The sequence below is a fragment of the Lissotriton helveticus genome, chromosome 7, assembly GCF_964261635.1.
Source record: "Lissotriton helveticus chromosome 7, aLisHel1.1, whole genome shotgun sequence".
Classification (NCBI taxonomy): domain Eukaryota; kingdom Metazoa; phylum Chordata; class Amphibia; order Caudata; family Salamandridae; genus Lissotriton; species Lissotriton helveticus.
In genome coordinates, this window is record NC_136068.1 from 251,098,451 (window position 1) to 251,242,629 (window position 144,179).

At 44.9% G+C, this 144,179-nt stretch overlaps 1 protein-coding gene across 5 annotated transcripts; it reads right to left on the bottom strand.

Annotated features, from left to right (window-relative positions):
- Positions 1–5,790: 5,790 nt before the first annotated feature.
- On the bottom strand, positions 5,791–97,521 carry SPATA2 (spermatogenesis associated 2). Of its 5 annotated transcripts, none has more exons than XM_078652021.1 (5): positions 97,347–97,521; positions 92,147–92,339; positions 91,443–91,526; positions 89,650–90,085; positions 5,822–7,215 (listed from the first exon to the last, which is right to left on the bottom strand). In XM_078652021.1, the coding sequence occupies exons 4-5, from the start codon at positions 89,962–89,964 to the stop codon at positions 5,962–5,964; spliced, it is 1,569 nt and encodes a 522-aa protein (XP_078508147.1). In that variant the 5' UTR covers positions 89,965–90,085; positions 91,443–91,526; positions 92,147–92,339; positions 97,347–97,521; the 3' UTR covers positions 5,822–5,961. The 5 variants fall into 5 exon arrangements, with proteins under 5 accessions (XP_078508149.1, XP_078508147.1, XP_078508148.1 ...); XM_078652022.1 differs by lacking the exon at positions 97,347–97,521 and adding an exon at positions 97,050–97,185; XM_078652023.1 differs by lacking the exon at positions 91,443–91,526 and having other exon boundaries at positions 5,791–7,215; positions 97,347–97,516.
- Positions 97,522–144,179: the final 46,658 nt, after the last annotated feature.

The following is a 144,179-nucleotide window of genomic DNA, read 5'->3' on the forward strand; positions in this document are numbered from 1 at the left end:
AGAAGCGCTGTACTTGGCACTAGAGACAGGCAGGCGCGAAAATGAATCCTCGAGCCAAGCCTTAGTCAGCAAGTATTTGTAAATTACGAAGCATATAACATACAAATATGACAAATAATTGTTAACGTTTATGAATACTGTATGTGTTTCTGTATGTGTTTCAGTTTAGAACAAATTGGACAACCTGATTTATTAATCACGGGTCGAATCGAAGATAACATTTTCGTGCAATATCAGCAATGCGCCCTGAGATTGTTCTAGCTCTGCGATGGGTGTTCTTAGCCGTCATAGAGCAAATATATAGCATTTTGACTTTAGGTGGGCACTTAGCTAGAGATTTAAACCATTCACCTGCCATGGCATTCTAAATGTGTTTACATATAAAATTTAGGGATAGTGAGGTGAGTTTCCAATATTGTAACACAGCAGCAGTTCACTAATAGTACTGCAAATATCTGTAGCATATGAATATGCCAGGTTCTGCTTTGATCTGAAAGAATGAAACAAACTCATGATTTCTCTGCAAAATGTCCGTTTCAAATACCATTTTCCTTTCATTTATTTTGAATAGGGGTGATGTGTGAGAATCCATTACAATCTCTGTAAGAATTATTCAGGGTCACTAGAGCACGACTCTGCAGAACCAAGCTGGCTCTCTGCCTACGGGTTAAAACATCTCTGAGTAGATCCATAAAAACAAAAATGGATGTGACATAAAGCTCAATATTTTTTCACTGAGTATCCTGATAAATGTATACAAGAACTACATTTTATCTTTACTTTCTCAGGTTTGCTGAGTGATATTGACCTATACGACCTGCCGTTCTTGAATACCCAACCAATAGCATGCTTTGCATTATGTGGCTTGTCAGTCATGTTCCAACATTTCAGTCATCAAGTGCAGACTGTGAACCAGGATTCAGTCACTTGAACATTATCAAGTCTAAATCAAGAACTAGACTGGAGGAGAATCACTTGTTTATGCTGATGATGACAGAGGCCTATTTCTTAAATAGCAAAGTTGACCTTGATATAATTTATCAGCACTGGAAGAATGGCATGGACCAACGAAAGAAGCAAATGTGTCACACATCTAGTAATGGCACTTGACTTGTCTGAGCAACCCTTCCCCACAGTCTATGTTTGGCCTAGATGGGCACATTTCATACACTTCCTTTTAGCAAAGAAATGAATCATTACGTTGTACATCAAAATGTAACTGTGTTAAATAATTGTCAACTTGCTAAATATATATTCTCTTTAATAGTCTTCCAGCAATCCCCACCAAATGATCAGTTCTCCAATCAAGAATATTCCGTAAAATCTTATAATGGGGCTCCCTTCGGAGTCTTGTCCTTTTCTAAGCCTGAAGTATAGGTGCAACTAGAATAAACAATTAATGTCATGATGATCTGTCTCCACAGTGCAAAACTGTCACTTGTTCTCAATCTCATTGCAACCAAAGGTTTTGAGTGGTAATTGCCACAGATTTATATACTCGCAGGCAGCACTCGCATACTTGGCGCACACAGTTTGGCTCCAGTGCACAGAGATCTTACACTGCCGCACACAGAGGAAAAGAAATTACGAGGGAACATCGGTTGTAATGCTCAAGTGGTAAAGGCGTGTGGGGTGAAGGTGTACATTGTAATGTCCAATATTCAAGTGGAAGCAATGATGCAGGCACTTGCCTGCTGCTGTCCATGATTACACAGATTGGGGAGCCAAAGAGGACTATTGTAAAGAACTACATCTAGCCATTTAAATAACATTATATCAGAGATTAAAGAAATCTTCCACACAATGAAAACTGTATACATGCATGTTTCATCCTACACACGACAAGGCAGACTCAACAACCCCCATGTCCCAAGCAGTGAAAAGGTAAAATAAAAAACTGACTCATTCCTTTCTCTCCTCCACCACCCCAACCCACTCCAGAAGGCAATGTGTCGCTCTGCATGCCACCTGGGTGTTTCATAAGCCCACTAGTCGAAGTGCTGACAATCAAAGAACCTGAGGAAAACTCATCTCCTCGTATTGACAGCGAAAATTCAAATCTGAGAGCAATTGCACAATGTTTCTAGAGGCACAAAATGGATCAGGCACAAAATGGATCTATTGTGTTCTATTTCCTCAGGCTATTTAACACAGATGGCAGTAAGCAAGGTTCTGCACAATTAAATGGGACTTTGGTTTTCCTACTACTAAGGACTGAGTCAAATAGGTTTTCGGTTGGAAGTGCTGCAGGGCTGCCCAGAACAGTGCCTGGGTTTTTAGATTGCACTTTGCAGAGGAGATATTGCCTGGAAGAGGTTAATCAGCCCAGCTGCCAGAGAACCATTGGGGGTGCTGCTAGGTCTGTGACTCCCATGGCCAAGAGTTAACCCAGCTGCAGTGTAGGAAGACAAATCGCTAAGAATAGTTAGCATTGCAAGGGGCTCAGGAAAAGAGTTGTAACTTGAAACGTGCGGGTTCCTTCTTTCCTCCTCAAGAACTGCCCAAGTCTCCCCATCTGTTACGGAGCCACTGATGGCACTGGATGCTCACCCCCCCTCTGCTTTACTCCACTTTTGTCATGTGGTCATCATCGGCAAGTCTGCGTCTGGCTCTTCTGGCCATTTTGTAAGATGCCTTTTCTTTGTCACAAAGGAAGCTGCTTCTGGTCCCACTAGGAGAAATTGTTGGTGGTAAAGTGAGCTGCAAAGTACATACTGCAAAATTTCAAATTGCAGAACAGGACTGCAGAAGGTATGCTTTTCAAATAGTACTAAGGCAGGCCTCTTTACACCGCAGTGAGTCCCATGGTGTAGAACAGTAATTTCAGGAAACTTCCTGACAGCTGAAGAGTAAAACTCAGAGGGCACTTCAGAACTTCATTCTGCTCTCAGGAGTTTAGCATAGAACCTGGGCAGTAATACGAGTAAGTTTAAGCTCAAAATGCGGCAAGTATTACACTGCAGTTTTACACAAGTGAGGCTTAATGAAGAGTCGTTAATTGAGTTGCAGACCACCAGCTTCATGACCCAGAGGTGTGTAGCAGACTAGCATAAAGAGAAACTAATTCCAACACGGGACTTACAACCAAGGTGTCTTGTCTGCCTGCTGGAAGAAGGGCTTGGCTTACAGAGTTATAAGGGCCAGCATTTACAGGTCTGCTTTAAAATCCATAAAATTACATGGGTATAAACATTACTGTACTTCCCTGAAGATCCTCCAGCAAGCAAGCTCAATTTAAAACTTTGTTAAACGTAAGCAATATTTCACCAGCATCCAAAATTTATTTCAGGATCTATCAAATGTGTCAATAAACTGCCCAACAGCCTAATAATGGCATATGAAATGCACTATTATATTGTGATGAAAATGAGACACAAAATAGGCAACGTTTGAATTAGCATTTTTTGTTTACTGTCCCAATCACAGCAATCTCATACAAGATCACACAAAAATAGAATGTAATTACTTGCATGTCAACACAATTTATATATTATTCAGTGGTATTATGTACAAATAACCCTTTTGTAAAGTAGTAACAACTATGTTCACTGTACAAGTAAGTTACGTGGCATCACAATTTATTCCTTAATTTACGGTTTTGCTGCAAATTACCATATATAGGATTGATACTAGTGAAATATACTATTATATATATATTTGCAAAAAATACATTTCAGAAAAAACAATTAAAAAAAATCACTCAACTAATAGTCACAGTAAAGATTTTGTATAAATTCTGCAGTATATACAGTCCGTAAATACATGTTTTTATTCAATGTACATTATTAACATTCTTCTAAATGACAACGATGAAAAACTGACTTTAATAATGTAATGCTCTTTTGTCAAATATTATACCTAGGAGTTACTTTTTGTCTACCTCTGCAGCATTCATTAACTTATTATGTAATTTTGTCCTCCATATTCCCTAATGGGGTAAGGTTGTGAAATCTGCCAGTTACGGAGCCAGAACGTTTCCTGTTCTAGTTAGAAATTCATCTGTCTCTTAAAAAAATTAAGGAAGAAGTGAAAACGGTTTATTTAAGGGCTACGGCCACCTTGCTGCCAACCTTTTCTGTGGCTTTTTTTTTTTTTCAATAGAAAGATATCGAGTTCTTTGCAGGACACATGAACATTACAAATGCTAACATCTCAAGCCATAATACTCCACTGTCATGCAGCATACACTGCCAGGGCAAACAGGATGAAAATCCTACATCGTAGCATAGTAAAAATGGTGTGTCCTCGTTCCCTTACATGGCTCAATATGTTCAAAGAAAGAGGCTGAACCAGTACTAATAGGTCACCCATCTTCAGTTCAGATCCAGGTCTCACCATTTAAAACTTGTACATTTAGTTTGGCAATCAGAGCTTTCATTACGATGTTCCTTCCCTACTCTGGACTGAAATAAACATCACTCCTTACTCTAGGCTGAAAGAAACAAAAAGGCACTTGACAGGTTGATTGAGAAGTGATTAAATACTTGGAAAAGAAACATGACGCGACTTCCCGCTCACCCCTTTAATTCTCTCTACTTTGTCTCATTTCGAGGAAGTTTATATGTTATAATGTGCATCACAGCAAGCAGTCAAAATAGATACTTTTAGAAATCAGATGAAACCGGATTTTTCAACCCTCTAAAATAGAAATGTTGGTGATGTACTACAGCAGTTGAGAATCTCACTTAGAATGATCCAAAAAACGAGAAAAACTGAACGGGCAACAGGCTGCTGAGCGCTCTGGGGATTTTTCTACCAATGTTGAAAGCAAAAAAGTAAATTTGCTTCCCTGCAATATGTTTTGCATATATGCCTAACCTAGAACACATTTCCAAAATATTACATTTCTGATTGAAAACAAAATTACAATATTTTGCAAATAAAAACTAGAAAGTCTATAACAAATATATGAATATTAATAAAAATAAAAAACAGCATGTCAAGAACTTAGATACACCATATGTGTCCTCTGTCGAACAGTCCTAGTATTGCGAGGCACCTCTGAATTCTATTTGGCGGCCAGCATACTGCCCAACTTACAGACACATGCTTTGGAAAGGAGTGTATTCATTTGGCACTACTAATAGAGACATAGCTTAGTGTCCATGTTTACAGTGTAAAGTTGTCTTGAGGCAATATTCAGTAACAGGTTCCCTTCACGAACACCATATACCGTGTGCAAGCAGAGCCCTGAAAGAACATACACAATTTCATGGAGTTTTTGCACAACTACAACAATTACAAACCTTAAGTACAACAGTATAATGAGCATTTATTGAAAATAATTGGTACTAAGTGAAATTTCATATTTACAGCACACAGAATTGGGTGCACTACAAATAAAACATAAGATTTAAATTAGATAATTGTGTGGAACGATTTTTAGCAAAGACTGCATAATTCAAATGCATTGTATACATTTTCACATTTTTAGTACTATACGAGAAGACTATTGCGAGTGTACACAATTACAGAATGGAGATGGTTGCAAGTATCTGATTTAGCATTTAAACAGAGAATAATGATGATCCGCCATCTTAAGTCTATATCCCTCGACACCATGCAATTAGAAAATAGATTTATAGATTTTACACTTCATATATATATATATATATATATATATATACAACAAAAATCACTGTAGTCAAAAAAGTTAGTTATATTATGATGTACTTTTCAATCTATATACTAATCTTAATTTAAAAAGCTGAAGTCAAAAAGGCGCCAAAGGTCTAAAGGGCGACATCTGATATTGACATGATCCAACAGGACCAAGTTAAGTAGCATTACCTGTATGATATCCAACATCTTCTGTGAAAGAACAAAAACAGGAATGACAAAGTTTATCCATTTCCAAACCGTTCAGAACATCTAGTTCAGAGTTCGGTAAAATATTTCTATCAAAGACAAAAAGTTCAATGATTTTGTACCATAGCCCTTTTCCTGCATAAAATATAAAGTCTATCGAAAAACAAGGTGGGACATCTGGGTAGATTTGTAATTTAACTGATTGTTGGGAGTAAATTTATGGTGTTCACTTTTTCTGCAACAGAAGTCATGATAGTAAAAACTAACACATTCATCGCAAGAGACTTTTGAACAGATCATGCATGTGTTTGAAGCGCCAACTCTGTTACAAAAGCCACAACGTACTGAGCTTCCTGCCTTCAGTTTTGTGCTGTTCTGAGAAGCCCTTTCTTGAGTTGAAGTTTGTGAGCAATATAAGGGTTTTTCACGTAAAGCAGAAGCAGGGGAAACTGTGTCGTTTTGAAGAGGCGCCTTCACCGAGAATCCACTCTGTTTTACAATGGGATAATCTGGTCTATAAATAATCATATTCTCGCAATTTTGGCAAGCTGTGGTGCTACAAGATGCACCACAATTTTGGCACTGTGCAGAAGTGGTCTCTTTGGCTAAATGTGTACGCTTCTGATAGTTTTGTGTGGTATCATTTTTTATCATCCAAACATCTGGTTTTACAGATTCGGGTCTTTTCAACGTTACCACACTTCGAGAGTCTGGATCAGTATATAAATCCAGATCATCTTGCGCAGAATAGTAAGAACTATAAGTGGTGGCGTTTGTTCGCAACACTCCATTCGGATTAGGTGATATGTGCAAAAAGTCATCGGAACACCCATGTGGAGAGCTTGACATTGTAAGAAGAGAAGGAGAGGGCCGAATTATTTCATCTTTTATGTCATCTAAGGTTGTAACAATTGGCTCTTTCCGAAGACTCAAGGATGTCATAAGGGGAGGTTTGTTTTTTCTTTCCAAGTAACTGTCGTAGGTATCAACCGATTTTGATGGCTTGGTCACTTTTGGTTTGATGTAGTCTTTGGATGCCCTTTCACTAGCAGATTTCTGAAGTATCATTCTTGCCATTGATGTGTTTAAAGTTCCTTCTGCTCTTCGCTTCATTTCATCACTGCATCCTCGAACATCTTCATTGCTCTTCTTTCGCTCGGTAATAACATCAATCTCTGAATATCCTTTATCTTTGACTTGGGCATGAATTTCAAGTAACAGCTCACATTCCACCCTTGCCAAAAAAAGTTCAAAAGAAATCCTTTTAACTTGGGTTGGGTCCACCAGTTCCTTCAGCTTGTATCCAATACCCAGTTCGTGGTCGTATCCCATATAACTTAAGATCTGTTTTATGTGCTCTTCAGGTAATTTGGACTTTACAGTATAAACAAATGGTCCAGTATATGTCTGAAATAGAAGAAAAACATTATCACAAAAACTATTAAGATGAGCAAGGTTTTCAGCAAAATATTCAAAACAGTTAAACTGTTAACACAATTTGCAATATTCAACAGTAACTGCATCCATTACACATGTTTGATCCTTACCATCTTCTACAATAACTGACCCTTCCTTTAAAGTCACAGACTTTTTTGTTGAATGGAAGGAGTCTCAAATGTATAAATCTTTATTTTCTTCAGATAACCCCAGAGATAAAACCAAAGTTGAACTACAACGGGAAAAATACTTCTGCCAATCCTTCCAAATATGCCTGTGGAACAAAATCTAGTCCAAAATCCACTCCACTTCAAGTTCAGCTAGCATTACTCAAACACTAGTTTCCTTTTCTAATAGGTTCAATTTAACCCCTTTTTTCTCTTCATAAAATGAAACTTTCTGCAAACAGTAAATGCTTTACACAAGTTTTTTGAACGTCTTATAAAGTTTATTGCTTTGGGTTACAAGTTTAGGATACCACTGTTGCTATATGCTCTGTTCAATTACCACTTGATAAAGTTTCAATTTTTCTAGGAGGATCCTCTCACATCTGGAAATGTTACCATGACAGGAAAGTCTGTGGATCTCCCTATTGCCTCATAACTAACTTCAAATTGGAAACCATAATAATAGACTTAATAGAACTTATTCATCTTCTGTACAAAATATACTTATGAGGGACTTTTGTTGTGGCCTTGACTTCCTCTTTGTCCTCGCATGTTCAAAGTCCCTCTCTTGAGAACAGGATATTTGTGCGTTTGTGTGTATGTATATATATATTCACTGAAAAAAACCATAGGTTTCAGAAATGGTATAGTTAGGAATTAGCATTTAAAAAACCTCAGAAATTCACTGAAAAAAACCAAATGTTTTAGGGGTGTTATTTCACTCGTATAAAACCATTGAAATTCCCCCGTTATAGTTAGTTGTACTAATTATAGCTCACGCACACGCAATCCACTCCTGATGAGGTCACATATTACATCATTCATGACATGGTCAGTAACATCACTGATGACATCACTGAAGACATCTCAAATGACATCAATGATGACATCATCCAGTGAATGTGGTTTGCTTCGATATTTAAATAAGTATTATATATATATATATATATATATATATATATATATATATATATATATATATATATATATATATATATATATATATATATATATATATATATATATATAGGAATCTGCCTTGAACATTGAGTGAATGTAGAAGTGTCTGAATAGAGGATTTAGTAGCAAAGTGATTGAGTATAAGTGACGCATTTAAAGTGTCTCACTAAATATATGGGATAATGATTAAACTTTGTGAATACCTGTATCACTCTATCTCTTGTTGTGTAAACTACTACATAAGTTACTTTCTAGGTATGTGAAAGTCTACATTAGTTATGAATTAGTTAAGTGAGTATTTGTAAGGGATAGTGAATGAATGTGTGTGTGGTTGGGTGGGCCGTGGTTGGGTGGGCCGTGTGTGACTGTCGAAAGATGTGTAAATAGTTGATTTAGTAGGCATATGAGATTAAGACTGTATGTGGAAACAGTTGTTTTAGTGAGTGAATCTCTTTACGGGTGTGGTGATGAGTAAGGAAAATGCTACTTACCAGTATGCATCTGTTCTTGGCATGTAGAGCTGCAGATTTGTACACTTCGCATTAGATCGCCACCTGGTGTTGGGCTCGGATGATTGCATGTAGTTGTCTTGGAAGAAGTCTTTGTAGTCACGAGATAGGGGACTCCTCCCTTGGACGACAGTGCGCATGGGCATCGGCACCATCCTTCGATTTTTTTGGCCATTATGGAGTTAGTAGAAAGAAGAAAGGATGCCCATGCGTATATATCTAATTAAGATAAAACTGGAACAGATACAGGTCCCGGGGAGGCGGGAGGGAGTGTACAAATCTGCAGCTCTACATGCCAAGAACAAATGCATACTGGTAAGTAGCATTTTTCGTTCGAGGCATATGAGCTGCAGATTGTACACTTAGCATCGATTGTGCATCAGTGTATCCCCTAGCGGTGGTCACCCGTGTCGGTTGCATTAGTTTGAAAGAGTTTTAAGGACAGCTTGGCCTACTGCAGCTTGCTGCTTTGCTTGCACATCAACACAATAGTGTTTAGTAAAATTGTTTATTGGTGCCTTGCAGATGTCTTCTAGGAGAATGTTTCCTAAGAAAGCCATGGAGACTCCTAGTTTGCGTGTGGAGTGCACTCTAGGAGGAACTGTTAATGTGCGTTTTGCTTTGTGATAGCATATTTGTATACATTTAACAATCCACCTTGCAATTCCTGATTTGGAAATGGGATTGCCTTTATGTGGTGGAGAGAAGGCTACAAATAGTTGCTTTGTTTTGCACAACGACTTGGTCCTATATATGTAATAGAGAAGAGCTCTTTTGACATCTAGTGTGTGTAAAGCTCTTTCTGCTACTGAGCCTGGGTTTTGAAAAAACACCGGTAACGCAACAGATTGGTTTAAATGAAAAGGAGTAATTACTTTAGGAAGGAATTTAGGATTAGTTCTTAGAACCACTTTGTTACGGTGTAATTGTAAGAAAGGTTCCTGTATAGTGAAAGCTTGAATCTCACTAACTCTTTGAAGAGAGGTAATAGCAACGAGGAAAGATGTTTTCCATGTGAGAAATTGTAGTTCACATTTGTGTAAAGGTTCAAAAGGGGGTCCCATGAGCCTGGTAAGAACAATGTTTAGGTTCCACACTGGAGAGGGTGGTAACCTAGGAGGAATAATTTGTTTTAGTCCTTCCGTAAAAGCCTTTATTGCTGGTACTCTAAACAACAACATATGTTGTCTGTTTTGTAGATATGCAGCAATGGCTGCAAGATGTAAACGTATAGATGAATAAGCTAGATTACATCTTTGTAAATGGAGAAGGTAACAGATAATATTTTGGATGGAATCATCTAAAGGATCAATTTGATTAATATTGCAGTAAATTGAACATCTTTTACATTTAGCAGCATAACAAGCTCTAGTAGTAGGTCTTCTGGCTTCTTTAATGATATTCATACAGTCTGGTGGCAGGTTAAGGCAACCAAACTTTAAGACTTCAGGAGCCAGAATGCCAGATTAAGTTCACTTGGATTTGGATGCCAGATGTCTCCATGGTTCTGCGTTAGCATGGATGGTGTCAGACAGTTTTTGGTGTGGAACTAGAGAGAGAGTTCCAGCAGTGTGGTGAACCACGGTTGGCGTGCCCATGTGGGAGCTACCAGGATCAATTTGAGACTGTTGTCTGAGCTTTCGTACCACTAGTAGTATTAGTGGGGTTGGCGGAAAAGCGTACCCAAATCTGCCTTACCAGTTCATCCATATCGCATTGCCCTTGGACAACGGGTGTGGAAACCTGGCTACGAAGGTTAGGCATTTCGCGTTTTCGTGTGTGGCAAACAGGTCTATGTCTGAATGACCCCACTTGTGAAAGAATGGTTGAAGAACTTGCAGATGTAATTCTCATTCATGAATCTGTTGTGTCTGTCAACTTAACAGATTGGCTATCTGATTGTGAACTCCTGGAAGGTGTTCTGCAAGCAGATATATATTTTGTGGAATGGCCCTCCTCCAAAAGTTTTGTGCGAGCTGGGACAGCTGCAGGGAATTTGTGCCTCCTTGTTTCTGTATAGTACATGGCTGTCATGTTGCCCGTCAGGATTAAGACAGCTTAATTCTGTATGTGTACTTGGAAGGACTTTAGTGCCAGGAATATCACTAGCAACTCTAGGTGGTTGATATGAAGCACCTTTTATTCAGTGGTCCATTTTCCCCAAGTTGTGTGGTGGAGCAGATGTGCTCCCCATCCTGTCAGGGATGCGTCTGTTGTCAGTACTATTTGTGGAACAGGCTCGAGGAACGGCCGCCCTCTGGACAAGTTTTTGGTGTTCCACCACTGCAGAGAGCGATGTGTGTGGCTGTCCACTAACACCAGGTCTGTCAGTTGTCCTTGTGCCTGATTCCACTGATGTACTAGACATTCCTGCAATGGGCGCATTTGCAGGCTTGCTTATGGTACAATAAAAATGCAAGATGCCATCATGCCTATTAGTTGCATGAACACTCTGGCTGGGAGAGAGTGTTGGTTTTGAAACCTTGTAACAAAGGCTTGAATGCTCTGTGTCCTGGCTGGACTGGGATAAGCTAGAGCTGTATTGTGGTTTATGGTAGCCCCTAGGTATTGATGTACATGAGAGGGCTGTAGATGTGACTTGGTGTGGTTTATTGTAAACCCCAAGTTGTGCAGTGTTTGAATTGTGTGAGATGTGTGTTGAACACACTGGTTGAATGACTTGGCCTTTATGAGCCAATCGTCCAAGTATGGGAAGACATGGATATGTTGTCTTCTGAGATGTGCTGCTACTACTGCTAGGCACTTTGTGAACACTCTTGGTGCAGTTGTGACCCCGAATGGAAGGAATTTGAATTGATAGTGCTGTCCTTATAGCACAAACCTGAGATACTTCCTGTGAGAATAATGTATGGGAATGTGTAAGTAGGCATCTTTGAGGTCTAGTGTAGTGAGGAAATCGCCTTGTTGCAATAATGGGAGCACTTGTTATAAAGTGACCATGTGAAAATGATCTGTGTATATTCAGATTGAGAGGCCTTAAATCTAAAATTGGTCTCAAGTGTCCCATCCTTTTTGGGTATTAGGAAGTAGAGTGAGTAGACCCCTGTTCCTTGATGTTGCAATGGAACTAGCTCTATTGCATCCTTTGGTAGCAATGAGAGAACCTCTTGTTGGACCAGTGTTAGATGTTCTGTGGACATTGGACACTGTCTGGGTGGTATATTTGGAGGGGTAGCTGTAAGCTCTAGGCAGTAACCATACTGGATAATCTGTCTTACCCCCGTGTCTGTTGTGATGGAATTCCAGACAGGTAGGAACTGTGTTAATCTCCCCCTACAGGAGTGGTATGCTGTTGGGGGAGCAGAAGGAAGTCACTGTTTAGTGGTAGAAGAGGATCAATTGTTGTTACCTCGACCTCTTACCTTATTGTTATTACCTCTGTGGCCCCCTCTAAAGTATCCTTTATTAAAGGATGCTTGTGTATTTGTTTTAAAGGAGGCTGAATTGTCTGCTCCAGCTTGTTTGGTGCCTCCTCTGTAGAAGGAGCGACGAAAGGAGCCTCTTTCTTGGGTGAACTGCAGAGCTCCCATAGACTTGGCTGTGTCAGTGTCTTATTTTGATTTTTTCAAGAGCTGTGTCTACTTCTGGACTAAACAATTGTTGTTGGTTGAATGGTTGATTTAAGATAGTTTGTACCTCTTGCTTAAATCCTGAAATGTGTAGCCACGTGTGACATCTAAGGAAGACACTGGTGTTTATTGCCCTGCATGCAGTGTCTGCTACATCTAGTGCACATTTAATGGAGGCATTAGATATAAGTAGGCTGTCCGGTTTTAGGTTTAAACCTATAATAACTGATAAAACCCCACTGAAAGAGAAATAGCCCTCACCAGTGAAAACATACACACTGAAAAAACACCTGCATAACTACAAATTAAATGCCATTCAAAGTAAGGAAAAAGAGAATGACAATCATTTTTTTTCTTCCTGAAGGGGCCAATACAATGTAACTGTTATACAAGCTAGCAGTAAGAAAGACTGGGCTAAAATTATTCTAATTGAGTTTTGTTGTTTAGGGATGCCACTCAAATATTGTTTTTTCTTCCTTTTTCAGTTTTGTGGTCTTTGGTCTAGAGATGCAGGGTTTAGAAGCATGTTTAGGTCTTGTTTAATTATTTTATAAACTGTAGAGAATCAGGAAATATCAAAAACATTTTATATTTTGGCTACGTTTGAATCTTTCACTGATAGGTAAAATGGCTGGTTTCATAAGAATTTTCCCTAATATATGTCATCACATTTACCCACAGAGAATGGGTATTAACCCTCAATACATCAGCCCTAGTTTCTAGAGAGTCAGTTTTGATAGTAGGTGAATTGCCAACACCTCAGGCTTCAAACATTCAAAGCAAGGTATAGTGACAAGTATATGTGAAAAGAGTGCTATCGCCAAGCATCTGGGATAGTGGTGAAAACATGACACCAGACTTTTGGAAAACAAGGAACGCAGTGTCACTTGGAAAGAAACTTTTTTGCAGAGCATTCCAAGTTCAACAAAGATTGGAGTGATATGGTTTGTATTTGCACTGATTCAGCTACGTATATGAAAAAGTTGTGTGATGACCTGTCAAAATTGATACCCGAGCTGAAGTGCTTCCCTGTAAGAGATCTTTGTCACTTGTTGGATGGTATGCTGAAAGCATCTTCACAATCTTCAGAGTAAACGAGGAATGCTATTGACTTTTCAGTCCATTCTGGTACGCTGTTATCTTATGCACAGGAACTAAAAAGCAAATATTTCTCATTTCTTACTTGGTAAGCAAAGCAATGTTGAAGATCAATTCAGGAACTTTTATTTTACAATGTATGAGAAGTGGCTTGCAATGATGCATAGAAATGTCCCTTCACCAACCATGGCATTTGAAGTCAATGAAACCTCATTGTGGTGCTCTGTACAAGTTCTAGATCTCTTCCATAAAGGGGAATTTCCTCCGTAGTTTTAAAATGCTGCTTCATTTGTGACCGCTTCAATAACTCTGAGGGCATAAGCGCCCAGCTCAACGCAAATACTGCAGAACCTGCCCTGAGAATGTCCATCTTCAAGTATACTAGTATTGGCATGGAAAGCTATGTCAGTGGCCAGAGTTTAAAAAAATTGTGTACTGGCTGTTTTGGTGTTGCCCGTCTCAAGTGTCAATGTTGAGGGCCTTTTCACAGAAGCTTACATGGGAAGCAAAGAGCGAGCGCACATGACCAAACACTCACTAAAGTAGTATTATTGTATGGTGTACCACAATAAGTTTGATTTGCAAAAATCTATTTTGACCTCATTTGCACTATACGGACACTGTCTATATACCATGCGCTATTAGTGCAGAAAGCAAGCAATAATAAAAGCAAAACATTCCATAAACACTGGAAAAACAATGTTTGTTGTTTTTAATGGCACGAATATGTGCAACCACTGATAACCACTGCTGTTTTAAGATATTGAAATCACTTGAAAACACTGAAAAAACCCCACCAGAACTTACCAAAAATAGAACCTGAAAACAGGAAAGCCTAGATATAAGCTTACCCTCTTGTATGAGGTCATCTGCTTGTGCCTTCTATTCATCAGGTAGATGTTGTAAGAGCTTCTCTAGCTGATCATAGTGAGCCCTGTCGTATCTTGCGAGGAGGGCCTGTGTGTTAGCAATGCACCATGCATTACTAGCTTGGGGAGCTATTCTTTTCCCTGAAGCATCTATGATATTTGATTCTTTATCAGGAGGTGGTGCTTCGCCTGATGTTTGTGAATTTGCTCTTTTTCTAGTTTTTGAAACTGCTAGGGAGTCTAAGGGTAGCTGTCCTTTAATGTAAGCAGGATCCCCAGGAGCTACTCTGTATTTTTCTCTATCCTTGGGTTTATGAGTCTAGCCCGTACAGGATCTTTAAACACTTCTGGTGCATGTTTAATGACTCCTTTAATAATTGGCAGTATTTGCTCAGATTTTTGGGATTGTTCAAAAGTGTCTAGTAAGAAGTCCTCTTCTGCCTCATCTGAATGCATGGGGACATTGTGATAGATGGCAAACCTATTGATTAAGTGTCCAAACCCAATGTTGTCTTCTGGAGGAGAAGGTTTAGATGGATATATATGTGGGTCAGGAATATCTGGTATATCCTGTGGGTTTGGATACTCGCAGTCTGGTGAACCTGTTGGGTAGGGAAAAGGGTCATCTGGGTCTTTCCCTCCCCCCATGCTATACTGATCATCATCAGCATCCTGAGGAGGTGTATGTTGTGGAGAATGAAGAGGAGAATTTTGAGGTGAAATGTTTAAAGGGAGAGCAGGAGAAGGAGATACAGGAGGAGAAGGGTGCATATGAGATGTGGCAGAGTCCTCCTTCTTGACCGGCACTGGAGGTGTAGGTGCTGTATCGGACTTCTTCTTCCTGTGTGGTGTGGTGTGGTGTGGTGGAAACATGTCCTGTTTCTGGGTCTATGTATATCCTCTTTTGCAAAGGATCAGGTCTAAAAAGCTCTTTTTCTTGAGAAATTGCTTTCGGTGCCAATTGTTTCGGTTCCGGGCCTGGTTTCTGCTGGTCTTTAGCCTTAGGAGTTGTTGTATAGTCCTGTGGCATACTTTTCGGCACCGAAGGTATTGTTTTCAGAGTCGAGGCCTGGTTCAAGGGCTTGGAGACATCGGAAACAGGTTTTGTGGGTTTCGGCACAGAAGATTTTGGGGTGGAAGCAGGTTTCATTGGTTTCGGTGCCATATTGTTTTTAGGAGTCGACGGTTTCTGGGTGTTTTTCGGAACCGGGACTTCTTTCGGTGCCGAGGGAGCTGGTCGTATAGGCACGTGCGGTTTGCTCGGTATGGAGCTACCGGAAGGCTTTAATATTTTCTTCGGAGCCGGGCTCGATGGCGGGGCTCTCGAAGCAATGTCTCGGTCTCGACTGGGCCCCGAAGGCAGAGTTTTGACCTTAGCCTTTGGTTTAGGTGTTGGGGCAGTCTTACTCACGCGTTGACCTGATGGTATGGAGTCATCAGAGTCGTCTGCCTCAGATACGATCTGGAGATAATCGGAATCTTCCTTGGGGACACATGGACCTTCGTCGAAGATATCCACCGGTTCCGGAGCGGATCTCTGCATGTCGCGTCGACTGGCCCTCCCATCTCGAATGGTCTTCTTGGATCGAAAGGACGAACAAGCTGTGCAGCTTGACTCGTCGTGTTCAGGTGATAAACACAGGTTACACACCTCGTGATGGTCGCTGTGTGGAAATTGTGCTCCACACCAGGGGCATTTCCTGAATGGTGTCCTTTCCATGAGGTGTAGGCCTCACCATGTGGGTAGGCCCAACGGCCGCGTTGATTACCGGAATCGAAGTGATGAGGTCGAGTCTATGTATATTGAAGTTAAAGTTTGTTTTCAGAAAGTTTTGCGCGTCAAAGTCTTTGAAAAGTAGATTTTCGAACTGGAGCGGAAAAGTTGCATCCGAACCCAGTGGCGGAAAAAACAATCTAAGGATGGAGCCGATGCCCATGCGCACTGTCGTCCAAGGGATGAGTCACCTATCTCGTGACTACAAAGACTTCTTCCAAGACGACAACAACATGCAATCATCCGAGCCCAACACCAGGTGGCGATCTAATGCTAAGTGTACACTCTGCAGCTCATATGCCTCGAACATATATTTCTCAATGATGTATGTCCAACAAACTAAAAATATAAAAGGCAGTGTATGTGACAATTGTTGTATATAAATAAGTATACAGAAGACTCAATGATTGTATGTGTGAGATATGGATAACTGTATAGTTGTGATAGTGATTTTATAACACATTAAGTATGAGTAACTATCTATATGAATAAATAAAGTGGTGTTTGTGTAAGTGAGTAGCTTAGTAAATATAAATATGATCGATTATTTGCATAAGTGAATAGGATATGTGCTGGCGTGTAATGTTGATGTAGGTGTATAAGTATATTTAATAGTGTTCTATTGATCTTTAACATGTATGAGTGAATCTATAGGTAAGTGTTTAGATGTGTGTGTAGAGTGGGTTTTAAGAAACATGTATAATATTTAAAACCATTGACCCACCAGTACTTCATATTTTATAATGAGTGTTAAAAGGTTATGCTACTGTAAGATGAGGAGTATCAGTTTGTCACATGGATGATATCAGTGATTTCATTTGAGATGTCATCAGTGATGTCACTGACCATGTCATGAATGATGTAATATGCGACATCATCAGCAGTGGATTGCATGCGCGTGAGTTATAGCTAGTACAACTAACTATAAAGGGGGAATTTCAATGGTTTTATACGAGTGAAATGTCCAACTAACCATAACACCCCTGAAACCTGTGGTTTTTTCAGTGAATATCTGAGGTTTTTTAAATGCTAATTCCCAACTAGAACATGTCTGAAACCTATGTTTTTTTCAGTGCATTTTAAAGGTTTGTAAATTACAATTTTTAAATATATTTATTCTTATATTTATTTTTTTGATACGGATTTACTTTTTTTTAAAAACTATTTATTTTTAGATAAGTTATTTTTTAAATTACATTACATTGTGTTACCCCCCTTCTTTTTATTCACTTAGCAGGTAAATAGTGTTATTATTACTTTTTCTTACTCGGGTGGATCCTGAATCCAGCACTGCTGCATCACCTCTAAACAATTGAAAGAATGCAAATTACCAAAGACGCGCGGAAGCCCAAGTCTCCCTCCCTCTCTCTTTTTTTTTTTTTTTTTTTATATCGCCTGAATGCGCGGATCATACGCGCAACCAGCGATTTTACCCAAAAAATATTTAAAAAATTGGGGCCAAGGGGGTCCTTGTGGAACCACCTGAGCAGACCTAGGGTGTGTCTACTCTTCCCCTTTTCACATTTTAAATTCACATTTCACGAGCTTCTTTAGCCTCTCTTCTTCCGAGGCATACATTGGCTGCCAACAGTTTCAGGTTTCGAATGTTGACAAGCACTTGACAGCCAATTAGCATTCAGCGCGTGATCGGAAGGCTGCGCTTATGGTACGATGACAATAAGCGGAGTATCCGTATTCAATTTGATCATGGGAATGGGGCCGCGTGGCTCCCTCCCGTGGTCAATTCCGGGCACGGAGGTCCCCACCCCCGGGGCATGGCTAATTATATATTATTATTTTATGGAGGAGGGCTGCATAGCCCCCCTACTGAAGCCACTTCAAGGCCCCGGGGACCCCATTCCCCGGGGACGGCCTTTTAAAAAAAAAATATATTATGGTTGTCACCGTTGGGGACCGTGCGAGGGTCTTCAATTCCCCCCTTGTCCCACCGGCTCCCAGCCTCCTGCGGGAGCCGGTGTTCTATCGACATCCGAAGTCCATCTGTGTATGTACCACCTAGGAGTTGCCATCCCTTTCCGCATGCACGTTTGTGGTAGCGCATCCGTGTTAATATTACATATGCGCACAATACGTCCCACCGTCTGGCTATGTACCCCTAACGTATTTCATTTTAGCTGCGCATGCTCAATTACAACATGCCCAATCACAGCTCTCACACCCAGTGACATCATGCTCAACCAATCATCCTTCTGCAAAGCATTTATAACCTGCCAACCTTCTCGAACTTTTCCTATTACGCTGTCAAAGCCATTGATAGTGTGAGCACTTTTCTTAAGAATAATTAATCTGATCTTTAAATACCGCGTCAATGCTAATTTTTGTTCGATTTGACAATGTTGTTTTTAAGCACGCTTTCCTACTTTTTTAAATTGTTAAAGTTGACTTCGTAACTTTTGTTTGAGCAAATCACTTAATTCTGCCGCCTTCAATTTTGTAAGTAGTGCGCCACGTGCTGCTTGCTCCCCATGCAGTGCACATGTAATGCTATCCATGTTTTTTAATAACGTTAAACTTGATTTCTTATCCTTTGTTCTTTGCAAATCAGTTAATCCTGCCACGTTTCTTTAATTTGCCAAGCGCCACATGGCCCTTCCCGCATCAGTGTGCAACGTACGGTTCTAGTTAATGCGATGTAGTTTTTTCTCGTGTAAGTAGTGCGTTACGTGCCCCATGCATGACAATGTTGCTTTCCTACTTTTTTTAGATCGTTAAAGTTGACTTCGTAACTTTTGTTTCTGAGCAAATCACTTAATCCTGCCGCCTTCAATTTTGTAAGTAGTCCGCCACGTGCTGCTTCCTCCACATGCAATGCACATGTAATCAATTGACCAATGTTGAATTTTAGCATGCTCTTCATGTTTTTTAATAACGTTAAACTTGATTTGCTATTCTTAGTTCTGTGCAAATCACTTAATCCTGACACGTTTCTTTAATTTGCCAAGTGGCCGTTCCCGCGGCAGTGTGCCACGTGCACTTCAACTTAATGCGATATAGTTTTTCACGTGCAAGTAGTGCGTCACGTGCCCCATGCATTGCAAAAGTAATGTTTTCAGCAATAGTGTATTTTAGCACGGTTTCCAGCTCTTATACCTCGAATATCTTACCTTGGTAGGCAATGTTTCTAGGCAAATCACTTAATCCTGCCGCCTTTAATTTTGTAGGTAGTGCGCCACGTGCTGCTTCCTCCCCATGCAGTTCACATGTAATCAATTGACCAATGTTGTATTTTAATAACCTTAAACTTGATTTGTCCCATGTTCTATCTCATTATACAGATATCTCAACCATGAGACATACTGGTCGCCACAAGCTGTTTATTCCTGCCCATGCACTATACCAGATGGTGGTCAACCACTCGACATAGCATTTGGAGAACAGTCAGTGGATCTGGTATCAGATCAAGGCCAGGAGTTTGTAAATGAAGTGAGTGACCAATCTCTGCCTCACATTTGTATAATGCAATGCGGTTTCCTATTTTGCTTGCCAAATATAACCTCCGATGATTGCTTTTCAACCCCAATCCTATTGAGAACAAATGTTTTTATGTACATTAAAATTAATCTTGGACATATGTACAACATATACATTGTTAACTTTTTTTTCAGTTTGCAGAATGTTACATAAATCAGGAGCAAATTGCAGAGGTGGAAAAAAAGTATATCCTCCTCTTCCAGCTGATTACACCAATGTCTCAAATATGGCATTTACTAATTGTCTGAACCATGAAGATTCACACATTTTTAACAGATAACGTTAAGGTAAATACTCTCAATAGGAGTAGTCGACGAAGTTAAAAAGTAACAGATCCAAGTACTTGAGGGGTTTTTGGTATCAGATAATCTCCAATTCACACTTGTATGGATGAGTCTGATACAGGGTGGATCTCTGTATAACTAATGGATGATTAGGTATTAGGGTGGCATACAAAGCTCCCAACCTTCTTACTTTTTCTCTTAAAAGGTTCCAAATTGGGGACGAATATTAGGCTGTGCAGTAGAGGTTGACTGTGTTGCTCCACTGGTACTTGGGCCTTCTCATGAAGTAGAAGGAGCCTCTCTCAATATCCTTAACTCTTCCCTTACAAAGTTGACCGGATTCTTAGTTTGCAAGTCCTTCCGCATACTTGCAGTTCCACACCAGTACTCTTTATTGGGGTCCCCTCTTGAAAGCAGTCTTGCATATCCAGCAAGTAACAAACCAAAGCGGAGTTCTAAGTTGTGAACTCTGTTGGCCACACTGTTTACACAAGGTAAGCGGAGCGGCCTAGATATTCAATACTCCAATTAAGTGCATTAGAAATAAAAGAGCTTATTTAAAAACTCCTTGCGCCACTTTTGCGTCACTTTCAACATGAGAAAAGTAGCACAAAGAGGCACAATTGTTTTGTAAATAAGGCCTAAAAAATGTTGTCCTGCATAATGACTTCATCTCTCACCTAATTCTGTCTCATCTGTGATTCATTTTAAAGACCTGTTCATCTGTATTATAAATGACGCACTAGGCACTTTTATACAAACACCGTTTGAATGCAAGCCTATAACAGAAGTGAAATCTATCAGGTACACTACACACATTAAAAAAATGGAAAATATCGTCAAGTGTTACTTTGACTTGTAATGTGTGACCTCATTTAGTCACATCGATCTAATTTTAAACACAAATTTTCTTTTTTATTTTGCAGATTAACTACACTACTTCTATTGGAGTACATATTATAGGTTGTTTGTTATATTGTTTTGTTAAAGTCATGGTTCTAGTTATTTATTGTATTGTTATCATTTAGTTATACTTCAGTTATTTATGGTTTTAATAAAAGTTAATAAAAAAAAAGTACATGCGTCTTTTTTTTGTGAGGGTAGCAGTCCACAATAGAAATATTTATAATTTCAAGTAGAATTCTGAGGCTAGTTCTTCATCAGATCTTTAACAGAGTGTATAGCTACAACTTACGGTTCCAATTAAAAAGAATAAAAAGTACAACGCCATTAGCAACATAGTGTGGTGAACTTCTAACCTCTGTGCTCACGTACGTGTTCCATGAACTGTTACTATAGTAACAGGCAGAAAGCCGTTTGGGGGTAGGGTTAAAAGTTACTGGCTGTACAGAAGCCGTTATATTTACCCTGGATCCTCTACATGACAGAAAGGAAAGTGAAGTAAAACAAAACACACTGTGTACCAGATTTACGACCCCCTTGCACCACTTTCGCATCCAACCCCCCCCCCTACAAAATTACAAGTCTGTGAGCCTCAACAACCCCCCTCAAGCTCCGGGAATCAACACCCCCGGGAACTTGTGTATTACGGGAGGCAGACTGCGTGGCCCTCTGCCTGGTGCCCTCGAGGGCCCTGGAAACTACTACGACCGGCTCCTGCAGTGTCCCGGGGTGCCTACCCCTGCTATATTGCTGTTTGCTCTGACAGAGCGGGACTCTCCCGACTCCCACCCTCCCATAGCAAACAGTTTGCATTTTAAAAGACTGAGCAGTGAAATCTATTCTCACTTTCAAAATCCAAAGCAGATTGCATTTCCATATACAAATTAGCATCTATCCATGCAAAAAAGCAATACTGGCTCCCGAAGAACGCAAATGTTCATCACACAATGTTGCTAAAAAAAAACAGCAAGTGCACTCGACTTCTCAATATACTACCTTATCCTACGTAATGTTCTTTTCAATCACGTTCTGATCACCAATAAGAATCATGCTTTTAAAAATCAAAAACATGCACCCTAGTTTTCTGTGTAGAATGTTGTCAAACAACCAATCATTTATTTTCTGTTTTAATTTCACCTTTCCCCGAAACTCCCTTTGTCTATTCTAACATATGCCAAAGGCAGAAATGGAACTACTCCAATCTATTTTGTCCACAGATTGAGAAAGCTAGGAAAAAATGTGAATAAATCGGTTTCTACTTTTCTCCGCGACTATAGAATGGTGTCCAAATACCTCAAAAATCTGTGTTTCAATATGCACGGCATCTATAGGAGAGATGCTGTACATTTTACAGATGAAGGGAACAGAGTCTTTCTCATGAACTTTAGACTCTGCATCGGTACTTACTTGTAAGTACTAACATCTCTCAATAAACACAAGGGCTCTTTTTAGAGCCACCCAACATCTATACACATAAGCTTGATGTATATCTCAAAAATACAGGCTTCTTTTCTTTCGGCGGTGAAATGCATGGATCCTATGCGCATCCTGCAACTTTTTTTTTTAAAGAAAAATACTATCTTACTATTTTGTGACCCCCCTGAGCAGGCCTAGGGGGTCAGGGTGCGTCTACCCTGACCCCTTTCCACACGTTCCACACATATTTCAATAACTTCCTCAGCCTCGCTTCTACCGAGGCACAAAATGGCTGCCAACAGTTCCTGATTTTGAATGTTTACAACCGCTTGACAGCCAATTAGGATTGAGCGCTTTATCGGGGCGGTCCGTTTATCCTACGAGGCTAATCCTCGCACAATCCGCGAATCCTCCGCGCCCATAGATATATAAATGACTTTAACTGTATTTTTCAAAGAAACTACAGAACAGATTGACACCAGATATGCCAAAGGCACAAGTCGGAACTGAGGACTACCTCTCTGCCAAATTTGATGTAATTCCGTTCAGCAGTTCGAGCTGTAGCCGTGGCTAAAGGTCCTATGGGAAATTGCATGGGGAAAACACGTTTTGGGAGCCCCCTTTTTTCTCGGCCCCCGCTTCACTAATCAGCCCCAAACATTCAGGGAAGGAGCAGAACGGAGCTGGCCAAAAGTTTGGAAAATTTCAAGAAGATTCATCAATCGACGCTAGAGCACAAGTTACTTACCTTCAGCAACAATATACTGTAAGAAACAGTAGTTAGTGTTAGATTCCTTACCTTAGAATATCCCCAGGCGTCAGACTGGATCCAGAAAGTTTTGCGTAGCAGTACGCCTGCGCGTCAATAGGCGTCGTCTGCGGCTCCACGTCAGTCGTCGGCGTCGTGATCGCCAGGATGACGTCGGAGTACTTAGACGCCGCCCTCGCGCGCTGACGTCAGTTCTTGTACAAAGCTTTCCGTGCCAGGAATGCAGAGCCATGCCAGAGACCGACACAGGTGCCATGAAACTAGGGCCCTGAAAGGGATGTCCTTAAGCTAGATATCGGTTTGCAAAACGGGGAGGATGGGTGGTGCGGTAAGGAATCTAACACTAACTACTGTTTCTTACAGATAGATCGTTACCGAAGATAAGTAACTTGTGCGTCTGAAAGAAACAGGTTAGCGTTCGATTTCTTAACTTAGAATAGATATCCCAGCAATACCAACCCCAGTGGTGGGTCTGCGAACCAAGATTACACCAGAAAGTCAGGGAGAACGGAACGGTCGATGAAGCCATCTCTCCGGACCTGGCTGTCCAGGCAGTAGTGTCTAGCGAACGTGCAAGGGGACTACTCGGCCCAGGGCAGTAGTAGCTGCCGTGGCCGGAGTGGAATGGACCCTCAGCCCAACAGGGGGCTCCTTTCTAGCTAAGGAGTAACAGACCTTGATGCACAACACGACCCACCAAGAGATGGTTAGTTTGTGCACCGCCCGTCCCTTCTTCGCACCCATGTAACCGACAAAGTGCTGGTCGTCCACCCGGAACTGGCGTGTGCGATCAAGGTAGAAGGAGAGCACACATTTTGGGTCTACACGGTGGAGCCTCTCTTCCTCCTTCGAAGGATGCGGAAAGAAGGTGGGCAAGGTGATGGACTGCCCAATGAGAAAGGCCGTAACCACCTTGGGCAGGAAAGAAGGACGAGTTGTTAAAACAACTTTGTCCGGATGGACAGAAAGGAAAGGAGGCTTAGAAGATAGAGCCTGGAGTTCACTCGCTCTCCTGGCAGAGGTGATGGCAACCAGGAATGCAGTCTTGAGGGTCAAGAGACGAAGAGGGCAATTGTGAAGTTGCTCGAAAGGAGCGCACATCAGATAGGTTAGAACAAGGTTCAAGGCCCGACTGAGGCATCACGAAAGGAACAGGAGGAAACATGTGCGTGATGCCTTACAAGAATCTATTTACAACAGGGGACTTGAAAGGAGAAGGCTGATCAGGAAGCCAAAAGAAGGCTGAAATGGCAGAGAGGTAGCTCTTAAGAGTGCCCAGAGCAGAGCCCTGCTGGGCAAGAGAAAGGAGGAAGAGGAGAACCTCAGAAAGGGGGGCAGAGAGTGGGTCCACAGCCTTTGCTCTGCACCATGCCACAAATTTGTTCCACCTACAGGCATATACCGATTTTGTGGAGGGACGCCTGGCTGCCAGAATCACATCACAAACTTTAGGAGGCAAGTCAAATGGCCTCAACTGCCGCCGCTCAATCTCCACGCATGGAGGTGGAGGCTGGACAGGTTCGGGTGGAGGACCGTCCCCTGCTGCTGCGACAGAAGGTCCTCCAGAATCAGAGCCTGAATATCCCGAACCGGCTGTTCGGGGGGGATAAACCCGAAACTGCGCGTAGTCCAGAACCGCTCCGATGAAAAGGAGCTTCTGAGAGGGACACAGGTGTGACTTCTGCACGTTGATGGAGAACCCCAGCGAGTGCAGGAGGTCGGCCGTAGTCTGGAGGTGGGAGACGACTGTCTGGGGCGAGCCCGCCTTCAATAACCTGTCGTCGAGATAGGGGAAGACTGAAACCTCCAATCTGCGCAGATGAGCTGCGACCACCGCTATCACTTTCGTAAACACCCGTGGGGCGCTGGTAAGGCCGAAGGGGAGCACGGTAAACTGAAAGTGCTCGTGGCCTACCATGAACCGCAGGGAACGCCGGTGGGCCGTCAGGACGGGAATGTGGATATATGCGTCCTGCAAGTCCAACGCTACCATCCAGTCTTCTGGGTCCAGGGCGGCTAGGACCTGAGCCAAAGTCAGCATCTTGAACTTCTCCTTCCGGAGGAAGCCTTTGACGCTCCAAAGGTCCAAGATAGGGCGTAGGCCTCCTTTGCCCTTCTTGGGTACCAGAAAGTAGTGGGAATAGCAACCACGTCCTACTTCTGGCCCAGGAACGCGCTCGACTGCCCACTTGGCCAAGAGAGACGTAACTTCCTACTGTAGAAGTCGCAAGTGATCCCCCGACATGCGGTGGTACCGAGGTGGCATGGCTGGAGGGGTCGCCTCGAAGGGGAGAGAGTAGCCCCTTCGGACGATTTGCAGCACCCACCTGTACGATGTGATGGAGCGCCAGTGAAGGAGGTGATGGTGAACCCCCCCACTGGTGTCGAATGGGGCTGAAAACTCGGAGGATTTTGAGGCAGATGCTGCAGGAACGGGTGTGGACTGACCTTGCTGATGTCCCCCGGCACAGCCTCGACGGTTACCACTTCCACGACCGCGTTGAGGTTGGTTCTGTGGCCAGCTGGACGTGTGGGGGCGCCCCTTCCTTGGCCAGAAAAGGCGGAAGTTTGCTGGCGTTCGCCGAGGCCCAAGGACTTGGCCGTAGCCCTGGAGTCCTTGAAACGCTCCAGCGCACTGTCCTCCTTGTCGCCAAAGAGACGACAGCCATCAAAGGGCATGTCCATAAGGGAGGCTTGGACATCCCCCGAAAAGTTGGCGGACCTCAGCCAGGTGTGGCGGCGAACGCCACCGACGTCGCAATCGCCCTGCCCAGCAAGTCCTTGGTATCCAGTCCACAGCAAATTGAATATCGTGCTGCATCCTGTCCCTCTGCAAGGGCTTGGGTAAGCTTTGCCTGGACCTCCGCCGGGCATTGCGGCAGCACTTCCGCAACTGTATCCCACAGAGAGTAGGAGTAACGGCCCAAAAGGCAAGCGATGTTGACAGACCGCAACACCAAACTGAGTGAGGAGAACAGTTTCTTCCAAAACTGATCGTACCTTTTGGATTCCCGATCCGGAGGAGCAGTCGGGAATGCGGTCTGGGAGGCAGAGGCCTGGATCACCAGGCTCTCAGGGGTGGGGTGAATGGTCAGGAAGCTGGGGTCGCCCGGAGCCAGGCGGTGGCGTCGGGCCACATTCAGATCTACAGGGAGGCCTGTACAGGGCTTGGACCAGGTGCCAAACAGAACATCAGTGAGGGCTTCGTTAAACGGCAGGAGAGGCTCCAAGGAGCTTCACTGCGGTTTGAGCACCTCAGTGAGGATAGTCCTAATGGCTGCGACTGGGAGCTCAAGAGCCAAGGCCTTGGCTGCCCTAAACACCACGCTGTAAGCAGCGCCCTCCTCCGTAGCCACGGTAGGAGGGGAGATAAATCCAGTGTCAGGGCGAAGTGTTCTGACTACTGGCCTCCCCCAGCTCGTCTGCCCAGTCCTGGCTCAACTGGCACTGCAGTGCCAGAGGGTCCTCAGACCCCTCCCAATCCCCCTCATCATCAATCTCCTGATAGTCAGAAATAAATGATGGAGCCGGGTCGTCGGTGAAGGGCTCACTGATCTACGTCAAATACGGTGCTGGGTGGCGCCGGTCCAACGCTAGATCCGGACCAGGGTGAAACCCTTGGTGACAGCGCCAGCGGAGGGGTCGTAAGGTCAACCGGCTTCATCACAGATCCAGGTCTGGATTCTGAGGAGACCTGCGGCGTCGGGACAGGAGTTATCGACGGCGCCGGGGCCGAAGCAACCGACGGCGCCGCGGCCGGAGCCGCCGGCCCGCCTGGGCTCCCAGACAGACCCACGGGCCCAAAGGCACCTGGGGGGGGGGGGGTGGATGAAGGGAAGCGCGACCTCATGGCCGTGAGGAAGACGCTGATCTCCTCCGGCGTCGCGTGCATCCCAGGGACCGGTGGGTATGAAGCTGAAAGCGCCGCTTGCGGCACCCGGGGGAGCCGCGTGGGCGGTGTCGCCCAAACCCCCGGCCGCGTCGCTTGAGCGTCGGGGGGAGTGAGAAGAGCGATGTCGCTTCTTTGACTTCTTGTGCCTTGACTTACCTGAGGACTTGGAGCCCGACAAGTGGTGTCGACTCGCCGAGCTGTGATATCTGTGGACCCGCGACAGGTCCCTCGACCTCCTCCGGGACCTCGAGCGGCGCAGGGCCGACTGCCGGAGCTCGAGGCGCTTGCGGGACCGCTCCCGCCTAGCTTTCGACGTCAAGGTCCGGCAGTCGGGGCACGACTTGTCATCGTGGTCGGCCCCGAGACAGTAAAGGCACCGACGGTGGGGGTCGGTAACCGACATCAAGCGGTTACAATCGTCTCAGGGTTTGAACCCGGGCATCCCCATCGGCACTGAGAGTCGAGTAGTGGCTCGAGAAGATCCAAAAGAGATCAAAAAGTTTAGTCAAAAAGTGACTAGGAGTACTGCTCCTCCCAGATCTGCGCTTGCTGGCGCGGAAAAAAGAAGAACTGACGTCAGCGCGCGAGGGCGGCATTTATGTACTCAGACGACGTCATCCCGGCGATCACGACGCAGACGACGGACGCGGAGCCGCAGACGACGCCTACCAACGCGCAGGAGTACTGCTACGCAAAACTTTCCGGATCCAGTCTGACACCTGGGGATATTCTAAGGTAAGGAATCTAACACTAACCTGTTTCTTTCAGATGTTATTGGCAATAGAATGTTGCGGTTTTCCTATGGATAATAGGTCCTAACTATAACTACCTACTGGCAACCGAGGCTACTCACAAAAAGTATTGCAATTGGCCAAAGAGACGGAGAAGCAATATATAGACAGACATTGCTGAGGGACATACAAACTCGAGCATCGAGAGAAGAGACAGGCAATTTGAGACTAATCACTAATTATTCCTCTGCAGCCAGTAAAGTAAGAGTAATAATGCGCAGGAATTGGAAAATCTTGAAATCAGATAGCGTCATAGGAAAAGAACTTCCTGATTACCATTTAGTAACATTCAGAAAATCAAGGTCTTTAAAAGATAAACTTGTGCAAAGTCATCTCACCAAAGAAAGGCCGGTTACAGGGATACAGAACCTACATGGCTCGTTCCCATGCGGGAGATGTAAAGCGTGTAGTTCCAGCAAAAGGGTTTTAACTTTTCAAATTCCAGATAAGAAGTCCCGCACTAAGATCTAAAAATGTATGACCTGCGCCACAACACGTGGTATACTGTCTAGAATGCCCTTGTGGCTACTGCTATATAGGAAGCGCAGTTAACGCTGTCAAAAAGCGTATACTAGAACATCAGAGGGTAATTGCTAATAAAGATGAGAATTATCCGGTAGCCCGCCATTTTGCAAGTCATCACAATAGCAATAGAAATCTACTACAGTTTTTCAGCCTAGACTGTATCCCTTTGGACATCAGGGGAGGTGACAAAGAGAAAAGATTACGACGTCTGGAGTCCAGATATATCATCGAACTACAGACGAAGTCACCAAAAGGTTTAAACGCAGGAGAAGAGCTTGTAACTCACTTATAGTCTCTATAAGACCTAGAACAAACAGCAAGTGTGTTAGTGGAAAGAGAAGGACTGACAAGAGTATGGATTTAAATTAGTTCAAACATTAAATCAAATAGTATATCATGTAGTATGATTCAGGGACAGAGAAAATGAGTAGGTTTGTAAGGAGGCTATGCTTTGGACACGGAAAGTATTAACTAAGAGAAGTTTTCTCATTGTGTAATGCAATGCCAGCCCATCCAGGGCCCAATCAACAATCCTAATGTAAATATTGAATCATAGGCAATTAAGAATGAGTTTGACTAATCAATTCGGAATAACTGGTATGTTGGATTTAAATATGGTTTATTGATGAAATTTGCAATGCACTTAAGTTATTTACACATTTCAATATGGTGACCAGAATTGTACATAGAACGTATTGAGGAAGGGAAGCTATCATGCTACACAAACTTATTCTAACCCATCCAGGGTCCAATAATCTAAATAACATTTGCTGTTCTGTAAATATGTAGAATTTATTTAAATATTGAATTTACGTGTACTTAACGAATGAAATAAGTATATGCACTGCCTTGATATAATTTAGTCACTCCAACATGGCGACAGACTGAATTTTAAGTCCTTCGTTTATTTTGATGTAATTTTGTGAATATCAACTTCCACCTCGCAGATGCCAGCTGACACTGACGAAAGCTACGGCTGAAACGCGTCTGTACTGCTCGAATTGCGCAATAAATCCTAAATTGGGATTAAACTAACGAGAGTGCTGGTCCGTCTGTCTTACAGGGGAGCGTCGCATATATATATATATTCACTGATAAAACATAGGTTTTGTAATGTTCTGTAATGTTGATGAAGGTATACAAGTATATTTAATAGTGTTCTATTGATCTTTGTTCGCATGTATGAGTGAATCTATAGGTAAGTGTTTAGATGTGTGTGTGTAGATTTAGGAATCAATGAGGGTTTTTAGAAACTTGTACTGGTGTGTCAATGTTTCAAATATGGTACTTCATATTTTATAATGTGTGTTAAAGGATTATGCTACTGTATGATCAGGTGTATTAGATTGTCACATGGATGATGTCATCAGTGATATCATTTGAGATGTCATCAGTGATGTCACTGACCATGTCATGAATGATGTAATATGTGACATCATCAGCAGTGGATTGCGGGCGCGTGAGTTATAGTTAGTACAACTAACTATAACGGGGGAATTTCAATTGTTTTATACGAGTGAAATGTGTAGCTAACTATAACACCCCTAAAACCTATGCTTTTTCAGTGAATTTCTAAGGTTTTTTTAAATGCTAATTCCTTACTATAACATGTCTGAAACCTATGGTTTTTTCAGTGAATTTCAAAGGTTTTCTAAATGCTAATTCCCAACTATAACATGTCTGAAACCTATGGTTTCTTCAGTGAATTTCAAAGATTTTTTAAATGCTAATTTGTAAATATTTTTTTTATATTTTCTAACTACATCTTTATTTTTAGATGTTATTCTTTAAATTACATTACTTTTTTCATATGAAAATTTTTACATAAAAATATTTTTCCTCATTATTTTATATTGTTTACAATATACTTAAATTATTGTTATTTAAAAAAAAAAATTGCAGTTGCGCACCTTACGAACACCCTACTCATTTACTGCGTGAAACGTGTCCGCCATTTTGGGGTCGCTGTCTAGGATCCGCGAAGGGTGTGCGACTGGTTCAACTTTTCCCACGCGGTTGCTATGCGACTTGTGCGCGATGCCTTGCGCATACACGAGATGTAAGTATAACGCAACGCGACGTGACGAACACGCGGTAGGGCGTGACGTCATATACATATCAGATGTGGGTTGTGCGCGACTTCCACGATTTTTTCAATGTTGAAAAACGTATTTATATATATTTAATTTAACTATTAAGACAAGAGATTATCTGAGGTTATTTTCATAATTTTCTTTAACTTTCTTAAAAATTACATCACTGTTATCCTATGGGTAGAAATTCACTTAGCAGGTAAATAGTGTTACCATTACCTTTTCTTACTCAGTGGTGGATCCTGGATACAGCACTGCTGCATTTCCTCTAAACAGTTGAAAGAATGCAAATTACCAAAGACGCGCGGAAGCCCAAGTCTTTTTTTTTTTTTTTAAATGTAGCTAGATTGCGCGGATCATACGTGCACCCCGCGATTTTCCCCCCAAAAAAAAGAAAAAAAATGGGGACCATGGGAGACCTTGTGGGGCCCCCTGAGGAGACCTAGAGGATCAGGGTGTCTACCCGCCCCCTTTTCACGTTTTAAACACACATTTCACATGCTTTTTCAGCCTCCCTTGTACCAAGATATAAAATTGCTGCCAACAGTTTCTAGTTTCGAATGTTGACAACCACATGACAGCCAATTAGACTTCAGAAAGTGATCAGAAGGGTGCGCATATGGCACGATGACAATAAGCGGAGTATGCGTATTCAATTTTTTCATGGGAAGTGGGCTGCGTGGCCCCCCTCCCGTGCCCAAGTCCAGGCACCGGGGTGCCCAGCCCCCAGGGCATGGCTAATTATATATTATTGTTTTATGGAGGAGGGATGCAAAGCTCCCCTCCTGAACCCACTTCAAGACCACGGTGACATCCGAACTCCATCTATGTATGTACCCCGTAGGAGTTGCCTTCCTCTTGCGCATGCATGTTTGTGGTAGCGCATACGTGTTAATGTTACGCATGCGCACAATACGTCCCACCGTCTGGCTATGTACCCCTAACATATTTTATTTTATTTGCGCATTGCTCAATTACAACATGCCCAATCACAGCTTTGACACCCAGTGACGACATGCTCAACCAACCATCCTTCTGCAAACCATTTATAAGCTGCCAACCTTCTTTAACTTTTCCTATTCCGCAGTCACAGCCATTGAGAGTGTTCGTATCCACTTCTTCGTAGGTGAGCACTTTTTTAAGAGTAATTAAATTAATTAATCTGAACAATCTTTAAATACCGCGTAAATACAAATTTAGGTTTGATTTGGCAATGCTGTTTTTAAGCACGCTTTCCTGCTTTTTTATATCGTTAAAGTTGACTTCGTAACTTTTGTTTCTGTGCAAATCACTTAATCCTGGTGCGTTTGTTTAATTTGCCAAGCACCACGTGGCCGCTCCTACAGCAGTGTGCTACGTGCTGTTCAAGTGAATGCAATGTAGTTTTTCTCGTAAGTAGTGAGTCACGTGCCCCATGCATTGCAAAAGTAATGTTTTCGGCAAAAGTGTTTATTAGCACGGTTTCCAGCTCTTATAATTTAAATATTTTGCCTTGGTAGGCGATGTTTGTGGGCTAATCACTTAATTCTGCTGCATATCATTTTTTAAGTAGTGCTTCACGTGCTGCTTCCTCCCCATGCACTGCACATGTAATTGATTGGTCAATGTTGTATTTTAGCACGCTCTCCATGTTTTTTTAATAACCTTAAACTTCATTTGACCCCCCTTCTATTTCAATATGCAGATATCTCAACCATGAGATGTACTGGTCGCCACAAGCTGTCCTGCCCTTACACTATACCATGTGGTGGTGAACAACTCGACACACCAGATCCACTGACTGCTCTTCATAGGTTATCAGCCGAAAATTGCAATGGACCTAATGGAGTTATCGGGTTTGTCTTCAACATTTCATGATCGAAAACTATTCTGAGATAAGCCTTTGTGTATTTCATGTGTTTCCAGACGGATAACTGGGTTATTGTCATGTTTTACTAGAATTCGTAGGCATTCTGAAATCAACCAAACGTTAAAAAAAATGTCCTCCCGATTTTATTGCCCAAATATGGGATTTAAAATTGAACAATGTATGAGTTATAATTTTTCTTGCTTCTATAAATATTTTTATAAAATATAAATCTGGATTGTTATAGTCTTTAGACGTTTCTTTCTGAAACCCATTTCTCATTTAAATGCTCATTACACGTTTGCAGCCTGTACCTCAGATACAAAGTAAAAATGTTTTTTTGTTTTTTGTTTTTTAAAACGTGTCTTAATTTTCCTTGCTATTTATTTCTGAATTTCTAGATCATGGAATCCAAAAAGGGTTCTATCAGATCAAGCCCAGGAGTTTGTGAATGGAGTGACCAATCTCGGCCTAACATTTGTATAATGCAATACGATTTCCTATTTTGCTGTCCAAATATAACCTCTGATGATTACTTTTCATCCCCAATCCTATGGAGAACAATTGTTTTTATGAACATTAAAATTAAGCTTGGACATGTGTACAACATATACATTTTTAACTCTTTTTTTCATTTACCACAATGTAACATAAGTCAGCAGCAAGTTACCAACATTGAAGAAAGTATATCCTCCTGTTCCAGGTCATTTCACAGATGTCTCAAATATGGCATGAACTAGTTGTATGAAGCCAGAGAGATTCACAAATTTTTAACAGACAACTAAAAGGTAAAATACTCACAATACGACTACTCGACGAAGTTAAAAAGTAATGGATATAAGTACGTGAGGGGTTTTCGGCGCCAGCAGATAATCTCAAATTCACACTTGTACGGACAGGTCTGATACAGGGTAGATCTCTGTATAACTAAAGGATGATTAGGTAGGCATACAGAGCTCCCAACCTTCTTACTTTTTTTCTTAAAGGGGTCCAAATTGGGGACAAATATTAGGCTGTGCAGTAGAGGTTGACGGTTTTGCTCCACTGGTACTTGGGCCTCCTCATGAAGCAGGAGGAGCCTCTCTCAATCTCCTTAACTCTTCTCTTACAAAGTTGACCGGATTCTTAGTCTTCAAGTGCTTCCGCATACTTGCAGTTCCACACCAGTCCTCTTTATTGGGGTCTCCTCTTGAAAGCAGTCAGGGGTGTGGAATTTTTATAAAAAATTACTTGTCCAAAGGACAAAGTGCTACAGAAATCTTCTTGTCCTGTAATGAAATCCACTTGTCCCCTTTACTACCTAAATCATTTAGCTGCTGCTTTTACTAATTGGTTACACCATCGTAAGTAAAATAGCCCTTTGCTTCTGCCCATCAGTAGTAAGCAACCACGCAAATTCCTTAACCGCAACCTATAAAATTCTATATTCCTCTCACCATAAAGGCTAAACACATCCCCTTTCCTCTCAATTACAGTCTATAACCCTTCCACTGACTCATCAAAGGCTCCATCCCATCACCCTTTGCTTCTATTCCTTCACACTATAAGCTTCATGTTACCCATTTCTCTCAATACAGACAGAATAGTGTTATCCCTCCTCTCTCTCATTACAGGATACAGGTTCCATCCCTTATTAATCCACTACACAGAATACAGGTTTCATGCGTGGCCCATTTGTCTCCAACTCACTACATGTTCTATGCCCCTAGGGGTGAGTAATGCTGTGGCTCGTGAGCATGTAGCATCAAAGACACTGGTGGCAGACTTACTAACCAGGAGAAAAGAGACAGATGGTGGTTGTAGTGAGTTCACAGAGTGGAAATATGTGGGACCTGAGTTGGAGATGCTGTGATGAAGTAGTGTACAAGAATGCAAGGAAGTGTGCAAAGAGGATGCTGGGAAGAGTGGTGGTCAGGTTTGTAGAACAGGAGTTAAGGCGCTAAGCAGGGAGTGAGCGGCAGAAAGAAAGATGAGTGTGATGAGAAGGGACTATAGCCACTAGCAACTAAAAGATACAAGACAAACGCGAAGCATCTGTAGGATTTCGGGTTCACTTTTCTTAGCAAGTAGGCAGGGGTTGGTTTATTCTGGACAGGAAGAGAAATTTGGTTAAACCCCAATATTTTGGTTTATATAAGCATCTTTCACCCCTGATGTCAGTAGGCCAACACCCTGGGAGGTTGAGGAAATCAGAACAAACAGGAAACACAACAAAAAGGGGGCTTCAGAAACATAAAACCCAATAACCTACATATATTCAAGGGAAATAACCTCAAAAATCAAGACACAGTCAATACTCGTAGTGTAACAGACATGCTCTGATCTTGATTATTCTGGGTGAAAGTACCAAAAATGCAAACGGAAATTGAAAAAGCAAAATACCCTGTCTATCTAGTGTACATTCACTGTAAATTGCAGATCCTAGCACACAACTATAATATAATACAATGCACACTTTTACCACTTTGTGCAGCTTTAGTTATAGTTGATTAATCAGCATGCACTATTTTGAAATCAATTCATGTGTCCTGGGGTGGCTCATGATAAACTGAATAGTCCCACTTAAGCGCAGAAGCTGCTGGCTTCCTGCGTGGCTCAGTAGTTGATTTAAAATGTGTATTCCCCTTCCAATGGATTAACCGTTTAACCATGGTACTCTCATCCTCAGGGGAGGTACTGCTGCTATTCTCCGAGACTGCAGAGCTTGTAACTGCCACTTCATTTTCAGGCCCAGAAGCCTGAAACATCAGATAACGAAAATAAACAGGTACCTTAAGCCCACCTGTGGCTTACAGTTAATTTTTTCGTGAGCTACCCCCCCCAAACACACACACATATTAAGTATCCCCCATTGTAACCCATTGGCTCTGGGGTCTGGAGCCTCCTTCATTCTCCTCTAGGACTAGGAGGCTTTCCCTAGGCCCGTGCTCCCGCCCTTGCCTCGTGTCCCATCTCACTCATAGCTTTTTTCAGGCTCTGATTTCAGCCATTTGATGCTCTCGTTCTATTATCAAAAGCACCAAGAAGCCGAGTACTTTAATCACTGAAACCCCAAGAGGAGGAAGGAATGTCTGCTGCTGGCTCCCTCTTAAGACATGTATAATCAAATGGGGGGGAGAGAGAGAGAGAGTTGTCTTAAGACAACCTAAGACACCCCGTCCTCCCAAGCCTGGCTCCAAAACACATTAGCACCGTAGAACGCTCACTGCAGGCTGCCTGTCCCTCACACCAGTAAACATGGAGCCGTGGGTTAAACTCACTCCAATGGAAGTCAGCCTGGCCACACTTAAGCGTGCACTCACTGCAGGCTGCCTGTCCTGCACACCGGCAGGCAGACGGGAGAGGGCTCAACTCACACTAGAGCAAGCCCATTAGCACCGTTCCCTCAGGGCGCAGCTTACTCCATTGGAAACCATCTACGCCACTTCAGGGCGCACTTCCCGTGCTGTCTGCCCCTCACACCGATAAGCTGTGCTCAATTCTCCCTTGTCGACGCCATGTAGGCCACACTCCAGAGCCCAGTGTAGCCAGCATGAAAAAAGCCTAGGAGGTGTGTTTGTCCTTACTCAGTAGCCACCGGTCACATGGGCACTTCTGACGCAGAGGGTATTCTTTCTCCATGTGGATACTGTCTGCAGTCACTGCGAGGCACTCCCACCCCAGGTTATACTGACTTAGAGCTAATGCCTGCCAATTCCGCCCTGGCCACGTGCTTGCACCCTGGGGAGGAGTGCCTGTCCCTCGTCTTCCGCCTCAGGCTTTTAACCCGCTCTCTCTTCAGGCCTGCTCTCCCTGGGGTCACTCTGGTGCCAGAACTCGCATACAACACACATCTTGGAGCGAGCGTCAGCTCTGCACGGATCCCGTTCATCCCCCCCCCCCCTCCTGTCACCTACGAATGTTTTCTCCCTGGACGTTAGCTCTTTCTGTCCCCTGGGCACAGTCATTGAGTTGGAGCAGCGAGCTTGAGGGAGAGACGTGCTTGCACCCCCACTCCACCGTTCTTGCTCTCCTATCCTGTCCGCCATCCTTACCATGCCTGAAATGGAAATTTAGAAGTGCCAGTTTCCACTGTCCAATAGTGCCTGTTCGCTGCTGAGATATATGTGTACATTTAGCGCAAGCAGCTGTAGCCAAATGTAGTGGAGTGCTGGGTATTGCAGCACTCCTGAGAAGTGACGGGGCTCGTTCTTTCAAACGTAGGAAGTGCGGGTACTCGGTACTGGACAGTGCATGCCCATGTAAAGCACTGACCCCACTCCTCACTTTTGGGTCCTGCTGGCCGCCGCCACGGGAAGATAGACACAAAGCTCACGTGTGTTTTGTAACATGAGAGTTAAGAGCGTAGGGAGCCGCCCTCGTGTTCGCTGTCCCTCTCTGCTCCTCTTCTCCTGTCCATTCCCACCTCCCTGCTTCTACCCATCTCTTCTCGGTGTCTCTATCGTGTTGCTCGTGCCCTTCCTTCTTTTCTCTGTCCTCGGTCAAAATATAAATATGATTTTTCCCCCTCCCTCGGAGCCAGAACCTAACTAAAGTGGTTATAATTACGGGGGCGGGGCGGAGCCGACGAGGGGCTTAGTGCAGGCGCCGCTGCAAAATGCAATATTATTGAGTCAGGATTAGAAGTGGTGGTAATAACACGAGGGGCCGTCACAACAGAATACACACTGACCTGAGACTAGCATGTAGAGGAGGGAACACAGGGTGACTCACTATGCAGCGTACCCGCTTTAGTGACGACTCGTGTGCTGCTTGCTGCTCCTCCAGTGTGAATGATCCCCTGGATGCCATCAGTGAATGTAACCACCGCTCCGGGCTGACCCGTAGATTGACCATCTTGCCGGTTGCATAAGTCGTTGGGGAGAGGAGCGCTCTCAACAGCAGCACAAGCTGTAGTCAGTAGTTGGATCTGGCCACCAGTCACAGTAAAGAAATCGTCAATGGAAGGCTGCAGGCCAAAGCCTTAGTTTAAGCCAGTCATATTAGTGCCATTCAGTTTCCCCAGATACTTAGTTAGCATCATGCCGCCCGTGGCGGTCTTGGTCTTTCCCGCCCGAGGCCGCGCTGAAAAGGGGGGAGGGAGGGGGCGTTGGTGATGATTTCTGTTGTGAGAGCAGGGGCGGGGCGAATCTCCAATTTCCTTATGCCGGGTTTCAGCCTCCCCTGTCCGATGCCCTCATGTTCTCTCTCCTTTACCTATTCCTGGGTTTTACAGGACGACTTCGACGGGACTGAAGAGAGTGGCTCATTCTTTTTGACATTTGATCTACAGAGCGGAAAACTTCAGAAGTGCCGATAATTAGCATTTGAGCTGTTGGGCCCGTCAGTAACACAGACTCTGCCATTGATTGGCTGTGAGCCCCAGAGTGCTCCCGGATCGTTTATTATTTGTGATTTAATGTCTACTTGTCCGTCGGACAAAATAGACAGTAAATCATCTTGCCCGTCATAAAAATCAACATGGTTCGGGCGTCGGGCGATATGATTTCCCCACCCCTGGCAGTCTTGCATATGCGGCAAGTAACTTTTCTTGCAATCACCTTTTTTAAGACTTGTGAAAATTAATTTCAAAATATTCAATAAAAACGGTGTCACTATGCATTATATCAAATGCTTTATTAAAATATGCAGAAAATGTTCCCTTTAATTGTTAAGGTCTTTACAAGAGAATTTGAAAGGAGAAAGTAGGAGATGAATAACAGAGGTAGGACGTTAGATCTCAAACTGCAAAAATGTATAAAAAGGGTGAACCAAAGTCTGCATCTGCAATGCCAGTGGAAGCTTTTCAGGCACAATGCAAACATTTAAAAAACATATAACTATCGTCAAGTGTTACTTTGACTTGTAATGTTTGACCTCATTTAGCTACATCAATCTAATTTTAAACACAAATTTTCTTTTTTGTTTTGCAGATCAACTACAATACTTCTTTTAGAGTCCATATTATATGTTGTTTATTATATTGTTTTGTTAGTTATAGTTATAGTTATTTATTGTATTGTTATCTTTTAGTTATAGTCCCAGCTATTATAATAAAAGTTAATTAAAAAAGTACATACGTCAGTTTTTTTTGTGGGTGTAGCAGTCATCAATAGAAATTATATTTATAATTTGAAGTATAATTCTGAGGCTAACGCATTAGCAACATAGTGTGGTGAACGTTTAATCTCTGTGCTCACGTAAGTGTTAAATGAACTGCTACTATGGTAACAGGGGGAAAGCCGGTTGGAGGTAGGGTTAAATGTTACTGGCTGTACATAAACCGTTACATTTACCGAGGATCTTCTACATCACAGAAAGGAAAGCAAAGTAAAACAAAGCACTGTGTACCATATTTACAACCCCCTTGCACCACTTTCGCGTCCACCCCCCCCCCCTCCACAACATTACAAGTATGTGGGCTTCAACAACCCCCCTCATGCCCCGGGAACCACCACCCCCTGAAATTTGTGTATTACGGGAGATAAACTGCGTGGCCTATATTTATTCACATGCCACCTTGCGTGATGCACCACTAGGATGCAGGAGGCCTTCAGCTCCATGACCCGCAGCGTAAACCTGACCAAGATCCGGGATAAAAGCTGAAAGATCAGAATCAGAGCCTAAATATCCCGAACCAGCTGTTCGGAGTGAAAAACCCGAAACTGCACCAAGTCCAGAACCGCTCCGATGAAGAGGAGCTTCTGATAGGGGCACAGGTGCGACTTTGGCACGTTGATGGACAACCCCAGCAGGTGCAAGAGGTCGACCGTAGTCGGGAGACGACTGTCTGCGGCGAGCCCGCCTTCAACAACCAGTCGTCTGGATAGGGGAAGACTGGAACACCTAATCTGCGCAGATAAGTGAATAAACATGTGAATAAATGTTTCTACTTTACTACGAGACTATAAAATATTGTCCATATACCACAACAATCTGCGTTTCAATATGCATGTCATCTATTAAAGAGATAGTGCACATTTTACAGATGAAGGAAACAGTCTTCCTCACTTTAGACTCTGCATCAGTACTTACTTGTAATTACTAAAATCTCTCAATAAACACAAGGGCTCTTTGTAGAACCACCTAACATCTATACACAAAAGCTTGATATATATCTCAAAAATACAGGCTTCCTTTTTTGTCAGCGACCAAATGCGCAGAGCCTACGCGCATCTGGTGACTTTTTGTAAAAAAAGTTCTTACTTTTTTTGCCCTACGGGTCCCTATGTCACCCCCTAAGCAGGCCTAGGGGGTCAGGGTGTGTCTAACCTGCCCCTGTTCACGTTTTTCCAACATATTTCACAGACTTCTTCACCCTTGATTCTACTGAGGCACAAAATGGCTGTCAACAGTTCCTGGTTTCGAATGTTTACAACCGCTTGACAGCCAATTAGAATTCAGCGCATGATCAGAACGGTGCGCTTATCCTACGAGGATAATCCGCGAATCCTCGCACAATCCGCGGATCCTCCGCGCCCATAGATATATAAATGACTTTAACCGTAATTTCTCAAAGAAACTACTGAACAGATTGACACCAGATATGCCAAGGGGCCAAGTCAGAACTGAGGACTACCTCTCTGCCAAATTTGGTGTAATTCCGTTCGAGCTGTAGCCGTGGCTAAAGGTCCTATGAGAAATTGCATGGGGAAAACGTGTTTTGGGACCCCCCCCCCCCCTTTTTCTCGTCCCCCGCTTCACCAATCACCCCCAAACTTTCAGGGAAGGAGTAGAACTGAGCTGGCCAAAGTTTGGAAAATTTCAAGAAGATTCATCATTCGACGCCAAAGTTATTGGCAATAGAATGTTGTGGTTTTCCTATGGATAATGGGTCCTAACTATAGCTACCTACTGGCAACCGCCAGTAGGAGATTATATATATATATATAGACACACACACACAACACAACACCTACACACACACACACACTCACGTAAATTGGGAAGATGATGATTATGCATACATATACAACCGTTTGTATGTATATATGTGTATGGCTACTGGTTGATTTATAAATCTCCATAAATGGTTCTTTTGTAAGGTAACCCCCCCTTCTCTTCTCTTCCCCTGAACCTCTTCTATTTTCTTCTTCTACATAAAACCCATTAAAATGCTTTACAACTTTATATTGAGAATCCAAGTAGATTATTACATTTTGTTATTGTTAACTGTGTTACATCTGATCAGAACTTACGCGGTAACTGACTACCTTGTAAGGATTTTACCTTCTATGGTCATTAAAACAAGCATTTTTTTAATCTAAACTAACTGCTAAGAGGAAGCATTTTCATGACTATGTAGATTGAGCAAATAGGGCTTTAACTGAAGTATACACTTGGGAAGCTACAGTCATTACAAATGTAGTTTGCACGTTCAATATTATATCAGCCAAGGTTTGGAGGCTAATGGCACACTGGATTCTTTGACAGGTGTTTAAACAGAAGCATAGGTTGTTGGCAAAAAAGCAAGAACTGACCGAATGCATTAGGTACACTACTAAGTAGCTATGGTCTCAGAAGGCAGACTGTTTATTTGTTCACAGCTTAGCAGCTCCGTTTCACAGAATCCTTGGCTGTTTTGTTACCATAAGAGGAGGCCACTGTTTTTAGTAATTTAGGAACAGGTTATTCAGTATACAATTTGACCAACAACTAATAAGTTTAGTCACTTGTGGGCCTTTTTTCCCTCCAGATTTCTACTCTCAACAGCAATTATTTGGATGATCAAGATGTGATCTGCTCATGAGGCTTTACTGACAATTAAAAAAGCCAATTCAATTGAAGTGGCTAGGTCATCTTTCTGGTGGATCGACAGGAATTTTCCAAGCAACCTAGGTCTAGGAAAGAACAAGTGCAAGTTTATGGAAGTCAGTCATTATCCACCCACTGGATTACACTGCCTGGAAAATCACAAGAATTAAATTCCAGTGTTTTAGTTATGTGAAAGGAAGAGAAGATCGAGAAAAGAAGAGAGGAGGAATACAAGGAAAAAGTGGAGAAACAGGAGAGCAGAACAAGGAGATGAAAGAAAAATGGTATAATGGAAGAGAATAGAGCAGAATGAGTCAAAATGTGAAGCAAAAGGGGAGTTAGGATAATGTTACAGAAAGAGGAGGAGCAGGAGATGGTACTGTATACAAGGGACCTAGCTGGAAATGTGTACTTTCGGCGGGGTCACCCCAGAATTTCTTTTGCCTTTTTGATTAACCCAATTTTTGCTGGCAATAGAAATCTGTGCACTTTACTTGTGCTTACAAGAGGTAAAGTTTTTGTGCATGATGAAATTGGAATACCGCTGATTGGCAAATTTAACTTACCTATAGGTCAGTGGTATATGGTGCCAAAGTGTGATCCATGCCAGTAAATTAAAAAGCATCAGTGGACTGCAAGATTCATTGTGCCATCCACTACAGTGACACAGTAATGCTGGTCACCAGGCCTACCAGTTGCCTGATTGTGCAGGTTTTAACAGCAAATTCGACCTGTCAAAATAATCCCCTTTTGAAAGGCATAACCTTTCCTTTTGAATATTTATAAGTCACCCCGTAGAGAGCTGTAGGGCAGGATTCAGGGGTTAATACAAGTAGTTAATTAAAATTAGTAATTAAAAACAGGACATACAGAAGTTTAATATTAAATATATCATTACAATTAAAATGCCCTGATAGCTATTTTTAATTGTAGCGGGCTTGGCTGCTCCATAGGAGATGGATTTGTAATATATATTTTGGAAAGATTACTTTCAGTAAGTCACCTTTGGAGTATGTGGAGTCCCAGGAAACCTAATCTGCATTTGCTCTCTCCCTTCTACCAGCCAGAAATTAGCCTTTCAATGTGTGTGAACTAAGTGTCAACTTGCTCCCAGTACAGGGACAAAAGACCTTGGGTGTGTGGAGATGGTGTTGTGTCCTTGGCAGGATGGCCTGCGCGCCAGAGCACAAGGACTTTAACTTCAGCAAAGCCTACTCTATCACAAGTAGATGTAGCCAACACCGAGATCTACATCTTTGTTTTGTCCCCACAGCCAGAACGGCCTCCATTACAAGAGGCCTCTTGTTGACATCTGCATGTCAGAGCCTGCTGCTGGAGTGTCAAGACCTACTTGACAAGTCTGCTGTGGTTTTTCATATTACTTTTGGGGCACACTTCAAAGAAAGGAAACAATGGCAAAGCAATGTGTCAGCTTTGACCTACTAGACTTCTATGCAGGTACTGCCGCATCGGCAGTCCGACCGCCCTAGTACACGTTGGAAAGTTGGACCCCCCAATGGACAGCCGCAATCGCCAGGGATCCGAGACCCCTGGAGGTGTTGCAGCGGTCTTGAGGCTGCAATATGCTTGACGGGCCGCTGCAGCCCCACCAAGCATATTACGAGAGTCCTCTCCTACACAATTTTCACGGCGGTGGGCCCGCCATCAAAACAGTGGCAGAGAGGAAACAAAAGGGGCCCTACAGGGCCCCGTTACCTCAGGGCCACGGTGTGCATGCAGGTGGCACATGTTGAGCCCTCTTGTGTGCAGGCACCCACTTTCCAGCACGTCATGGACTTTACAGTACATGCCGTGCAGAACCGGGTGTTGGTGTTCCCATTGTGGTGCTTTTTAATAGCATCACCGTGGGAACACTAAAGAACTATCCGCCAGACCACACGATTACTCGTAATATGGCGGGCAGCCAGTGGTCTAGTTTGGCAGTTCTGGAGCAGGGCAGTGGCGTGGCGGACTGCTCCAGGACTGCCAGACTTGTAATCATGCCCCAAGTTTTAAGGTTTAACAGGATGCACTAAACTGGATTGTAGTGTTAGATGTGTAATGACACTAGGATTACCACAGTACACACCCTACAGACACTCCTAGCTCTCAGAGTCCAAGTTTAGTGTAGTCGAAGACTTCGACCATCTTGGAAAATGCCTAAAGTGGGTAAGGTTAGCCCAGGACGATTTACTCATTGATGAGGGAATTCCCAGGAGGCATTTCCACCAACTAGCTTGTGCCAGGCATAAATGTGGCACTGCCAGGTACCCATTTTAGAACACTCTGGACCAGAGGAAGATCAAAAGATGACTGAACCTGCAGCCTGAGACCTGCGAAGAGCCTAGGACTGTACATGCTCTCTCTCCTATAGCCAGGACAAAGGGGACTCCAAGAGTCATAATGCTGACCAGTTAAAAGCTACAGGACCCAGCAAGTTACAAGAGGCCTTTTCCTGCAACTGACCAGTGGCAGGTGGACCCAGACTAGGCCCTCTGGTTTCCCCCCCACATGCCACCTTGTGAGTCTCCAAGTGCCTCCCTTGGATCCTGACACGCTTTAGCTCCAGTGAGGTATTGGGACTTGAACTAAAAAGTCAGACGGTAACTCTGACCAGGACAAATCTGGTTAGAGAATCCAATCCACGCTCTACTGTGGTCAGTGTCAAACTGAACCTAGGCATTATTCTACTGCGACCATTGATCATCATTGGCAGCATGTGCTTCTTGGCTCCATTTCTACTTAAACCTATAGAAATTCACACCTCTGGTTCCCCTTATAGATCTGCAATTTTGTTTATTAAATTTTACTCTGCTTTTCTAATTCATTTTGGTATTTCTATTATTTTGCATTTCAACAGTATAACTGTTTTAATACTACATAAATGCCTTTAGCAATTGCATCCAATTTAAGCTGGACTACTCTGTGCCGCAACGACCATGGGGTTGAGCTCAGGTTAATTTAGTGACCGAGTGTTCGCCCGACAAAGATTGTGATTATTACTCGAGATGGGTACTTACCCCCTTCAAGTAATAACCAATGTATTTACAATGTTTAAGACATAGAAAATAAAAGGGACAATGAGAAATATAAAGAAAAGTAGGAATGAGGAAGAGGTCAGAACAAATGGGTGGGCAGAACAAAACAAGCATTTACAATGCAATGGTTTCGCCTTTGGAAAAGTTAGAGCTATTGGCATTGTAAATGACAAAATTTGTATTTATGTGTTGGTTTTGAAATCAGATAAATAAATGGCATTGTCATTTACATTGCCATTAGGTTAATCTCGGCAGCCACTCTGCACTCCCTAGCATTCTGCAGTCACTCTGCACTCCCTAGCACTCCCTAGCAGTCTCTCTGCAGTCCCTAGCACTCCCTAGCACTCACTAGTCACTCTGCATTCTCTAGCACTCCCTAGTCACTCTGCACTCTCTAGCACTCCCTAGCACTCACTAGTCACTCTGCACTCCCTAGCACTCTGCACTCTCTAGCACTCACTAGTCACTCTGCACTCTCTAGCACTCCCTAGCACTCACTAGTCACTCTGCACTCTCTAGCACTCCCTAGTCACTCTGCACTCTCTAGCACTCCCTAGGCCCTCTGCACTCTCTAGCACTCCCTAGGCACTCTCTAGCACTCCATAGCACTGCAGCCAGCCTTCCCGCCCCAGACTGATATCCACTGAAGCAACGAGGAGGTCCGGGCACTCCCTGGGACGCTCCGTGCCAGGGGCTGAGGGTGGCGATTAGCGAACGTGCATTCCACCGGAAATCTTTGAAATAAATCCAGTTTAAAGAAAACGGAGGGTCGGTGGCAGTCAGAACAGAAATTCTATTAAAAAAATATAACCTGCAACCCACGGGCTGGTCCAAGCTACGAGGGGAGATACGCAGCAGCGCGCGTCACCCGAAATAAACCCACACAGAGAATAAAGTATCTAAGAGAAGAACTGGGCAAAAGCAAGACAAGCTGGTTAAATACAGTAAGACCTGTGCCAATCGGAGGTTTGAAGCCTGGCAACAATGTGATGCAGCCTAGATGAACAAGGCTTTGAGGCGCCTTCGGACCCGGGAGAGCAGGTGGGAAGCCGGGCACAGCGCTCGAGCCACATCCGGGGAGCCCGACTGGCAGGTCGGTGCCGGGGCTAAGGGGCGTGTGCACTGCCGCGGAGCCGGTGGGGCGGGCCAGATGTCACCTTGAGGGTCCGCTCCGATAGAAGACAAGCGAAAGGACACCGAGAAAACTTTCAGGGAGCCGAGCCTTCCAGCTGGCAAGACGAGCAATTCATTCCAACCTCCCCTGTCTGTCTCCCTCTCGTGGCCTCCTCCTCTCCCCTTCTTTCTGCCCTCCTCCTTCCTTCTTTTCCTCCCCTGCACTGCCCTGCCGCCCCCTTTCTGCCCTCTCTACTCCTCTACCCTCCCTGCCTCCTCCCCTTTTTTTCTCCTCTGCCCGCCCATCCTTCACAACATGATACAATCTACTTTATTGGCACGACAAGTCAGACAAGTATTGCCAAAGTAAATACATGACAGACCCCCGCCCTCTCGTCTTTCCCTCCCACGCCCCCGGCGTCTACGTCATGAATATACACATATATACATCCATAGAGCTATACAGTATGTTGACGCCGCCTGCTGCTTTGCCTGCTATTGGCCCGGGTGGCGATGACGAGAAACACCCCATGCCCTTCGTTGCCGCACAGCGTTCAGTTTCTGCATCATGGCTCTGTTGTGTTATTTATTTTATCATTATTTTTTTCTTCGCATTTCAGGTCATTTGTATGTTGCAGGTGATAATGCTGGCAGGGTTCACGCAGGCGAAACCAAAAAACACACTTTAGGAAAATGAGCTCTCAGAAAGCAGCGAAAAAATGTAGAGCTAGCGTTAAGACCCATTACACCACTTCCCGATCAGTCTTCTCGAAGAGAGAGGGGGGTTGGGGGAGGGAGGGGGAGAGGCGGCAGAGAGGTCTGGAGAAGTAGGAGGAATTAGCACGTCCCATTAGCCTCCGTCTAACCTTGTTAAAAATCGGTTGTCTCCAGTCTGAGGAGCCGAATAATTTTTATTTGCGGGCAGGCGTCCCCGTGTGCCAGAGCCCTGCATGAACACCCCCCACGCCATGTGCAGCGGAAGGAGGCCGCCCCCTCCCTCGGCGCTCGGGGAAAGGAGGTCAGTGCAATTAAACACTAGTATTGAATTTGGCTGGGGGCTGGAGTAAGCTGATGACCGCTGCTTCTTTAGACCCGCTCCCGCCCCCGTCATTCAAGTAACCTCCGAGGCATCCCCTTGTAACGCTCTCCTCCCAGCCCGTCTCTGACTCACCCCGGAGGGGGGAGGTGGGGGTGATCGTGCCCGGAGACAAACTGAGGAGATTAATCACCATCATTAGAGCAGCGGCCCCCGAAGTGAGCCCCCGCCCGATCGATAAACACGGCGAGGTACATACATACAAGCATCTCTGTAGGTAGATACTGTCAGTGATACCACGCATTCGTCCCCCTAATGGGGGAGTTTTACTCATGGTTCTAGCAGGATGCTCGTGCTTCTGCACCTACCCCTTCCAGCGGCTGCCTTACATTGACGGTGTTCGGCCTTCTATAAGTATGCCGCAAATCTCGTGGCGCCGGGTGTGGTGTGCTCCATTTCCGGGATCGGGAAGTGGTGAGCAGTGTTCAGTGCGAGTGCATAGTGGCTGCCGCAAGTCGTGAAGGAGACGCTGCGCATGCGCAGTATCGTTCCATCAAATGAAAAAATTAAAGAATGACTGCCTCTATACCGGGTGAAGGAAAAACGCCGGACTAATGTGCCTTAATAAAGAAGGTATCTGACTGAACACATAACCCCACAAGACGGGTATACTCCATAGGAGAATCCTGGTGCGGAGCAGTGGGGCCATAGGGGTCAATCAAGCCTGGACTTCCTCGGCCGGCCGCCAAATGGCAAAAAAAAAACTCAACCAGCCAAAAAAAAAGCCCCGCCCACCGCCGCATGACGTGGGCAAAAGAGAAAAATTCTCGGGAACGCCCCCGAATCTGGTCCGGCCTTGACGGACAGATCCGGCACCCAATGGCTAGCCTCCATTTATGGAGCTAGCCAATGGGAGCCGGGGGACGTTCCCGAAGCACTTATAGTTAACAAAGGATTTCGCCTGCGCCGAAAAGCTGCGCAGAGCGCAGCCTTCGGCAGGCGAAACCCAAAAACGGAAAAAGGCAAACGATAATTCGGAAATAGAAAGAACACAGGAAAGGATTACAGAACAGAATAAACCATAACTGCAATAATTGGGTGACACATGGCGCAGACGTTTGGGGAGTGCTGACATTACCTGAGGTGCATGGGCATCAGTAACCATAGGATCAAGCAAGGACCTGGACTTCAGTGCAAAAGCTGAAATGAACTGTATGTCACCAATAAATAAGCAAACATGGATTTGATGCCTGGAACAGATGTAGTTATGGGTGTAACAAAGCCAATTACCCTCTTTACTGGTTTGTTCCTGGCTGGTTCAAGACTTTTTAGGTCTCACCTAGCGTTGCAGCGTACGTGCTGCTCCTTCCGCGAGATCTATTGTCGTAGAGTTTCTTTCGGAAGAGGGGTGGAAGCTCCACCCATGCTTTTGATTGGTGCGCGTCACAATTAATGCCGAACGCTTGCTTTTCATTGCAAGTGAGGCTTGTTTGTTCCCTCCCAGTCTTCTTTTGTGCTCGCCCACCCGGACTGGATATTGTGTTCTCGCACAGCGTCTTTTGCTCGCGCACGGCGTCTCTTCCGCCTTTCTGCACGTTTGTGTTCAATGCAGCTCCCACTCCTATTAACTTCCGGAACTGCTGGGGACCGGCACAAGCAGAAGTAGAACTTTGCTGCTTCCAGCTGTACATTCATCCCTACTGCCGACACACTCTGCCGCTGAATGGCAGCAAATTGCTGGCCTGAATTGCAGCAAATTGCTGGCCGTGCGCCCGGTAGGACACAGGAACACCCCGAGCGACGCAACGGCTCACCCCCACTCCGCCCCTCCTCCAGGAGGTCCCAGCCTGTATGCAGTCTTCAAGGCCCTGTGGGAGGCAAGGCACAGGGAGCCCCGCAGGCCACAAGATCTGCAGCTGGTCACCCCGTGCCGGCTGGCTCTCCACTCGCGAACTGCGCCCATGTCACCCCAGTCCGCCGCAAGGTAATTCCGCAGGCAGGCTCCAGCGGCGGTCTCTTTATGCCCAGCACTGGGGATCGCCCATCACTCTGCGGCCCCGGTCAGGCCGCACCACAACTCCAGCCGCACAAGGTCGGCATGCAGACCCTTACAAGCAAGGCGTGGAGTAAGCAGTTCTCCCAGCCGCCGTGACTCGATGATGCTGCAGAGCCCCTCCCTACCGCAGGCACTACACCCAGCAAGCCTCAAAACAGTCCTTAGGTGCCTCTGAAGTCTGTTGCTGCTCCAATTTAGAAGCGAGGGCCTCAATAGGTATGTAGATTGAAAGGAGCTACAGGAGGTTATGATAAAAATAATCCGGCAGGATTTTGATGGATTTGAGTTATGTACTAATGCAGCTCACCTAGAGCAAGTCCACCATGTTGGACCGCTAGGCCTCACCCCCCCCCCCCCCCACTTTGGTCTATTTTTTAATGTTTACAGTCTCATTTAATCCAGGAGAGCAAACTAGTGTGAAAGATTCAGCACAGAGGAGATTGAGATGTTTGTCTCTTGTCCAACTATATGAGCAAATGTAGTAGTTATGGAATGTTTTTATGGTCGCTCACATTTGGTTGTGTAGTCCAGGTTGGCTCTTATAAATTGCATATATAGGTTCGCTTTTCAGTTTCAGAAACACATTTGGTTACAAAAATGTTTTATTAGCTTGTTCAAAAGGGACGTCAACACCGCCCCATTGCTTTATACATTAGCTATTGTAGTGCTACATGGGTGGGAAGGGTCCTTCAGAGACGATGCAGGTTCCACATTGGCTGGTCTGCAGCTTTTTGTTCTGCTGATGTGGGTGTCTGGAACAGCATGGGGATTGCCTTATACATGCCAGGCAAGAGCAAGGTGGTGAGGATCAAGCGGGCCGGGCTGGAGGCCTGCCTGCCCCAGCACCCCTACAGCCATGGGTGTCCAGCTCCCGGGAGCCCGACAAAGCACCTCGGAAGCTGGCCAAGTCAGTTGAGTAAAAGTGATCATCTGCCATAATATTTAACTGGACCTGTTCATGCTAATGCTTTGAGGATATTCTGTGTGCACCTGCTTTCTGTGGTGGAGGGAGCCACTGGGATCATCAAGCACAGTGTGGAGAGTTGGTGTGCAATGGGATATTGTATGGGGATGGGGTCGGTACTACATATTTTCTGGAAAGGGGCACAAGGTGCCGATAGGCAGGCACCTGGCCATGAGCGATGACGGAAAGGACGTGCAATCTGTTATGTTTGATGAATACCAACATTCTTCTGTTGAGTGTGACGTGGTGCAGGCCTAGGCAAGTATCCAGCGACGATCAGTATCCCATTGTGCAACCGTGGGAAAGGCCTGGTGAAGGGTAACGGACAGCAGTACAATCAGTTGAGTTGCCATGTAGCATGTCCTCTCCAGAACCTTTGAATTGTCATTCGATTGCATAGACTACCACAAAAAACAGCTCACAAAGCAATGCAGACAAGTCAGTTCACACGCTGTCTTTTACCCCCTCCTTCACTAAAAGTGTTCATTTAGTCCAATTTGGCATAAGGTTGCTGCATAATTCCTTCTGTTCATGTCCGTGGTGTCTGAAGCATCGTTACAAGGGAAGCTACACCCTAGGTAGATTTTCTGTACATTTCCAACTCACAGACTAATAAAAAGAACACAGACTAATGAGGGACCCGGCAGTATTATATCAGTGTACATTCAGGTGCAAAGCTGTGTGTATCTTTGGGGTTTGTGGAGTAACTGCTAAAGAACAGTGTGCAGCACTAGGCTGCAGGATCCCCTAATTAAGCCCCTTCTGTGGATGGCATTGTGGCCTCATCATGTTGCTGGCTTAATTCCTGCTGGGGCCTGTTATTCTTAATTCTGAATCAGTCTAATTATTCTGAGTAGCTGACTTAGTTCTGTGGGACTGTCGTTGCAACCGTTGTATGAAAACGTTATAAATGAGTTCATTTAATAAAATGTGAAGAAAGAGTGTAGAAACACCAAATTTTCATACAAGTATTACTTTCGGGAGGTGCGGCAAAGAGGGAAATAATTCTTTATATTTGCATTGTATGCTCCAAGTTAAAGAATATTTTTAGCTACATTTCACCCGCAGAACTGTGTGGTTTTAGAGAGGGTATGGCATAACGCCGAGGGCGGCCTTCTTTAAAAGCTAGGGGACTGGGTTCCAGTCTGGCAGGAGACAAACATCGTGCGAATCTGGGCAAATCACTTAATCTCCCTGTGCCTAAAAACAAATGTGTCCATCTGTAATGCAACTGGTGCTCAAGTAAATCCGAAACTGGGAACTTCACTATACACTACATACACTCCATAACACATGGATAAAAGACATTGTCATTTACAACGCCAATAGCTCTTACTTAAGCAAGTGCGATATTTATTGCATTTCCAATGCTTAACTTATCTTTCCATAACCAATATCCAGGATATATATATATATACACATATATACATATACATATATACACATATATACATATACATATACACACATATACACACACCGCTCAAACATGCTTCAATGCAACTACAGACAAAAATGTAGGCTGTGCTCAAAAATACAATAAATGTTAAGTGCAAGAAAGTATGCAGTTTTCATAAAATTAGATCAAGTTTTACTGTGCTAGAAACAGTGAACTGTTAGCTTTCTTAACCCCTTCGACGCTCATGACGAGCTGGGCTCGTCATGGCGTAGCCTCCTCGCACGCTCATGACGAGCCCAGCTCGTCACGTAAAGTGCGATTACGAGAAACCCAGCGTACGGGCGGAATTCCGCCCGCACGCATGCGGTTAAATAAGCAGTAGAAGAGCGTTGTTTTAAATGAAGAGTTTTTCCTATATGTGCTATGTGTACATTCTTGCAATTAGTTGGGAGCAGTCAGCCTAATTCACGAAGCTACGAGGTTCTGAAAAACAGACAATTCTGAATTCAACATTGGGTCATTGTGTAGACAGAGCAAGGGTCCCTCAAAATTGTTAATTTACAAAATACTAATTTAAAATGGGGGGCATTTTACAGCAAGATTTACATTTGAAACATTTTAGACTGAAGGGCCAGACTACAAAAGTAATGCTATATTCCTCAGATTCTTACCATTCTTTAACTCAAAACTTTCATAGTTTATCCAAAAACAAGACAAACCAGAATGCAACTGAACCATGAATTACAATGCTCTATTCCGTACTGATCACGCAAAATTGATATTGACAAATAAAATTAATAGGAACTAAGAAACAAGGAAAACTACAGATTTACGTGTACTCTGGAATCACACTTCAAGGATAGGAGCTAGTCTTACCTCCATCAACGTTGGGAAGAAAAAAAAACTGACAGATTTACCAGAAACCGCGCAAACACTAGCAACGCTACAGTACTAAGTATAAAATGTTGTGAAAACCAAGTGGGTAACAACAAATTGAGAGAGAGGGTCTTGCAAAAGACACTCTTAGTCCCCCTGGTCAATCTTATTAAACAACAGAAGAGTGTCGTCAAAGAAAAGGAAAAATATTGTGAGCACAGAACACAGAAGACATAATCAACCTAAATGAGTCACATTGGAGACCGGTAGGGATTTTTCAGGAAGCCCTCACGCTTCATCATCGGGCCCACCAGGAGAAGCCGAATGCCTCCATGGTGTGCTGCAACGCCAGATTACTGCGGAGCTGGTTTTGTGGCAAGAGTGTCAAAAAGAAGTGTGATTTAAAAATGTCAAAGGCTGTACCATACAAAAAATGTTTTATTCAATGGTCAGTCTGACATGGATAAGATATATGTGTGGGAAATCTACCAAATAATGGTTTGGTTGTTTCCACTCAAAGTGGGGGTCGACATGTTTCTGCCCATCTATGTGTTGTTTACTGGGCTTTCTTCAGGACCGTAAGTTGTGTACCTCGGCGGTGTGGGCACGCTAAGGCCACCCTAACCAGAGGACGTGAAAGTTAAAATCAGGTGTGAAAAATATTAAGGTGCAAAAAACAAACCATCAAGTTGTGAGATTCCTCACTTTCGAGGTACCTGTATAGTCTGAAAACATACATACAGACAGACAAGACAAACAACACATAATTAGTGCGATCCATCTTATGGGTTTCTTGCAAGGAGAGATCTCTAAGTGGCCGTGCTAAGGAGTAGTCGATGTTGGTGACCATGGTGCCATAACTGGTATGTTAGTGCAAGAAAACGTTGTTCGTGGAATCAAACAGGCGTAGGAACATGCACTATGACCGGTAGAAATGGCTGTATGACAGATCGGCTAATAATACATCACTCGTGGATACGTCACAAATGAAACGTTTAAGGGAAAGTATCTCACTTGTAATTAAAAAGATCCACACCCCATAGGTCTCGGGAGGGGGTGGAGGCGACAATGGCACACCCTGTGGAGGAATATTAAAAAATGGCAAAAAAGGGGGTTAGACACAAGAAAAGACACACACTTGCAGATTACTTATCTTAAGGTGGAGAGTGAGAGAGAAGATCTTAAGCCCGCATCGCCTGGCACCCGTTCAGCACCTAGCATCTCCTACTACCTGACCTCGTGGATGTAGTCCCGGGGTCGGAGGACGCCAGAGATTGGAGCTGAAGGGGGCGGGGTTTGCTCGTGCTGAAATGTTGGCCAATCCGAATGCGGGCATTAAAATGAGGCTTGAGGAGTAAGCCAATCAGGGCACAGGCTTAACAGCGAGGCTTGGAGTGCAAGCATGTGGCCTGCAGAAACATGTCGACCCCACTTTGAGTGGAAACAACCAAACCATTATTTGGTAGATATCCCACACATATATTTTATCCATGTCAGACTGACCACTGAATAAAAAATTGTTTGTATGGTACAGCCTTTGACATTTTTAAATCACACTTCTTTTTGACACTCTTGCCACAAAACCAGCTCCGCAGTAATCTGGCGTTGCAGCACACCAGGGAGGCATTCGGCTTCTCCTGGTGGGCCCGATGATGAAGCATGCAAAAAACACAGTTGATGGACAGAATGTAGAACAATGTCATACATTCACCCCAGTACAAGGATCTGGGCCTAAATCCATCGTTTGTTTGCACTCCACACCACCCTGGGTTAGACACTGGCTATATGCAAATAAGCTCTGACCCTGTGCCTCATGGGAACAGTCCAGTCCGAACTACCAAGCCATGTCTTTCCCAGACCGGAATCAAGCATCCAAGGACCGGTTTCTGGCTATCAGCCTTCATCAGCCTGGATAGCTTGACTCCAGTGGTGTGGAGAGCCTGGGACTCACGTCTGAGCATACCCAGCCCACTCGGGGTGAAAATTGCAATAAACACAGTTGATGGACAGAATGTAGAACAAGGTCATACATTCACCCCAGTATCTGGGCTTAAATCCATCGTTTTTTTTGCACTCCACACCACCCTGGGTTAGACACTGGCTATATGCAAATCAGCTCTGACCCTGTGCCTCATGGGAACAGTCCAGTCCGAACTACCATGATGAAGCATGTCACCACCCAGGGTGGTGAGTGAGGGCTTCCTGAAAAATCCCTACGGGTCTCCAATGGGACTCATTTAGGTTGATTTGGTCTTCTCTGTGCTCACAATATTTTTCCTTTTCTTGGACGACACTCTTCTGTTGTTTAATAAGTGAAAACCAAGTGAACATAGCGATCATTCTTTGGTCCTGCAATGTTGCTGAACTGATTAAATAAATAAAAGAAAAAAAGAACACACCCCACATGTAAGTTTGGGCACACTGCACCGGAAAGGAATGGGCCAGAACCATGCCTAAGTCAAGTCTACCTTTAAAGAGTTGGTGCTTCAAATACATTTGACTTTAAACATAACAGCAGTTACTAACCTTGGAATAACCTGGAACCCGGGGACCTTACCATTCAAACTAAGTTTCAAAATTTTATACTGCTATTTTGTAACATATACCATCCCCTACAGCCTCTGGCAGGCATGACGTTATATTGTGAGTGACTTTTAAAGAATAAATAAGTGACTCCAAACAACTTCCGCCTCGCCCTCCCATTGTCCAGCTTTTCCACCGTTGAAGGAAGTTTTTTAGCATAGGGGCTTAATCGTCCCTTGGACTAGAAATGACCAGATGATCCCATTTGCTCTTGATAAACACTCCATGTCAGGACTTCTGTTATGTTCTGTGTTTCCTAACCCCAACCATGTTTTGCTCAATATCTAAAAATGATAATCTGGAATAATATGCAACATTCTGAGATAGAGGTTATGCACTTCATGGTATTCTTTAGACAATATGATAATAAAGACAGCACAATCATTGTCCTACATTTTATATCGCTGATCTAAATGTTGTGTGATTTATTCCAAGGTGAGGACTTCCCACATTCTGGGGTGCCAGTCTTCAGTGGCAATATTGCCTGCATTGCTACAGTTATAGGTATGCAGACTGGCTTGCTCCTTAGGGATTCATAGGATCTTTTTTGCGGTTGAAGGGAACCCAGTAAAATCACGCTAGGATTTCGAGCTTTGGGTGTTTCAAAAAGTACTAGGAGGAAGGGGTCCCAGTGTGAACAAGGAACAATATACCTGATTCAAAGAATTAATCAAAAAACAACAATTAAATCCGCAGAGTTTTTAATCACTGAGGGATCAAGTGTAATGAATATACACAGTAAACGGTCAAAAGTATTTAAGGTCATACAGTGCCCCGGGGAGGAAGGGGGGAAGTAATCATAGTGAGGATGAGGAAGTGGTAGGAATGTGTGACAGTACAATCAAACATTTAGGACACAATTGGCAATTAGTTATATAGCCAAAATAGCCAACAAAGTAATGGCAACCATCATTGAAAAAAACATACCTCACAGAATACAATTAATCTAAACAATCGTGGCGTGAAGTTGACACATGAGAAACAATTGTCGACGTTTCGACCCTCTTGTCAATGCAGGGAATATTTGCATCCTTGCTGCGGGGTCTTCATCAGGACCAAGGGGTAGGGGCAAGCAACCTAATACAAGTGAATATAAGGAACTGAAGTTACTAGAGGGGTATAAATCCTGCCTCTTGAGTAATCACATCGGTAGATATAAATCATCATTAGCGACACAGTGTGTCTATTGTCGTTAGTTAAGGGTCATAGTGAGATTAATTTAATCGTAATTTTAACCCTAAAAGTAAGGGTATAGTGCGTCACGACTGACTTTAATCATGTCTAGATAGGGCTTGATTTGGGATGGACAATTAGATCCTAATGCCCAATAGTCTTAGAACATTCAATCAAATCACATACAGTTAGTAAAAAACCCCGAGCGTAAAGGTCAGAAAACCGGCACGTTGGGTGGAGGTGACACTGAGTCAAAGGAAAAACCAAAATATTCTGGCTAGAATACCTGGGATTGATTAAAGGTGGAACTGGATAGACGAAGTTCGATGGAAAACAATTATCCTCTGGGAAATGTCTGCAACATAACACATATATTACAACCTAAATTTGGACAGTGAGTGCACAACCGTCACGGTAGTATAAAGGGGAGCGAGCATACATCTGGGTAAGGGTCCTCAAATCGCTCATTTATATAATTACTTGTGGCGTCATCAGTGGCCAACCAGCACCTAAAATTAACATATATGGACTTGTTAGCAACGGGGCATCCCGAACAGCTAGTACGCAGTGTGGGTATGCCAGGTTCAACACGGTGAGGCTTACCGATAGACAGGAAAACGCTGGTATGGTGCTGGGCAGTGTTCCATGCAGCGTCGGGAGCGCGGGAGGGTATTCAACAGATAGGTCTGAATAGATCGAAAAGAAAAAACGGAAAATAATTGTGAGGTGACCAAGGGGGCGATTCCAAGGCAGCGATGAACCTGTGTGGGAAAGTAGAACTACTTTCATCATACGAACGGAACTCTATAAATTCTTTCGCAAGATCCGACTAAAGTACTTCTTCCGCCATACGGAAGCACAGCCCAATCTATCAGTAACTGGCCTGAGACCTCCCTCGACCTTTGTTCCCTATGCTAACAGTATGTCAAATAAGATTCTAGCTTATGAAGCAGTCGTCTGGAGGGATGTCCAAAGACTCCTCCAGGATAAAACCTTCATAAGGTACAATACCAGCAAATCTGAAAAGGCAGCACTACAGTCGTTATCCACGAACCATCAAGTTGTGATTAAGCCCGCGGATAAGGGCGGAGCCATTGTGGTCCAAGATTCATCTGCCTACAAATCTGAGATCCTGCGACAATTACAAGATGATTCAAGTTACCAATTACTGAGGTCTGACCCCACCAAGACCATCGCCATTGAAATCTTGGAACTAACCCAGGCAGGCCTTGACCAGGGTTTTTTGTCTGAAAATGAATTTCAATTTCTGAATAGTAAACATCCCCGCCTGGCTACACTATACACCCTACCCAAGATTCACAAAAACATGGAAAAAAAACCCGGACGCCCGATCGTCTCCGGATGTGGTTCCATCCTTGAACCACTGGGTAAATACATTGACTTTTTCCTGAAACCTTTGGCTGAGTCTACTCCCTCGTATCTACGAGACACAATGCATACTATTAACATCGTTGAGAGTCTATCCTATGATCCTTTGCTCCAAAGGTTAGCCACGTGTGATGTGGTATCCTTATACACCTGTATTCCACAACAAGAAGCTCTTACGGTGGTCTCCAGATGTCTTCAGAAACGCCCTGCGCCCGTACAAGTTCCATCTGAATTTATTGTGGCCCTGCTTAAAATAGCGAGGACTATGAATTTTTTCCTATTCGACACCAAATTTTACCTCCCGACATCTGGGGTAGCCATGGGGGCTCCCTTTGCTCCAGATGTAGCCATACTCTACATGGCAGCTTTTGAGGAGGATTCGGTCCTCAATCAGGTGAACCCATTCAGAGACCACATTGGTCTCTGGATGAGGTACATCGATGACATTCTGTTAATTTGGAATGGCAACCAAGACGATCTAAGTACATTTTTTACGTGGTTGAATCAACAATCTCAACATGTGAAGTTCACTCACCAGTCTCACAATGAAACTATTGATTTCCTGGATGTCACCATTTACTACCAATCTGGATCACTCTCTACCAAATTGTATCGTAAACCTGCTGAGAGAAACTCTTTATTGGAATATAATAGTCACCACCCACGAGCCCTCCGCGACAACTTGCCCTTCGGGCAATTTTTGAGAATTCGCAGGAATTGTTCTAGTAAAGAACATTACTTCTCAGAATCAGAGGATCTCTCCTGCCGTTTGGCACACCGGGGCTATCCAAGACGTTTGATAAAGAAAGCGCGAAAACGCGCGTGGTTCTATCCCAGGGAAGAATTACTTTCACCTAAAGACAGAAACAATCAACAAGAGAACCGCATTGTCTGTGTTACCACCTTCAATACGAAAAGTAACAGGATTAAACGTATCATCAATCACCATTGGCATCTGGTATCTGACGATATCCAACAACCCGAGACGCCGTTACATGCTTTTAAAAAAGCCAAGAGCATTAAGGACTATGTGGTATGCTCCTTTCTACCCACAGAAAACCAACCCACCATTAGTTCCTTGTGGGACTTACCACCTGTCACTGGCCATTTCAAGTGTGGTCATTGTAAAGCCTGTGATTTCGCAATTCAAACTAAAGAATTTCAACACCACCATCTAACAATCAAGCTCAAGACTTTCAGTAATTGCAACTCGAATAACATCATATATGCTATCGTCTGCCCATGTCAAAAAATCTACATTGGGCAAACTCAACAAAAAGTAAAAGCCAGGATTCTACAACATATGAGCAGGATCCGATGCGAGGTACCTGGTGCACCACTTGTTGACCACTTTAAGTTGAAATCTCATCCTCCCAACAGCCTGAAATGGGTGGTAATTGAAAAGGCAACGCTCGGACCACGTGGGGGCGATATCTCAGACATTCTGAATACTAGTGAACTGAAATGGATCTACTTTTTTGACTCAATTGACACTGGACTTAATGAACATGATAGTTTGTTCTCTCAACTAGCTTTACTACCTTGAAGCCCTCCTCCATCCTGATAACGGGCTCAGCATTAGTACCAACCTCTCCCACTTGCATGAATCTTGACACTCTAGTCTTAGTGGTTTGCTTCCCATTGTGAGTAACATCAATTTCTTCACCTTTTCATATAGGAGATCTTTATCCATCTTAGTACTAGTTACATGGCCTTTACCCTCATGCTTGAGAGGTACGCCATTTTTTGCAATTACATGTTTATTCTTTCATTTTGTGTAATTGAGAAACATCTCTAAGCCAATGTTTCTTTACCAGTTTAATGTGCTTTACCCTCGTGTCGGAGAGGTACGCAACATTTATGCAACTCAGTCATGTCACATAATAATTTTTGTTCACGAAACCTGACCTCCAGTTTTTAATTATACTTGGTCCGATCATGAACCTACACCACTATTGGCATTATGTGCTCAGGTTACCTGTTTTATTTTTACTTTATTTCAATTTACTATATTTAATGTACTGTGATGCTGGTTTACACATTGTCGATATTATTTAATTTAGGATCTACTATGTTCTGCACTCCCTAGATGCATCAATTCCATTGAATTTGGTTGGCGATAGGAGTATTGCAACCTATTCTGTTCATTCCCATAGTCTTTCTTCGAGTTCTATTGTCCACCCTGACACCACGTGACACCATTACCATGGTGATTTTACCAATCAGGAAATCTGGCTCGCGTCGTTGCCTTCGCACGGAGCCATCCGATTCACTCGGCATTAGTGAGTAGTTCTACTTTCCCCACACAGGTTCATCGCTGCCTTGGAATCGCCCCCTTGGTCACCTCACAATTATTTTCCGTTTTTTTCTTTTCGATCTATTCAGACCTATCTGTTGAATAACCTCCCGCGCTCCCGACACTGCATGGAACACTGCCCAGCACCATACCAGCGTTTTCCTGTCTATCGGTATGCCTCACCTTGTTGAACCTGGCATACCCACACTGCGTACTAGCTGTTCGGGATGCCCCGTTGCTAACGAGTCCATATATGTTAATTTTAGGTGCTGGTTGGCCACTGATGACGCCACAAGTAATTATATAAATGTGCGATTTGAGGACCCTTACCCAGAGGTATGCTCGCTCCCCTTTATACTACCGTGACGGTTGTGCACTCACTGTCCAAATTTAGGTTGTAATATATATGTGTCATGTTGCAGACATTTCCCAGAGGATAATTGTTTTCCATCGAACTTCGTCTATCCAGTTCCACCTTTAATCAATCCCAGGTATTCTAGCCAGAATATTTTGGTTTTTCCTTTGACTCAGTGTCACCTCCACCCAACGTGCCGGTTTTCTGACCTTTACGCTCGGGGTTTTTTACTAACTGTATGTGATTTGATTGAATGTTCTAGGACTATTGGGCATTAGGATCTAATTGTCCATCCCAAATCAAGCCCTATCTAGACATGATTAAAGTCAGTCGTGACGCACTATACCCTTACTTTTAGGGTTAAAATTACGATTAAATTAATCTCACTATGACCCTTAAGTAACGACAATAGACACACTGTGTCGCTAATGATGATTTATATCTACCGATGTGATTAATCAAGAGGCAGGATTTATACCCCTCTAGTAACTTCAGTTCCTTATATTCACTTGTATTAGGTTGCTTGCCCCTACCCCTTGGTCCTGATGAAGACCCCGCAGCAAGGATGCAAATATTCCCTGCATTGACAAGAGGGTCGAAACGTCAGCAATTGTTTCTCATGTGTCAACTTCACGCCACGATTGTTTAGATTAATTGTATTCTGTGAAGTATGTTTTTTTCAATGATGGTTGCCATTACTTTGTTGGCTATTTTGGCTATATAACTAATTGCCAATTGTGTCCTAAATGTTTGATTGTACAGTCACACATTCCTACCACTACCTCATCCTCACTATGATCACTTCCCCCCTTCCTCCCCGGGGCACTGTATGACCTTAAATACTTTTGACCGTTTACTGTGTATATTCATTACACTTGATCCCTCAGTGATTAAAAATTCTGCGGATTTAATTGTTGTTTTTTGATTAATTCTTTGAATCAGGTATATTGTTCCTTGTTCACACTGGGACCCCTTCCTCCTAGTACTTATTGAACCCAGGTCCCAGTGACTATGTTTGGGTAAACCCACTTGTACATAAACCCTTGGGTGTTTCAAAGGCTGCCTCCATATGTGCCAATGAAACTGGTGCTCCGCACCCCTGCCAACAAGTGCCCTGTTTTTGTTTGTACCACTTCGCTAATGCTGTAGCATTCTATACCAGTGGCTCTTCACCTTTTGACTTCTGTACACTAACAATCTTAATGACACCTTGGCCAATAATGCGAATGATACTCCAATAGCTTTACGGTCCCCTCTCCCTAACGTTTTATATGCGGACGGCGCAGTCTTATTGGCAAGGACCCCTCTGGCACTGCAAAATCTAATTACACAATATGCAGCTTTCTTGCGTAATTTGGAGTTATATGTAAACAAAACCAAATCATATACTATGGTAATAGGAGGTCCGCAAAAGAAAATGAAGTGTTGATATATAGAGGGAAGCAAAATCGAGCATGTACAACATTTTAATTATTTAGGTATTGTTTTTGATACAAATCAAAACTGGAAAGAGATGCTGCAAACCCGTGCTAATCTAATGCTCCAAAGTATTCATGCAATTTTTAGATTTGCCAAAAAACTGGGTTGTAAGCCAATCCCCGAGATGGTTAAAATTGACTTGGCTAAAACTTTACCAAAGGCGACATATGGGGCAGCAATCTGGGGGATAATAAATGTGACCTCACACGTTTTTGAAGATAAATTCATCAAAAGATTGCTGGCAGTTCCACATACTTGTAATAACCTTGTGGCCTATATGGAAGTCGGCCTGCCCTTTATTACAGATGCAATAAAATTAGCCCTACTTTCACTGTGATTATCTGTAAGGAAAAGGGATACTGTGAACCTGAATCAGAAACATTTTGAAGATATTATGAATTTGACTCACGCCCACAAAGTCCTGTGGCTTTCGTATGTTAGGCAAACCCTAACTTCCTTGGGCCTGGCTTATTTATACGACACCCACTTCCTTAAATCTAGACTGAAGGACATCTGTTTACAGAGAGTTACACGATACAGGTGGGAAAGCCAAGGAGATAAGCAGTCTGAAGTTCTATGAGAGCATACTTCAGTTGCCAAATAATTCACACTCTTATTTAGGGCTTGTTGAGACTAACCAGAATCGTTTTATTTTGACTAGATTTTGTCTCAATTTTATTCCTTTATTGCTGGGACACCCACACAATTTATATTCTAATTATCTTTTACCACCTTGCCCTTGTACAACAGAGCGACACAATCAACTGCACATGTATTGTTCTTGCCTTCTGTACAGCCAATAAAGGAAGATTTTTTTTATTATTCCCCGGTTAAAGATATTTTCCATTCGTAACCCAGCTTCAGCTCTCTTTCTATTTTATCAACTAGAAACCCCATTTGTCTGTTATGTACTTGCTTACTTCTTATTGGCCGCTGTGAGATCTCGTAAGGCCTTTAATAATTTATCCATAGCATCCCAAGAGTCACTGTTTCATCATCTGCATTGAAATGTTTAATCTGTGTACTTTTATGCACTAAGTGGTGCGAAATAAAGTTGATGATGACTTCTGTAGATGCCCCACTTAATCATTACTGTAATTCGGGGACCCCCAGTGAGTCATTACAGGAATTTAGGGACACCCACTGAATCATTAGTTGAACCTGGTGAACCCGACCTAAACATTTTCGATAACTTGATCCGCAAAAATATGGAAACAAGCAATTTTCAAACAAACAAATGTAAGTAATATATTTCATTCACAAATAGAAGGGGAGAGAGGGGGGGGGCAGAATATCAACATTTTAATTTTAATGGGAAGGCTGTAGCTCTTCTAAATTCAATTGAGGCCACTCACTGCCCGTACTACATTCTATTTGATGCACTTACACTGCTCACACTAATCAATTTGAATATTCTAAATTTATATTTAGCCTCCAATTTCAAATTCACATTTACAGAATCAATCAATAAGTAAAATGCATAGTGCAGCACTGTCACCCCAAGGGGAATCTGGGCGCCGAGGATGCCATTTCTGTCAAAAAGCCAGGTCTTGAGTCTTTTTCTGAAGCCTGTCGGGAGGGTGCTGGTCGGAGGTGGAGCGGCAGGTTGTTTCAGGTCTTCATGGTGATGTAGGAGAAGGAGCGGCCTTATACTGCCCTGTCATTCCATCCTTGAAGCAACGTATCACTGCTACTGTGAAATGTTTTAACAGTTGTTGTTGATTAATTGGCTGATTTATATATGTTGTCTATCATGTTCCATGCATTGATGTGAACTTGTTTATGAAAAGTAATAAAAGCCATTCTTTATCTGTTAAAAGTCTGCCGAAGTTCCTTTCTCATCTATTCTTTGCTGGTGTATTAGGATTGAAATTAGATCACGTAGTCTTTCAGGACCTTCCGTGGGAGGGTTTGAAATAGATCAGGAATTCTTGGGAGTGTTCATTTTGACAATAGCTATTCTGCCTAGCCATAAGAAGCGTTAAAGATTCTACTCCACAAAGTCTCTTTTAACCTTTTTGAGCAAAACAGAATGGTTGGAGTGCACCACTTGAGTGATGGAAAGGTATAGCTTAACCCTCCCCCCCAAATGTATGATTGTTTAGAGGTTGAATTACATTATGGAGAATATGAAATATGAAAACACGGCGCAAGAGCAAAAATCAATAGAAAGCGTCAGACAGCTAGCTATACATGGTGAAACAGCAGTGCAGGTCAAAAACTCATGCTGATGAGAAAGAGGTGAATAGTTTACTTAAGAACAGAGTGCATGACCTGTACATAGTTAAAGGAAAACTCATGTTTAACAAGCTTAAAGGAATTTATGGCCTTAGCACACTGGCACATATTTTGTGTTTTGAAAAGGAGGATATTGAATTAGCCAAGAACACATAGAATCTGGTAAAGAGGTCTTAGGAGCACAATGATAAAGCACACCAACAAATATACTTGCATTCAACCCAAATACACATGCATTCAAAAGCAGAATACTTTGCTTGTTAAGCATTGTTAGAACTGCAATAAAGGATGCACAGAGAATTAGGCTAAAGTCTAAGGTCATGGGGACTCCATGTTTTTCCATAACTAATGTGTACCAACGTGTAAACGCCTAAAAACCAATTGTTTAAACTTTTGTAACAACCATTGTCTGTGTATAAAAGTAGCTGCCTGTGAAGCAGCAAATGGAGACCTGCAGTTTACTTGTATAGAGGCCGTCACTCTCCCTGCAGTGACTGTAAAGTGTTGTTTTTACCTTGCCAGGAGGAGTCTGTCTTTCTTTGTTTTTAAGTTTCCCTGAAACAGTTGGCGAGCCAGATAAGAGTCCCTCTTTCTCTCAACCAACTGCTGCCACTGGAATACCACCTACCCTGCTGCATAGATCACTGCACATCTTTGATGAGGCGAGCAGACACCATGTTTTCACAAGTTCTGCCTATTCACGGGGGAAGGGAGGACTCATATTGCAGTCTTGAAGTTAAGGACAATGAGGACTTTGTTCCATGTTTTTGTATATAATTATAGGATATGTCTCTAGAGCAATGGTAAACAGAGATGTATATTGAAGGAAAATAAAAGATAAGGTTACCACATGCAAGGTTGTGTACATGCTTTGCACAATATTAAGTGGCAGGCACTACATAGTCAATTAACGTGTTTATTCCAACATAAAGTTGCAAGTGGTCAGTGATATGAAGTTGGGTTTCCAGTATGTGTTCCAATATTTAACATTACCTCCAGGTACAATACGAACACCAAAATGCCGCCTGGACCTAATATCCAGAAGTTGTATATATATGTATATATATGTATATATATGTATGTGTGTGTGTGTGTGTGTGTGTGTGTGTGTGTATATATATATATATATATATATATATATATATATATATATAAATAAATGGAAATGTGGCCACAGATATGCAGTTGCATAATATTATTGTAATGAACAATGTTTAGCATATGACTGTTTTCGCGCATTGACAGTTTATTTTTATGTAATGTAATCCAAATGAAGACTAGTGTGAACATTTTAAAGAAAAAGTAATACTGACCAGACAGATAAAAGATAAAATTGTAAGAGTTGAAAGAAATATGAGCAATTGTGGAGACTACCCTAAAGTAATGCAAAAACACCTTCCCGAACTATCAGAGAAAATAAAAAAAATATTGCCAAGAATGGTTTAAAGCCACTCACGAATATGCGTATCCCTGGCCAAAGGAAGGGACATTTAACAATAAAAAATTAGAACTCATCTTAGAAATAAATTTGCAGAAGCCAAGTTACAGAAGCAAGAAGCCACCGTAGCTTTATGGCGAGTCTTTTGAGAGAAGTCTAAGCATTCCTCAAAAGTGGATTACTCCTAGTATCCTGTTCGCTCCCCTACCTCCATACTACCGTACATATGAGTAAGTCTCCCATGATACCTGGTATATATTCAGTGACGCAGCTACAAGAAGCCGCAGTGGGATCGGAGACCCCTTCACAACACCCAAAAGCACTCCCTAATGTTGCTCCACAAATGTTAAAGCCAAGACACAAGCGCTCCCAGACTGTAAATCAATGTGGAGGACTACGTTTTCAGGTCAACTAGAAGCGCAGTTCACTGCATTCTGATCCAGTCTATCCCCAGGAGGGAGTGACGATCAGTCACGTTTTATCAGCCACATTACAGTTGTTACATAAAAGATACACCAGAAGTGTAATTGGCGATCGAAAGGCTACCACAGCAAAGAGATGAAGAAGATGCTATATAGAGTGACTATGTGGACAGGGCTGCTAGTATAGCGCGCTGGTCAGTATTCCAAGAAAGAGATAGGACTAAAGATAATCTACCACCGTGGCAGAAGGAAAAAGTGAAAGTAAAGGTTTCACCAGAAAGTGTTCAGGAATGGTGATCACGAAGCAAGGATACAAGAGATGCGAGAGAAGTGAGGAGAGATGGCTATTAGGATAACCTTTCAAGAAAAGTTCAGGAAGTTTTGGGAGGATGTCAAATTGAATAGAGTCCTTACATAGGTGTGTAGATAATAGGAGTGAAATGTTTAGAGCCCCAAAGGCTAGGCACTCCACTTATATAAGTACTCAAGAAGGGCCCCTTATCGATGTTGATCATAGAAAAGGTACAATGGTACTGGCTAATCGCATTGATACTAGAGAAGTAGAGCTTCTCTAAAGCAAGGAAACCCGGAGTAACAGGAGCTTGAGCAATTGCAGTTTCAGGGAACACATGGACAGCCGTTCCCCAGGATGGGATCTTAGGAGACTTTGGGAGGATTGACACCACATGATAGACCAACACATCATATGAGTGTTCAATCAGTTTTGCGCAGCACAGTTCTTACCACTAATGAGATACTTGCTGAAGGAAATAATAGTTGGTGCACTGTTGTGCCACATGTGAATAATTTGGCAGAATGGACTGAAGGGTTATCACCAAAGATGAGTCCATGCTCACAAGAAGGGTCCTTTGATCCACAGGATATGGTAAGTGCTGAGGATTGCATTCTTTATGGTAAGGGAGATCCAAACTGGGATTATACATGCAGGCGGAAATGTTAAGAGCGTGTGGCAAAGATGCGCTAGGCAGCACAATCCCTAGCGTGCTGCCAATCCTGTATATAAGATTTCCTGATACGCAAGGGACCTGTGGCACAACATTATGTTCCTTGGCCACAGATGTACATGGAGAACCTCAAGAAATTGTTACCATCATTTACAGAGGGAGAAGAGAAATGGGCTAGAGCTTTTGGAAAACAAATTGCAGGCATCACCTTGGCAGTAGGAGACATAAAAGGTTTGCTTAGCTCTCTGATAGGAGATTAAATAGACACGGTTTTCAGAATGCTGGATTAAGAAATGTTACTCTTAATGATACTACATGTGAGTAGTTTGGGATCAGCTGAGAAATATGTATCCAGACAGGCCAGACACTAGGTCCCTCATGACAAGATGAAAGAAAAGTGGACCCAAGAGGGATGTCAGGTTTGGGAAGTAACAGGAGGAAATGCCATGTTATTTTACTATGCAGACCCTCCAGGATTTCGCGATTTGCCGCAAAATTGGCACTTTTGTAAAAATGCAGCGATTTTTGCAAAAGTGCTGCGAAATCGGCACTTTTGTAAAAATGCGAGATTTTTATAGAAGTACCCACGAAATCAGCACTTTTGTAATTGCCCGCGAAATCCAGGAATCTTCAGACTCCCCCTTCTATTGGCCCTCAGGCAGGAATTTCCGGCCACAGTGACCAAGCTGAACCGTCTTCTAATTCACAGATTCTTATTTACAGGAACATTAGTAAAGGTTGGATATCCCTACGATTTTCCTTACGATGTTAGTTTTTCGAGGTTCACAAAGTTGGACAAATCTGTGAAAAGCGTTTGCTTATAATACTCGCTAGAGTTTACCTCCTGAGCACAATGTTCAGGAATAAAAAATGTGGCGGAAATGGGCAGTCTCCGATTTTAATGTTTTGGCCCTTTTCTCGACTTGGAAAGTACACGAGAACTCCCTTCATTTTCAATTGCAGAGACTACGGGTGCACCTGGGCTATTTCACACTCTATGTTCACACTTACAATGCTATTTTTAGCATTACAATGGGCAAATTCAGTTTGAAAGGCCAGAATGAATGTTTGGGAATACTCAAAAAGTTTTATGGGAGACCATCACATTCCATTTACTCACCTCTGTAAGCTATCCTGGATGCACCCATGACCCCAACCCAATGTTTTAAACTTAGGACTGCGAGGATCCTGCTATATTGGCATATCTTTATTTTATTGCGAGGACCCTTGTGTATTGTGGTTTTCACAGCAATATTGTGGGAATTTACAGATGGAAAATGCCACGAATTATATTTCACAAATTTGGTAAAAACATAACTGAATACATGATAATGTTAAAGCGCATACAGGTTATCAGACAGGAGATCCATTTGTGTGGTTGTTACATGAATTGCAACGCACCATTTAAAGTAACACAGCCTCCTTCAATAAATAATCCAAAGTTGGAGATAGCCAATAGCTGAAAATCGCAAAAATATTGTAACACTACAATTTCTGACATTTAATTTTTTTTTTTTTTTTTTTACTTCTAACGACATTTGGCTGCGGTAGTAAAAATACTTTTGAATCCTTGAGCAAGAATCATTTTTACTTTTCTTCTATATACAGCAAGACCTCTTGTCTACAATACATTGATCAACATTACAGTGGGCTTTGGGTCAGCCCCTTACTCATGACTGGATAGCTTTGTTGTCTATCTCTCTTTCCAGCCCCCGAGTCAATGGCCTTTATCCGTATTCTATTGTTTGTCCACTCAGGAGCATTTCGGTCTCACTGTGCTCCGATATATCTTGCCACTGCTGATCCCAGACGTTGCTATGCAGTGGCTGTGAAGGACTATTTTTTCTCAGTCTCTACATCTGTCTCTCCATAATGCTGTTTTCTCCCCGCTCAGTGACCTCTAGCTACCCAACCCTCTTTTTTTACTTTTTAACAATTTTTTTTTACTTTTTGCTGTCTGCTGCGCTATCAGTGAGTGGTCAATCCAAATGTTTTTGACCATTTCTCAAAGACCGCCTGTGGGTGCGCATGCACACGCATGTGTGGTGGGTACCTAAGTAGGGAGTTAATTTTTTTTTTATATGTCCAGTTGAAAGATGACTGCTAGCACATCACGAAAAAAAAGGAAAAAAGCCAGAAGGGGAAAAGGGAAGTACACCCTGAAATTTAGCGGCATTTTGCAGCACTTTATTTAGCAATTTAGGCCCCCGGAACCCGCCGCCGGGCTCAACCAACATCAACCAAAAAAAAAAAAGGAATGCCAGGAGGGTCCCGCCTCATGCCCAGTGTGCGGGTGGCCCAAAAACATAATGCCCCCGAGGCCCGCTGCACACTAGGCTCGCGGCTGGCCCAACAACCATTTTTCTTTTAAATGCCAGGAGGGGCCCGCTGTGCGCCCAGTGTGCGGCAGGCTCCAGGGGATTAATTGCAAAATAAAGTGCCGCAAAATGCCGCTAAATTTCCATATTTGTGCCGCTAAATTTGCTAATCCATGACGCTATATCCTGGGGGGTCTGACTATGTAGTGAAGAAGGGGTTACCCTATGATGTACAGGACAACCTTGATAATATTGTGGCACTGTAAGTCAAACACTGGACAGAGACACAGGTACATATAATCCATTTTTATAAGAAGCAGAAGAAAGAGAGGAACAAGCAGGAAGTGACCGAGAAAGCAGCAGCTCAGTTAGTACAGCAAAAGTTGGCAAAGAAAGGGGCAGAGGAAAGAGCTGTAGCAGCAGCCACAACTCTGATGACTGCAAAGTCGGTGGAATCCGTTCCCAGGGATCACCCAACAACAGTATCCAAAACAGCAGGATAGTGTTAGGGCTCCAGGAAGTAGATGAAGAGGAATAGAAAGAGGCAGAAGAGGTCCCCAAAGGATGCAACAAGTATGCCATTACTGTCACAGATATGAACATTTTGAACAAAGTGGAATGACAGGAAATTACAACCAGCCAGGAAATACAGGAGTGCATCCACAGTCAAACTGGTAAACAGAATGTGTGTCGCCGACGCCACAACAGAAATTGCAGCAATCAGTAATGCATCAAGCACAACAAGTGCTGCCACAGCAAAGTTACCAAGCACTCCCAATGATGGCTCCATCTCTAAGTGGACAGGGAGGTGTGATTGTGAGATGAGAAAATTCTCTCCCGACATAAAATGTGGGAGAATATTCGCAATGATAGTGCTACCAGAGTATTTTCATGTGTCTACCATGGTCAGTGATGCACAGGCCGGATGAGGAACCTACTGCGACAGTACCCATCAATAACAAGAGGCATGCATTCCTCGTAGACACAGGAGCAACCTGATCTTGAATAAGAGAGGGAGACTTTTCAATCTCTAATAGATCAATGGACACACAAGGATTCTCTGGGGAAGTAATGAGGGTTCCATTAACTAAACCGGCAGAGAGAGGTATATTAAGGGCAGTTTTCTACTGCTGCCCAGGTAATCTCTTAGGGACAGCTCTAATGGGCAACTTAAATTTGACCATTCATTTTGAGTCTGATGGTAACATGATTTGTTCTACCCATGGAGTTTCACCTTGCAGGATTATGGCAGTGACAGTAGATTCTTTTGCTGGAGATCAACCCAGAGCGCAACCTGCTGTAATGGAAGCATTTACCACGGCAGTATATACAATCATAGCAGAGACACCCGAGTTATGAGAAAGAGAGGTCCAGTTACCCAAATAATGCCTTTTCCAGTTACAAGGGCAAGAGTCTTGGATGCCTGACACTGGTCTAATATCGCAAATAGAGGCCTATGGCGCTCCGATAGCCAGTGACCACACCGTGTTTTATGGGCATGTGTTATATTCATTGAGACAGGTACAATGGTTAGGGAAATATTGGATGATTAACTGTGATGACAATTCCAAGAAAAAAGTAGTAATCTTACAAGAAGACACACCTTTGAGGACAGTACTGGTAGTAAGGTCCCCCACTCCGATTTACCCGGATTAGAAAATTAAGGGTAATACTTGAGGTATGTATGGTTCAAGACCTGTGCCCCTTGAATGATGTAGTGGTACCATAATTTTCAATTGTTCCTGAACCCCCCATCATTCTGACAAATATTCCTCAGGATGCTAAATATTTTTCTGTCATAGATCTGAAGAATACCTTTTTCAGCAATCCTCCCCATCCAGAGAGCTATTAGTTGACAGCGTTCTGCTATCGTGGGACTCCGTATTTGTACTCTTGTTTACACCAAGGGTACTAAGATTCCCTAGCATATTCAACAGTGTTGTGAAAAATGAGTTGTCAAACCATCAGTGTCACAGTACATTGTTACACTATGTCAACGACATACTAGTTTGTAGCCCTACAGATCAGCAGTTTAGAAAGATACTATATCTCTTCATGTTAGTCTTGCTCAGAGAAGATAAAAGGTAGAGTGATTCAAAGTCCAGTTTTGCCAGGTGGAAGTCCATTATTTAGGGCAATTACTGTCCGCTACGGAGTCGATGAGTAACCCTTGAAAGAGTAGCATCTATTTGCCAAATAATTGAGCCAGAAACGTTAAAGGAATGCAGAAGTTCCTTGGTCTCTTTAGTTATGTTAGACAATGGGTTTGAAACTACAGCACCCTATTAGCGCCTTTGCTGGCTTCTATCAAACAAGCAAAAGATAGAAATGACAACATAATTTGGATACTAGAAATGAGGGACTTTTCAGAAGTTGAAGACTAAGATAACAAACATCCTAGTTTTGGGAACTCGTGATTACACCAAGGAGTTGTATCTCTGTCATTGCAATGGTCAAGTGATGACAGCTGTCCCTACGCAGAAAAATCATTTAGGACACAAACCCGTTCATTATTTTAGTGGACTGTTGGATTCAGCGATGAGAGGACCTTACTCTTGCGAGCAAGCGCTCACCACTGTCGCCTTTGAAGTGCGGAAGAGCATCCCCATTGTTATGGGGTACCTTTGACGTTCCATGCACAGCATGCCGTGTTTGCGATCATTCAGAAGGCTAAGACTATTCTGTCTACACAGAGTGGGTCAAGATGGGAGGTGATAGTCACTACCGTCTTTGAAGGTTGTGAAGTGTCATAAGGTGACATTCTTTGCTTATTCTATTTTAGACTGAGGATAATGCCAATGGTTGTGCAACTTACCTTCCTAATGAATGCAGTCAAGCAACAGAGGATCCTATACCAGGTAGTATTGTCTATTTAGTGGACGGTTCTTCTACTACTGACCAGGAAACAGGAGTAAGACACACAGGTGCATCCGTAGGTAGAGCACAATAGCATGACTTGTCAGATACACTTAACATAGTAGAGCAGTTGCAATCAAGTCAAGAAATACTTTATTCGTTTCGTTTCAAAAACCACAAAAGTACAAAAACAAACGAGGAGATACTAAAGACACCAGGTGGCATAGAGATACAATTTTTTAAAAAAAGGGAGTGCCCAATTAAAAAAAATGCTTAAAAATTCAAAAACACGGTGTCGGATTTTGAAACAGAAGATATATACAACATTCCATAGTTAAAAAGAAGGATAAAAACATTTAAAACTGGATTCAAATTACAAAGAATTAACATTTACAGTAGTTCATCTAAGTCCAATTAATCTTTTTGCGGAGTCTTACCGCTATGGTTAAAAATCTAGCTACATTGCAAATTTCCCATATGTTAGACAGCAATTTGAGGTACAATAAGGCTGGCTTTACTTGCCTAAACCCTTTCCCCTTTAGTAAGGGTATAATAAACTTTTTCCTTATGTCTATGAAGTGACCACAGAAAAACAGAAAGTGAGCAGTATCCATGATCGAACAACCATCACATTTACACAAATCCAGATCAAGAAGCTTAGTCCAACCAGGGCGGCCAGAAATCAGAAGGTGAATTTTGTCTAACCGGAACTTAGTTAGAAGGTATCTGTGAGTTGAGTTATTAACAACCTTTAAATATAGTTCCAGTTCACACCCAGAGGATACAATCAATTGGTGAGTTCTCACGGATGGCTTGGACAACTCCAATCCTTCTCTATCCATCCCACTGTTCAACAAAAAGGTATTTTTGACCCACTTCAGGTCGCCCTTCACTAGGTTGGATGGCTTGATAAACAATTCTGGCCGGCCTAACTTTATAGTTAATTGTTGGACATATTTCAACCACGGGATCTGGTCCCAATGATCTAGGATTAGGCAGTCCTTAAAAATTTCGTGGTTCACTTCCAATTCCGGGTTGAGCCAGACTGAAATCCACTTTAGTAGGGGGGCCATAGCGATCCGATCCTCCAAATAGGCTACGCCGCATTCCTGATGTACTATAAAGCCGGCCGTAGATCTTGGCAGGGAGAGAATCGTTTTAAGGAAATTGTCCTCCGTTACCTGGAGCATCTTAACTGGCCTAAAACCCCACAAGTCTGCGCCATACATGGCGATAGCAATACATTTGGCAGCATATACCTTTAATACCGCCTCCAAGGGTTTCACCCCTAGTTCGCGCAAAAAGCCCAGAACTGCCGAGATAGAACGTGCCAGGGCATTTTTTTTTCTCAAGCAGTTGGGGGTGCCAGGTAGAACAATCATCAAATACAACCCCCAAATAAGGAAATCTGGAGACTCTTGTCAATTTATGGCCATTACATTGCAGTACCATTACATTTTTCTGGGCCCTGCCTTTCTGGTCCACCACCATAACATGAGATTTACCATAATTGACACTTCGATCAAGAGATGACATAAAAACATAAAATGAATTTAACAGACATTGGAGACCCACTGCAGTGCGGGCTAAAAGAGCAGCGTCATCCGCATATAATAATGCAGGCAATAAAAACTTCCCTGCCCTCGGTATGTCCTTGCAAGTTGCTCCTAGAACACCGCCCAGGTCATTGATATATAATGTGAAAAGCAGGGGAGCTAAAATACATCCTTGCCTTACCCCATTAGTGATTTTAATTTTACCTGTGCAATTACCTTTTCTATCATATCGCACCGTAGCTGTGAGATCCCTATGGAGATCTGCCAAAAAGTGCACAATATTGGGATCTTTTCCAATTTTAAGAAGCTGGCCCCATAACTTGGACCTATTTACTCGATCGAATGCAGAGGATAGGTCCATAAATGCAATGTACAAGGTTCCTGGCTTCGCTATTGTATATTTCCCAATGAGCAGTTGGAGATTTAGGCTTTGGTCAATGGTACTTCGTCCCTTTCTGAAACCATACTGTAGGGCCGAGAGGGTATTGGTGTCCTCGAGCCAATCGGTAAGTTTACATAAAACCACTCTCCCTAGGACCTTTACAGCTGAATCGATAAGTGATATTGGGCGGTAATTGCCCGGGTCACCTCTATCACCTTTTTTATAGATAGGGACAATCACCGACTGGGACCATGTCTCCGGGATGCCTGTTTTTGCAATTCTATTAAAAACATTTGCTAATACTTTAGACCAAAATGCTATATTAGCTTTAAAAAGGTCAGAGGGGACTCCATCCGGCCCAGGCGCCTTATTGCTGGTCATTTTGCCAATAGCTTCGGCCACCTCACCCTCATCTACAGCTAGAGTATAAGGCAGTCTGGAAAAGGTGGCCGAAGCCTCAGCCCCCGTGTTCTCCTGTTCATAAACGGACTTGAAATGCAGGTGCCATTTATCTTCTTGTATTCCACAGTCCAGTTCATTGTTACGGGAGTCAGTAAAATAAGATTGATTGACCACAGCCCAGAACTTGGCGCTGCTTTTCAACACGTCAATTGACGTTAACTCTGCCCAGGCGTCCTCTCTAATCTCTCGCCGCCTCCTTTCAACGACTATCTTATATTCTTTCCTAAGGGTAGCCACGAGCAATCTGTCCACTGGTTTGCCTTTAAGGGCCGCTTTAAGTTTCTGATTAGCCACTGAGCAATTCTTATCAAACCAGCCTACCTTCCCATGTGCTTTGCCTTTGCCAGGCCGTGTCAGATTAGAGACAATGTCGAGGCAAACCTTTTGGTACGCCTCCACTACTTCTTTGTCCCCTGCCTGAACATCCATACAGAGCTTGAGTTCCTCCCGGCTACTACTACAGAGATTTGAAAAAAACTCGTCTGGGACTAGCTTGCACCATTTAATTCTACGGGCTTGGTCAGTCAACCGTATGTCACATTTGTCCACCAGATTCAACCTACTCCCCGTAATTATGATTACATCTTTTACACTTAACAAGACTGGGTTGTGATCGCTGAAATGAGACCGCACAGCGGAATAACTGATGACATGGCTGCCACAACTACTACTTAAAAAAATAAAATCTATTACAGACCCACTACCGTGTCCTTTAAATGTAGGAATGTCCTCACCGCCCCCAGTAGGTAACATTAACCCATTATCGGCCAGCATAGTTTCCAATAAAATGCCCTGGTCTGAATGCTCGAAATGAATGTCCTCTTGATCCGGAGGACCAAATAGAACATTTGGTGGGCATTTATCCTGGCAACCATGAATATTGAAGTCCCCCATTAACATAATGGTACATTCAGACTCCAACGACTCTTTAAATTTTAGGAGAAAAGAGTTTAACATTATCAGATTGCTTGTTGGATAAGCTCTATTAAAAGAGTTATAGAAGTTCACTACCAGGACATTATGGTAACCATTGCGGATTATTTGAACCGCAAGACAGTAGGGACAGCCGGTGACTATTTCTTTATATGTGCCAGGAATTTTAGCAGATACCAGGGTAACCAACCCCCCCCCCCCCCCCGCGCTCGCCCCCTTGTAGAGGTGACAGCCGGGAGAAAAAAAGTGGTAAAACCATCTACTGTAAGTATGTTTTGTATATCCCAGGTTTCCTGTATACCTATTATATCCATAGCACCTATAAAGTCCCTCCATATAGGGTCATCAACTTTACTCCTGAGGCCAGCAATGTTCCATGTAGCCACAATTAACTCCCCCTGCCCTGTTACTTTGTCCTTTTTTCCAGATACTAATTCACCACCTTCAGCACCCCGAATAATAATTGGGATGGACAGTCCCAAATCTACATTTGGCTCCTGCGCATTCTGAAGATTATTTGCCTTTTGTGATGGGGTTGGGTGGGTGTTTTCCATCAAACTAAGCGATGGGCCCTGTGTTTGTCAATCAACCCAGCCTAAATTGGACAAACAATCATAGCGATTAGCCATTGGGATGTTGAGATAGTTTTCGGGACCATTGACAGTCTGGGGATAACTGTAAAAATGGCCATTTTGTGTCCCTGCGCTAAACCCTCCTTGGGTAGGTCTGCCTCTTCTTCTCTGAACCAGGTTCCAACCGTCCTCTCCTCCCTCACCCCGTCCATAGGGTTGCACATCCCATGGGGGGTTAAACCTCCGCCTACCCTTTTGGTCATTCGGATCCCTTAGCCAACTCCATCTTTTATCCACTTGCTCCATGGGCAAATAGAAATAAGAGAGTGGCCTGGCAGTGACAGTACTAGATTGGTAGCGAGAGGTTCCTGTACAGATATATTCTACCACCTGTGGGTTTTCAAAGGTTACCACAATACAATCCCCTTGTAAGTTTTTTCTATTTCCACCCACCCAGGGGGTTCTTTCCACCATTAAGATGTTACTAGGGATATTCATAGGTAGGGGATGATTATTGGATAACCAGTGACACACCTTATTCTTCAATGCTTGAAAGGGTTCCACATAGGGTGATGTTAGTTCAGTGACCCCAGTCAGGACCACTACATAAGGGCAGGCATCTGTGGGGAGGTGAACATTTCTTCGAGACTCCACCTTTTCTCTAGGTGCCAAATCCAGATTTGGGGTCAAAGGTACAGAATCTTTAAATTTAACTTGGGGGGGTTGTTATAGGCTTGGCAGGAGTGGGTGTTCTTTTAGGGTCAGTGGTCTTAGCTTTTTCTCCTCCTGAGTTTGTGGTATTGGTCGGATTCTTTGGCACGGTGTTTTTTCCCCAAGACTACATTTTATGGGGCCGGTGGTTGTTTACGTGCTGTAGTCGTCACATGGGAGGCCATGTTATTCTGATTAAAACTAGGGGCACTTATGTCCTTGTGGATGTTTTTCAGCACTGTTTCTAAACAGTGTAGCCAGCCTTGCCTCTATGGGTTCAAGAAGGGTTTTTAGAATTTCTAAGATATCACTATTCATCAGAATTACCCCACCTTCTTCCTGAGGAGTATCAGCCAAATTATCCTCTTCCCCAGTTACTTCCAAAATTTCCTCCAAACTACTGTCTACAATCGTGTCATCAGGGAGACTCAATGATGGGCCAACAGTTACTGGCTGTACTTCCCCAATGTCGTCAGCGCTTACGGCCAGATCCCCGCTCACAGCCACAGGCTGTAAGCTGGTAGTGATTTGGTTAGGGTTGATTTTAACTTTCCTGGCTTTATAGATAGTCAGTTTACTGGACCTATGTTTGGGAATTGCCCCCTCTTTCAGCCCTCTCTGGTTGATATCAGAGGTCGTCGGTTGGTTATTCGCCTTCGTGGCAACCAAGTCACTGTCCAGACGACCCTCTGACAGAGAGTTGGAATGAGGGGGAGCGTCAGGCCCCTGTTGGGAACTTGGTGCATGGTGACCATCATCGTTATCTAACCTACCAGGGGTATTAGGACAGATCGTGGTGTCAGGCGTTCGTGCCTGAGCAATAAGGCCTAATGAAGATCTTCTAGCCGCGGCCAAATCTTGGGACACCCTTCTGGTCATTAAAACAATCCCTTCATCAATTAATGTATTGGTACGTACTATGAAGTCATCCAGGGTGCCGGTCAACTTTTTTGCCCCCCCTGCAGTCATGCTTCTAGTCTCTCGACAATCCATGTCAATACCTACCCCTGAGAACTGTAATAGCTATCGGGTATAAGAACGCAATATTATCAACCCCTGGTCGAGAGATTTTAAAGCAACCAACAAAAACACACAAACAATGAGTAGATATACACACCCCTAATAATATTGCACATAACCTTCTAGATATCGCACCTATGCTTACGGTTCAGGTGTCCAAATGTCAGTAGAATGATGTGATTGGTGCAGGGTGTATGGCCCAGTCCAGTCTCCTCAGGCCTCTGAGGGCCACAGAGGGCCCGCCCTTTGCCCGGGCTTAGCCCCGCGCTTTGTCCCGCTCGCGTCCCGCTACGCGCCGGGAGCGTTGGTGTTTTATGCGCCTCCGGGCACCTGTTGCAGCGTCACTAGAAGCGCCCCCGCAAAGGCTCCTGGGGGTTGAAGTCCCCCCGCTCGACGGCCGCTCTGATGAAAGAAAGCGGCGGCGGGCGGGACTCGGCTCCTGCTGCAGGTCTCTCTCCCCGGACCTCGGTTCCCCTGGCAACACGGACACAATATCAATGGCACGTTAGTTCAGGACACGTGTTTTTGGACTCCCGCAGTGCTCCGGGAGCGCAGCTGTTTTATGCGCCTCCGGGCGCCTGTTGCAGCGTCACTAGAAGCGCCCCCGCAAAGGCTCCTGGGGGTTGAAGTCCCCCCGCTCGGCGGCCGCTCTGATGGAAGAAAGCGGCGGCGGGGGGGGGGACTCGGTTCCTGCTGCAGGTCTCGCTCCACGGACCTCGGTTCCCCTGGCAGCACGGACACGGACACAATATCAATGGCACGCTAGTTCAGGACACGTGTTTTTGGGCTCCCGCAGTGCTCCGGGAGCGCAGCTGTTTTATGCGCCTCTGGGCGCCTGTTGCAGCGTCACTAGAAGCGCCCCCGCAAAGGCTCCTGGGGGTTGAAGTCCCCCCGCTCGGCGGCCGCTCTGATGGAAGAAAGCGGCGGCGGGGGGGGGACTCGGCTCCTGCTGCAGGTCTCGCTCCCCGGACCTCGGTTCCCCTGGCAGCACGGACACGGACACAATATCAATGGCAAGTTAGTTAAGGACACGTGTTTTTGGGCAGTTAACTATACCAACATACTATTCTGCACAAGCAGCAGAATAGCAGATAGCGGCTTTTAAAGGAGGAGCAGGAAAAGTCATCACAATCTATTCAGATTCAGCTTATGTTACTTCTACTGTACATTACAGCATTAGGAGATGTAGCAGGAGAGGTTTCCTCAAGTCAGACAAAGTCCTGTTATGCACAGGAATCTCCTAGAGGCTTAAAGAGGCACTTGCCTTACCACAGGCAGTGGCGGCTGCGAAATGTGCAGCACATACAAATGGACAGTATTTTGTGACTTGGGGTAATGCAGTAGCACAGCGTTTCCCAAACTGTGGTCCGCGGACCCCCAGGGGTCCGTGACACATTCCCAGGGGGTCTGCAAGAGACAGTTTTAAAAGGAATGCAAAGTTCCTTGACTAATTCGCAGTTTTAGAGCAACAATAAAAGTGTCAAAATAACGCCAGTGATTAATGCACCTGCTGGAGAGATGAGAGTTTTGTCCAGTGCAGCTTTGAGATATCTAACGTAGCACAGAACAGAGGGTGCAAAGAATGTGTACCATGCATTTGAAAAAAAAAAAAAACAGTGTTTTATGTGGATTGGTCAGTGGGTTGCTGCTTTTGTCACAGATTTTTTTGTTACTCTGCAATTCATAAGTGACAATCGTAATCTAGCACAGTGACCTATAAACTGTCATCAAATAACTGCTTGCAAACTACATGGTACAAGTTAGGAACTTATGTTTTTTCCAAGTCTTTCATTATCCTGATGCTGCTAAAAAGGTTTATATGGGCGGAAATACATTTTTATTTTTTAAAGTTAATGCTAACCACTAGCTGATGTTCTGAATCCCAAGTTTGCGCTTCTCCGGATCAAGCACTCATGCCTACTAGTATGAATGACATGTGAATCCTACACATTGTAGTACCCTTTGCCTTATGTAACATTTTCTATACACTTATTTACACGTATTATTCATTGTCTCTATATGTGTGTGATGTAAGGTGCACCGACATCCTACAATGGTATGAGAGATACTATAAAACAAATGAAATACATGTGACAGAGAGGATATGGAGAGATGAGAGGCACTGCTGAAGGATGATAATAAGGGAATCATTGAAGAACCCCAACAAAGATTGTCGTATCCTGGTGTATAGTAAGGTCTTCATTTACTATTCGTTAAAAGCCAATACAATTTAATATATAATGATATATGTGTTTTAGACTGCGCCAATGTTTCCTAAATTTCTTGGAGGGAGAGCCTCCCAAAGCCCCCTTTGTAGTGGTCAGGCTCACTCACTGCACTTGGTGTGCACCGTATGGCGACTGGTCTGAAAACATTTGCCAGGGCTGCTTTGGGTTTCCAGTCTGGCCGTAGCAGGAGCCTTGTACTGTGAAATCAAACCAACCATTTCAAAGTTAGTCACGGAGATGCAGCACCAACTTTCCAATTAAAATGTTTCGTTTTTTGTAAATTCTTTGAATATAAAGTACTAAGGGGGATATTTACAACTGAAGTGGTAGAGAGTGTTGTTAGCCTCCTTGGCTTAACGACGCGCTCAGCTACTTCGGAAACAGCGGGCTGCACCATATTTACAAGAATATGGTGTAGCCTTGGTTTCCCCCTGTGCTGGTGCTACACTTAGCAGTGTAGCTCCAACGGGGAACCCTTGCACCATAGTGCAAGGGTGTGTGTATGCAGTGGACGATTGTTTATGTGCAGGGAGGTCCCGCTTCAATCTTGAAATTCCACTTTGTCACTTCTATGTGTGCTGCTTAATACAGCACACATGGAAGTTACAAAATGGAATTTTTAAAAAGATTGTTTATGGGCAGGAAGGGTCACCTTCCTGAACATAAACAATCCAAGGCGTTTTGCTTTTTCCATGTGTGCTGCACAAGGCAGCACACATTGAAAGAAAAAAAAAAAACGAGGAGACAAAGGATTTCTCCTCGGTTTCCCAAGTTAAGACCTCGTTTTCCCTTGCTTAATTTTGGCACTACCTCCTATTTATGCTGCCCTTGTAAATAGGGGGCAGCGTCAAAATCAATGGGTGTTGCGGTGGAACGCCCACCGCAACACCCACTGCCCACCCCTTTCACGCTAGGCATTGTGTGACAGGGGACCTTATTTACAAGGCAGGGTTAAGCCATGTTAAGTGGCTTAACGCTGCCTTGTAAATAAGGCAAAGCCTCTATTGCCATGGGAACATTGCAAAAAGTGATGTTCCCATGGAGATAGGGGCTTCTAAATATGCCCCTAAAATCCTTAGTAATTCAAGTATTTGTTTTTCGTGCACGCGTGTTTATTTTTTCTGATTTACTGTTTTAATGTTTGAAATTTAAATCATAGAAATTGCTTAGGGGGTCCCCGGCTTCCAGCGGTGACTCAGTGGGGGCCCTCAGGAGTCAAAAGTTTGGGAACCACTGCAGTAGCACATTGGACAGCTAAATATGCAGCTAGGCGGACATCACTGCTTGTGCCATCTGGTTCATAATGTCCATGTTTTGGTGGCTCAGGCTACCTCGTCGTCTGAACCTGAATCTAATTGGATTAAAAAGGATAGTGGAGTGATAGAAGAGGGAAGGGTCTAGCAAGTGTTTATTTGTATTTTATAGCAGCAGGAGCAGGTTTGGGATGATTAGAGGGGGTTTGAAGAGTTAGAGGGAATGTGACCGAGGCTGGACGAGGCCCTTGTGCAAGGAACCCTCACCAGAAGCAAATGGTGCCAACAGGGTTTATGCTGCATTTGAAGTAAAGAGGAGCCAATTATTGGTGATAGGCCTTAACTTGGATGTTCAGCGCTGTGTGCATCAGCTTCTATATCTTCGCAGCTAACCAAGACGATAAAATGGCACTGGTTATACAGCTGGGCTGAACACCTCCCATCATGTTGTAGCTCATGCTTCAGTGTAACCCTAATTAACCTGCATCACTCACCTGTAGGATGCTATAGTAACTCCTAACCTCAGTAGAGCTTCTCCTAGCACTGGAAGGACAGCTAATTTGTAAGGTAATGCAATTTTCCTAATGCGATTTCGTCCAGAATACCCCATATACACATTCAGTAGGTGCACACACCAATCAATCAAAACGACTTCGGTTTTACACGGAACGAACGACTCGTTTTACTACAGAGAGAGAGTCTGGATAGGAAACTTATGAAACCGCGTCCCGAGGCTCTGAGAGCATTTTAAGGTCAGTGGTAAGCTGGTTCCGCTTGTAAGCGCAATTCAGATGATGCTCGGGGAGTGATTTGTTAACAAAGCATTATAATGGGATATTTTCACAGATATTCATCATTTTGTGCACACCATGACGGAGTGATAAATTAATTAAGCCCCTGAAGAAGAGCTGATGGGGCCTGAAATGCATTGGGCGGTTCTGCAAAAAAAAAAAAATTCTGTGATGCATATTTAACTTATGTACAGAAAGAATTCATTTGATGTCAACAAATTAAAAGGCATATGTTTTTGATGACATGAATGTGGAAATTATTGTTAATTGCTATTGCAAAACAGCACAGCATTAAAGTTTAATTTTAGTTTGAGATTTTCATCACTAAGATTTAGGCAACAGTGCGCAGAGGCCAAGTGGAAACACTTGAAGTCACGTTCATTCAGTTACAGGCACACAGGGACAGTGTGCGAGCCTCAGCAGCACGCCTGGTTAATGTTTAGCAAGTGGATTAAGATAATTGAATAAGGGAGTGCTCCTTTCAAATCATTTCATTGGCGCACACACCAATCAAGCCATCTTACGGTCATTAGAACAAGTAACCTGCATGTTATCTACGGACCAACACAGCAGGCACTTGATTTCCTGACCTCTCTCAGTGGGACTGGACTGTGTAACCTGCAGGTGACAGTTTATGACCAGAGCTCTACTCTCCTATTTATCAACAACTTTTCTCTGGCTTTTTTTGTACAACTCACAGTTCTCAATAACTAGGATATGTTTGAAGGGTTTCAAGAATGATTTTACCTTTTCTACTACAGTCCACCCTGACACTTGCATGGTCCCTCACAACTCACCTTCAGCTCCATCTCCTGTATCTCCCATCTGAGAACTGCCACCAGTTAAGAGTGCCATCAGCAAGGAGGTCCACTAGCGAGGAGTGCCACTAAAGGATCCTCTTCCTAGCGAGGCCTGTCCCTTCCCTCAGAGGGCAGCCCACTGATCCCATTATCCACCACACTGGTACTTGAAGGAGCTCCGTGGCCTGCAGCCCTGTGGGGCTGCAGAGTTTGTTGACATCTTGCAATGCAGGTTTACTGTGCCCTCAGAGGCACACTCTGGGTTGTACCAATATTCACTGAATAGAGGTTGGGTGTAACAGCCTGAGCTGCAGACTTTTAAACTGAGGAACAAGGTTGGAGTCTCAGCTTCAGAATAACATCCTGTGATTCTGGGCAAATCACTTAATTTTCCCATACCAGTCTTCCTGCCGAAAAATTAACGTGACCGTGTGTATTGGAGCTGGAGCTTATGTAAACCGCTCAGATACCATCAGGTAGAGTTAGCGCTATATAAAAACTGAAACAAAAAAAAAAAAATACATGAGAACGCATTCCAATTTAGGATAAATACTTTTGTAAGCCAAAACACAGCTTTACTTTAGATTAAATTGCATTTTTATAGCGCTTACTGCCCCGACGAGGCGCTGAAATGTCAGTGATCTAAAAGCACCCCTCTCTAATGCGTTGGTGGTGACAATAACCTTCCATGACTCCTTCCAAGCTCTCGCTGCCTACTGTGTCCATATTTTGGGCGTGCACCACGTGCCCGGGCGCCCCTCACCTCTGCGGGCTCCAGTCTCTTGGGCGAGGCGCGGGTGTCGGAGCCGCTGTGTGTGCTGGAGAGGATCAGTTCAGAGGCCCTGGGATGTCTCCAGGGCCCCGCAGTGACTCTGGCTGGGCCGGCTCAGGAGACGACGGGACCTTCTGCAGACGGACACATATATACATTTCTCTTGGTGCTATGCGAAGGGCAATGTACTTGAAATTCAGATTTTAATCAGTCCTCTAACAGACATTCTAGTCCACAAAACATGAATTGCACTATATCCATAAATAGCTCCCTGCCACTTGCTAAGTAAGGATGGGATCTGTGCCACACAAGAACACTGCTGTAACATGCCCAACCGACATGGACACATCTGCATGTTATTTCATAAAAAAACAGGTCTCATAACCACTTAGTTAACCCCTACCGCGTTTTCCCGCTGTGCGCTGAAATTTAAAAAATGGCTTGTTTATGACAAAGCCAGCTAGTCATCCGCGTAGCGCAGGCAACGCCCATGACGAGCTGGCTTTGTCATTAGCACTGAAGGGGTTAAGGGCGGTCTATCCCTGCAAAAGAGAAGCTTCTGCACGGGTGTCAGAATGCATGCATCCTCAACAATAGACGCATAAAGCACAGGACTAAGACATCCATATGACTATATCACAGCAAGACGTGCACGTAGACAGGGGTATACAGTGAGCTGCGACACCGCTGTGCACTGCAACGCAGGTGCACATATTAGTGTGGTAAATGTACTTCAAAAACGTGGGCAAACAGTTTACCACCTTCAATGCTTCCACAAGGTATTCCTAAAATTAAATATAACGCTGCATGAAATTGAGTCGTATTATTTTTAACTATAGAATTGTGTGTGTTTTCTGGTGCTGTATTGCATCGACAACGTATGGAGGGGAGGTTACATGCAATCACACCATTCCTTCTCCCCAAGGAGTAAGACTGGCATGTAGTAAACAGTCAACTGGGTGGCTTGGAGTGTTAAGGTTGTCCCATAGCTGCTCGAGGGGGAACACGCAGTCCCCTTCCTTTCATAGCCCTCCAAACTGTTGTGAGCTCCAGCCCCTTCCTGCTGTTACTCCAGCCCCCTCTTGTAAACCTCACACCCCCATTCCCCTCCTCTTGCAGAGCTCTTGCTATATATCTGGGTCTGCGGCATGTGACCCACATGCATACAGAACGTGATACCAGATACTTGTTACAGGCGCATGCTACTGTGAAAAACTCCCATTAGAATACACTGAAAGAGACAAATGCCTTTGCTCTTAAAGCATCAGTGCCTAAAGAACATTTTTCAGAAGCAGGGACAATGCAAACAAGCATTTGCAATACAATAGGTCTCGCATTTTTTTTAGTTAGAGCTATCAGAGTTGTAGTTTTACTCATGTGAGCGAGAGCACCAGTACAAAAGTGATAGAAAGCGAGAGATGGTATAAAGAGATGGAGTTCTTTGCATATTTAAGTGAGAGGTAGAGTGAAGAGAGCGCGAATGAGATAGAGAGTTAGCAAAAGATAGAGAGAGAGAGAGAGAGAGAGAGAGAGAGAGAGTTTAGAGGTAGGTTGTGAAAGTTGGAGAGATAATTGTGTGGTAGAGTGAGGAGAGCGAAATACATCTTGTGATTCTGGGAAAAATCACTTAAAATCCCAGTGCCTACCAAAAACTAGGAATTATAAACCCTATTACGAAGGAAAGTTGCGTCTTGAAAAATCTCTTCAGAAAATGCCAGGACTTCTAACGGAATAAGCCTGTGATGCAGGAAAGGCGATGCTAACAATATAGCAGCTCGGTGTTAGCACCTGCGATTTTAAATGGCGATGCAACTCGTGCGTGCCGGCGTAGAATAAAGGTGCGGTATATTTAACGATCAATGGCGCGTCTCTATTTTGTCAAAATGTAATAGTTGAGAATTTTCCTGCAGTCTGCCTACAGCACTCTGAAGTGGCTGTTGAACTTCCCAATTATAATTAAAATGAGTTTGGAGTCTTTTTAAGCAGCAGTACCCGATAACAGAGCCAAAACAAAGTATATCAAGGTCCTCCGTCTGGTTTACATTGCCTTAAAGAAAAGTAAATGTTTATATTTATAGCAAATATAATGTCAGCTACAACACAACAGGGACCTTTTTCTAATGTTAAAGCAGAGTTGTTTTCTTTCTGCAACAGCCAAAGTTTAAGTGATAAAAATGTGTTGATGTTTAGTACCATGTTCAAATAAACTGGAGCATTGTAGACGTAAACAGCTTGCTGTAACCGAAAATAAAATAGTATATGTATACTGTTTACGAATAATAAACCAAGAAATGGTGGCGGATTAGTGCAGAAGAAAAACTGATTTGGTCACACTTTTTTTTGTTGTAATATCAAACTTTGAGGAGTGTAAAAGTTCTTTATTCGTTTCCAGCAGGGGGAAACAGAATTATAACAAGGTCCATGTAGAAAAGAGCATATCAGAAATCTGTGTATTCTGCCTGAGCCCTGTGGAAAGTGATCCGCTGAGGAAAAAGAACATCCGACACAATCGTGCCGCCAGTCAATGCGTCAGGACAGCCAACAAGCATAGACACAGTAACATAACATTGACTATGCAACCATGTGGGAAATGGCATCCTCAATACCAGTCTTGTTAAACATTGACGGGCTTCACTTGAGGACTCACGGTCGATTTGTCACTGGTTACGCATTAACCTTCTGAGGTGGAGACTGACCAAGGGTGGGACGGGGTTGAAGTTGGGTCAAGTGTGTCAGTCATTTGAAGCACTTCCCAACACATGCCAGATAAGTGCCAGTTTGTCTTACTAGCTGCCGGGAACATGGATTCGGTTTGTAACTGGGAGATTTGTCTGCAGCAGGGCAGGATTATTTGTTTTTCTGCTGTTGGTTTCCTGATCAATAATTGTACCCTCGACTCATTAGTGTTTAACAGAGATAAGGAGCTTGAACAGAGGATACTAAAAAATGAGATGAAAAACAAAACGAGGGGTGCGCGCGTGCCACACAGAGACATCTGTTTACTATTATCGCGCACGCCTCTGTGCACGATAATTGCAAACAGATGTCAGGTCTGCGGATAACCGACACCAATAGGCCATGGGCGGAGCAATGAGCCCGCCTTTGGCAAATCGCATGTGGTCTTTGTTAAAAAGAGGCACGCAAGGCCAATAGCGTGGGCCAAAACGAAAAGCACACGCTCTAGTGTGTGCGATTCTTAGGTTAGTTTTAGAAGCCCCTACATGAAGTCTTCGCCAAAACAGCACATACGCGCTGTTACAGGCTCGACCTAAAAACCGGGAGCAGTACTCGGTATACCACTTACTTGTGACATGAGCAGCTGCACAGCAGACTACTTTTGAATCATTTTTAGGCACTGCACTTTCTTGCAATATTTTTGCCAATTAGAAAGCAGACTGTGCACTCAGTCAGCCGGAAATCGCAGTGGTGGCTATATTCAGGTTAACGCGTGTGAACTCTCCATGGATGTATTTGTGGCCGGGAGGGAGAAGGCTCTGAGTGGGGTCACCGCTCCTTTCTCCTGCACCTCATCCTATGCTCCAAACCTCCCTTTATTTTTGCGACATAACATTTGTGAACCTTCCAATGTTTCAAAGGATAAATAAAAGCATTTCTCTCACCTCGTGACAGTGATCTGTCACTGTAACCAGCGGCAACTAATACTTAGAGGAAAGCCTTTAAAAATAGGACCACGTTCACCAAGCAGGCAGAAGAGTACTGGGGCTGTTGATGTGTGCCCCACGAATGCCTCTGTATGGCAGAGATTGCTCTGCTAGAAAGGGGCATGGCGCTGGGCCGACGGCAGCACTAGAAATCACAACATCCGACAGGTCCAGGCGAGCACTAGAGGGTGCGTCACCCCGGGGGCTAATTAATATCGTAAGTTTCAAAGGACAGGCTGCTGCAGCAGGAGGGGGGGAGGCGGGGAGGCGGCTTTGGTCTTGTGCACACTCGCAAGCAGGGCCAGTTTCAATAGGCTAAGAAAAGGTTAAACCCTGCTGAAAGGAGAGCCTTCCCAAAGAAACTCAAAAATAAGTGCAAGGAAATGAATGGATGGGCAGAAAAGCAATAATACAGGTATCCGGGCCAGTTGCCAGGGACGGAAACCTCCCACCGCAAGGCGGAACAAATGTTAATATATTATCCACAGAAAAGAAGGAATTTCCCAAAGGCACAAAACGGAACCAGTGAGGGGTGTGGTTAATGTCTCTAGAGAAGATACATCAAGCCTCGCCAAAACACAGACACTATATATATATATATATATATATATATATATATATATATATATATATATATATATATATATATTTTTTTTTTTTTTTTTTTTATTAATATATTTTTTTTTTTTTTATTCAGCTCTGCATATTGCTAAAAGCTGGGAAGATGGTGAGGCTAGCACAGCAAACAGTTTGTTGACGCCATCTTTAGGAGGAAATTAATGGAGCACTTTTTTTTCCTATTTTTCCCCAAAAACCTAAAAAGGTTGCTATATTTTGCCTATTTTCTCAGTCCCCTCTAGGAAAATCATCCACAAACCCAGGCTTGACTATTCCCATGAGACACAGGGTCAAGACTGGTTTGCATATGGGAGGTCCAAACTGGGGTGGTGTAGTGAGCAAAAAAAACAATGGATTTAACCCAGATCTCCTGACTGGGGGTGAATGTTTGATATAGTCAGCATTCCGTTCATCATTTGCTGCTGCAGTATTATGCATAGTTCATTTTGAGAACAACATAAAAAGATTAAATTGTAGTGCTACCTGTCAGTGTAAAGCAATGTGAAACTACTGAGTAGATCCATTCAAACACCAAACAAAATCTACAGATTTTTATACATCTCATTCTAGAAACTAAAGGACACTAATCAGTAAGATGGAGTTAATTGAATGCAGTCACCAACAGGCTGCAATCATCGCCATAGGATTAGGGTAACATTTGTAAACCTACTTTATTGTGGACTGGTGAGCAGTCAAGGGCTTTAAGAGTTTTATACATGCAAACAAAGTCAGCCAAACCTAAGGTGTTACCAGTCTTTACTGGCTTAAGGAGATCAAAGTTTGAGAGTCAGTTATGCTTGCATAGTATTAAGAGTGAACCCAGATGCGGCAATGCTGGGGAGGCACATTTCTCTGGTGTGAAGGCTCAAAGTATTCAATAGGTTCTGACATTCAAACATTTTTTATGAAAAACATAACTAATGGGTAACAGCAGCTAACATATTTTGCAGCAGTCAGAGGGATTTAGTGTATTTTGCAGACAGGCAGCCAGGAAGAATATATGGAAAATGTTGAAAATTAACAAGAGGCAAGAAAACGCCCACTGTTTTGCAGAACAGCAAATTAGAAGAAAGCAATCATGCCAACCAAACGTCGACCGATAATACTACTGGGAAGGGGAAACATTTTTTGAAAACACACACAAAAGGAAGTCTGCAAAACCCCAAACTATAGGTGAACAAATCAAAATCTACAAAGATTAGCTCCCAGTTTTCAAAAGCACTGTAACAGATGTGAAGGCAGAATTGAGGTGTTGTGGTACCTGTAGCATGAAGTGGGTATTTTCACTGGAAAGCAACACATTGATAGAATGGAGGTTTACGCTATGTGTATTATAATTGAGAAAAGTTAATCTGCATAGGACGGGTGAAGAAAAGATTTGTTATAACGAATTATCAGAAGTACTCTTCAGCAAAGTTTCTCTTAACATTACACTTTAGTCAACATGGCCACTGAGCATCATAAATCCTTAAACCCCTCTAGTGTCCTATACCAGCTCCAAAAAAACACAACAGCACCCTGCTGTGTTCGTTCAAAACTTTCATTTGCTATCTACAGCCTACATAAAACTTCATTAAGCCTTTAAATAATGAACAGCAGAATGACATACTTACGTTATGTAACAAACTTCACCCTCTCAGTTAATCTTACACCCATTCTCTTGCCCTTCAAACTTTCTGCTGCTTTTGACACAGGTGGCTAACATCTCTATGCCACTCACAGTATCAAGGGATCAGCTCCATTCATTTTTCTCTTGTGTCTCAAGCCTCTGTTTTGTCTCTTGCTACTGTTTAAGCTTTATGGCCAATCAGCACCTACCTGCATACACCTTAAAGCCCTAGAGCTGGGAACACTCAATTAACATATTAGAGACCTAGAGGTGGGAACACTCAATTAACATATTGACACCATTTGTGTACCACCTGTACACAGCATACCTTCTTCTTGGGCCACCTGTACACCACACACCTTTGTTGACGTCTACGTCACATCTTCCTCCGCTAACCTCCAACTGCAAAAAGTCATTGTCTGGCACTTTGATTACTCCATTTCAAAGCCCCCAAGTCGAACTTACAACCAGCCTCCTTGACTGTATTCCCCTCGACTTGAAAAACATGGGAATTCTCTGAAACGCCAGCATACAACTTTAGATCGTTCATTCCATTTACACTGACTGCTACCAGATTTCAAGTAAACATGGAAATGCAGCACCTAACAGACTTAAAATACTTGCCACGAGTAATAATTACTTTTTGTAAAAGCCTTGCAGTGTATATAATCCATTACTCCTCTTCCTGGATACAATCAAACTATCACGCAAATAATATTAAATGTACCCAGACACATCCAACATCAAAAACCATCACAAGGGTGACTTGCTATCCACCATAGGGTCTCAAAAAAGTAATAATTTATGCTGGGTTAACAACCTTCTATGAGCCTGCCCCAATATACTGCCGACAAACCCTTAACCTGTGTAAGCTTGATTATAATCACTCTTCTGCCAATCATAACCTACTCACCACTCTAAAAACATATAGTACAATATCAAGGTTACAAAGATTCCTCTTTTGGGGCTCCTTAACCAGAATATACAACTAGTACATTTTCCGCCCTATCAACTCTTCACCCTCCCTCAAGATAACAATGAATACTTCTAATTTGAGACTTGAAAACCAAAAACAACTCATAAACCTGAGTGGAACACTTATCCCAACTAACAATTGCCCTAGATAAAAACACTTTCTAAAGGAGAAGTCAAATATTTTTAAAGCCCTTCCTTTGTCAATTCTTCATACATAACGGAACTCATCCAAACTGACAGTCATTTTCTTCTATACCTTTAAAAAAGCCCAGCACTTCTGATAGAAGCACTATTGCAAACTAATCAACATAATTAAAGATTACAATTTGAGAAAAAAATATTCTAAAGCGCTCACCTTAATGGTTTTAAATTCCTTCTTCCATGGATAAAGAAAAAGATTAATCCCAATAGTCTCTAAAATTTCAATCGCCTCGTACAGTTTGTGCAAATTTGACGACTTCATCAATTTCAGTGAATTTTCAGCCACCTCATAAAATTTTATCAACCGGAATCTATAGCAAGGATCAATTTTATGGAGGCTGAGCAAGGCTGAAGCAGCAGTTCTAAGGTAGTCATCATTGTAGCATTGTTTGTTCTCGGATGCATCCAATTTTGACTCATGAAAGTGCACATACTTTCTAAACAAGTCCTCTTTATATTTTGTATCCATTGAGATTTACTTTGATTGGGAAGCACAGATACATCATCTCTTCCATGGCTTTTCTTGGACAAGGAACTTGGCTGCAACAAGACGGTAGCAGACGGGCATTTTCAATCGTCAGTAGCAAACTCTGAAAGTCAGAAGAATTGAATGTAAGTTTCTGAAAACTGACTTTCCCACAAATGTAATTGAACAGTGAATGGGGGGAATTTAGGGGAAGTTGTGCGAGCGTTTTTTTTTGGGGGGGTGCTGGGGGTAGCACTAAAAATAAACAAAAAAACCTACGTTGGAACGGTCTGTTGAACATTGTACTGCAGGCATCAGCCAAGTACACAGAAAGGCATAGAAATTACAATTGATTACACGTTTAAGTCTACATCTGCATCTTTCATAACCATACCAACCCCGAAGTCTTGAGTGACTAGCGTTAATTCAATCCACGAGCAGCAACGCTCAGAACAAAACACTTTCCAGATTTATATATAACAATTGGTTGTCTGAACGGTTACTGCTGTATACAGATTTAAAAGCCTAACAAGTGTTAGAAATCAAACTGAAGCAATTAGCCATTGCTGGAATAAACTAATTTATTAACGTTGCTTGCATTTCTTGGAAGCCTCGAAATGACCATGAAAGTGCAAATACTTCACAGCTTCAACAAAGTAGCATCAAAGCTCCCAAGTCCTGGAGTCTCTAGCAATTGGAAGTCTCGATTCTCAGGAAAAATGCTCAGACGTCCAGTGGTTATCTAAAGTGATTTTTTATAATTATTTTTCTCTAATATCACACAGGGGTAGTCGCCACGGTGTAGTTATATTTTGGTCTGCACTTGCATTTTTATTTCACTAATAACTTGGAATGACTCATGAAGGTTTGTCACATTATGAATTGTCTAAATTATTTTAATAGTCTTAATATTGCAACATCTGTATTTTAAATATTTTCCTAGGCTATGAATGTTGTGTTAGATCCCCCTTCTACTGACATGAACTTTACCTGTGTTATGTTTTGTTGTTTAACTATTGGAATTTTAGAATGACAATTGGATGAACTTGTGATGGTTTTTATTAACTATATGCAAGAAAAAAAAAAAAAGATCGAAATTATCTAATGGGGTTCTTGCAGAAGAATGTTTTTTAACATTATTCTCCTTACTGGGTAAAATGCACAAAGTAACAACTCAGAAAAGTTCAAACACAAACCAACATAAAAGTGAGGCACATGCAAATACGACAGACAACTTAGTTCACTGTTTCAAAAGCATAGTAAAAAGGAAACTCAGTTCAAGCCCTTTCCTCCAGCACAAGGACATTTTCCCCAAAACAATACAGTGAAGTTGAGGGTGTCAAGAGCGAGGAACAACATCCCACATTTATCTAGCTCTTTTAGTTGCAAAACAAATATTTCCAGAGCAAGGTAAAGAATACTGAACAGTGACATAAATTTACCACCAAGTTTGATAGAAAACAAGCTCCAGTGACACTTACCTCAAACGCAGGTTCCTTACCACGTGGTGATCATTAGCATTATAGTTGACAGTCACTATTCAATATGAATTCTTCATTGGTAACCTAGAAAGAACACATCCTCTTACCACTATTAAATACTCTTACTCTATTCGTACTTCTTTTCACAACAGGTTTATGATTTAGAGAGTGAAATATAAAGGTAATGGAATCCCACTTAATAGGCTGAGTTCATGAAATTGCTTTCACTGTAAATAACAAGCGACTCTCGCCACCTAACCTATTTTAGTCTACTCAGGGCAGATCCATGAAGGAATACTTAACTCAAAGATCCACAAAAGACCGCTAGATGTAGCCTCTCATACTGGAAACATAACCATCAGTGATCCATAAGACTGTACACAAAGCATACAACCAACAGTATAGACATTTGGAGTTTTAAATCGGCGCTTTAAGTACCTAACTCAATGAGATTCGTTTTAACAATAGTAGGTGAAAGATCCCTCACTTCTTATACTTCCAGGGTCCAAGAGAGTTAATGCAACAGTGCTTAAGTGAGAGAACTGAGTAACATCACCAATGACGTCATTAAAAGGTGACCACTATGTTTTGCTCCAATCCAAGCAATAGATCAAACAAGTGAAACAGCTGCAAGTGTACCGCACCCCTATGCACCGGTTGCGAACAGCGCTGCCCAGACCCAATTTGCCTATTGCTGTACCTACCAAAAGCGGTTAAAATTAGGATGGTGTATACGCGGATTCTGAAAGCGATGAGCTGCAACCTTCCTTAGTTATCCACTGACAAACTTCTTGCCGTTGTTCTTCCAGTCTTTCATCGATAATACTATTGAAAAGGGCTGCTTGGCAGGAAGACAAAAGTACAAGTGCTCTACTACCCGTGCCAATCAGTCTACACCTGCCAAGTAACAAAACAACATTGGTACTGGTTAGTCAAGAACATTTAGGACTAATATGTACACTTTACGGTTTGCAGCCTGGTTCACTCAGCCTCATCAACTTACAAGAGACGATACGACTTTTTTTTAAATCAGTCATGAGCGTCCATTTCCGCTTGCAGTTTTGTACCAACAGCTAGGTTACACTGTGAAACTACATATTCAACTGTCAAACACAAGAGCAGAACATTTGTTTCATTATCACAGTTGCACAGGATTTTGTGACATCAACCTATCAGTCAAATTAAACTTTTGCATTTAAATAAAGTGGATTGGAAGTGTTTGTGCGTGTATGGGGTGTTATGTGCCATTTCGGATAACTTGTAGCCGTTATTCCCTCAACCCCGACATACAATCGGACTACCCATCTGTGTAACATGCATCATAGAGCCCAGCATGGCAGCCAGAAAATGTTGCATGTGTAACCGCTACTGCTAGGGAGCAGTGGCGGTTTCTTTATTCAGGCATCACTCCAATTTGTTTTGCTGCCTCGTGACAGCTCCATAAACGTGTTACTGGATTCAATTTAGCGCACTGGCATGGCCCCGCAGTTTGCTTTTGAATGTGAAGGATGGGCGGGTGGAGCATGAATCATGATTGATGGTGCAGCTGGGAGTGAAGTGAGCATGTCTGGTTGGACAGGTGGCTTGCTCTGACCAGCCCAACATGCGCACTCGAACCCTCGCCAGGCTGTGCAATGTTAGGAGGCAGCAAGCAACAACAAGGTTCTTCTCTGTGCCTGTAAGTCACTCAATCTTAATTTGTGAATATCATTTTTGTATTAGTTTGAACCAGGGTCTCAGCTCCGACGACAACGTTTAAGGGCAGGGCCATGTGTCAAGTGGCGCGTCTGGATGACATCCCCCTATGTCAATGTCAGCTGTGGGCTTTGGAGGAAGCAGACACCAGTACATTAAACAGCTACATGCTCTCCCCAAAATGTCCCTTACCAAAAAGCCACGTTGTTTTCCCCATTACAATCACTGCCCCTTAAAGATTTGAGGTCTGCGATCACGATATTCTGTAGATTTGATTGCTGGGATGAATGCCTGTTGTCCCTTGTCGGCCTCCATCACTGCATTTGGAGTGATTGACAAGGACTTACAAAAGGCATTTTTATTAAATCAGACGGGTTGATTCTGCTATCCATGCTAATGTCCTCTTTGCACAATGTGTGGTATTACTGTTTGCAGTGCTACCTTACTATTCTGAGTTTATCCACTCAGAATGACTACTGATGAGGTAATACCATGCTGTTCTTTGTCCGGAGCTTAAAAATGTGGAATGTGACATAATTACCCGGCACAAATTCTGTCAGAAATGTGTGTGAGAACAAAGTTCTTTTTTTTTTTTTTTTTCAAACAGTCTGTAACCCCCGATTCAGTTCAAATTTCCGTACCCCCATATTTGGATCACCAGCCCCAGCGGCCTCGTGCTTTACTTCTCAGATAAGTGCATTGGGGCTTCCACCTCACATTTCAGCTGTGACTCCAGAACCAATCTCGCCGACCAATTCCGTTGTCATAACAAGAGATTGCTTTGAAATTAAGCTTTGACCTGTTCTAAAAGCAGGTGTCCAGTTGGCTAGGTAAATATTAAAGTGCTTCGCAGCAGCAGGAAAGGTGTCCAGGTTACATATATGTTTTCGATGGCCACGCAGGTTAGAAGCTGCTCGTCAAACTGTTTTAAAGGAGCGGAGGTGAGACACAGCAACATTTTAGATTGTAATTTTATTGATATAGAGCTGGCATCGAAGCACTTAGATGCCTTAGAGCGTGTGTGTGAATTTGATTTCTGGGGATGACTGGGCCTGCTGGGTGTTCTTTCTGCAGTGTCAGACAGCTTAACGCTAAGAGCAATCTGGCAGAGTCCGATGGGCTGGTCCAACAGGTCAGTGTGTGGGTCTTTTTTGTGGTTGTTTGTTTAGCCTGTTTTATGTTTTGCTGCTGCCCGGGTTCAGGTTTACTGTTGTTTTCCCCGATCGTATTACTTTCAAACATTCACTAAAGCAAAAACACAAATGCACGCGGTCCAAAATACCATAAGATAACTATACACTATCACCATGTCTTTACAAGTTCAAATTTGCCCCCATTTGCAAATGTCATTATGTGGGCCGGTTTGTAGCTATCTAGAGTCTGTTTCTATTTTGGTGCTCGTGATCATTTTGTGCTCCAGACAGTCTGAGGCTGACCCTGATGTTCTTCTTGTTTTCCTGAAAATAACGTTTGCTTGCTGGAATGCGAAGTGTTTATTGAAGTGAAACTGCCTAAAGATGGTACTAAAATTGGACAAGATACAGAAGTCGCTGCAGTGCTGACGAATGAGAGTTGCACGGCACAACTGGATACAGTAAGTATTGTTTACAGAAACAAATGACGTGATCTTTGCATTGGTTAAATGCGAGTGCTGCTTAGGACACTGGCACTTATTTGGCAGCACCGGCACTTATGGGAGTCTGCTACAAGGTAGGCTGTTTTCCTGATTTAGTGCGAGTACAACAGTTGTTTATTAACTCAATATACTTTAAAAATAACTAGTACCTGCCGCCCATGCTAATCTCCTAGCTTTGGGGGCCTGGAATAGTCTGAATTGCCCCACTTGAAGGAGTGTGATGTTTAGCAGTTGTGATGTTACTGTCATTGATAGTGCTGGGAGGGACAATGTGTGGAATAGGCTGAAGTGGCCTCATGATAAGAGACCTGACAATTGTTTTCAAAAATTAAGCACAGGGGCTAGAGGATGTAGGAGAGGGCTTATAGTCAAAAGCTTTCTCTGTAACTGCTCAAGGGCAGTGACCAGTTTATGCTACTGGGAGCTGCGATAAGCAGGGTTCAGTGTGTCATGATGTATGCCCCGTTAATCTGTTTGAAATGCCATATTCTCCAGCGCAATCCACTTTCCATCAAAGGTTCTTCCAAAGAAAAATTACTCCTGATCTGAAAGTGTTGACATTAAACAGGAACGGACAATTGAATTATTATAGAATGAGCATTTAATTCCAGGATGTTGTATTTGTGTATAGCATATTTCTCTTGTACAGTGCATACTTTAAAGTGAGTCACCTTCAGGCATTTTTAAAGGGCCACTGTTCAAAGGTGTGGAGGCTGAAGGCACGGCGAATTTCACACAGTGCCGGTCAGTGGGATAAAAAGGCGGTTAGAATACTTGGTCATCCAATTCTTGGCCTCTCTGCTGAACAAACAGTGCAATGGTCACTTATTCCAGTTGCAATTGTGATTCTGTGCAACCAGGGCTTCAAGTGGGCCGGGTCTCACCGGTGATGAGCACCGGCAGTTTTTTAAAAGGAGCCTCGAAACGGGTCTATCTGGCTCTGTTTTGTGCCCTGACACAGGCGGTCCGTTTTTTTCCAGAATGCAGTGACAGCAGGCACATCGATGTGTGCGTGCTCACACTGCTCACTTCTCATTAGTGGAGAAGTTATGGCATGACGTCACCCAGGTGAGCATTGATGGGGAAGGGAAATTCTGTAAAGGGTCATTTTCTCTCCTTTTGAAACTCAGGAGCAGCAACATTGTCGTGGTGTCAGCTGGGCTTTAAGTGGAAGCATTTTCAATATTATATACAGGCCATATTTGCAGCTTATTTATCTTATGCAACTAACAATCATTTACAAAGCCAATTATCCTGACTTGTAGGTATGTTTCTTGTTGTATCATATATCTGGATGCAATGACAAACTGCAAAATACCAGTGGGCTGCACACTATGCTAAGCACAGATTTTTAGCTTGTGTGTTTTTAAGCCACGCCCTTAATTACATTAATCACGCCCTTTTGAGGCACCCCCCCCCCCCAGTATTTTCCTCCCACTTGAAGCCCTGTGTGCAACCTTGTGAGAAGGAGGTACATTGTTGCCAAAATATTGAGAAAGCAAAAGTAAATGCTGTGCTTACAGGTGAGGTTATACTGAATAAGCAGCTACCCATGCCATTATGAAATTAAATCTCTTTATTGATGTAACTACTCTTTCACAATTGCTTTCCTTCATGATTTCTCAAATATGCATGAAAATGCACTATTTGCCTACTCTTTTTTCACAATTTCTGGGGGGCGGGGGGTCGCTTGTGAGGGTTGGGCTACACTCGCCTGCCACTGGACACTAATCAAGCACTTTTAAGCGTCACCACTTTCAAATGTCACAGTCACAGCCACCCCTGCTAGGGAAAGAAGGAAAACCCCTGGCTGCAGTGCACAGTCCTGTGATCGCACACCATACCGATCCCTGCCCGTGGCAACACAAAATATCCTTCCGTCACCGAATTACAAGGAAGGGCTTTTGTTGCTGGTTTAAAACAGTTTAACAAGTGTTGAAATCTCAAACACACGTTTCCCAATTTTAGTTTTTTTATTTACTTGACTGCCACCAAAAAATTAAAGATACACTTATAAAATCGTCAGCTGTACGAAACATATTATGGAAACACAATACTAAAATATCAGATTGTTTGCAGATTTTGAATTTTCTCAAACAAAAAGCGTAGGTATCCAAAGATGGGGTGAAAATCCGAGGACATTCTAGTATGCTCTCGTTGACAGTCACCACCAAGCGACTAAAAAAGACAACAATAAGCATCTTGTCCCGTGCTCTGCAGCGGACGTGGACCCTAAAGGAAAAGCCCCATTCGACAGGTGAGGGCGGTGGACTCACCGGATGAGTGCTGATACCGGCAAAGGACTGGGACGGAGGCCTAAGGATGCACAAGTGGATGATGGCAGTGAGAACCCGGGCGTAATCGGCTAATGCAGGCCTTCCTAAACAGGACGTACATCGGTGGGAGTCGCAGCACCGGGGAGGGGAGTCGCAGTACCGGAAGTAGCAGAGGCTAGTGAAGGAGATGACGTGCTGACGTACAAGTAAGGGCCGAGTGGCTCTTGCATAGTAAGTATGGCATCAGCATGCAGTCTAAGCACAGCTCTCTGAACCTGCCTTGGTGGATTTACTTACCACCAGAAATGTTGTTGACACGAGTCACGCGTATCTTTTAGTTGGCCACAGTCCTTCGTCCAGGCTTAGTGGGCAAAACAGGCTGCATTAGTCCCGCGCCGCTAGCTTCTTCAAGCTCAGTAGTCACTCCGTAAGGCGTCACCGTCGCTTCACTTTCGTCGCTAGACCCCGCCCACAGACGGAGGAGCTGAGCAGCAGCTAAACACCGAGCTATGTTGGGCACGTGCAACTCTTAGAGGCACGCAACCAATGAAAAACTGACAAAGTCTTTCCTCAGCCAATCTCAGTTTACGTTAGGTCATTCTCTACACCGCAGCTAATGAAGTCCCTCATCCAATGAAAATTGACTATATGCTTAGCAAGCCAATCCTAGTTTAGTTATCTCAGACGCCGATGCAAGATCGTTATATTTAACGTTACCTAATAGCTCACTGGCAACGAGCGCCAGGGAACCAAAACGGTGACTCAGGTTGGCGTAATTACAGGACAAATCAAGTGGAGACTTCCATTTAGGGATAAAGCAACTAAATTATGTTATCCTCAAATAACAATGGACAGCGTGAAAATATTCTGGCCAGGTAGCTGTTGTTCTGAGGTATAGACCAAAGTAACTGATTTGGGGATTGTGACCTCACCCTCATGCAGCATCGTCCCCAGCCTTGGTGCCCTCCAATGACTACGCCACAGCAGATTAGGATTATACATATTTATTCGACTGTGTGTAAATGCACACTCAACATTCTAAACCTGTCTTAATTGCATTCTATGTCATGACCGGAGGCAGGGATTATGCATTTCTTTCTTAACATACATGTCAACTTTTCAGAAGAGCAAAGTGGGAGATTAAAAAAAAAATCTGAAGAATGGGTCCTTGAATCGGGTTACTGGCATGTATGGGCTTTGGAAGTGTGCTGCTGCAGGATCGGACATTTGAAACGCAAATGCAAATTTTTTTCTTACCTTTCAGAAGCAATGGAGCATAATGGCAGGCAGAGAGAGGGTGATGCAAGTGTTGTACACTGGCCTGGCAGGTTGATGGAAGTGTATGCACCCCTGGCAGCCCGCAGACATGCCAACCCTCCCGATTCAGGCGTGAGACTACCGATTTGAAGGCTAGTCTCCCGCCTCCCGATTCCTGAAAGCAAAAACCCGATTCCTCAGGGGTTTCAGCTGACAGGGCTTGGTAGGTATTGTGTAACATCCAGCAATAGTCAATAGTAGCAGACAGGGGCTCTAGAAGGACTGAAAAACCAACAATGCCTCATTAACAAGCGAATGGGCTTTTAAAGACCTATGAAGTACTCGGGGACGGCTGTGTGTGTGCCCGGGAAGCTGTTAGGACGGGGGTTGGGGAGAGGGAGGGGGGGGCGGGGGTATACACTGCCAGTAACCTGCCAGGCCAGTGTTCAACACTTGCACCCACCCTCTATCTGCCTGTCATTGCGCTCCATGCTTCTAATCAGCAGCACACTTCCAAAGCCTATACATGACGGTAACCCGATTAAAGGCCCCATTCTCCCGATTTTTTTTGGATTTTTTTTCAAATCTCCCACTTTGCTCTTCTGAAATGTTGGCATGTATGAGCCCGGGCTGAAACAGCTTCCCCTGCGCGCACACAGCTGCCCCCCACCCTCCCCCCGCCCCAGTACTTCACAGTCCAGACCCTTGTTAATGACGCTTTGTTGGGTTTTCACCTCTTCGAGAGCCCCTGCATTGCCACTCTGCTGGAAGAATTAGCACTTTACACATACCAAGCACTGTCAGCTGAAACCCCCAAAAAATCGGGTTTTTGCTTGGAGGAATCGGGAGGAGGGAGACTAGCCTTCAAATCGGTAGTCTCACGCCTGAATCGGGAGGGTTGGCATGTCTGTCTTAACTTTATCGAATCCGCAGCCTTTAAAGAACATATTTCAAGAAAAGAAACCTGCTTCAAATCCCATGAACCATGTGCAATGAGTCTCCATAATAACCATAGTCCAAACCAGTGTATATAAGTCTGTGACAGCCAGGCGCACAGCACCCATTGGACTCACAGGGTTTAATTCCCCCTCCACCCCCCTCCCCTCGCGTGTGGCAGCCCGGGATGAGACAGCTTCCCGGACACACACAGCCGCACCCGAGCACTTCACAGGTCTTTAAAAGACCATTGCATGTTAATGAGGCTCCTGGATACCACATGTTCTGCTATTTGGCACCAATCTAAGTCGTCCTTCCAGTTTTGTATACCCAGAGGACTGCCTGCCTTCCACATCTGCACGGTGTTTCGTTTAGCGACCCCTGCTGCCAACATCAGCCATATTTTGAGATACCAGGGCTAGGCCTCGTCCCCAGAGGTACCCAGTACCAGCCATCTAGCATCCAGTGGAAAGGTGAGACCCGTGACAGCAGTCATAACCAGTGTGACCTCCCTCCAATAGTGCTGAATCTCGGGGCAGTCCCAAAGGATATGAACGAAGGAGCCCACTACACCACAGTCTCTGGCACAGAGGGCTTAGCCATATCGACCCATGCGGTGTAGCACTGATCTGGAGTAGTAGGATCTATGCAGTATGCACAATTTGATAAGGCAGAAACAGGCCCTGACTGCTATTTCCCTAGGGCTTCGGATGGCCTCCGCGCAGTCATCATCTTCTATAAGCCCAATATCACCCTCCCATGTCTCCCTTAGGGCACGGAGCAGGTCCGGCAAGTTATTCATTATTTTTCGGTACAGTAAGGAGACTGACTACCTTAGCAGGAATGCTCCAGGAGCGAGGACTCTGGAAGCCGTCCCCCCTCCGGTAGATGGCGCCACAGAGCATGTCTCAATTGTAAGTATTTAAATTTCTCCCCTGCCCCCATGTCGTATTCCGTCTGGAGGTCCGTAAAGGACATAATCGCTCTCCCATTCAGATATCCCCCGATCGGTTTGTGACTATCCGACCTGATCTAATAAGGCCTCTCAGTTTTTTGACCTCTCCAAGGTATTCGCTGTCCCATAGTTAAGTCGTGGCGGTCAGTTTACCCTTCCACCCCAGGTGCCTGTTAGCTTCATGCCAAATCTTGACGACCATTCACTGGCCTTCTGTCATATAGGATAGTGGCATACCCCCGGTCGCCCATGGCCTCGCAATCAACCCTATATGCTGGTTCCTCCATGTCTCCAAATACCCATTCATTCACGAACATCAGTTGGGCAGCCCAGTAGTATGCTCGGAGGTCGGGGACTGCCAATCCACCCACAAACACCCCCATTGCAGCTTCTCAAGGGAGATCCGTGAGCTACCACTGTTCCAAAGGAGAGATCACAACATGCTATTGACTTTGTTGAAAAACTGCTGAGGCACTATATAGGTGGTGTTTTGGACAGCGTACAACACCAGGATAAACATTTAGATGTTGTTGGGCCCTTCACCCAAATCATCTAGATGGCAGAGCTTTCTAAGCATTCATGGGTTCCAATGCCCACAGAGATAGTGTCTGGTTGGGCTAAAACGGCTATCTGCCTGCAAGTTGGGTGCAGAGGGCTATCTGCCTGCTTGGTCATGCAAACTGCGCATTAGAGGCGGAAATAAATAAATCATTTTTTATTAAGCTTGACCCTAAATTTGGGGAGCTATCTACATCAGAAACAGGGGCCGTAGCACAGGGTAACCTATTCGTAAAGCCTTTTGTTAACAACCTGAATACACTTGTAACAACCTTCTCTGCCCTGGACTAGGCGTCCCTCTCAAGGCCAGTCCAGGAGGAACAATGTCTGGAATTATGGCCGGAAGAGGACCTTCTATCCCAGCAGGGCTTGGGCAGAGGAAAGGGCAACCAAGCCAGCAGAGGAGCCACCAACGCCCCAGGGGAAAACTCTGGTAAGGATGATCCCTTCTTCCCCTCAAAGTTTAGGAGGAGAATCCTGCAGTATGTCCACACTTGGGGGAAGATCACAGTGGACCACAGGGTCCTCCAAACGATGAGGGGATTCCACATAGAATTCTACAGACCCCCTGTTTAAGAGGAAATGCACATAATAGAGTCTGAGGTAGCAGAACGTCTGCAAAAATTTGCTATTTACAGGTCAGTACTTCACCCAAATGGTTTTCTGAGCAACTTATTCATTGTAGAGAAATAAGACAAGGGCTTCTGGGCAGTCATAAACTTGAAAGAGTTCAATAAGTGACTGGTCTACCGCCACTTCAAGATGGAGGGTATACATCTGCTCAGAGATATTCTCCTTACAGGGGATTGGATGGTCAGGCTGGATCTCAAGAACTCCTACCTTTCGGTTCTCATTTATCCACCACACCCGGAATTTCTCCAGTTCGCATGAAAGGGGCAAATTTACAAATTTCAGGCTCTCCCTTTCGGCCTCTCATGGCACAAGGGGGACTGAAGATTATTATTCACCTGTATGACATCCTTCTCATGGACAAGTCTCCAGTGCGCTACAACAGGACCTAGGCTTCATCATCTATGAGCGGAAGTCTGAATTTGTGCCCACACAGCAGATGACCTTCCTGTGGTTTCTCTTCAATTCGGTCTCAGCTTCCCTGAGCTTACCACATTAGGAGATCTCCAAAATCCGAAGGAACTCAGAACAGTCCTAAGACAGGACAGGATTTCTCTGCGGCAGTTGGCCCGGATAGTAGGACTACTCTTGCCATCCATACAGGCCATCTTCCAAGGACCGCTACATTACCAGGCCCTACAGAGACTGAAGCTGACACACCTACGGAGGCAATTAACCTATTCAGAACTAATCTCCCTAACAGATGAAGCTAGGACAGAACTCCAGCGGTGGATCTACCACATGGATGCTTGGAACGGGAGAGTGAGAATCAAATGCTAGCCGGTTGGGCTGCGGAGCCAGATGCGGAGATGTGTCAATGGTGGGAGCAGGTGGTCAAGTTTCAGTCCGGAGACCGGATATCCTGTTGCATTCTGTTGAGAATGGACAACATCTCGGCGGTCCATTACATCAGTTGGTTGGGGCCCCCCACTCAAAGACATTATCGAATTTGGCAAAGGACTTTTGGGACTATGTGGGGTTTCGGGATGACGCACAGAGACGGTACTGGTATTCAACAAGTGCTTTATTGGTCTGAACACCCTTTTTCGGTATGGTACAGCCCTGTAATAGGGTAGTGGGGGATCTGTAGTCTTCTCGGGGGATTCCCTGCCCCGCGATGAAGTCCGTCCTCTCCTTCTGCACTCCCGTGCAGTGCCGTCAGGTCGAGGATCCGTCTTGGGGAGGGCGTGTAAAAAAAAAACAAAGGACTTTGATTGAGTGGCTTGCTCAACTATACAAACAAAAGAGAGGGAGGGTAGGTGATGAAACACTCAGTGCACAAACCGTCTTTACAGGTGAGGTGTGCTCGGGGCGGGGTTACCGGGATAGCAGGGCAGGGGTATCTAACGTGGCGGTCTTCCCCTTTTGCCCACCCAACCCGTGAATCGATCGCATACCTGCGCTAGCCACGTCCTCCTCCTGGAACGTGGCTGGGCGACACACGGGGACGTTGGCCTCCTGGCTCCGACGCCTCTTCAGGCTCCTCTCTTCCTCCTTCGGGTTCCGTCTGCTCCGGACATCTCTGCACGCTTGGGCTCACGCTGACTCCTTCGGTGTACACACACACTGGTCTCTCTCGGCTTCCTGATTTTGACAGGCCGGCCCCTTCCACGTCATCATTCAAGGCGGGACTCGGATCGAGCTCTCCCCATTCAAAGAAACAGTGTTCCTTTTTGTCATTCACGGGAGAATGCAAGAAACTAGGGTCAGTCCACTCATCCTGTGGTTTAAAAAGAAAAGGTGAGGTTTTGGCGTTTTCCAGATTTTCTCCCTTTGTGCTTGATGTCCCGCTCATATCCAGTCCGCCCCTGTCACAGACTACTGTCTCCAGAAACAGATTTCGGTGAGGGCAGAGTACCATCCAGGAATACAGAATATGGTAGTGGACTGGAATTCCAGGAACTTTTTGTCTCACCGTGACTGGCAGCTGGTTCGCACAGTCTTTCTGGCACTGATGGACAGATAGGGTCCCTGCGACTTGGACCTTTTTGCATCTTGGTTGAACCCATAACTACCACGATATGTGAGCCAAAGATCCGAAGCAATAGCGATGGATGCCTTCCTCCAAGAGTGGGCGAAGGAACTTCCGTATGTCTTTCCACCATTTATGATGATTCCCAGAGTAGCGGCTCAAGACAGACCACAGGCAGCATCCATGGTGTTGGACTCACCAAACTGGAAGTCACAGGTATGATTCTAACACTGATGGAGCTCTCATGGGATCTACTGATAGAACTGCCCTCATCTCCTACATGCTCTGGTGTTACCGGGACACCAGTCCCTCATGGCATGGAAGATTTCCGGGGACACTAGAAAGATGTTCACCTTTCAACAGACGCTGCAAACTTTATCCAGCAGGCGTGGGCTTCAGGCACCATAATGAAATACTGCTCGGCTTGAAGCTTATGGAATAGTTGGTGTTTGGAGAGACATCTAGATCCCTTGGGGGCTCAAGTTACTCACATTCTACATTTTTAGGCAGAATGGACACAGTCAGGGCTGGCATGTGGACCATTCAATTCCTTTAGGTCAACCATATCAGCCGGACACAACAATATTGATAACAAACCAGCTAGAGAACACCCTTGGGTCTGTAAACTAATGAAGAGTGTTAGAACTGGGGGTCTCTAGTTGGCAGAGGTAGGTATCCCTGTCCAAATAGGGACCCTTGCTTCTAGTCAGGGTAAGGAGGAAACCCTTTAGATAACCTCTGCTCACCGCCTTGGTAGCTTAGCACAAGCAGTCAGGCTTATCCAAAAGCAATGTGTAAAATATTTGTACCAACACTCACAGTAACACAGTGAAAACACCACAAGCCGACTCCACAACAGTTTAGAAAAATAAAGGTATTTAATCTAAACTACACAAGACCAAAACGACAAAAATCCAGCATACACAGTTCAAGAATATGGTTGCAAGAGAGTTCTTAAGGTTGCGATAAAATAATCCACAGTTGCGTGAAAAGTTCACAGTTGCGTCACATTTAGCCAACAGTACCTTTTAAAAGCGACAAAGTTCCCAAAGCAGAAGCTGGTGCGGTGGAAAACAAGCGATGCGTTGCTCCTGAGACCCTGGGGAGGCGATGCGACAATCCCGCTGCAGCAGCGGGCGTGTTGCGGCGAATCCAGTCTGTATGGGGAGGAAGACGGACTTATATGGATTCCGGTGCGTAGGTTCCGTAGGAAGTTTTCTCTTGCAAAGACACAATGCGATGATCTTTGGGGTTGCGACTATCTCCGGGGCGACGATGCGCAGACCAGTGGTGATCTCTCTCTCGCAGCTCCTCGATGCGATGGCTTCTGCGACGACACTCGCAGTGACGTGATGCAGTCCGCAAGCAAGCGGTGCAGCGATCTCACCCAGCGACGACAGGCTCTGCGACGACACTCACAGAGATGGTAATCTTCCCGCACCGGTCTGGTGCGTCCCGCAAACGAAGGATGCAACGGCTCTGGCAGCGGCCACAGGCTCTGCGACGATCTCGACCTTCGTAGCGGCGGGAATTTCCTCGCGGGGATGCGCTCTGCAAGTGAGCGATGCGACAAAACTTGCAGGAAGTCTTTAAAAGCTTGGTTTCCAATTTCCCAACACAGGTACCACTTCCAGAGGCACCACACATGGGCCACGCACTCCAGGAAGGACAGAACTCTCTCAGCAGAGTTCAAGGAAGCTGGAGGTGAAGTCCTTTTGTTCCTGGGACTTCAAAACAGGGAGCCAGCTCTTCTTAGGCCCTTGGAGATCCCTTCAAGCAAGGGGACACAGCACAAAGCAAAGTCCTTCCCCTCTCCTTGGCAGCAAAGCAACAGCAGGTCAGTCCAGCAGAGCAACAGCAGGACAGCCTTCCTTCTTCAGTTTCAGCTTTCTCCTTGGCAGAGGTTCCTTCTTGATTCCAAGATGATCTAATTTTCTGTAGTCAGGGGTCCTGTACTTATACCCCTAAAAGTCTTTGTTCCCTTTGTGCAGGAGGGCCCTGAGCCCGGTCTGAACCAGTTTTGGGTGTTTCTTGAGCACTTTGTTTTCCTGGCCTCTCCCTTCCTTTCAGAGAGAGGTGGAGCCTGCATTGTGGAGGGAAAGTACAGCCCTGGAGCACTTTGTTGACATGATTCCTTCTCTCCTTTCACAGTGCAGGGCAGGGACATCAGACGCACCACAGGGGGTGGAGCCTGCACTGTGGGGGGCGAGCACAGTCCTATTCAGGCCCAGGTGCTATCTCCTCCCACCACTCAAGTTGCAAATGCAGTCATTCAGCTTAGGGTTGACTCAGCCAGCCTCCTGGGGAATCCCCAGCCCCTGTCACTCTCAAACCAGACAGTCAATTCACAAACAGGCCAAGGCACACAGAAAGGTCAGACAAGAGAACAGCTACTAAAAGTGCTATTCTGAAACACAGGATTTAAAAACCACCTTTGCTAAAAGATGTGTTATTAAATTCTGAGTTCAGGGATACCAGACATTTATGTCCTATCTTGCTCCTATGGGAAGATATGCTGGTAGCCACTGTAGCCAGCATTCCCCATGATAGCCTATGGGCAAGATAGCCTTACAATAGTGAAAAACGAAAATGGCTGTAATTCACTACCAGAGCATGTCACCTGCACCAGTACATGCTCTACCTTTCACATACACTGCACCCTGCCCAAGGGGGTACCTTGGGCCTTCCATTGGGGTGACCAATGTGCACAGAAAGGGAAGGGTTAGGCCTGGTCAGTGGGGACACTGACCAGGAGGACCTGGCAGTTCATAGACTGCACACAGGCACTGCGGTGGCAGGCCTGAGACACCATTTTAGGGCTACTCATGTGGGTGGCACAACCAGTGCTGCAAGACCACTAGTAGCATTTGTATCACCAGCACTGGCACCATCAGTGCACTTTACTAGGGACTTCTGGGGGATACAAATATGCCAATCATGGATAACCAATTACCATAACAATTTACACAGAGAGCATATGCACTTTAGCACTGATCAGCAGTGGTAAAGCGCGCAGAGTCCTATTGCCAACAGCAACAGGTCAGGAAAAATATGGGAGGAAGAAGCAAAAAGTTTGAGGATAACCCTGCAAAAAGGGCCAGTTCCAACACAACCCCCTTCCAGCCTAAAGCCAGGGTAGACCAAACGATACCTCGATGGGATTCCCTGCTTAAGGCGATAGAGCACAGAAACTGGCCCAAACAGCAGGGCAGTCCTGTACTACGCTGTCCTAAACCTAGTTGGATAACTCTATCCATACTCTCAGGGTCCACCATACCAATCCATGTGGAACCCTCCTCCTCACCTGTGGACACCACTTGTGCAGCACCTAAACTTAACTTGCTCACAGGTGTGTCCCAACCACCAGACAGCAAGCCACAGTGACCACCAACCGTGATCAGGGATGAGACCCAGGCCTCAGGCCTCTCAAGGCTCTCAAACCCCTGAGGCATCAGAGGGTGGGGGGCAGTAGCCCCAGGTGCTGGGCACCCTTTGTCCACTCCCTCTTTTGTCAGGTCAGGTCTGATATCCTGGCACTGAAACCCACCAGTCCTGGACCTGTATCCGGCGGCTGGACAGGAGGCTGGGGTGGGCTTCCCCACACCCGGTCCTCCTCTTCCTTGGGGCTCTGTACCACCATTCACTCACCAGTTCAGGGGTTATACCCTGCGACTGGTATTCTAGGTCAGGGGGGACACCCCGGACCTGGCCCTCAAACCTAGGCTCCAAAGCCTCCAGGTCAGACAACACCTGAACCTGGCTTCCCTACCCAGAGACCAAACCCTGCGGTGGTACACTTGCCTGGCGCACCAGGACTTCACTCACAGATATGCCCACACTGGTACACAGTACCCACCCGGCCAACACAACGGTGTGGCCCAGTTCACCCCCAAGGTGAGACTCCTGCCCCCCTTCCAGGGGCAACCTTGTCCACCAGGACAACCAAGAGCACAACTCTCCTATCAGTTCAGGACCTCCCTCCAGCACCTAGGGTTTAAACCCCCAAGTTGCAAAGGGGTCAGATGCGAGGACTCCCTCCCTCTGCACCCCCTTCCAGAGCGCTGCACCCTCCCTACTGGAGGGGTACCCCTGGAAGCCAAACTGGTCAGGACACTGATTACAGATGTCCTTCCTTCCAGGTCAGGCAGATCCTGAACCTGGTCTCCCAACCCAGGGACCAATACCTGCGGTTGTGCACTTGCCTGGCACGCCAGGACTTCTGGGGACTCACACAGTACCCCCTTGAGGGTGACACACAACTCATGTGTCCTGTGACAGTCTGCCTGGAGCAGATCTCCCGACCCCTGTCCACCTGACAGTGCGTGAAGATCCCCCAGGACAGAAGTGGAGTCACCATGGTCACTCCTGGGAGACTCAGCCCTTCTGGCTGGCCCCTGACCCACTGGTTCTTCCACTGGGGATTCCTTCCCCCTTTCACCCCTCAGTCTGGACTTCTGCACCCTCCCAACTGGAGTGGCACTGCCAGACACCAGAACTGATGGAGGCCTGGTTACAGGCACTCCCCGTTCAACAGACACTAGGACATCCCCCTCAAATGGCCTACTAGCACCTTCTAGGCCCCCAACCTGGTGTTCCCTTAAGGAACCCTCCAGGCCCTGAGACTGGGTTTCAGGTACAGTGAGACACACCATCCCATACTTACTCCTACTCCACTGAGACCGGATATGAGCCCCTACACCCCTCCTACTACACTGGGACCCAACCGGGCTACATAGAACCTCTTCCACCTCACAGGTCTGGAAGATACCTGAGCCACTCCTTTTGGGATCACTCCCCAATGCCTCCTCAGACTCTCTGGAATCCACCAAGAGGTCTGTCTCCAAAGCAAGCCCCCTGGAATCAGAGGACTCGCACTCCACCGGGTGTTGGCATAGGTCCAGAAAACTGGGACTTAAAATATGCTCTCCAACAAATGAATCACACAGCCCCCCACAGTTGTTAACCAAGCTACCATTTGCCTCACCCTCCAGTGCCTCACACAAGTACCCCACACCACTCTCCTGAGACTGGCAAGACAGTATTTGACTGTCTCTGTCACACAACTCACACTTTCTGGCTGGTCTTCACACACACACACCAAGGTTTCTACCATGGGGGAACGCCTCTCCCTGTACCTCTCATCTAGAGTCAGTAGAGTGTCCCTCCCAGCACTAGGAATATGGGGCCAGATGTAGGTGGCCAATTACCGGTCGGTAACGGCCGAATTCGGCCGTTACCGACCGGTAATTGGATTTTGAGATGTAGGAGCATGCTTTACAGAATCGGTATTTTACCGAATCTGTATTTACAGATTCGGTAAAATCACCGAATCGGTAAATACAGACTCGGTAAAAATACAGAGTCTGTAAAAGCACATGTAGGTAGCACATCTTTGAGTTCCGCAGGCCTTTCAGATTCGGTATTTTAACACCCAATCCAATTGGGTGTTAAAATACCGAATTCAGGTGTGCATGCACATGTGTGCATGCACACCTAGCCACGTGACAGACTGCCACATGGCGCACATGCCTATTTTTGGGGTGCCAGAGGGTGTCAAAGTGACACCCCCTGCACCCTTGCAAAATTCGGTATTTACCGATTCTGTAATTACAGAATCGGTATTGCCCATTGATTCCTATGGGCTTCAAGGCCCATAGGAATCAATGGTCAATACTGATTCGGTATTTACAGATTCGGTAAATACCGAATCTTAACGATTCGGTATTTACAGAATCTGAAATACCTACATCTCCCCCCTTCATATTTACGGACTCTTAAATACCGAATCGGTAAAATTCGGTATTTAAGAGTCGGTAAATATGAATTACTTACATCTGGCCCATGGTCCCCTGTGCCAGTCCCCCAATCTACTTCAGGGACACTGCACTCCACTGGAACTACATCATAAACCTGAACCCCCTGGTGTATGTCGACCGCCTCCCTCAAGTCAGGCACCACATCTCTGGGTGTTTGTACCTTTCTCTCAGCACTGGAAACTATAATCTTGCTGCCACCATCTGAGCTGGACTCCACCTCCCAATCAGCAAAGCTCACCTCTTGAGCTACCCATGTTTCTTCTTCAGCTGAGACCCTCATGGCCTCAGGCCTCTTGAGCTCCAACTCAAGCTTCCTCATTCTTAATTCATGGGCCAAGGTCAGTTTCAATTCCTCCAGGGCACGGGCATTTTTGCTCTCCTCCGCCGCCCTTTCTCTTTCCGCTCTTTCTCTTTCTTTTTCCATTTGCTTCAGCTCCATTTCAAGCCTCAACATTTCTAACTGATGATCTCTAGCCCTTTGGTTTTCCTCCAACTCCTCTGGGAATAAACTTTCAGCTGAATGGTTGCTGCCAGCCCTTCAGGCTGCTCTGGACACAGGCAGATCTTGTGGCCTGAAACCATCCCTTTGTGCATCCTCATCCACTTCTGCACCATCTGTCTCCCCAGCCTCTTTGGTCTCCCACCACGCCCTTAAGGCCTCCTGTAGCTCCTCCTTCTTGGAGCGGCGCTTCATGGGGCATCCAAAGTTCCTGCAGAACTGCCTGAGTTGACCTACTTTGTAATCTCTTAACATTTCAATATCAAACTCCAGTTCTGCAACATCACTTGCTGGTTTACCATTCAGAGACATGATGCTTGGATTCTTTCAGAGTTACGATCAAAAATAGAACAAAAAATAAAAAACTCAACCAAAGTATGCGGTGGCGTAGTGGTCTGCACTTACTAGTGAAGTACACCAATCACTGTGGGTCTAGTACAAATACAAGTTCAAATCCCACCGCTGACCAACAATGTTAGAACTGGTGGTCTCTAGTTGGCAGAGGTAGGTACCCCTGTCCAAATAGGAACCCTTGCTTCTAGTCAGGGTAAGGAGGAAACACTCTTTAGATAACCTCTGATCACCCCCTTGATAGCTTGGCAAAAGCATTCAGGCTTATCCAAAAGCAATGTGTAAAGTATTTGTACCAACACTCACAGTAACACAGTGAAAACACCACGGACCGACTACACAACAGTTTAGAAAAATAAAGGTATTTAATCTAAACTACACAAGACCAAAACGACAAAAATCCAGCATACACAGTTCAAGGTGAACAGTCTTTACAACGAAACTTTTACAACGCACTACCTTTACAACGCAACTTTTACAACGCAAACTATTACAACGCATTGCTCTGGGGGCGCTCTAGGATAGGGAATAGGTTAATTTACTATCCAATAACCTTCCCTAGTGTCCACGGGGACTGGAGTTGGAATAGTAAATTAAACTATTCACTATCCAGCACCCCAAAGCACTATGCGTTGTAATGGACTGCGTTGTAATACTTACGTTGTAAAGGCATGCGATGTAAATGCATGCGTTGTAATGTCATACATCCACAGTTCAAGAATATGGTTGCAAGAGAGTTCTTAAGGTTGTGATAAAATAATCCACAGTTGCGTTAACAGTTCACAGTTGCGTCACGTTTAGCCAACAGTACCTTTTAAAGGCGACAAAGTTCCCAAAGCAGAAGCTGGTGCGGTGGAAAACAAGCAATGCATTGCTCCTGAGACGGCGATGCGACAACCCCGCTGCAGCAGCAGGCGTGTTGCGGTGAATCCAGTCTGTATGGGGAGGAAGGCGGACTTGTATGGATTCCGGTGCGTAGGTTCCGTAGGAAGTTTTCTCTCTCAAAGGCACGATGCGATGATCTTTGGGGTTGCGACGATCTCCGGGGCGACAATGCGCGGACCAGCAATGATCTCTCTCTCGCAGCTCCGCGATGCGACGACACTCGCAGCGACGTGATGCGGTCCGCAAGCAAGCGGTGCAGCGATCTCACCCAGCGACGACAGGCTCTGCGACGACACTCGCAGCGATGGTAATCTTCCCGCACCGGTCTGGTGCGTCCCGCAAACGAAGGATGCTATGGCTCTGGCAGTGAAATAATTACAAAAAGGGGGTGGTGATGGACAGAGTATCTGAGTTAATCAGAACACTCCTACCCAGTCAACAGATCAGGGCTTGATCCATCACCGTTTTTTAGCTCACTGCACCATCCCAGTTCAGAACCTGGCTATATGCAAATTAGTCTGTCCCTGGCCCAGTGCATCATGGGAACAGGGCAGACCAAACTACCAAGCCAATTTTTCACTGGAAAGGAAACAAGCTTCCGGGGACCGGTTTCTGGCATTACAGCCGTCTTCAGCCCGGCTTGCTTGAATCCTGATGGTGCAATGAGCAAGGGACTCATGTCTGAGCATACCCTTCCACACTCATGGTGGCCAAAATAATTACAAAAAGGGGGTGGTGATGGACAGAGTATCTGAGTTAATCAGAACACTCCTACCCAGTCAACAGATCAGGGCTTGATCCATCACCGTTTTTTAGCTCACTGCACCATCCCAGTTCAGAACCTGGCTATATGCAAATTAGTCTGTCCCTGGCCCAGTGCATCATGGGAACAGGGCAGACCAAACTACCAAGCCAATTTTTCACTGGAAAGGAAACAAGCTTCCGGGGACCGGTTTCTGGCATTACAGCCGTCTTCAGCCCGGCTTGCTTGAATCCTGATGGTGCAATGAGCAAGGGACTCATGTCTGAGCATACCCTTCCACACTCATGGTGGCCAAAATAATTACAAAAAGGGGGTGGTGATGGACAGAGTATCTGAGTTAATCAGAACACTCCTACCCAGTCAACAGATCAGGGCTTGATCCATCACCGTTTTTTAGCTCACTGCACCATCCCAGTTCAGAACCTGGCTATATGCAAATTAGTCTGTCCCTGGCCCAGTGCATCATGGGAACAGGGCAGACCAAACTACCAAGCCAATTTTTCACTGGAAAGGAAACAAGCTTCCGGGGACCGGTTTCTGGCATTACAGCCGTCTTCAGCCCGGCTTGCTTGAATCCTGATGGTGCAATGAGCAAGGGACTCATGTCTGAGCATACCCTTCCACACTCATGGTGGCCAAAATAATTACAAAAAGGGGGTGGTGATGGACAGAGTATCTGAGTTAATCAGAACACTCCTACCCAGTCAACAGATCAGGGCTTGATCCATCACCGTTTTTTAGCTCACTGCACCATCCCAGTTCAGAACCTGGCTATATGCAAATTAGTCTGTCCCTGGCCCAGTGCATCATGGGAACAGGGCAGACCAAACTACCAAGCCAATTTTTCACTGGAAAGGAAACAAGCTTCCGGGGACCGGTTTCTGGCATTACAGCCGTCTTCAGCCCGGCTTGCTTGAATCCTGATGGTGCAATGAGCAAGGGACTCATATCTGAGCATACCCTTCCACACTCATGGTGGCCAAAATAATTACAAAAAGGGGGTGGTGATGGACAGAGTATCTGAGTTAATCAGAACACTCCTACCCAGTCAACAGATCAGGGCTTGATCCATCACCGTTTTTTAGCTCACTGCACCATCCCAGTTCAGAACCTGGCTATATGCAAATTAGTCTGTCCCTGGCCCAGTGCATCATGGGAACAGGGCAGACCAAACTACCAAGCCAATTTTTCACTGGAAAGGAAACAAGCTTCCGGGGACCGGTTTCTGGCATTACAGCCGTCTTCAGCCCGGCTTGCTTGAATCCTGATGGTGCAATGAGCAAGGGACTCATGTCTGAGCATGCCCTTCCACACTCATGGTGGCCAAAATAATTACAAAAAGGGGGTGGTGATGGACAGAGTATCTGAGTTAATCAGAACACTCCTACCCAGTCAACAGATCAGGGCTTGATCCATCACCGTTTTTTAGCTCACTGCACCATCCCAGTTCAGAACCTGGCTATATGCAAATTAGTCTGTCCCTGGCCCAGTGCATCATGGGAACAGGGCAGACCAAACTACCAAGCCAATTTTTCACTGGAAAGGAAACAAGCTTCCGGGGACCGGTTTCTGGCAGTGGCCACAGGCGCTGCGACGATCTCGACCTTCGTAGCTGTGGGAATTTCCTTGCGCTGTCGGGGATGCGATCCGCAAGCGAGCGATGCGACAAAACTTGCAGAAAGTCTTTAAAAGCTTGGTTTCCAGCTTCCCAACACAGGTACAACTTCCAGAGGCACCACACATGGGCCACGCACTCCAGGAAGGACATAATTCTCTCAGCAGAGTTCAGGGAAGCTGGGGGTGAAGTCCTTTTGTTCCTGGGACTTCAAAAAAGGGAGCCAGCTCTTCTCAGGCCCTTGGAGATTCCTTCACGCAAGGGGACACAGCACAAAGCAAAGTCCTTCCCCTCTCCTTGGCAGCAAAGCAACAGCAGTCAGTCCAGCAGAGTAACACAGGACAGTCTTCATTCTTCAGTTTCAGCTTTCTCCTTGGCAGAGGTACCTTCTTGATTCCAGGATGATCTAATTTTCTGTAGTCAGGGGTCCTGTACTTATACCCCTAAAAGTCTTTGTTCCCTTTGTGCAGGAGGGCTCTGAGCCCGGTCTGAACCAGTTCTGGGTGTTCCTTGAGCACTTTGTTTTCCTGGCCTCTCCCTTCCTTTCAGAGAGAGGGGCAGGGTCGTCAGCTGCCCAGCAGGAGGTGGAGCCAGCATTGTGGAGGGAAAGCACAGCCCTGGAGCACTTTGTTGACATGATTCCTTCTCTCCTTTCATAGTGCAGGGTAGAGACATCAAACACACCACAGGGGGTGGAGCCAGTACTGTGGGGGGCGGGCACAGTCCCTTTCAGGCCCAGGTGCTATCTCCTCCCACCACTCAAGTTACAAATGCAGTCATTCAGCCTAGGCCTGACTCAACCAGCCTCCTGGGGAATCCCCAGCCCCTGTCAGTCTCAAACCAGACAGTCAATTCACAAACAGGCCAAGGCACACAGAAAGGTCAGACAAGAGAACAGCTACTTTCTAAAAGTGCTGTTCTCAAGCACAGGATTTAAAAACCACCTTTCCTAAAAGATGTGTTATTAAATTCTGAGTTCAGGGATACCAGACTTTTATGTCCTATGTTGCTCCTATGGGAAGATATGCTGGTAGCCACTGTCGCCAGCAATCCCCATGATAGCCTATGGGCAAGATAGCCTTACAATAGTGAAAAACGAAAATGGCTGTAATTCACTACCAGAGCATGTCACCTGCACCAGTACATGTTCTACCTTTCACATACACTGCACCCTGCCCAAGGGGGTACCTTGGGCCTTCCATAGTGGTGACCAATGTGCACAGATAGGGAAGGGTTAGGCCTGGTCAGTGGGGACACTGACCAGGAGGACCTGGCAGTTCACAGACTGCACACAGGCACTGCGGTGGCAGGCCTGAGACACCATTTTAGGGTTACTCATGTGGGTGGCACAACCAGTGCTGCAAGCCCACTAGTAGCATTTGTACCACCAGCCCTGGCACGCTCAGTGCACTTTACTAGGGACTTCTGGGGAATACAAATATGCCAATCATGGATAACCAATTACCATAACAATTTACATAGAGAGCATATGCTTTTTAGCACTGATCAGCAGTGGTAAAGCGCGCAGAGTCCTACTGCCAACAGCCACAGGTCAGGAAAAATAAGGGAGGAAGAAGCAAAAAGTTTGGGGATAACCCTGCAAAAAGGGCCAGTTCCAACAAAGAGTATCAGTCTTTCTAAACCCCCACTGCCCAGATACTCAGTACTATGGGACGTTAATACGGTCTTAAGACTAATTTTTAGTTGGCAAGATAACCAGTACTTGTCACGAAAGGAACTGTCTGCGAAACTGGCCATATTACTATGTCTCATTTCATGTAAAAGGGTGTGTCTATCCACGCTAGAGTTTTCACACCAGTAGGAGTCACATTTACCACATTTGGGAGAACTAAGACAGGTCAGTATCCTATCTTGCTTTTTCGGAACGCCCTAAATTATGTGTGGTAAGATGCATTTAGGCATACAAAGAGATGACAGCGGATATCAGACCTGCAGGTGAGAGGCAGCTTCTAGCTATCATGCAAAAACCATTCAAGGAGGTACCATCACCTTCCATTGCCAGGCGGGTACGGTGGATCATGGGCGAGGTCTGTTTGGATGTGCATAAGTTTGGGGCTCACTCCACAAGAGGGGCCATGGTGTCTAAGGCCATGCAGGTAGGTGCCAGACTTGAGATCAGACTGAGTGCAGAAGATTGGTCATCTGAGCTGAGCTTCAAGAAGTTTTACTTCAAGCCCATTCCGGAGGCCGCAACTCTGGTAGTGAGTAAGCTTTGAACATGCATAATCCTCAACTCTGGTCCTGACAGAATGAAACATTTCCTAGCTATCGAGAAAGAAAGTTTCAGTTCTATTAAGGATAAGGAGGTGAGGATTATCACACCCAAGGACATTATGGAATGATTTTCTGACCCTTCCTATGATACTTCATTATCAGTAAGTAAAGTTAACATCATATGTCATTTTAAATGGACGTTTATTGAATTGGTTTAAATGTTTTCTCAAAATGTAAAGAAATTAAGGTTATGAAATCACTGCTGTGAATAAAAATCTTATTGTAATATAAAGAACTGCATAACGTGAGTTGTCTCTTTGTTGTAGGTATTGATCAGAAATTTGAATAGGACAGGCGTTCAAGGTTAACTTCCTCCAGTAAAAAAGATGAACAGGAAGGGACATCACACAGTTATATACACCGGATTGGACTATGGTTACTATGGAGACTCATCCCCTATGGATATGTAGTCTGTGTTTTTTTTTTCTTGAAATATGTTCTTTAAAGGCAGCTGATTTAATTAGGTGAAGAAAGAAATGCATAATCCTCGCCTCATTGGCCTTACCAGAACTGAAACTTTCCTTCTAGCTTGCTAGGAAATTCTTCCTTCCGCTTTAACACTTACTTCTACGGAGTCTATCAGGAGCCAAAAGGGTTGCATCATTTCGAACTTGTAAAACACTGCGTCACGCCCTCTGATAAATAATGTTTTTTTTTATTTTTGACAAATATATAAACAGCAGCGTCTTCCCAGCCTGGATACTCATCAATAACCATGTGACACACAGATAGGGTGACCAGATTTAGAGAGCCAAAAACCGGACAGGCTAGAAATAAAAGTAGGACTAAAACCTTTAGTCTTACTTCTATATCTGGCCAGTCACGGCTTTTGAGCAACCTTATAAATATATGCCTATATATTTATGGTGTATATACACATTTACAAGGCTACATTTAACATTATCTATGGCAGGACCTCTAGCCTGAGCTCCCGGCCCTCCTCTGCACCCTGTCTCTCCTCTGCTGGGAGCATGCAGCCGACCTCCTCCTGTGCTGCTAGCAGAAAGAGATACAGTTCTTGCTTTTGCAAGGCTTTAGAGGCACCTGTGAAAGGAGAGTATACATTTCAAGTCTGCTGTGCTGAATTTCCTGACCTTTGTCCCAAAAACCGGGACATGTATTTAAAATAAAGAAAAGGGTCAGACTCCAGCACAATCCACTGAAAATGGGGACTGCCTGGGGAAATCCAGGGTGTCTGGTCACCCTACACACAGAGCTTAGTATTGCACATCTTTATTCTACTGCGTGTAATTGCGAACTCAACATTGTAAAACAAGCTTTCATGGCATTGCACTTGGACACCTACGCCACAGCTCTACGGAGTCCGTTAGCAGCCAAACGGGTTCCATTCTAAGATATCACAACACACTATATCCCACCCTTTATATTATTTTACTTATTTATTAATTAATGACACTAAGCAAAGTTTGCAAGGAGGATTTCAAACGTTGCATAAATACAAAGTGCCGATTTGAATTCACTGCGCAGGCGCATGTAAATTACTTTCAGGCTCCGTGAATCACCTAATCAAGGAGGCCTTTAAAGACATGGTCATTTCTGGAAGCAGGTTTCATTTAATTTTTCCTGTGGGAAAGGCTCGTTGACAGAGCTGAAACGCGTTGGGACAGTTGACTTTTCTTCTTGTGGGAAAGGTGTTTGCTGGATACACACACACACATATATATATATATCAATGCTCGAAGATGTCCACCTTTGAGTAGCACGCGAACAGCAGCTTGGTTTATGTATAGGTGAGGACGGGGATCCACTCGTAGACGCCGCTCCGTACGGGATCTGCCCGACGCGTTTCGAAGCTCCATTTGCTTCTCTTCAGGGGCTTTAACGGAAGCGGTGTGCGCAACCGCCGACCCACTTCCCCATTTTATATATAACACACCCACCGATGGGAGGCTCAAATGAGACTGTGCATTCTGGGAAGTGTGGTCTGGGAAGCACACAATCAAGTCCTGTATGGACTCCACAAGTGGGCCCGTCCTCGATTCCAAGTACGACTGCTGCTTCACTTTAGTGACCCCCAGGGTACCGGGGTGGTGCATACTCCGCGGCTGGACGGCCGTGTATAAATCAATGCTCGAAGGTGTCCAGCTTTGAGTAGCACGCGAACAGCAGCTTGGTTTATGTATAGGTGAGGACGGGGATCCACTCGTAGACGCCGCTCCGTACGGGATCTGCCCGACGCGTTTCGAAGCTCCATTTGCTTCTCTTCAGGGGCTTTAATGGAAGCGGTGTGCGCAACCGCCGACCCACTTCCCCATTTTATATATAACACACCCACCGATGGGAGGCTCAAATGAGACTGTGCATTCTGGGAAGTGTGGTCCGGGAAGCACACAATCATGTCCTGTATGGACTCCACAAGTGGGCCCGTCCTCGATTCCAAGTACGACTGCTGCTTCACTTTAGTGACCCCCAGGGTACCGGGGTGGTGCATACTCCGCGGCTGGACGGCCGCGTATAAATCAATGCTCGAAGGTGTCCACCTTTGAGTAGCATGCGAACAGCAACTTGGTTTATGTATAGGTGAGGACGGGGATCCACTCGTAGACGCCGCTCCGTACGGGATCTGCCCGATGCGTTTCGAAGCTCCATTTGCTTCTCTTCAGGGGCTTTAACGGAAGCGGTGTGCGCAACCGCCGACCCACTTCCCCATTTTATATATAACACACCCACCGATGGGAGGCTCAAATGAGACTGTGCATTCTGGAAAGTGTGGTCCAGGAAGCACACAATCAATTCCTGTATGGACTCCACAAGTGGGCCCGTCCTCGATTCCAAGTACGACTGCTGCTTCACTTTAGTGACCCCCAGGGTACCGGGGTGGTGCATACTCCGCGGCTGGATGGCCGCGTATAAATCAATGCTCGAAGGTGTCCACCTTTGAGTAGCACGCGAACAGCAGCTTGGTTTATGTATAGGTGAGGACGGGGATCCACTCGTAGACGCCGCTCCGTACGGGATCTGCCCGACGCGTTTCGAAGCTCCATTTGCTTCTCTTCAGGGGCTTTAACGGAAGCCGTGTGCGCAACCGCCGACCCACTTCCCCATTTTATATATAACACACCCACCGATGGGAGGCTCAAATGAGACTGTGCATTCTGGGAAGTGTGGTCCGGGGAGCACACAATCAAGTCCTGTATGGACTCCACAAGTGGGCCCGTCCTCGATTCCAAGTACGACTGCTGCTTCACTTTAGTGACCCCCAGGGTACCGGGGTGGTTCATACTCCGCGGCTGGACGGCCGCGTATAAATCAATGCTCGAAGGTGTCCACCTTTCAGTAGCACGCGAACAGCAGCTTGGTTTATGTATAGGTGAGGACGGGGATCCACTCGTAGACGCCGCTCCGTACGGGATCTGCCCGATGCGTTTCGAAGCTCCATTTGCTTCTCTTCAGGGGCTTTAACGGAAGCGGTGTGCGCAACCGCCGACCCACTTCCCCATTTTATATATAACACACCCACCGATGGGAGGCTCAAATGAGACTGTGCATTCTGGGAAGTGTGGTCCGGGAAGCACACAATCAAGTCCTGTATGGACTCCACAAGTGGGCCCGTCCTCGATTCCAAGTACGACTGCTGCTTCACTTTAGTGACCCCCAGGGTACCGGAGTGGTGCATACTCCGCGGCTGGACGGCCGCGTATAAATCAATGCTCGAAGGTGTCCACCTTTGAGTAGCATGCGAACAGCAACTTGGTTTATGTATAGGTGAGGACGGGGATCCACTCGTAGACGCCGCTCCGTACGGGATCTGCCCGATGCGTTTCGAAGCTCCATTTGCTTCTCTTCAGGGGCTTTAACGGAAGCGGTGTGAGCAACCGCCGACCCACTTCCCCATTTTATATATAACACACCCACCGATGGGAGGCTCAAATGAGACTGTGCATTCTGGGAAGTGTGGTCCAGGAAGCACACAATCAAGTCCTGTATGGACTCCACAAGTGGGCCCGTCCTCGATTCCAAGTACGACTGCTGCTTCACTTTAGTGACCCCCAGGGTACCGGGGTGGTGCATACTCCGCGGCTGGATGGCCGCGTATAAATCAATGCTCGAAGGTGTCCACCTTTGAGTAGCACGCGAACAGCAGCTTGGTTTATGTATAGGTGAGGACGGGGATCCACTCGTAGACGCCGCTCCGTACGGGATCTGCCCGACGTGTTTCGAAGCTCCATTTGCTTCTCTTCAGGGGCTTTAACGGAAGCGGTGTGTGCAACCGCCGACCCACTTCCCCATTTTATATATAACACACCCACCGATGGGAGGCTCAAATGAGACTGTGCATTCTGGGAAGTGTGGTCCGGGAAGCACACAATCAAGTCCTGTATGGACTCCACAAGTGGGCCCGTCCTCGATTCCAAGTACGACTGCTGCTTCACTTTAGTGACCCCCAGGGTACCGGGGTGGTTCATACTCCGCGGCTGGACGGCCGCGTATAAATCAATGCTCGAAGGTGTCCACCTTTCAGTAGCACGCGAACAGCAGCTTGGTTTATGTATAGGTGAGGACGGGGATCCACTCGTAGACGCTGCTCCGTACGGGATCTGCCCGATGCGTTTCGAAGCTCCATTTGCTTCTCTTCAGGGGCTTTAACGGAAGCGGTGTGCGCAACCGCCGACCCACTTCCCCATTTTATATATAACACACCCACCGATGGGAGGCTCAAATGAGACTGTGCATTCTGGGAAGTGTGGTCCGGGAAGCACACAATCAAGTCCTGTATGGACTCCACAAGTGGGCCCGTCCTCGATTCCAAGTACGACTGCTGCTTCACTTTAGTGACCCCCAGGGTACCGGGGTGGTGCATACTCCGCGGCTGTACGGCCGCGTATAAATCAATGCTCGAAGGTGTCCACCTTTGAGTAGCACACGAACAGCAGCTTGGTTTATGTATAGGTGAGGACGGGGATCCACTCGTAGACGCCGCTCCGTACGGGATCTGCCCGACGCGTTTCGAAGCTCCATTTGCTTCTCTTCAGGGGCTTTAACGGAAGCGGTGTGCGCAACCGCCAACCCACTTCCCCATTTTATATATAACACACCCACCGATGGGAGGCTCAAATGAGACTGTGCATTCTGGGAAGTGTGGTCCGGGAAGCACACAATCAAGTCCTGTATGGACTCCACAAGTGGGCCCATCCTCGATTCCAAGTACGACTGCTGCTTCACTAAAGTGACCCCCAGGGTACCGGGGTAGTGCATACTCCGCGGCTGGACGGCCGCGTATAAATCAATGCTCGAAGGTGTCCACCTTTGAGTAGCACGCGAACAGCAGCTTGGTTTATGTATAGGTGAGGACGGGGATCCACTCGTAGACGCCGCTCCGTACGGGATCTGCCCGATGCGTTTCGAAGCTCCATTTGCTTCTCTTCAGGGGCTTTAACGGAAGCAGTGTGCGCAACCGCCGACCCACTTCCCCATTTTATATATAACACACCCACCGATGGGAGGCTAAAATGAGACTGTGCATTCTGGGAAGTGTGGTCCGGGAAGCACACAATCAAGTCCTGTATGGACTCCACAAGTGGGCCCGTCCTCGATTCCAAGTACGACTGCTGCTTCACTTTAGTGACCCCCAGGGTACCGGGGTGGTGCATACTCCGCGGCTGGACGGCCGCGTATAAATCAATGCTCGAAGGTGTCCACCTTTGAGTAGCACGCGAACAGCAGCTTGGTTTATGTATAGGTGAGGACGGGGATCCACTCGTAGACGCCGCTCCGTACGGGATCTGCCCGACGCGTTTCGAAGCTCCATTTGCTTCTCTTCAGGGGCTTTAACGGAAGCGGTGTGCGCAACCGCCGACCCACTTCCCCATTTTATATATAACACACCCACCGATGGGAGGCTCAAATGAGACTGTGCATTCTGGGAAGTAAGGTCCGGGAAGCACACAATCAAGTCCTGTATGGACTCCACAAGTGGGCCCGTCCTCGATTCCAAGTACGACTGCTGCTTCACTTTAGTGACCCCCAGGGTACCGGGGTGGTGCATACTCCGCGGCTGGACGGCCGCGTATAAATCAATGCTCGAAGGTGTCCACCTTTGAGTAGCACGCGAACAGCAGCTTGGTTTATGTATAGGTGAGGACGGGGATCCACTCGTAGACGCCGCTCCGTACGGGATCTGCCCGACGCGTTTCGAAGCTCCATTTGCTTCTCTTCAGGGGCTTTAACGGAAGCGGTGTGCGCAACCGCCAACCCACTTCCCCATTTTATATATAACACACCCACCGATGGGAGGCTCAAATGAGACTGTGCATTCTGGGAAGTGTGGTCCGGGAAGCACACAATCAAGTCCTGTATGGACTCCACAAGTGGGCCCATCCTCGATTCCAAGTACGACTGCTGCTTCACTAAAGTGACCCCCAGGGTACCGGGGTAGTGCATACTCCGCGGCTGGATGGCCGCGTATAAATCAATGCTCGAAGGTGTCCACATTTGAGTAGCACGCGAACAGCAGCTTGGTTTATGTATAGGTGAGGACGGGGATCCACTCGTAGACACCGCTCCGTACGGGATCTGCCCGATGCGTTTCGAAGCTCCATTTGCTTCTCTTCAGGGGCTTTAACGGAAGCGGTGTGCGCAACCGCCGACCCACTTCCCCATTTTATATATAACACACCCACCGATGGGAGGCTAAAATGAGACTGTGCATTCTGGGAAGTGTGGTCCGGGAAGCACACAATCAAGTCCTGTATGGACTCCACAAGTGGGCCCGTCCTCAATTCCAAGTACGACTGCTGCTTCACTTTAGTGACCCCCAGGGTACCGGGGTGGTGCATACTCCGCGGCTGGACGGCCGCGTATAAATCAATGCTCGAAGGTGTCCACCTTTGAGTAGCACGCGAACAGCAGCTTGGTTTATGTATAGGTGAGGACGGGGATCCACTCGTAGACGCCGCTCCGTACGGGATTTGCCCGACGCGTTTCGAAGCTCCATTTGCTTCTCTTCAGGGGCTTTAACGGAAGCGGTGTGCGCAACCGCCGACCCACTTCCCCATTTTATATATAACACACCCACCGATGGGAGGCTCAAATGAGACTGTGCATTCTGGGAAGTAAGGTCCGGGAAGCACACAATCAAGTCCTGTATGGACTCCACAAGTGGGCCCGTCCTCGATTCCAAGTACGACTGCTGCTTCACTTTAGTGACCCCCAGGGTACCGGGGTGGTGCATACTCCGCGGCTGGACGGCCGCGTATAAATCAATGCTCGAAGGTGTCCACCTTTGAGTAGCACGCGAACAGCAGCTTGGTTTATGTATAGGTGAGGACGGGGATCCACTCGTAGACGCCGCTCCGTACGGGATCTGCCCGACGCGTTTCGAAGCTCCATTTGCTTCTCTTCAGGGGCTTTAACGGAAGCGGTGTGCGCAACCGCCAACCCACTTCCCCATTTTATATATAACACACCCACCGATGGGAGGCTCAAATGAGACTGTGCATTCTGGGAATTGTGGTCCGGGAAGCACACAATCAAGTCCTGTATGGACTCCACAAGTGGGCCCATCCTCGATTCCAAGTACGACTGCTGCTTCACTAAAGTGACCCCCAGGGTACCGGGGTGGTGCATACTCCGCGGCTGGACGGCCACGTATAAATCAATGCTCGAAGGTGTCCACCTTTGAGTAGCACGCAAACAGCAGCTTGGTTTATGTATAGGTGAGGACGGGGATCCACTCGTAGACGCCGCTCCGTACGGGATCTGCCCGATGCGTTTCGAAGCTCCATTTGCTTCTCTTCAGGGGCTTTAACGGAAGCGGTGTGCGCAACCGCCGACCCACTTCCCCATTTTATATATAACACACCCACCGATGGGAGGCTCAAATGAGACTGTGCATTCTGGGAAGTGTGGTCCGGGAAGCACACAATCAAGTCCTGTATGGACTCCACAAGTGGGCCCGTCCTCGATTCCAAGTACTACTGCTGCTTCACTTTAGTGACCCCCAGGGTACCGGGGTGGTGCATACTCCGCGGCTGGACGGCCGCGTATAAATCAATGCTCGAAGGTGTCCACCTTTGAGTAGCACGCGAACAGCAGCTTGGTTTATGTATAGGTGAGGACGGGGATCCACTCGTAGACGCCGCTCCGTACGGGATCTGCCCGACGCGTTTCGAAGCTCCATTTGCTTCTCTTCAGGGGCTTTAACGGAAGCGGTGTGCGCAACCGCCGACCCACTTCCCCATTTTATATATAACACACCCACCGATGGGAGGCTCAAATGAGACTGTGCATTCTGGGAAGTGTGGTCCGGGAAGCACACAATCAAGTCCTGTATGGACTCCACAAGTGGGCCCGTCCTCGATTCCAAGTACGACTGCTGCTTTACTTTAGTGACCCCCAGGGTACCGGGGTGGTGCATACTCCGCGGCTGGACGGCCGCGTATAAATCAATGCTCGAAGGTGTCCACCTTTGAGTAGCACGCGAACAGCAGCTTGGTTTATGTATAGGTGAGGACGGGGATCCACTCATAGACGCCGCTCCGTACGGGATCTGCCCGACGCGTTTCGAAGCTCCATTTGCTTCTCTTCAGGGGCTTTAACGGAAGCGGTGTGCGCAACCGCCGACCCACTTCCCCATTTTATATATAACACACCCACCGATGGGAGGCTCAAATGAGGCTGTGCATTCTGGGAAGTGTGGTCCGGGAAGCACACAATCAAGTCCTGTATGGACTCCACAAGTGGGCCCGTCCTCGATTCCAAGTACGACTGCTGCTTCACTTTAGTGACCCCCAGGGTACCGGGGTGGTGCATACTCCGCGGCTGGACGGCCGCGTATAAATCAATGCTCGAAGGTGTCCACCTTTGAATAGCACGCGAACAGCAGCTTGGTTTATGTATAGGTGAGGACGGGGATCCACTCGTAGACGCCGCTCCGTACGGGATCTGCCCGACGCGTTTCGAAACTCCATTTGCTTCTCTTCAGGGGCTTTAACGGAAGCGGTGTGCGCAACCGCCGACCCACTTCCCCATTTTATATATAACACACCCACCGATGGGAGGCTCAAATGAGACTGTGCATTCTGGGAAGTGTGGTCCGGGAAGCACACAATCAAGTCCTGTATGGACTCCACAAGTGGGCCCGTCCTCGATTCCAAGTACAACTGCTGCTTCACTTTAGTGTCCCCCAGGGTACCGGGGTGGTGCATACTCCGCGGCTGGACGGCCGCGTATAAATCAATGCTCGAAGGTGTCCACCTTTGAGTAGCATGCGAACAGCAGCTTGGTTTATGTATAGGTGAGGACGGGGATCCACTCGTAGACGCCGCTCCGTACGGGATCTGCCCGACGCATTTCGAAGCTCCATTTGCTTCTCTTCAGGGGTTTAACGGAAGCGGTGTGCGCAACCGCTGACCCACTTCCCCATTTTATATATAACACACCCACCGATGGGAGGCTCAAATGAGACTGTGCATTCTGGGAAGTGTGGTCCGGGAAGCACACAATCAAGTCCTGTATGGACTCCACAAGTGGGCCCGTCCTCGATTCCAAGTACGACTGCTGCTTCACTTTAGTGACCCCCAGGGTACCGGGGTGGTGCATACTCCGCGGCTGGACGGCCGCGTATAAATCAATGCTCGAAGGTGTCCACCTTTGAGTAGCACGCGAACAGCAGCTTGGTTTATGTATAGGTGAGGACGGGGATCCACTCGTAGACGCCGCTCCGTACGGGATCTGCCCGACGCGTTTCGAAGCTCCATTTGCTTCTCTTCAGGGGCTTTAACGGAAGCGGTGTGCGCAACCGCCGACCCACTTCCCCATTTTATATATAACACACCCACCGATGGGAGGCTCAAATGAGACTGTGCATTCTGGGAAGTGTGGTCCGGGAAGCACACAATCAAGTCCTGTATGGACTCCACAAGTGGGCCCGTCCTCGATTCCAAGTACGACTGCTGCTTCACTTTAGTGACCCCCAGGGTACCGGGGTGGTGCATACTCCGCGGCTGGACGGCCGCGTATAAATCAATGCTCGAAGGTGTCCACCTTTGAGTAGCACGCGAACAGCAGCTTGGTTTATGTATAGGTGAGGACGGGGATCCACTCGTAGACGCCGCTCCGTACGGGATTTGCCCGACGCGTTTCGAAGCTCCATTTGCTTCTCTTCAGGGGCTTTAACGGAAGCGGTGTGCGCAACCGCCGACCCACTTCCCCATTTTATATATAACACACCCACCGATGGGAGGCTCAAATGAGACTGTGCATTCTGGGAAGTAAGGTCCGGGAAGCACACAATCAAGTCCTGTATGGACTCCACAAGTGGGCCCGTCCTCGATTCCAAGTACGACTGCTGCTTCACTTTAGTGACCCCCAGGGTACCGGGGTGGTGCATACTCCGCGGCTGGACGGCCGCGTATAAATCAATGCTCGAAGGTGTCCACCTTTGAGTAGCACGCGAACAGCAGCTTGGTTTATGTATAGGTGAGGACGGGGATCCACTCGTAGACGCCGCTCCGTACGGGGTCTGCCCGACGCGTTTCGAAGCTCCATTTGCTTCTCTTCAGGGGCTTTAACGGAAGCGGTGTGCGCAACCGCCAACCCACTTCCCCATTTTATATATAACACACCCACCGATGGGAGGCTCAAATGAGACTGTGCATTCTGGGAAGTGTGGTCCGGGAAGCACACAATCAAGTCCTGTATGGACTCCACAAGTGGGCCCATCCTCGATTCCAAGTACGACTGCTGCTTCACTAAAGTGACCCCCAGGGTACCGGGGTAGTGCATACTCCGCGGCTGGATGGCCGCGTATAAATCAATGCTCGAAGGTGTCCACATTTGAGTAGCACGCGAACAGCAGCTTGGTTTATGTATAGGTGAGGACGGGGATCCACTCGTAGACGCCGCTCCGTACGGGATCTGCCCGATGCGTTTCGAAGCTCCATTTGCTTCTCTTCAGGGGCTTTAACGGAAGCGGTGTGCGCAACCGCCGACCCACTTCCCCATTTTATATATAACACACCCACCGATGGGAGGCTAAAATGAGACTGTGCATTCTGGGAAGTGTGGTCCGGGAAGCACACAATCAAGTCCTGTATGGACTCCACAAGTGGGCCCGTCCTCAATTCCAAGTACGACTGCTGCTTCACTTTAGTGACCCCCAGGGTACCGGGGTGGTGCATACTCCGCGGCTGGACGGCCGCGTATAAATCAATGCTCGAAGGTGTCCACCTTTGAGTAGCACGCGAACAGCAGCTTGGTTTATGTATAGGTGAGGACGGGGATCCACTCGTAGACGCCGCTCCGTACGGGATTTGCCCGACGCGTTTCGAAGCTCCATTTGCTTCTCTTCAGGGGCTTTAACGGAAGCGGTGTGCGCAACCGCCGACCCACTTCCCCATTTTATATATAACACACCCACCGATGGGAGGCTCAAATGAGACTGTGCATTCTGGGAAGTAAGGTCCGGGAAGCACACAATCAAGTCCTGTATGGACTCCACAAGTGGGCCCGTCCTCGATTCCAAGTACGACTGCTGCTTCACTTTAGTGACCCCCAGGGTACCGGGGTGGTGCATACTCCGCGGCTGGACGGCCGCGTATAAATCAATGCTCGAAGGTGTCCACCTTTGAGTAGCACGCGAACAGCAGCTTGGTTTATGTATAGGTGAGGACGGGGATCCACTCGTAGACGCCGCTCCGTACGGGATCTGCCCGACGCGTTTCGAAGCTCCATTTGCTTCTCTTCAGGGGCTTTAACGGAAGCGGTGTGCGCAACCGCCAACCCACTTCCCCATTTTATATATAACACACCCACCGATGGGAGGCTCAAATGAGACTGTGCATTCTGGGAAGTGTGGTCCGGGAAGCACACAATCAAGTCCTGTATGGACTCCACAAGTGGGCCCATCCTCGATTCCAAGTACGACTGCTGCTTCACTAAAGTGACCCCCAGGGTACCGGGGTGGTGCATACTCCGCGGCTGGACGGCCACGTATAAATCAATGCTCGAAGGTGTCCACCTTTGAGTAGCACGCAAACAGCAGCTTGGTTTATGTATAGGTGAGGACGGGGATCCACTCGTAGACGCCGCTCCGTACGGGATCTGCCCGATGCGTTTCGAAGCTCCATTTGCTTCTCTTCAGGGGCTTTAACGGAAGCGGTGTGCGCAACCGCCGACCCACTTCCCCATTTTATATATAACACACCCACCGATGGGAGGCTCAAATGAGACTGTGCATTCTGGGAAGTGTGGTCCGGGAAGCACACAATCAAGTCCTGTATGGACTCCACAAGTGGGCCCGTCCTCGATTCCAAGTACTACTGCTGCTTCACTTTAGTGACCCCCAGGGTACCGGGGTGGTGCATACTCCGCGGCTGGACGGCCGCGTATAAATCAATGCTCGAAGGTGTCCACCTTTGAGTAGCACGCGAACAGCAGCTTGGTTTATGTATAGGTGAGGACGGGGATCCACTCGTAGACGCCGCTCCGTACGGGATCTGCCCGACGCGTTTCGAAGCTCCATTTGCTTCTCTTCAGGGGCTTTAACGGAAGCGGTGTGCGCAACCGCCGACCCACTTCCCCATTTTATATATAACACACCCACCGATGGGAGGCTGAAATGAGACTGTGCATTCTGGGAAGTGTGGTCCGGGAAGCACACAATCAAGTCCTGTATGGACTCCACAAGTGGGCCCGTCCTCGATTCCAAGTACGACTGCTGCTTTACTTTAGTGACCCCCAGGGTACCGGGGTGGTGCATACTCCGCGGCTGGACGTCCGCGTATAAATCAATGCTCGAAGGTGTCCACCTTTGAGTAGCACGCGAACAGCAGCTTGGTTTATGTATAGGTGAGGACGGGGATCCACTCATAGACGCCGCTCCGTACGGGATCTGCCCGACGCGTTTCGAAGCTCCATTTGCTTCTCTTCAGGGGCTTTAACGGAAGCGGTGTGCGCAACCGCCGACCCACTTCCCCATTTTATATATAACACACCCACCGATGGGAGGCTCAAATGAGGCTGTGCATTCTGGGAAGTGTGGTCCGGGAAGCACACAATCAAGTCCTGTATGGACTCCACAAGTGGGCCCGTCCTCGATTCCAAGTACGACTGCTGCTTCACTTTAGTGACCCCCAGGGTACCGGGGTGGTGCATACTCCGCGGCTGGACGGCCGCGTATAAATCAATGCTCGAAGGTGTCCACCTTTGAATAGCACGCGAACAGCAGCTTGGTTTATGTATAGGTGAGGACGGGGATCCACTCGTAGACGCCGCTCCGTACGGGATCTGCCCGACGCGTTTCGAAACTCCATTTGCTTCTCTTCAGGGGCTTTAACGGAAGCGGTGTGCGCAACCGCCGACCCACTTCCCCATTTTATATATAACACACCCACCGATGGGAGGCTCAAATGAGACTGTGCATTCTGGGAAGTGTGGTCCGGGAAGCACACAATCAAGTCCTGTATGGACTCCACAAGTGGGCCCGTCCTCGATTCCAAGTACAACTGCTGCTTCACTTTAGTGTCCCCCAGGGTACCGGGGTGGTGCATACTCCGCGGCTGGACGGCCGCGTATAAATCAATGCTCGAAGGTGTCCACCTTTGAGTAGCATGCGAACAGCAGCTTGGTTTATGTATAGGTGAGGACGGGGATCCACTCGTAGACGCCGCTCCGTACGGGATCTGCCCGACGCATTTCGAAGCTCCATTTGCTTCTCTTCAGGGGTTTAACGGAAGCGGTGTGCGCAACCGCTGACCCACTTCCCCATTTTATATATAACACACCCACCGATGGGAGGCTCAAATGAGACTGTGCATTCTGGGAAGTGTGGTCCGGGAAGCACACAATCAAGTCCTGTATGGACTCCACAAGTGGGCCCGTCCTCGATTCCAAGTACGACTGCTGCTTCACTTTAGTGACCCCCAGGGTACCGGGGTGGTGCATACTCCGCGGCTGGACGGCCGCGTATAAATCAATGCTCGAAGGTGTCCACCTTTGAGTAGCACGCGAACAGCAGCTTGGTTTATGTATAGGTGAGGACGGGGATCCACTCGTAGACGCCGCTCCGTACGGGATCTGCCCGACGCGTTTCGAAGCTCCATTTGCTTCTCTTCAGGGGCTTTAACGGAAGCGGTGTGCGCAACCGCCGACCCACTTCCCCATTTTATATATAACACACCCACCGATGGGAGGCTCAAATGAGACTGTGCATTCTGGGAAGTGTGGTCCGGGAAGCACACAATCAAGTCCTGTATGGACTCCACAAGTGGGCCCGTCCTCGATTCCAAGTACGACTGCTGCTTCACTTTAGTGACCCCCAGGGTACCGGGGTGGTGCATACTCCGCGGCTGGACGGCCGCGTATAAATCAATGCTCGAAGGTGTCCACCTTTGAGTAGCATGCGAACAGCAGCTTGGTTTATGTATAGGTGAGGACGGGGATCCACTCGTAGACGCCGCTCCGTACGGGATGTGCCCGACGCGTTTCGAAGCTCCATTTGCTTCTCTTCAGGGGTTTAACGGAAGCGGTGTGAGCAACCGCCGACCCACTTCCCCATTTTATATATAACACACCCACCGATGGGAGGCTCAAATGAGACTGTGCATTCTGGGAAGTGTGGTCCGGGAAGCACACAATCAAGTCCTGTATGGACTCCACAAGTGGGCCCGTCCTCGATTCCAAGTACGACTGCTGCTTCACTTTAGTGACCCCCAGGGTACCGGGGTGGTGCATACTCCGCGGCTGGACGGCCGCGTATAAATCAATGCTCGAAGGTGTCCACCTTTGAGTAGCACGCGAACAGCAGCTTGGTTTATGTATAGGTGAGGACGGGGATCCACTCGTAGACGCCGCTCCGTACGGGATCTGCCCAAAGCGTTTCGAAGCTCCATTTGCTTCTCTTCAGGGGCTTTATATATATATATATATATATATATATATATTTTATCCCAAGAAACTCCAAAAATATTGAAGATAACAGGACACCCAAAGTTCAGATATTATCTGAACTTTGAGTGTCCTGTTATCTTCCATATTTTTGGAGTTTCTTGGGATAAAGTACGAGCCTGCTGGTAGCTGTAGCAGGACTGCCCGTGACAGCCTGACCCCTTCACCAGCACTAGTGGAGCGTATATATATATATATATATATATATATATATATATATATATATATATATATATATATATATTTTATTTTTTTTCACTGAAATATATATGGATAGTGAAGGTATGAAATATGGGGTAAACTAAATCACATTTACGCCAGGTGAGGGTGAAAGAGATATCAGGGGATAAGCCCATACAGGGCGAAATGAATGTGTAATATCTCCGGTAAGCTCAAGCCCATACAGGGCGGAATAGAGTAGAAATGTAAATTAGAACAATTGTGTAATATGTATGTGATTAAGTGAAAATTGTAAAATTGTAAAATCGGATGGCGATTGCAAGTATAATTACATACCAGATAGCCCATATAGGGTGTAATGTGTTGGAAAACTGTGCATAAAACGGTGTAAGTGATGAAAGTCCTCTTTCTACCTCCATGACGAGGTATGTCACGTCAAGGGTATTTAAATAAACAAAAAATGGCGCGTCAGTGTACCACTGACAAAGGCAGTAGCCGAAACGCGTCTGGTGCTCAGAGGACGAAAATAAAATCGTTGATCCTCCTCCCGGGAGTGCTGACTCTTTTTTGATAAAACGAGAAGGAAGCAGCTTTGATAATAGCGAGGTACGCCCCTCGCAAGGAAGCACCCGTGCTCGAGTGCCCGGCTTGGCGTAACAAGGAAGCAGCAATTTCAAACGCCGAGCACCGCCACGGCCAGGAAACAAAAATGGGAATGAACGGACTGATTTAAAAGACCGGAGCCCCGATAATAAAAGGCAGTGGCGCACGAGGGAGTAAGAGCAGGAGTATTGGCGAAAAGCAGTACTCCATTGGAATACAATTAAAAACCACATTGGCGAGCCATGTACAGCGATACTGACCGCCTGGAGGCGGCAGGAAATGCCTTCATGAAACGCACAGAAAGAAGTGTGACAACGAAACAACACGAGGTAACGAAAGGGACAACGCTTACAACACGATTAAATAAATTGGAGAGACTGTTTGAAAGAGAAATCAGGAAATGGTGGGAGGCAACTTCCCTACAGAATTATGTAGAGGTGAAACGGGTGCCGAGAGGACTACGATTCCATACAGTCCCAGCGTATGAGAACCCAGACCCCCAGTTATTAGAAGAATAGTCAGAATATACAGGAGAATTCTGTCAAGGACTCTTAAAGTTGCTGATCAAGTTCGCGTGGAGTGATCATAGCAAAGCACGCGAAGAAATAGCAGAACTCGAAAAGATAATCGAAGCAATGGGGGAGGATAAGAAAAAGCTGGAGGACCTCAAAGGTGCTATGGCGAAAAGACTGAAAGCATACGAAGATAAAATTAGAAAACGGAAAGAGGAGAAATTTGAAAGAGACGAAGGAGACTATGAAATGGGCAGAGTGCTGACCTTTGCCAAAAGATATGATGCACAGATAAAAGCCTTAAGATCTAGAACAGATAAAACGACAGTTGGGAGAGGAGACGACTCAGATGAAACAACAGAATCAGAAGTCTCGGAGAATGAGGAAGCTAGAAAGGATAGAGCTGCTGGGGTGAGCTCGGAAACACGCAAACTCCCTTTTCGCGACGAATTTCAAGTAATCAGGCAGTCACGACAACAAGGAGGCAGGGGGAAACCCCCAGAGCAACAACAACAAAAAAGCGGTGCACGCGGAGGGGTGGGGAATGGAGGAAAAGGCAAAAGCAGTTACTCACCTCACCCGCAGTACTAGATCCAACAAAAGACGGTAACAGATGAAAGAGAACAAGAAAATCTGACTATTGTGAATCTGAGTAATCGAGTTTTAACCAAAGAAGAAGAACACGTCTTAAAACTAGGACTCTCTTTCTGTCCTTCAAAACCGCTGGAATATACGCAAACTAAAATAGATCTCTATAAATTCTCAAGGAAGTTGAAACTTCATAAATTTTATAAACTACGCCCCACAAAAACAGTGAGAAATCCGGACAGAGAGGTGAAACAGGCAATTCAGGTAAAAGATATACCCGCACTGGAAGCCATGCAAGAACTGAGAGCGGAAGGGGCAAGTCAACTTGAGAACTTGTCACAAGTCGAGATAGTACAGAGAGGAGGAGAAACCAACTTTAAACCAGCGTCGACGTTTGTGCCGCAAATGCCAAGTGACAACATAGACCTTTTCATGGAATCTGTGTCCAAAGAATTGAGAAAAATGGAAAAGAAAGGCTCCACAAACAAACAATGGAACTTGACATGGAAACATCGGCAAGCAATAAAAAACTTACAGAGTGATAAGAAACTAATAGTGAAACCCTCGGACAAAGGGGGAAATGTGGTTTTGTTAACTTATGATGCCTATAACGAAGAGGCTTTAAGACAATTACAGGACACCAAGTGTTACCAGAAAGTGGGAAAGAAGGAGTACCAGGACAGCATTACAGAATGTCATGAAATGCTGAAAAAATGGTATGTAAAAGGGATAATTGAGACAGAAGAATACCTATATTTGCGATGCCTAAACCCGACAACACCTTGCTTCTACCACTTACCAAAGGTGCACAAAGACAATAAGAAGCCACCGGGACGACCAGTTGTAAGTGCCCAAGGGAGCCTTTTGGAACATTTATCAATTTTCTATAGACTATTTTCTAATTGATCATGTAAAGACTTTAAAAAGCTACATAAGAGACACTAAAGACCTATTGTGTAAATTAGAACAGTTAAAGGTGAGAGAGGGAGATCTACTTATAGTGATGGATAGCGCTAGCCTTTACACGAGCATAGGCCATAAACATGGTATGCATGCAATAGAGAATACTTTAGCGACCAGAGAAGCAAATTTTGCAGATCATAACGTTATGCTTTTAGAATTTTTTAACTTCAGCCTTAATAATAACATCTTCTTATACCAGGACCAGTATTATAAACAACAGATGGGGGTGGCCATGGGCACTAGTTATTCACCTTGTTTTGCTAATATTATTGTAGGATGGTGGGAGGAAAATGTGGCATGGAATCCCCAATATGGAGAATGGACTCAACATATACTGGTATGGTACAGGTATATAGATGATTTACTGCTGGTCTGGCGTGGACCAGTAAGCAAGGCAGAAGAGTACATAGAAAAACTCAATACCAACATATATAACCTGCGTTTCACAGTAGAAATGAGTAACAGTACAGTCAACTTCCTAGATTTGGAGATTAGAATGGACCAAGGAAGGTTATGCACACAGCTATTTAGAAAGCCCACAGCAGGGAATTCAATACTACATTCTAAGAGTAGCCACCCACCAAAGTTAATCTATAGCATTCCATATGGAGAATTGCTACGCATAAAACGCAATTGTACATCAGAAAAAGATTATAAAGAAAATGCCCAAAAGAGTGTGGAAAGATTCAGAGTGCGAGGCTATGATGAGAAGTGTCTGGCAGATGCCCAGAAAAAAGTAAATAATATTTCACGACAAGAAATATTAGGAAATAAAGAGAAAGAAACTGAGAAAGAAGGAAAATTTAGGTTTATTACCACCTTCTCAGAAGGGGCAGGAAAACTAAGATCAGTCTTAAGAAAAAAAATGGAAATTGTTAACTACAGACCCAGTAATAGGCACAGACATTCCCAATCAACCAATGGTGACTTATAGGAGAGCAAGAGCACTAAGGAATTTCTTAACGAACAGTTACCTTGCACGCCCAGTGGACAAACCATTTGGAAATCCAATACCAGGATTCTTTCCATGTGGACGTTGCAAAGCGTGCAAAAATTGTAAAAAAGTTAGCTCCTACCAAGTGAGGGGAGAGACACGCAATATCAAGGCATTTCTAACATGTACAACGGCTTTTACAGTTTATTGCCTAGTTTGTCCCTTCGGATTGCGCTACATAGGTAGCACTGTTAATCCAACGAAGATGCGCATCCTAGAGCACTGTAGGGCAATCACGAATTGTGACCCGACGTACCCAGTTGCAAGACACTACAAACAACATCATAAGAGTAATAGTGAACAACTGGTGTACTTTGCATTAGATCACGTGCCGGCCAATCCTAGAGGAGGCGATAGACTCTTGAAATTGAGACGATTAGAATCTAGACATAGCATAGAGATTGGAACTAAGAATCCTGAGGGCCTGAATAGCCATGAAGAGATGACAGTGCACCTGGGTCAACATTAACTCCTATGTAAGTAGAGTAGAGATACAGCAAGAATAATTCCCGGAGTCCTCAGAAATGTGAAAGAAGAGAAATGTTTTAGAAGATTGTTTTAGAATTTTGGTAAAGGGATTATGATTTACACAGGGTATGTGGAGATGCGTCAGGAGAGAAAAGAGGAGGACACATCCAGGGCAGGATAGTGAAGGTATGAAATATGGGGTAAACTAAATCACATTTACGCCAGGTGAGGGTGAAAGAGATATCAGGGGATAAGCCCATACAGGGCGTAATGAATGTGTAATATCTCCGGTAAGCTCAAGCCCATACAGGGCGGAATAGAGTAGAAATGTAAAATAGAACAATTGTGTAATATGTATGTGATTAAGTGAAAATTGTAAAATTGTAAAATCGGATGGCGATTGCAAGCATAATTACATACCAGATAGCCCATATAGGGCGTAATGTGTTGGAAAACTGTGCATAAAACGGTGTAAGTGATGAAAGTCCTCTTTCTACCTCCATGACGAGGTATGTCACGTGAAGGGTATTTAAATAAACAAAAAATGGCGCGTCAGTGTACCACTGACGAAGGCAGTAGCCGAAACGCGTCTGGTGCTCAGAGGACGAAAATAAAATCGTTGATCCTCCTCCCGGGAGTGCTGACTCTTTTTGATAAAACGAGAAGGAAGCAGCTTTGATATATATATATATATATATATATATATATATATATATATATATATATATATATATATATATATATATATATTATATATATTCACTGAAAAAACCCATAGGTTTCACACCAGTTATAGTTAGGAATTAGCTTTAAAAAACCTATTAAATTCACTGAAAAAACCATAGGTTTCACACCAGTTATAGTTAGCTGGAAATTTTACTCGCATAAAACCATTGAAATTCCCACGTTATAGTTAGTTGGACTCACTATAACTTGCGCGTGCAATGCACTGCTGATGACGTCACATATTACATCACTCATGACATGGTCAGTGACATCACTCATGACATCACTGATGACACCATCCAGTGAATGTGTGTCTTTTAAAAAAATAAATATGTGTTATATATGTATATGTAAAAGTTGATGGAAGAATAAATGTTTAAATAAGTGTTTACATGGATGTTTTAAAAAAAAAATTTGATTGGTTAACTGGTTTATTAAGTGTATCATAGTGAATACATATATTAGAGAGTAATGTTTAAATATTTAAATATATGTATTAGTGTTTCACTTTGTGTATAAGTGGCTGCATGGGTTGGTGAGTAGCTACATGTGTATGTATATGGGTTATTAGATGTTTTTCTTAGTATCAGTATGAGTGTTTGTATGGTTTGGTCGGAGTATTACTTAGCACATAGATGCATGAATGACTGACTCTCTCTTTGTATGTGTTTTGAAGACAGCATATGTGCAGGACTGTATGGGTGGATGAGTGTGTATATGTGTGTGTTAGTGAGTGAATGACAGTCTCACTAGTGTCTTCATCAGTAACTACATATGTTTTAATCTAGTATATGTGAATATTGATGTATATAAGTGAGTATATGTGAGAGTGAGGGATTGTAAGAGTTCCTGTTTAAATTAGTATGTGTTTCTATAAGTGATTGTTTAAGAGAGTAAGTATGTGTAAGTTTCCTTAGAAGTAAAGTGGTAGTGTGTGTATAGCTGTATATGCAAATAAATGGATGTTTCATAGTTTATTTGCATGTGTGAGTATGTGTGAGAGTATCTTTTGGATGACTGTCGGAGTGTAACAGGATGTATAGGTGTATCACTACATATGATGAGTGAGTATATGTATGAGTGACTATATAGAACTGTTGGTGAATGAGTGGATGTGTATATAGATGGTGGAATTATTGAATTGGTTGATGTAACTGGTATGGGTATCTCAATTTTTTTGAAAATTTTAGTTTCTATTATTGAATATGTGTTTCAAGGGTTACATTACAGTGAAAGGAGGTCTGTCACTCTGTCAAAAGGATGGTGTCATCAGTGATGTCATGAGTGATGTCACGGACCATGTCATGAGTGATGTAATATGTGACGTCATCAGCAGTGCATTGCACACGCAAGTTATAGTGAGTCCAACTAACTATAACGTGGGAATTTCAATGGTTTTATGCGAGTAAAATTTCCAGCTAACTATAACTGGTGTGAAACCTATGGTTTTTTCAGTGAATTTAATAGGTTTTTTAAATGCTAATTCCTAACTATAACTGGTGTGAAACCTATGGTTTTTTTCAGTGAATTTCATAGGTTTTTTAAATGCTAATTCCTAACTATAACTGGTGTGAAACCTATGTTTTTTTCAGTGAATTTCATAGGTTTTGTAAATGCTAATTCCTAACTATATATAGGGCCTCAAACCTATGTTTTTTTTCAGTGAATTTCAAAGGTTTTTTAATAGCAAATCTCTATAGCTATGAAATATAATATTTTTTATAATGAATTTTATATTGTATATTTATGTAATACTAATTATTTTTTTTTGCCATGAGGCGCTCCCGATGCACGTACCGGTGAGCGCACTGGTAAGCGCAGTGTTGCTGCGCGCACCGGAGCGCGTACCGGTGAGCGTCCCATTAGCGCTATTGCCGCGAACGAAAACAAAATCGTGACGTATCGCGTAGCCGCGTGATGCGTTTCATGACGCACGGTGTAAGCGCACCCGGAAGCGCCTGAGCGCATACGATCGCGCAACGTAAGCGCCGCGCAACCCCGGGCGCACACCGGGGCGTGTAGCGTAAGCGCATCGGGTCATGTGACCTGAAAATAACTCTTTTCATTGGTTGCTAACAGTTTTTTTTAAAGGAAATGAAATCCCCACCCATTTCCTTCACTTCTTCTTTCACTTTTGTGACTGCAAGACCTCTCTTTTGCTGTCGGCTCTTTGCTGAATTAATATCTTGCATTATCATGGCTGCCAGAGCATCCAGCAGTGAAGATGAGTCAGAGGGATTTCTGGATGAAGAGGTTCCTCAGCCAAAAATAAAAGAACACTTCATATGGAAGTTTTTTTCCGTTCCACCTGATCAGAAAAAAGTAAATGCTCCAAAGGTGGAGTGCAGGATTTGTAAAACTGTCCTGTCACGGGGTGACCCCAGAAAGAAGTATTCATTTGGAAACTCGACGATGATTCGACAGGTCGAGAGGAGGCACCCCAGAACTTTGCCCGGGAGAGTGTCAGGGCTCTGGCACGAGAGGCTCCCAGTGATGGGGCCTCTACTTCAACCGGAGGACAAACTGCATCAGGGAGGGAGCAATCACAAGAACAGATTCCCAACATCCAGCCTGCTTTTAATAAAGGCGTTATTAAATGCAGATATTGCGATAAGTTACTTTGCTATGGGGAACAAAGTGTTCTGCTCATGGTTCGAGCATTGGATAACCATCGCTGCCATTCCCAGCCCTAATTTTGTTTTGTTTTTTTGCTCCTGTTGAGCAGTTTCCCATTCACTGTTTTTGTTTTTGTTCTAAAAAAAGAAAAAAAGAAGAAAAAAAAAGTTCTTTTCAGAACTACCTACACGAGTTCGCGCGCGGAAAGCTGATTGGCTCTCGGGTGTCTGTCAACATTCCAAACAGTCCTGAGCGGCCGCCATCTTGTGTCTTTGTAGGATCGAGACACAAGAGGTGGCAAAAACAAAGGGGGAAATATCCAAAAGGGGGCAGGGTAGACCCCCCCTGACCCCCTAGGTTTGATTTGGGGGTCATAAAAGGGCCCCGCCGCATAATTTTTTATTTTTTTTTAATTCGATTTTCACGAGGGGAACAAATGTAGCATTTTTTAATACATTGGAGGGAGTTCTTTTTCATTTTTTTAAGAACACAGCTCTTTGATGAGAATTGGAGGTAGCTCTGAAAAGAACTTTTGTTTTCTTCTTTTTTTTTAACAAAAACAAAAACAGGGAACTGGAAACAGCTCAACAGGAGCCAAAAATAAAATAAAAATTAGGCCTGGGGATGGCAGCGGTGGTTCTCGAGAGCTCGAACCATGAGTGTGACACTTTGCTCCCCATAGCAAAGAAGATGGTCACATTTACGGCATTGTAATATAGGCTGATTAAAAGCAGGCTGAATATTTGGTATCATCTCCTGCTCACGCCGACGCACAGAAGGTGTTGCTCCACCGGTAGAAGTAGAGGCACCATCCCTGGGAGCCTCTCGTGCCAGAGCCCTGACACTCTCCCGTGCATAGTTCTGGGGATGTTTGCTTGACACGTGGTGTATCATCGTCCAGTTCCCGAAGCTGTATTTTTTTCTGGGATTTCCTCTCGATAAGATGGTGTGGCATATTTTACACTCCACCTTTGGAGCATTTACCTTCTTCTCCCCCTCTGGAATTTTGAAAAATTTCCAAATGAAATGTTCCTTCACATTTCTTTCAGGAACCTCCTCATCAATGAAATCCTCAGTCTCATCACTGCTGCTGGATGCTCTTGCAGCCATGATAATAGAAGTAAATATGACACAGGTGCCAAAAGCAGGTCTTGCACTCACAAAAGTGAAACAAGAAGTGAAGGAAATGGGTGGGGATTTCAGTCTTTGTAAAAAAAAAAAGTTAGGAACCAATGAAAAGTGTTATTTTCAAGTCACATGATCCGGGCTTTCATCATTTGGAAACCAAAACTGATCTGCACCAATGAAAAGTATTATTTTCAGATCACATGACCCGACGCGCTTACGCTACGCGCCCCGGGGCGCGCACGTAGTCGCGCCCCGGGGCGCGCAGCGTAAGCGCTTCAGGACGTTGCGCGATCGTATGCGCTCGCGTGCTTCCGGGTGCGCTTACGCAGTGCGTCACATGACGCATCACGCGGCTACGCGAAACATCACGATGTTGTTTTCGTTCGCGGGAATAGCGCTAACGGGACGCTCCCCGGTACGCGCCCCGGGGCTCGCCGTAACATTGCGCTTACCTGTGCGTTCACCGGTACGTGCCCCGGGAGCGCCCCAGGGCAAAAAATAATATGTATTTTTTTAAATTACATAATTATACAATATGAAATACGTTATAAAAAATATTACTTTTCATACCTATAGAGATTTGCTATTAAAAAACCATTGAAATTCACTGAAAAAACCATAGGTTTCACACCAGTTATAGTTAGCTGGAAATTTTACTGGCATAAAACCAATGAAATTCCCACGTTATAGTTAGTTGGACTCACAATAACTTGCGCGTGCAATGCACTGCTGATGACGTCACATATTACATCACTCATGACATGGTCAGTGACATCACTCATGACATCACTGATGACACCATCCAGTGAATGTGTGTCTTTCTGAAAAATAAATATTAGTGTTTAAATATTTAAATATATGTATTAGTGTTACACTTTGTGTATAAGTGGCTGCTATATATATATATATTCACTGAAAAAACCACAGGTTATAGACCATATATAGTTAGGAATTAGCATTTAGAAAACCTTATTTTACTCACACAAAACCATTGAAATTCCATATATAGTTAGTTGCACTAACTATATATCGTGCACCCGCAATCCACTGCTGATGATGTCACATATTACATCATTCATGACATGGTCAGTGACATCACTGATGACATCACTGATGACATCTCAAATGACATCACTGATGACATCACTGATAACAACATCCAGTGATTTTTTGTTTCTATAAAGTTTAAATATGTCTTACATATTGAAGAATGAGTGGATGTGTAAGTGTCTGGACGAAGGATTTAGTAGGTGCATGACTGACTGTATGAGTGAGTGATTAAATGTGTCTCACTGACTGCATGGGTTAGTGACTAAACTGTCTTAATTTGTGCATCATTATGTCTGTTGTTCTGTAAACTGCTGCATGTGTTGATCAGTAGCTATACGAGTAAGTATATGGGTTATTGATTGATTGCCCAAGTATTTGTATGGGAGACTGAGTGTGTGTGTGGCTAGCTGGGAGGTGTGTGACTCTGTGCAGATCAATCTGTACTTGTATCAATGATTGTATAAGAAGGTAAGTATGTGTTAGTATATGTTTGAAAATGTAAGGTGCTCTATGTTTAACTGTATAGACAAGAAAATGGAAGTGTCATTGATTCTTTACAGGACTGACTAGGTGTGTGAGTAACTCCATGGATGAGTGGCAGACTGTGAGTGTCTGTATAGGTGTATGAGTGCATATGATAGTGTTGTAAAGATGAGTGATTGTATGTATGAATGATTGTATGGGTGAATGAGTGAAGGTGTGTGTAGACGTAGCAATCAGTGAGTGCGTATGTAGTAACTAGTATTGGTGTGTCAATGGTTTCAAAAATTATACTCTCTTTTTAACACTGGGTGAAACAGAGGTTATATTAAAATGTGAGGAGATGCATTGTATTGTCACATGAATGATATCATCAGTGATGTGGTCATTGATGTCAAATGAGATGTCATCAGTGATGTCATCAGTGATGTCATTTGAGATGTCATCAGTGATGTCATCAGTGATGTCACTGACCATGTCATGAATGATGTAATATGTGACATCATCAGCAGTGGATTGCGGGTGCACGATATATAGTTAGTGCAACTAACTATATATGGAATTTCAATGGTTTTTCAGTGAATTTTCAAGGTTTTGTAAATGCTAATTCCTAACTATATATGGTCTATAACCTATGGTTTTTTCTGTGAATTTCATTGGTTTTTTAACAGCTAATATCTGTAGCTGTAAAATGTATTCTTCTTTAAATCCAAAAATATATTTTATATGTTTATGAATAATTTTTTTTTTTAATATTTTTTTTTCTTCGTTCCCGCTTCGCGAATCGGGAAGCTTCCCGTTAGCTGACCTTGATGCCGCGAAATAGACCGCGAGCCGGTAAACGTTTCTTTACCGCAAGTGCCGCGTTAGAAAACAACATCGTGACGCCTCCCGTCCGCATGACGTTTCACGTTGTCGCGTGATACGTCATATGACGTGCTACGTTAGCGAACTGGTACGCGAAGCGAGTCGCAAAGCGCAGGTTTCTGGAAGCAAACCGGGAGGCCCTGCAAAGCGCTTAACGTAAACACAGCAAGTCATGTGACTTGGTAATAACACTTTTCATTGGTTCATTTCACTTTTGGTTTCCTAATGATGTAAGACTAGGTCATATAATCTAAAATGAACACTTTTGATTGGTTGAGAACTCTTGTTTTTCCCAAATGATGAAAATCCCTCCTTCTTTCCTCACTCTGACTTTCATCATTGTGAGAGAAAGACCCTTTGTGATCACTGAGCAATGGCTTCTTTAGTAGCTTCAGCTGGTGCTTCCCCACCACCTCCACCACATCCAAGGAAGAGTGGACCACCTGCTCAAGTTATAATTCAACAAGAAGAAGAAGAAGAGGAACAGGACGACGAGCACGAAGAGAGGCAGTTTTTGCCTGAGCAGCCCAGGACGTCTCACCGGAAAGAAAACTTCATTTGGCAATTTTTTAAAATTCCCAAAGGTCAGAAAAAAGTAAATGCAAGATACGTAACTTGCCTTATATGTCAAGATAGACTGTCCAGAGGAACCGAGAAAAAATACAGTTTCGGAAACTACACAATGCATCGCCATATGACTAGGTGGCATCCTAACAACTACAGTGCTGCACAGTTTCGGAACGACCTAGATAATCTCCCTATTATGGCCAGAAGATCTGTTGTACCGGAAGTAACGGGACCAGAGGGCAGGGAGATGGTGCCAAATATACAAATGAAATTTGGTGAAGTAAAACACACCTGCGTATTTTGCGATGGATTCATTTCCTACGGAGAAAAAAGCATCACTCTGATCAACAGAGCTATTGACTATCATATGCAAGTTTGTACGAAACGCCCAAAATAATAAATACTTCTTTTTTTGTTTTGTTGCTCCTGTTGAGCCCTTTACAATGAATCGTTTTCATTGCCCCCTCCAAGAAAAACCCAAAAAAATATAAAACTTCAGAAAAATTCAAAAAAAGTAAAAAAATGTTCCGAAAAATAATAAAAAAAATATAAAACAACAAAAACAATTTAAAAAAAAGTTCTTTTCAGAACTACCTCCCCGTTATTAAAAAATTGGTACAATATTTGGAACTGTGCCAACCTCTATTTCTCTTAGTTCGCTTCCCAGTTCGCTCGCCGGTACGCGAACTAGAAGCGAACCAAAAACAGTAAGTATAAGGGAAGGAAACAGACACTTATGTTAAAAGAAAGACAGCTATAGGGGAGTAAACTAGAGATACTATTACCCGTAATCCACTGCTGATGATGTCACATATTACATCATTCATGACATGCTCAGTGACATCATCAGCAGAGGATTGCGGGTTTTTTGGCAACGTGCCTTATCCACGGTTTAATAACGCTGCCTTTTGCTTTATATAAGTTTTCAAATTGTATGAAATATATACCAATAGGTCGTTATGAACCTTTAGGTAGTGCTTTTCTTCATGAGGTCTGGTCGCTTCCATACACATACAGATGTTTCAAAGATGATCAAGAAGTTTATCTGAATGGAGAGGAATGCACTGAGACGCCAGATCATTCACTAATGTGTAGGCACATACAGTTACACGGTTCATGCAACAAACACCGACCAAATATGGCTTGCGTGTTGCAAGGCACGCCAGTTCCTGCTATCATCCCCACGTTCAAGTTGTTGGAAAATGGTAGTTATTTGATGCTCAATAATGAAGATTGTTCTGAGTTAATTGAAAAGGGTCTGCACCTCTGTACGGGTGTTCGCTATGTGAAGCACGAAAGTTTCACGGGCCGAACTCAAGGCCACCTCTCTCTGAGACAAAAGAGCTCTTATTCTTGCCATGCCGTTGAAATCTGTCCCAAGGTTGGTATTTGTGGCCAGATTGAAAACTCCCTATGTTCATGTGTGGGAGGAAATAGAACATTTCTGCAGCAAATAACCTGTTCACTTACTGTTACGATAAAAGGAATACTTTTAATTCAGATTTGCCTTTCAATTTCAGCAAGATGGTTCCGACTATCTTTAACGCATCCTCCACAAAGACCCTGGCGCACTTTTTTAAAGTTGTTACCAGTGGTCTCGTGACTTCATTTGAGAAAATCTTTGGAGTCATCCCTGCTTCCTTTCATTCCATTTTCTCCACTCCGGTTCGTGGATTGGCATTTTTACTTGCATTACCAGCGGACGCTCTTGTGCTTTTTTACATTTTTAAATATGGATGTCCCTCCTATGCAACCTCCCACCCTGCAGCTGCTGACACTGTTCCGCAATCGCATGCTAGAATATTATGGCACAATGCCGTTGGCGATATTAAGCACGGCATATGGATTATCTTTTCGATTCTCCTACTTCACCTGTGTCCAGCCTGTATTTCACTGCCTGACCTGTGATTTCGATTGGGCCATTGATTTGTGTCTCTGCAGACCGGTTT

Excerpts from the sequence above, each read along its gene's own strand:
- SPATA2 (XM_078652023.1), bottom strand. The coding sequence starts at position 89,964 with ATGGATACAAAATATAAAGAGGACTTGTTTAGAAAGTATGTGCACTTT. Across the intron at positions 7,216-89,649 it reads AGGAATTTAAAACCATTAAG|ACATATACTGGACCATTTGT; the intron begins GTGAGCGCTTTA and ends CTTCTATTTCAG.